The sequence below is a fragment of the Gossypium hirsutum genome, chromosome D13 (assembly GCF_007990345.1).
Source record: "Gossypium hirsutum isolate 1008001.06 chromosome D13, Gossypium_hirsutum_v2.1, whole genome shotgun sequence".
NCBI classification, from domain to species: Eukaryota; Viridiplantae; Streptophyta; class Magnoliopsida; order Malvales; family Malvaceae; genus Gossypium; species Gossypium hirsutum.
The window spans coordinates 62,514,899-62,655,109 of NC_053449.1; the positions used below are offsets into that span (position 1 = coordinate 62,514,899).

At 34.9% G+C, this 140,211-nt stretch overlaps 16 protein-coding genes and 4 pseudogenes across 19 annotated transcripts; 11 read left to right on the forward strand and 9 right to left on the reverse strand.

Annotated features, from left to right (window-relative positions):
* The first annotated feature begins 1,935 nt into the window (after positions 1–1,935).
* Positions 1,936–27,666, forward strand: LOC121225273 (multiple organellar RNA editing factor 3, mitochondrial). Of its 3 annotated transcripts, XM_041109513.1 has the most exons (7): positions 1,936–2,383; positions 2,464–2,561; positions 2,874–2,939; positions 3,020–3,167; positions 3,248–3,351; positions 3,439–3,703; positions 27,487–27,666. In XM_041109513.1, exons 1-6 carry the CDS (start codon positions 2,043–2,045, stop codon positions 3,693–3,695), a joined length of 1,014 nt encoding a protein of 337 aa, XP_040965447.1. In that variant the 5' UTR covers positions 1,936–2,042; the 3' UTR covers positions 3,696–3,703; positions 27,487–27,666. The 3 variants fall into 3 exon arrangements, with proteins under 3 accessions (XP_040965447.1, XP_040965448.1, XP_040965446.1); XM_041109514.1 differs by lacking the exons at positions 3,439–3,703; positions 27,487–27,666 and adding an exon at positions 4,293–4,648; XM_041109512.1 differs by lacking the exon at positions 27,487–27,666 and having other exon boundaries at positions 3,439–3,886.
* Positions 4,794–18,424, reverse strand: LOC107943034 (2-hydroxy-6-oxo-6-(2'-aminophenyl)hexa-2,4-dienoic acid hydrolase-like; annotated as a pseudogene).
* Positions 25,623–27,666, forward strand: LOC107943033 (multiple organellar RNA editing factor 3, mitochondrial). The gene is made up of 7 exons (XM_016876760.2): positions 25,623–26,072; positions 26,151–26,248; positions 26,562–26,624; positions 26,720–26,912; positions 26,990–27,093; positions 27,181–27,246; positions 27,327–27,666. Exons 1-7 carry the CDS (start codon positions 25,717–25,719, stop codon positions 27,476–27,478), a joined length of 1,032 nt encoding a protein of 343 aa, XP_016732249.1. The 5' UTR covers positions 25,623–25,716; the 3' UTR covers positions 27,479–27,666.
* A 7,367-nt stretch (positions 27,667–35,033) lies between these two features.
* On the forward strand, positions 35,034–37,084 carry LOC121225275 (multiple organellar RNA editing factor 3, mitochondrial). The gene is made up of 7 exons (XM_041109515.1): positions 35,034–35,481; positions 35,563–35,660; positions 35,973–36,035; positions 36,132–36,324; positions 36,403–36,506; positions 36,594–36,659; positions 36,740–37,084. The coding sequence occupies exons 1-7, from the start codon at positions 35,141–35,143 to the stop codon at positions 36,886–36,888; spliced, it is 1,014 nt and encodes a 337-aa protein (XP_040965449.1). The 5' UTR covers positions 35,034–35,140; the 3' UTR covers positions 36,889–37,084.
* Positions 37,085–43,051: 5,967 nt separating this feature from the next.
* Positions 43,052–45,442, reverse strand: LOC107943029 (2-hydroxy-6-oxo-6-(2'-aminophenyl)hexa-2,4-dienoic acid hydrolase). Its single transcript, XM_016876756.2, has 8 exons — positions 45,078–45,442; positions 44,814–44,906; positions 44,360–44,568; positions 44,137–44,281; positions 43,965–44,037; positions 43,750–43,896; positions 43,535–43,660; positions 43,052–43,447 (listed from the first exon to the last, which is right to left on the reverse strand). The coding sequence occupies exons 1-8, from the start codon at positions 45,317–45,319 to the stop codon at positions 43,358–43,360; spliced, it is 1,125 nt and encodes a 374-aa protein (XP_016732245.2). The 5' UTR covers positions 45,320–45,442; the 3' UTR covers positions 43,052–43,357.
* Positions 45,443–48,474: 3,032 nt separating this feature from the next.
* Positions 48,475–57,267, forward strand: LOC107943030 (importin-5). The gene is made up of 20 exons (XM_016876757.2): positions 48,475–49,925; positions 50,232–50,435; positions 51,366–51,470; positions 51,569–51,634; positions 51,726–51,890; positions 52,242–52,316; positions 52,401–52,555; positions 53,167–53,302; positions 53,387–53,456; positions 53,565–53,692; positions 53,793–53,849; positions 54,346–54,531; positions 54,639–54,731; positions 54,858–54,943; positions 55,030–55,096; positions 55,184–55,250; positions 55,322–55,458; positions 56,258–56,349; positions 56,458–56,524; positions 56,690–57,267. Exons 1-20 carry the CDS (start codon positions 48,714–48,716, stop codon positions 56,849–56,851), a joined length of 3,330 nt encoding a protein of 1,109 aa, XP_016732246.1. The 5' UTR covers positions 48,475–48,713; the 3' UTR covers positions 56,852–57,267.
* Positions 57,268–57,407: 140 nt separating this feature from the next.
* On the forward strand, positions 57,408–59,027 carry LOC107943032 (ethylene-responsive transcription factor ERN1). The gene has a single exon (XM_016876759.2). The coding sequence runs from the start codon at positions 58,152–58,154 to the stop codon at positions 58,923–58,925; it is 774 nt and encodes a 257-aa protein (XP_016732248.1). The 5' UTR covers positions 57,408–58,151; the 3' UTR covers positions 58,926–59,027.
* A 796-nt stretch (positions 59,028–59,823) lies between these two features.
* On the reverse strand, positions 59,824–62,099 carry LOC107943031 (tubulin alpha-5 chain). The gene is made up of 5 exons (XM_016876758.2): positions 61,804–62,099; positions 61,474–61,688; positions 61,183–61,382; positions 60,541–61,049; positions 59,824–60,315 (listed from the first exon to the last, which is right to left on the reverse strand). Exons 1-5 carry the CDS (start codon positions 61,914–61,916, stop codon positions 60,003–60,005), a joined length of 1,350 nt encoding a protein of 449 aa, XP_016732247.1. The 5' UTR covers positions 61,917–62,099; the 3' UTR covers positions 59,824–60,002.
* Positions 62,100–65,266: 3,167 nt separating this feature from the next.
* Positions 65,267–67,304, forward strand: LOC121225276 (L-ascorbate oxidase homolog; annotated as a pseudogene).
* Positions 67,305–70,715: 3,411 nt separating this feature from the next.
* Positions 70,716–72,747, forward strand: LOC121225277 (L-ascorbate oxidase homolog). Its single transcript, XM_041109516.1, has 3 exons — positions 70,716–71,050; positions 71,147–72,253; positions 72,340–72,747. The coding sequence occupies exons 1-3, from the start codon at positions 70,803–70,805 to the stop codon at positions 72,638–72,640; spliced, it is 1,656 nt and encodes a 551-aa protein (XP_040965450.1). The 5' UTR covers positions 70,716–70,802; the 3' UTR covers positions 72,641–72,747.
* A 2,241-nt stretch (positions 72,748–74,988) lies between these two features.
* LOC121225279 (L-ascorbate oxidase homolog) lies at positions 74,989–77,069 on the reverse strand. Its single transcript, XM_041109517.1, has 3 exons — positions 76,730–77,069; positions 75,530–76,636; positions 74,989–75,449 (listed from the first exon to the last, which is right to left on the reverse strand). The coding sequence occupies exons 1-3, from the start codon at positions 76,921–76,923 to the stop codon at positions 75,149–75,151; spliced, it is 1,602 nt and encodes a 533-aa protein (XP_040965451.1). The 5' UTR covers positions 76,924–77,069; the 3' UTR covers positions 74,989–75,148.
* A 3,292-nt stretch (positions 77,070–80,361) lies between these two features.
* On the forward strand, positions 80,362–82,422 carry LOC107893726 (L-ascorbate oxidase homolog). The gene is made up of 3 exons (XM_041109518.1): positions 80,362–80,698; positions 80,795–81,901; positions 81,988–82,422. The coding sequence occupies exons 1-3, from the start codon at positions 80,451–80,453 to the stop codon at positions 82,286–82,288; spliced, it is 1,656 nt and encodes a 551-aa protein (XP_040965452.1). The 5' UTR covers positions 80,362–80,450; the 3' UTR covers positions 82,289–82,422.
* Positions 82,423–89,273: 6,851 nt separating this feature from the next.
* LOC121225280 (L-ascorbate oxidase homolog) lies at positions 89,274–91,382 on the reverse strand. The gene is made up of 3 exons (XM_041109519.1): positions 91,050–91,382; positions 89,847–90,953; positions 89,274–89,760 (listed from the first exon to the last, which is right to left on the reverse strand). Exons 1-3 carry the CDS (start codon positions 91,295–91,297, stop codon positions 89,460–89,462), a joined length of 1,656 nt encoding a protein of 551 aa, XP_040965453.1. The 5' UTR covers positions 91,298–91,382; the 3' UTR covers positions 89,274–89,459.
* LOC107942731 (L-ascorbate oxidase homolog) lies at positions 89,274–106,092 on the reverse strand. Of its 2 annotated transcripts, XM_041108562.1 has the most exons (4): positions 105,761–106,092; positions 104,558–105,664; positions 104,152–104,471; positions 89,274–89,440 (listed from the first exon to the last, which is right to left on the reverse strand). In XM_041108562.1, exons 1-3 carry the CDS (start codon positions 106,006–106,008, stop codon positions 104,171–104,173), a joined length of 1,656 nt encoding a protein of 551 aa, XP_040964496.1. In that variant the 5' UTR covers positions 106,009–106,092; the 3' UTR covers positions 89,274–89,440; positions 104,152–104,170.
* LOC107942730 (L-ascorbate oxidase homolog) lies at positions 99,740–101,817 on the forward strand (annotated as a pseudogene).
* A 3,414-nt stretch (positions 106,093–109,506) lies between the features above and the next one.
* On the reverse strand, positions 109,507–110,195 carry LOC121225282 (L-ascorbate oxidase homolog). Its single transcript, XM_041109520.1, has 2 exons — positions 110,016–110,195; positions 109,507–109,929 (listed from the first exon to the last, which is right to left on the reverse strand). Exons 1-2 carry the CDS (start codon positions 110,108–110,110, stop codon positions 109,629–109,631), a joined length of 396 nt encoding a protein of 131 aa, XP_040965454.1. The 5' UTR covers positions 110,111–110,195; the 3' UTR covers positions 109,507–109,628.
* An 11,426-nt stretch (positions 110,196–121,621) lies between these two features.
* LOC121225281 (L-ascorbate oxidase homolog) lies at positions 121,622–122,592 on the forward strand (annotated as a pseudogene).
* Positions 122,593–124,678: 2,086 nt separating this feature from the next.
* On the reverse strand, positions 124,679–128,465 carry LOC107942727 (RGS1-HXK1-interacting protein 1). Its single transcript, XM_016876447.2, has 8 exons — positions 128,087–128,465; positions 127,912–127,978; positions 127,740–127,817; positions 126,727–126,779; positions 126,380–126,516; positions 126,232–126,296; positions 125,109–125,167; positions 124,679–124,987 (listed from the first exon to the last, which is right to left on the reverse strand). The coding sequence occupies exons 1-8, from the start codon at positions 128,264–128,266 to the stop codon at positions 124,898–124,900; spliced, it is 729 nt and encodes a 242-aa protein (XP_016731936.1). The 5' UTR covers positions 128,267–128,465; the 3' UTR covers positions 124,679–124,897.
* A 4,103-nt stretch (positions 128,466–132,568) lies between these two features.
* Positions 132,569–135,176, forward strand: LOC107942732 (E3 ubiquitin-protein ligase SIRP1). Its single transcript, XM_016876451.2, has 2 exons — positions 132,569–132,705; positions 133,697–135,176. Exon 2 carries the CDS (start codon positions 133,755–133,757, stop codon positions 134,871–134,873), a length of 1,119 nt encoding a protein of 372 aa, XP_016731940.2. The 5' UTR covers positions 132,569–132,705; positions 133,697–133,754; the 3' UTR covers positions 134,874–135,176.
* A 786-nt stretch (positions 135,177–135,962) lies between these two features.
* LOC107942729 (pyruvate kinase, cytosolic isozyme) lies at positions 135,963–139,649 on the reverse strand. Its single transcript, XM_016876448.2, has 3 exons — positions 139,383–139,649; positions 138,664–139,122; positions 135,963–137,024 (listed from the first exon to the last, which is right to left on the reverse strand). The coding sequence occupies exons 1-3, from the start codon at positions 139,626–139,628 to the stop codon at positions 136,212–136,214; spliced, it is 1,518 nt and encodes a 505-aa protein (XP_016731937.1). The 5' UTR covers positions 139,629–139,649; the 3' UTR covers positions 135,963–136,211.
* Between the last annotated feature and the right edge of the window lie 562 nt (positions 139,650–140,211).

Genomic DNA, 140,211 nt, shown 5'->3' on the forward strand with positions numbered 1-140,211 from the left:
ATTATTAGACTACCATAAATAATTATCAGGGCTGTTCACGCATGTCAAAATTTAGTACTTTAATAAATAATAATTATATTATTTAAAAAATAAATATATTTATTAAAGAAACTATGTAAAATGATAAAGTTAAAGGTTTAAATTTTAATTTTGTGGATTTTTATTGAGTTTAGATAAAAAAAATAAGAACATATTTAATTTTTTTTTGGCCCGGGCTTGGCCCGGCCAGAATTATATATTAAATATTTATTTTTTATTTTTAATCAAATATACTTTTTAACTTTCATGTTTTTTCGATTGCTTTTTAGGTTACCTTCCTTTCTAATTGTTGAAAATTTAATTTAGCTTACAATTTATAGTTTGTTATAAAATTAAATATGTTGATTGGTTAATGTATAGATATTCTGGTTGGTTGACTATATTTTGCAGGTTTTTGATGCTATTTTGGTGTTGTAAAATTTAATATGGGCCGAGCTCGGGCTTAGCAATTTTTTTTCAGGCCGGGCTTGGACAAATTTTTAGGCCCATATTTTGGGCCGTGCTAGGTCTGGGCCTAGAAAACGGGCTTAAAATTTGGTTTGGACCCAGCCCGACCCATGATCACCTCTAGCTATATCTATATGCCCTCTTTACTTCAAGCTAAAAGCTATAGAAACACACACAAAATTAATTACTAATAAATTTTTTTACATTTAAAATAAATCATAAATTCAATTATACAAAAAATTTAATCGAATCTCTTAAAGTTAACGATTAATGAATCTTTTTTATGCATTTTATAGTTCAAGTACCTAATTGAGTGAAAACAAAATCAAAGTCTTAATTGCTTTTTTTTTGAAAAAGTTTGAGGGCCTTTTTAATGCATTTTGAAAGTTCAATTACTCAATTGAGTAAAAAAAAATTAAGAGTTTAATTGCTTTTTTTAAGTTTGAAGGTTTTTTACACCCTTAAGCCATCTTATTAAAAAGATTTAATAAAAGAATTATCCAAAATTGTTAAACACATTTTTAAAAATAAAATTACTAAAACTATTGAAATTTAATTAATTAAAAGAATTCAAGTGGCTAAAAAGAGACAATAAATATTAAATTTTAATTAATTAAACTTATTTTGTAAAAAGTATGCTTTTTTATTTTTTTCAATTTAAATTAATTAATTAATTAATTAATCATTATTGGTTTACTATGTTATTAGGTATCCAAATTTGATATATATATTTTAATGTGATACTTATGTTATTTTGGCGTTAGTCATCGGCAAGAACCAAAGCTGTTAAAGTTGGTAAAGGTTTATCGAAGAACAAAAAAGACTCAAAAGCTTGCATTGCAACATTGGCTTGAAGCAGCAAATCCAAAGAACTTTAGTTAATTTATCATTGTAAAAAGGTCATCATGCGACGCGTCGGGCCCAAAAAAAAACTTCGGCCCGCGTCCTAGGCCCGGGCCCCGCCCAACTAAAAATATGGGTTTAAAATTTTGTCCAAGCTCGACCTGAGAAAAAATTCCTAATCCCAAGCCTGGCTCGGCCTATTTTTTAATAAACACAAAAATTGTATTTTAAAAATAAAAAAAAATATTTTAAAAATATTTTAAAAATTAAAAAAATATATTTATTGTAAACGGACATCTTTTTTTACCCAAACTCATATTTCGAGTCTATATTTTTACCCGAATCCTCTCATATTTCGGGCGGGCCGTCGAGTCAGGCCGGACCGCCCAACCAATGATTACCTCTAGTGATAAATATATCTCGAAGATTTTATCCTAAATTATTAAACACATTAAATAAGTCAATAATGATTAGATTACGACAAAATAATTATTTAAAAAATAAATATATTTATTAAAAGATTATGTAAAAGGATAAAGTTAAAAGATTTAAATTTCAGGAATTAAATCTTGATATAAACATTAATACAAATTTTTAAAAAGAAAAGATATGATTTGATATGATTTGATATTTTCTAATAATAAATCGGTGAACTATCTAGTAGTGTAGAAGAACCAAAGCTTATTATCAGAGAGAACCAGCGTTGCCGGAACATGGCTTGCCTCAATGCCCGACGATCTCTATCAACTCTTTTAAGCCGCGCCCTCACTTCTTCTTCTTCTTCTTCCTTTCCTTCCCGTTCTCGCCTCACTGTTGCTCTCCTCAACAAAACCCCAATTTTTATCCCCGATGCAACCAGAATCCTGACCCGAACCAAGACATACGGGTCCGGCTACTTGCCTTTTCGCGACCCTTCCCGATTACCAGCGGTTGTCCTATATGGCCGTGGTGACGAATATTGGCTTATCATTTTGGAATTCCCAGAACGCCCAAAACCTTTGGAAGAAGAAATGATCGATACCTATGTTAAAACTCTCGCTTCTGTTGTCGGCAGGTTTTTAAATTATAATTATTCCTTCAGATTTCATTAAATTTGGGTTTTATTTTTCTTTTTTGTTTCTTCTGATCTTGTAGTGAAGAGGAAGCGAAAAAGAGAATATACTCTGTCTGTACAACGAGGTATACTGGGTTTCGTGCTCTTTTTTCTAAGGATTTGGTCAAAAAACTTGGAGGTAATTTCATTTCCCATTTACTACGGTTTAGGGTTTACATGGTTTTCCCTTTTTCTAGTGTAATTGGAACAAGAAATGGGTTTTTTGAAACAATGGGTTTTCAGAAAGAAAAAAGAATTAACATTGGTTTTCATTGTGTGTGATGTGTTGTTGGCTGTTTTAGGGTTTTAAACCTCCCGACGTGATTGCTTTTTATACTAATTTATTAGGGTTTAAACGGTTTTTCCCAATTGCTTTTGTGATTGTTTTTGTACTTACAATTGATGAGGCATCCGCTTTGTTCTAAAATCAATGGGCATTATGTTTTTACAGAGTTACCTCGTGTACGCTGGGTTTTATCAGATGACTTTATCTATGGTCAAGATCGTTATTATGGAGGTGGGTAGTTTAAAGATAAGCTTGTTGCTTATAGCCATTGAAGTTCCCATTGTCAACAAATTTAATCTCTTTTTTCTCAGGGGATTTGTTTGTTGATGGGAATGTGATTCATGGACCCCCGCAGCACGGAGTTGGAGAAAGTGCTGATTATGATCTTTGGGTTATCAAATTCGAATCCCCGAGAAATATCGATTTCTATGTTAAATTCCTCGCTTGTTTAGTCGGCAGGTTTTTGATTCCTTCAATTTTGGGTTTTTTTTTTCCGGGAATTTGAGAATTGGGTTTTATTTAGCTTTTTCTGTTTTTAGTGAAGAGGAAGCGAAAAGGAGAATATACGCCGATGGTGGTAGACTAACGAGGTATACTGGGTTTTGTGCTGTTATGTCTGAGGAGATGGCTTATGAACTTGAAGGTAATTGCATTTCTCATTTATTAGGGTTTACATGTTGTTCTCATTTATTAGAGTTTAGTGTTTAGAATTGGCGTTATGTTTGTCTAGGATTTCCTCTTGTAAAACGCGTTGATCGGGTTTCAGAGGCCGAAAATGACGCATATCTTGAAACTAAAGAATTATTATCATGGGAATTCCTTGATGCTGGACCAACCTTTAAGGAATTCCTTGATGTTGGACCAACCTTTCAGAAATTGCTACTAAGAGAGGAGAGGAGACTGTTGCGATTACTAGATTTGGTGATGCACCAGATATTAAACGATATTTGTACTCGTAAAATGGACGAAACCGAAACCGAGGGCTAGGACCAGATCTTTTCCGATTTGGTGGATTCATAAATCTCTTTATTTATTTATTTTAATTTCGAAAACTATTCTATTTCTTCGATATTAGAAGAGTCATAATTATTTGAATTATTAATTCGTGTAATCTCCATTCCTAATGAATACTTGTTGTTATTATTTAAAATATATAATTTTGATTATTTATAAATTTATTCTAATATCTTTAATCATTATCTCATTGTAGTCTAAATTATTGGTAATTTATGTTTTAATTTCTGAATTATTCCCGCCGGACCAGTGAACAGGCCTTACTACTAGAATAACCAACCCGGTGTCCTTAACATTAATTTCCGCGGAGGTGCACAAAATTTTGGATATTATTTTTGTACCACTGATAGCATGCTTAACTAATAGCAATAATTTATTCAGCTGCGGCTTCAGCATGCACTTCCATATACATAAATCAAGTTATAGTTTTTTTTTCCTCATGCAATCGATGTTCAAAGCTAAATGAGAACACAGCGAAGATGCTTTCATGGAATTAGCATAATTGATCCAGTTGTTCTGAGATTCTCAGTATTCGAAATGTTACTGAATTAATATTTATCCACTATACAGATAGGGCGGAAGCCTTATGAAGTTATGGTTGATTCTTCGAAGGGTTAACTCTAAAAGAGAATCCACATGCAAGTGGACTACAGGAGCAGCCTAACAGATCCCGGATTGGTTATTCGAAGAAAAACCCACAAAACTCCACTTCTGTGATTGGGAGTAACTGATGAAATGAGAACCCTGAGCTCATCTGTCAGTTCATTCTTTGGTGTGAGTAGAAAAGAAGATATAGGACTTGCTTTATCATTCTTTTAAAAAACCAGATCCCCTATACACATTTTTAAAAAAATGTACAAAATTTGCTTAACTATTTGAATACATTTGGTCAGGCATTGAAATGCAGCATTATGATACAAGTAAAAGGAACTCGTAAAGAGAACTTTGGGTTGCTTTTCCACATGCTATATAAATTATGTACACTGTGGGAGCTTACATAGCCTTTGCAAAGGAACATTGTGATATGTCTATAATGGATAAAGGAGCAGCAACAAAAGCTCCACCATCGGTTCAAATGGTTGTGGAAGCATTAGCCGGAGATTTAGAATGGTGAGACACGAATGATTCTGCAAGTGGATTCACAAGATGTGGAGCTTCATCCTGCATGCACATTACTAATACAGCAATTAATTATCATCTTTGTTAGCAGAAAAACCTGCCGAACCACAGTTTCATGAGAGAGCAAACCTAAGGGCAGTGGCCAACATTGGGGAGGACGACAAAGTCTTCTACAGTATCAAAAATCCCCGTAGGCTCTTCCGAGTTCGATGCTTTCCCATGGATCCTTGTCACCCCATGCTATCAAGACAGGACACTGCAAAAAGAGAGAAACAAGCAACATAAACTAACATGGAAACTGAAGGGAAAAGAAGACGGCATACGAGAAATCAGTTTAAGAAACTTACTTCAACCTACGGAAGTAATTCCTCGGGCAGGGGACCACCTGTGTAGCATATGAACTCAAGAAAAACATCAACAGCACCAGGCTCAAGTCCTGGATGTAGGATAATCTGAACTAGTTCTTCGGTCACTTGAGAGGTGTCATGGTAACACTGAAATGAAACACCAGAAGCAATCAAGCAAAGATTGATTCATTTCTTACAAAAGTCATCATAGGATACTACCTGACAAAGAATACTTCTAACAGACTCCGGTGTGGCAACAGATCGGAAGAAAAGTTGCCGACTGCAGTGTTCCTGCCAAGATATCATTACTTCCTGAAAAATCGATATGGCTAGTGCAACATTTCTAAACTAGAATGTAAAAATAAAAATGGTTCCATATCGTTTTTTTACCCAAGCAAACTCTGAAATGACGCAATGAAAGGTCTTCCAAACCATGGTTGCTTTTTGACATGAAGCATGCGCTGAGATATATTTAATAGGAATAAACCCCTACAGATCTCCGGCTTTGCTACTGCAGCTTGAAGGCCAACCAGTCCTACATGATGACACCCATTATTATACAAACATAACTTAAGCATCAAGCATAAAATGAATTAAAACACTGATAAGGGACATAACCTCCAATAGAGTTACAAATAAAGAAAGCTTTATCCTTAACCACACTGCTACAAAAATCATTCAGTTGAGAACCCCAAGTCTCAAATATATAGAATGAGTCCCCAACTTCACGAGGATTCGGTTTGTCCGAGTATCCGTAGCCAATAAGATCAATTGCATATACCCTGTGTGATTTTGCTAGAACAGGAATATTTTTCCTTCCAATGATTACTGTACTAAGCAAGACATTAGAAGAACTGACAATTAAGCATGAACGATGGAACCAAGTTATTTAAAGGAAACCTTTGAAACGAGTAATAATTGATACACATCTGAAACATGCATATACAAACTGCACATGCATGCAATGGACAATATGAAAATACAAAAAGCTGAACTATATTAGGCAATGTTGCAATTCACAGAAACCAATCACTTGTTTGCTAATAAGAAGAAAAATTCAACTATGCAGACCTGTTTGCTCCAAAACCATGTACTAAAACCAAGGCAGGACCGCTACTCCCAGAACACTGATAGCGAGTAGAAGAGCCCTTCCAGTTCCATGTACTACAGAAACAATAGATACAATGCAACAACATCAAAAAATTAAAGAAAATTATAATTTTTGAGAGAGGTTAAGTCTCGAACCTTCAACAAAAGGTATTATTCCACTAAAGGAATTTGTCTCTTTTAAGGAATACATGGGTGGATGTAAATGTTGAATACAATGTATTATATATTATATAAAGTATTTTTCAAATAAAATATATATTATTAAAGTTTTATAATATTTATAAAATATACAACAATCATGTATGTACATATAATTTATGTTATTATTATTTGAATTATTAATTGGTGTTATTTAGTGAATAGAAACTCTAATCACCATTTCTTATTTATTGTTGTTATTATATAAAATATATAATTTTGATTTTGATAACAATTTAATAAATACATAATAAATAATAGAAAATAGATAGGGATATAATTAATAAATTTCTAATTGTGTTAATGTGATTATTACTTAAAATATTTTATTAGTTAAAACATAATTACTGATTATTTATAAATTTATTTTAATATCTTTAATGATAATTTTTAATTTTTTAATTATCATCTCATTGTCTCTCCATTTAAACTCAAACACATATAACATTAGGTTAAATTATATTTAAGGTAACTGAACTTAGTAAATTTATATTGTAGTTATTGGATTTAGAGGCGAATTTAGGGGGCTGGCAAGGGCCTCGCCCCTCCCTAAAATGAAAAAAAAAGACCATTTAGGCCATTTGAATTTTTTAAAATTTTAAATTAGGAAATGTAAAATTGCACTTTGGCCCTCCTAAAAATGATAAAATATTTATTTAATCTTTTAGAATTTATAAAAATATAGGCTATTTAAATTAGGGGTGAGCATTCGATCGAATCGAAAATTTTCGAGTTAATCGAGTTTTTGAATCTCATTTTATCATCCTAACTTTATTTGAAGTTTTCTTCAATCGAGTCGAATGAGATGGAATTCGAATCGAATCGAATCGAATATATTTGTTCGAGTTAAATTTTAAAAAATAATTTTGGGTCATTGTAACAATTGTCACCCATCGTAATAAAATTTGTCCACCTTAATCAAATTTTTTATTAACTTTCATCACCTTATAATTTATTTATTAATTTTTTATATACTGGTTAGCTTCTTTGCTTGCTTAGTTGTTTCAATTATCTTCAGATTCTTGCCACTATGTATTTTGGAATTAAAAAATATATTAAATGTAAAAATATTATTTTTTTAATAAAAGTTATTTTAAAAATAAAATGTGAAATTGATACCTATATAAAATTTTAACACGAATATTTTATGACATAATTAATAGTTCAATTTTAATATAAATATTCAATATGACTAAACAATTCAATAATATAAATAATATAAAATGTGAAATTTAATTTAATAATATAAATAGTAGATATAAATAAAATTATTACTATTTATGTTTAGTGATTTTTTTTGGATAATTTTGATTTTTTATTTGAGAGTAAAGCGTGAGAAGTAAAATTTTAGGGGGAAAATAAAAAGTTTTGGAGAATAAAAGTTTGAGGGAAAGTAAATAGGGGGAGTAAAATTTTGGAGGGAAAATATTAAAAAAAATTGGAGGGGGGAGGGTTTGGGGTAGATGGGAGGTGGGATGGGAAGGGAATAAAAGTTTTGGGGAAAAGTGGGAGGGAGTAAAAATTTTGGGGGAAAATAAAAGGTTTTGAGGGTTTTTGGGGGTAAAATTTTGAGAAAAAGTAAATGAGAGAGTAAAATTTTGGTGGGAAATGGATTTTGAGTAGATTGGGGGGTTGGGAGGGGAGAGGAGTAAAAGTTTTGGGGGAAAAGTGGGAAGGAGTAAAAGTTTTAAGGGAAAAGTAAAAAAGTTTGAGAGTTTGGGGTAAAAATGTAAAATATTATAGTTTGATATTCGAATTATTCGAATTATTCGAGTTATTCGAATTCGAAAATTCAATTCGATTCGAACTCGAAATTCGAAAAAAAATTCGAGTTGATTCGAATAACTCGATTCGTTTAACTCGAAATTTGAATTTTTTTTCAATTTTTTCGAGTCGAATCGAGTTTTGCTCACCCCTAATTTAAATGGTAAAATTGTATTTTTACTATCGTAAAAATTATAATTTAATTTTGGCTCCCTATTTTTTTTCCTTCGCCCATGATTGGATTATTCAAAAGTTTTTATTTAAGTCATTAGGTTATTGAGTTTTTTCTTTTTTAAAGTTTGGCTACCGAGTTTCAAGCGATGATTCGTGCGATCAGTACCCATCAACTAGTAGAAAAACATACATTAGTTTTAAGTCGATTTAATGCCTAGTGTTAGAGATCGAATAAGAAAACTGTTTGAATTTTGGTTCATAAGTTCATGATGTTTAAAATTATTTTTATGAAAATAAAAAGAACTATGAAAATAAAATGAATTAGAACTTTTGATTGATCTCGATGATGAGAGCATAAAAGGTTATACAACAATAATTTTAACCGTCTAATGACTTAAATAAAAACTTCTGAATAGTAAAATGAACATTTTATAATTTTTTAAAATTGAATAACCAAAATATTTTATAATCTACCAAAGCTAAGTCTTATCTCCCTGAAGTTGCAGTGGAGCAGATTGAAGTTACAAATCTCATCTCCTTGAAGTTATAGTGGAGCAGATTGAAGCGACAAATCTTGTACCTCTAAAGTTACAGTAGGTCGGATTAAATCTACCATAGCAGGTCTTATCTCCCTGACGTTACGGTGGAGCAGACTAAAACCACAACTCTCATCTCCCTGAAGTTGCAGTGGAATAGGTTAAAACTACAAGTTTTTTTATCTCTAAAGTTGCAGTGGAGTGGATCGAAGCTATACAGCCCAATATTTCCCCAGCCCAAAACCCAATTAAACCCAAACCCGGAGCCCAAATTGACCCAACAAATACAAGCCTAAATAAAAAAAAAAACTAGCCCAATACCTAGAAACAAAAAAAAATGAAAAAACCCTAGCTCCTAACCCTAGCCGCCGCACCTAGGGTCCTCTGACCAGTAGGCACCGCACATCCCATCACCGCTCACCTGCCCTCTGCCACCACCGCTGTAACAACCTGATTTTGGGTCTAGTCGGAACAGTGGTTTTGAGACCACAAATCCGATGAAGAAAAATGTAATGGCCTGAATTTTTAGAGGTATCGGAACGGTGATTCGAGATCACTAAATTTGAAAAATTGGTAGAAAATATTATTAATTTAGTGAGTATAAGTTAAATGTGAAGTTAGATAAATTTTTGAAATAGTGAATAGTACACTAGAAATAAATATTAAAATAATTAGAATAAAAAATGAGGTATAGAGACCTCGGGGATTTTAAACCGAGCCATAAATATTTTTATAAATACTTATGTAGTGTTAAAAAGTTAGTATTAAAGTTTTGTTAAGAAATTTTAAAGTTCCGATAATTAATTGAACAAAAAGGACTAAATTGTAACAAATGCAAAAATTTGGGAAATGATTAAATAGCTTCAATGATAAAAGGAAGAGGGCTTAAAAGGCAAATAGACCCAAGGTCTATTTGGGCTGGACGGCAAAGGCATGAAATCAGCAACAAAGTAAGGAGAATTAAGCGCAAAATTGGAATATTGCAAAATTTGCATAATAAAGTTAGGACCAAAGTGGAATTATCTAGATTTCTCTTTATTTTTCTGCATTCTCATCAGCAAAATCACCATAGAAGGTTTCCTTAAGCTGGTTCTTCCTATTTTTACTGCAGGTAAGTTCAATTCTTGATTATTTCTTGAAAATTTTGTGTTTTTGTGACTTTTATAACTAGGCCCACTTATTGTATTCATTAGTTTTTGATTCTATGAAAGAAGTTGAAAGTTGTTATGAATACATGCTGGAATTATATGATGATTTAGCATGGAATTAGAGCTTTAAATTGTTCATATGCTGATTTTATTGAAAGAATTAAATAGAAAGTGAATGTTTGGGACCTAATAGAAAAAGAGTTTGAAGATAGAGTTATATGTGGAAATTCTGAATTTCAATAGTCGTGATACAACTTATAATGTCTAGGTAAATTATTAATTGAGAAAATTAGATTAATTGAGGAGTTAATTGAGAAAGGACCGAATTGTATGAACTGTGAAATTTGGGGCAAAATGGAAATCAACATTTTGCACTAAAGCAGTTTTGGACAGCAGCAGTAGCATAACTTTGAAAAATCACCAAAAATTTTGGGAATTTAATTAGAGGGTGAATAAAATATTAAATTAAAGCTTATTGAATCTAGTTTTTCATAGAAGAAACGCTGTAAGAAATGGAATTGTAAATAATGAGATATAATAAATTTTGTGAGACAATGTCAGAATGATTTTGGGTTCCCCTGTTCTGACTTTGGAAAATCATAAAAAATTGAAGAAAAATAATCATGAGTTATAATTTATATGCTTAGAATACTTAATGAATATATTTTCAAAGGAAACAAACGAAAACAACATCGGAATTCTGTACAATTAGCTAATTCATTTTTAGTGAAGGGTGGTCGGAGCTGTCAGACAGCATAACAGGGGAAACTTTAAAGAATAAACTGTACTAATTGGCTAAACCAAAAATTTTGAAAATTTTATGGTAAGAAGATATGTGAGTCTAGTTTAAGAAAAAAATTACAGATCTTAATTTGGAGCTCTGTATCTCCAGATAAAAATAATTTAGTGACTTTGACTCAGAAGGACAGCTTGAATTTTACATACAAGAAATTTGTGAAAGTATGAATAATATTGTTTAAATGTGTTATACACATTAAGGATGAGGAATGGAGAGGAGGTGGAGGAAAATTGGAAAATATATGAATGATTTGTGAATAATTGGTCATATTCTTGATTATAATTGATAAACAATGAAATAGAAATGATGCTTATATTTGTGCATTATTGGCCATGGTTTAAGCTCATTTGTGAAAATAAAGTTTCATAGTATGCGTGGATGGTATATTCGGTATATGATTTGGCATGAAATAATGTCATGAATGGTTTATGAATTAACACATGTTGGTAAGCCTGATACATGAATAAATGTTGTGCTCATCCATGCTTATAATGTTTATGCTATAAGTGTATTTGGCTTGTAACAGCCCGATTTTGACTCTAATTGGACATAGTGGTTTCGGGACCACAAATCCGAGTCTGAAAAATATTTTAATATTATTTTGTGTGTTTATGATGTGTGAATTTAAATGTGTGAAAGTTTCGTGAATTAATTTTGTTGTTTATGTGTTTAATTGACAAAAGTATCAAATTGCATAAAATGTGAAGTTTGATTATTAAGGTGTAAAGTGCTTATTTGATGGTGGCTTTTAAATATGAGGTTCTTAAAGGGCAATTAGCCCATTTTAAAAGATAGTGGACGGCAATGATAGTTAATATATACTTTTTATATATTAAATATAAAAGTTATAATAGTAATAGTATAATATTATATTATTATATCATTAAAACATAAAAGAAATAAGTTTTTTTTTCTTTCTTCATTGTTTGTATCACCGAAACAAAAAGAAAGAAACTTTGTTCTTCAAGCTTTAGCATTCGGCCATCTTAGGGATTTCAATTCAAGGTTAGTTTGATTTTAGTTTTTGATAATTTTTACGTTTTTGAGATCGTTGCTTTGAATACTTCAAAACCCATGTCTTAATTTTGTGAATTGATGAATATTTTGAATTATGCCATTGATGAATATTTGTGTTTTGGGATGTTTGATGATGAATAATGGAAGATATGTCTTAGATTAACATGTTTTGTATTGGTATTTTGATGAATTTGAGTATTTAGGGCTAAATTGTGAAAATAAATTTTTGAGGGACTAAAATGTGAAATAAATGCAATGTGTGGACTTGTATGAGAACCATGAATATTCGGCCCTTGTGTGTTATGGGCAAATTTTGTGTATTTTGTGTTTTGTGCAAAAAGGACTAAATTGCAAAAAGTGCAAAATGTTAGGGGCAAAATGGTAATTTTCCCATTTATGTATTGTTGGACTCAAATGAATGTTTTGATGAATAAAAAGGTTAAATTTGACTATGTTTAGATCAAGGAACGAAGAAAACGAATTTGGATCGGGGGAAGTCGAAGATAATCGAATAGTCGATCGTGTTTGCTGATATCCGAGGTAAGTCTATTAGCTATTTAATGTCATAAAATCAGTATATAAATAAGTATATGAGCTGTTTTTGGATGAATTATAATTAAAAATATGATAGTTGAAATAATTAAAAGTATGAGTGAATTATATATATATTATGCAAATCTACATCTATATGTTCTCGTATTGAACTTAGGTATGCCATTTATACAAGTTTATAAGGGGTTCGACTATGCAACTATGCATGTATATGTTCTTGTGATAAATTTAAGTATGAAACTTATATATGAAAAAGGGAGATTCGATTAGGTATGTATGTTCTTGTAAAGGTTCTTGAACGGGGTTGAAGAGATGAAATTATTAGCTTGGATTATCTTAATGTGTTCGAAAGTACGATATTAATAGTATGCTTCAATGTGTTAAGTTATATATATATATATATATATATTCGGATGTATAATTTAGATATTGAGTTGAATTTGATGACTGAACTTTTTATACCGATGTGGGTTAAGGATATAGTTTATAAATTATTGAGCTGAATTTTTATGTGAATTCTATATACCATTATGATATACAACTCCTATGAATTGAGATTCTTTTGTTAAAGCTCAGTATCATTCGGTTTATCGTTAGTGACATAATTCAGACTATAAGTCTAGCAGGCTTAATGCCGGTGACACATTTCAGACTATAAGTCTAGCAGGCTTAATGCCGGTGACACATTTCAGACTATAAGTCTAGCAGGCTTAATGCCGGTGACACATTTCGGACTATAAGTCTAGCAGGCTAAGAGCCGGTGTATTGAATCAGGTTTTAAAACCTAGCAGGCTAAATGCCGGTGAATCCGTTTAAAGCATGTGATAATATACAATTGATACCTCTATGATTTTGATTATATGAAATCGATGTATACATAAATGTTCAATCACATGATTTTAGTCATATTAACTTGATGAGCATATATATATACATATATTTGGTCTAAGCAATTGATAGATATGTATATATATATGTTGCATTCGGCATAGGTGGATATATTTATGTGTATGCATTCGGCATAGGTGAAAATAAGTGTATGTATCTATGCATTCGGCATAGATGGGTATAGGTGCATATGTGCATTCGGCATTTATGGATGATAAGCATAAAAATTTGGCTTTTGATATATGTAGTTGAATAGTTGTATTTAAATGGATTCGATGAAGTGCGAACAATAAGTACTCTAGAAATCAGTATATGCTGTTAAGGATTATGCTAGTAACTTGATTATATGCATATAATGTATATACATTTGTCCGTTTATGTGTATTAGATAAATATACATCCTTTTAGACTTAAACAAAATGACTCAATAAAGTAGTGTTTGATTAGTAATCATATTTGATGATTGTAATTTCAATAAATTTACTTAAAGAATTATATGATTCTTTTATATGTATTATAGATATGCTGTAGACTTACTAAGCTATAAAAGCTTACTTTGTTTGCTTTCGTTCATTCGTTTTTATAGATTTTTTTTTTGGAGACGCGTTACGAGCTCGGGGATCATCAGCACCGCCCATCACACTATCGACTTCTTTTGGTATTTTGTTAAATATTTGAACTCGATCTTATGGCATGTATAGGCTTGATAATGTTTTGGATAATTTTGAATCCTATTGTGTAAATAGCAATGCGAAAAGAGTTTAACTTCCATGCTTGAATTTGATTATATATGTTCATGAATTGGACTTGCATTTGGAATTAGATATTAAAGTTATGTTTATGTGAGCTTGGTTTCGTAATGCCTCGTAACCCTGATTCGGCGACGGAGACGGGTTAGGGGTGTTACATGGCTAACATATTTGGTATACATGCTTAGGCTTTGGCCAAGTAGTGGCTAGACTATGTCACGTTAAATTTATAAGTTATGCATTGATATGGTTTATTATGTGGTTAGCCCCAAAAAGAGTTATGTTTAAATACACTAGCTTGCAACTATGGTTGAATGATATGTTTATATCTTGTGTGATGTGCATAGAAAACGAGTGTGGAAAGATAATGAAAAGTAAGTTCATATGGCTGAACTTTTATGATTAATTGTTAATGTGGGAATGATATAATGTATCAATTCGTATATTGTTGTTGAATTATGATTATGGTAAAAATAAGAATAAAATGAGATTGTTAGTTCAAATTAAGGGATACGCAGGATTGAGTACATACGTTCGGCAACAAGTGATGATGAATTGACGAATAAGTCCATGGTGGATCCATGGCAAAGTGTGAAACGTAGGTATGGTATTTCAGTGAAGAAAACTATACTGAGTTGTGAAAAGTAGGTATGGTATTCCGGTAAAGAAAACCATACTGAGTTGTGAAAAGTATGTATGGTATTTCGGTAAAGAAAACCATACTGAGTTGTGAAAAGTAGGTATGGTGTTTTGGTGAAGAAAACCATACTGAGTTGTGAAAAGTAGGTATGGTATTTCCGTGAAGAAAACCATACTGAGTTATAGCAATGTGAAATATTCAAGCAAATCGTGGCACCAAGCAAACGATGTACTCAAATCCGTAAGACGATCCTTAATTTGACAAGTATTTGTAGTACAATTGAAGCTAAATGTTGGAATATAAGTTGACATCTACTATTGAGCTAGATTGGATAAATTCATTATTTGAGATTGTGGTTGGCAGGAAATGTTACATTATATATATTATGAAGAATTATAAAAGCATGTTAATAATTTTAAAAGTTTTAATTTAGATGAAATTTTATAACTCGGTTAAATACGTCTTCAAGTGTATGTGTTTTGGTAATGCCTCGTACCCTATTCCGGTGTTGGATACGGGTAAGGGGTGTTACAACCGCCACTGCTCCACCGCCTTCAAGTGGCCTGCAAGAAATGACAAAAATAATACAAAAATGTTGTAAAAAAATGGCTATAAAAGCCATTGAAAATCTGTAATGGGAGGTTCTTTTCCCTTTTGATGAACAAAAAAATAAAAACATAACACTTTCAAACAAGGATTCAAGCAAATCAGCAAAAAGAAAAAAAAGAGATAAAAAACAAAGGCAATACGAAAGGTCCTTCTTTTTATTATTATTTTTTCTCTCTTTGTTTTCGGTTTTGGACTGTTTGTATTAGAAATTTCTTTTATTTTTCTTTTATTTTTAAACTATATATATAACATATAGAAGTAAAAAAAAATTACCTTTGAATTTTCCACGGTGGCCGGTGCAACGGCGTCGATGGTGGTTCTCCTCACCGGATTCTGGGCAGTGCTGGAGAGGGGCAGAGGAAATTTGAGAGCTTTTGTCTGTTTTATTTTGAGAAAGAAGAACTGAAAAATTTTGAAAAAAAATTGGCTTAAATAGGCTTCCAAAATGATGTCGTTTTGGCCAGCCTTCTTAGGTACCAAAATGGCGCCGTTTTAGGGCCGATCCGTGTGCGACCCGACCCGCTCCAGGGGGATCTGCGTGTTTTCCATGGAAGGGCTAATTGCACTTTTAGCCCTTCCACTTTTTTAATGTTTTCCAATCAAGTACTTTTAGTTTTTTTAAAATTTTTACCTCGGATTGTTTTGCGTTTTCAATTTAGTCCCTACTGAACTCCGCATTTGGCAAGAATGGGATTATTTCCCATTTGCCCCCTCCTAGTTTTTTGAGTGTACATTTTGGTCTTTTTTCCCTCTTATTTATTTCGAATTTTCCCCGAAATTTTGTTTTTAGCTCAATTTAATCCCTTTTTTCATATCTTTGCTATTTTATCGTTATTTTCATTATTAGTAGTATTATTATTTATATTATTATTAATAATATTATTATTAATGTCATCATTACTATAGTATTATTACTATTATTATTATTATTATTATTCACTTATTTATACTTTTTTTTAACTTCAAATTTTGTTATCTATATATACACTTGTATATATTTTTTATAATATACATACTTTTTATAATACATATGCACGTACATATTTCTAACTTTTGTAAATATATATACACATATTTATATATATATATATATATATTTTTATTTTTATTTTCATAATTTTTATATATATTTATATATATATATATACATACGTGCGTTTCTATAACATATATATACTTGCACATTCTTTATATTTTATAACTCATATGCATGTCTATATATCTATGTACGTATCCTATTTTCATATACATAAATACATACTTTTGTATGCCTTCCATAATTTTTACATACATGCATGTACATATACATATTTTAATTTACATATGTATATATGTATATGCTTACATATATATATTTTATATAATAATTTTAAATATGTACATACATATATTTTCCATATTTCCATAATTTTATGTATATACACATATAAATATCTTTTATATTTTTTATAGTTTTATACATTTTCTTTGTTTATTTCTTAATTTACATTCTCATAATTTGTTTTGAATTTTATTGCTTATATGTTTGCGATTGTGTAGTATATTAGTTTGTCTTTGTATTTATTTTATGTTATTTCGTAGCCCTTGCTCGTATTATTTTGCTTACATCATCATAATTATCATTCCATTACGTCAATTTTTACCCAGATTCAAAAAAAAAGAAATTTTAAAAATATAAGTAATACTCGATATTTGGGATCTTCAAGAGAATCGAGCCCTAATGTATTGGGTTCTGATTTTCTTCGTTGAATCTAAATAATCAAGATTACTCTTTTAAAAAATGTATAATAAAAAACTCATCATCGGGAATTCCATATGTTGTGTCCTAACGCATTGGATATGACACGTTATTTTCCCGAGATGAGATTTTTTTCTAAAAAATAATAAAGGCAGTATTTTGCATTTAGATTTGAGAAAGTCATGCCCTAACTTACTGGTTTTGATTTTCACAATAAATCTAAATACGTGAATCTTTTCAAACTCAAGTTTTAGACGATCTCGGGAATTAAAAAAGATCGTGTCCTAACTTACTGGTCGTGATCTCTTTTTTAAATCTGAGATAACTAAATATCTTTTAAATAAGTAAATTTTTGGCATTCATTCGCGTATCGGGAATTCGAGACATTGTGTCCTACATTACTGGATATGATGTCTTTTTCTCGATTAACGTGAAATATGCTTCTTTTCCCAAAAATGTTCAATATTTTACTACAAGGATCGTATTTTTAAAATTCTTCAAAGTTTTCAATTTTTGACATTAAGACATTAACTAATCAACTAGGTACCAATTTTTGGGCGTTACGAGGGTGCTAATCCTTCCTCGTACGTAATCGACTCCCGAACCCGTTTTTCTGAATTTTGTGGACCAAAATCGTTGTTTTAATAAAATCAAATTGTTTATTAAAAACGACCACTTTTCAAGGTGATCCGATCACACCTTATTAAAAAGGATTGGTGGCGACTCCCGTTTTCGTTTTTGTTTTCGTTTTCAAAACTCAAGTCGACCCATTTTATCAAAAAATGGTGTCAACAGAAGCAACATGATGCAGTGGACTAAAATAAGGCTACTTGAAGAAAATATGCACCAAAAAGTCAAAATTCGACAAGACCAGACAAAATTGATGTAACACCCCAAACCCGGCCAAAACATTAAGGCTGAATCTGGTGATGTCACATTGTAACACCTCTTACCCGTATTCAACGCTGGAATAGGGTACGAGGCATTACTAGAATAAATACACTTATAGACATATTAAACCGAGTTATAAAATTTCATTCAAATTTAAACTCTTCAAATTTTTAACATGCTTTTATAAAACTTCACGTTATAACTTCAAAATACTATATTTGTATCCTCAAAATATTATATTCATAACAAATAGGGTCTGCTAGACCCGATACATACTCATGCAATCCAATACTTCATTTCCATTTCATTTAATTCAAATCATATCATTTGGAATTTCTATTTAATTCACGTACAGTTCAATTTCATTAAGTTCAATACTAATACATATTTATCGTTTAACTTAACATACCTTTTTTGCGTCATTTTACACTTCAAGCATGAACTTAGTATTTCGTTTCCTTTCCACTCCCGTTTCCTATGCATACCACACAAGATATAAACATTACACTCAACCATAGTCGCAAACTAGTCTTTTTAAAGACTAACCACATGATAAATTAACCATTTTAACAAAGATTACAAACTTTAAACCTTACCACCCTTTTATGATCACAAGCATATTTCCATCTAGACATTTACCATTTCAATGCATAATTTTATAAATTTAATGTGGCGCAATCCAACCACAACTTGGCCAAAGCCTAAGCATACACACCAAACATACTAGCCAAATAAACATATAGTATAAGCATTATAGGCATCATTTCTATTTCATCATCTATCAATTATAATCGAGCATATGACCAATTATACTCAAATCATTCATATATCTCCCAATTTTCCTCCTCCTCTTCTCCATCCTACATCCTTTATGTATATAACATGCTTAAATAGCATGATGCGTAATTTTACTATTCAATTATATTCAAATTCAAAGCTGTCTATTTGAGTCAGAGTCACTAAATCATTTTTATCTAGAGCTACAGAGCTCCAAATTAAGATCCCTTAATTTTTCCCGAAACTAGACTCATATATCTTTTTACCATAAAATTTTTAGAATTTTTGGCTTGGCCAATTAGTACAGTTTATTCTTTAAAATCACCCCTGTTTCACTTCTCAACATCTCTGACCTCTCTTAACTAAAATGAATTATCTCATTGTACAAATTTTGGATGGTTCTCTCGTTTATTTCTCTTAAAAATAGAATCATTGAGGAATTTAAGCATGTAAATTAAAAACCATAATTATTTTTGTAAAATTTATAGTTATTTTTCCAAAGTTAAAATAGGGGATTTCGAAATCATTCTAATACTGTCTTACTAAAATTTAAATATCTCATAATTTATAACTCTTTTCTTACTCTATTTCTTCCATATGAAAATAGACTCAATAAACTTGAATTTCATATTTTATTCAACATTTAATTCACTTTCCACTATTTTTGGTGATTTTCCAAAGTGATACCATTGCATGCTATCCATATAATTTTTATTGCTAATTTTATTCAATCGTGTTTTCTTTGCATTAATTCTCACTTACACTCACATAACACTAAAGTATATTCATAATAGCCATGCTAATAGCTATTCATCATCAATTATTTACAAATCTTCGTTATTTTAACACTTTTTCCATATCAACTTCACTCAAGTTTGACCACATATCGCGCACATTACCCACCACATATTCACATTCATTTCCACTTGATCATTTTTCGGTTGAACACTTAAGCATATTATTGGATACGTCAAAAATTTGCACATAAGTGCCACACTTGTAGCAAAAGCTACTTCACATCATTTTTCACTTTAGCTCGTTCTCGAGCTATTCACTTTCTCAGGTCTGCTCACACAAGCTGTCAGTCTTTTGTTACTACTCAATGCTGCACTGTTGCTCACACAAGCTGTCAGGTATCCGCAACATATGCCGGTATACCCAGCCACTGGTAGAACTTAAGACCAGCACCCGAGTTCACATTAATAACAGTTTTGCATCACGACCTGCTCACACAAGCTGTCAGTCATTCGTTACTACTCAGTGCTGCCCACACAAGCTGTCAGGTATCCGCAACATATGCCGGTATACCCAGCCACTGGTAGAACTTATGCCCAGTGCCCAGATCCACTTTATTCACAATTTCACATAGATCTCTAATGACATGCCACTTGTATCCCATTCTATTCCTAAGGTTCAACAGAGAAAATTTCCCACACTTCATTATTTTGTAAATTTTTATTCGATATTCAATCACATATATCATAAAATATATCTTTCATCCACATATCATAAAATATATCAGAACATAAAATCATAAATAAAAATTGATGCATTATTTACATAAAAACTTACTTTTGTGCAACAATATAGAAATTTAGAAATTTAGCCTTTAATCTTTTCTTTTCTCTGATCAAGGTCGATTCCACTTCTTTCTTTATCTATAATAACATATTTAGTTTATATAACATTCACATTATTCAATCCAGTCCAAAATTCACATTTTGGCAAAATTACATTTTTACCCTAAAGTTTAACAAAATTACGATTTTGCTCCTAGGCTTGGAAATTAAACTTTACTCTTTTTTCTTATGTTTTATAACATGCTGAACATTTTTCTCTTCTATAGCAACATCAAATTCTTGCTATAACATGCACTTATGAACAATAATAGTTTTTATCGATTATGCCGTTTCACTTGTTTTCACTGAAAATCGCTTAGTAAAAATTGTTTAACACAATTTCAAGCTTCATATTCTACCATAAAACATCAAAATAAACACATTTCACCTATGGGTATTTTTCCAAATATAAACCCTAGGTTAAATCATTGCTAGAATAAGCTAAATTAAGCTACTGGGACTTCAAAAACGTAAAGAACATTAAAAACAAGGCTTAGAATCACTTACTATGGAGCTTGGAAGCTTGAAAACCCTAACCATGGTTTTCCCCTTGCTATTTTCGTTCATCATGGAGAAGATGGACAAGTTTTTGGCTATTTTGGTCTTTTTAATTCTTTTAATTACTAATTGACCAAAATGCCCCCAACTTAAAAATATCTTATTTCACTTATCTCTTGTCTATTTTTGTCCAACAAGTTAACCAATGGTCTAATTACCATTTGAGGACCTCCAATTTAAAATTTCATAACAATTGGACACTACTAACATGTAGAACTCAACTTTTGCACTTTTTACAATTTAGTCCTTTTGGCTAAATTGAGTGCCCAAATGTCGAAATTTTTGAACAAATTTTTTTAAAAAAAATCATTCCGTGAAATTGTAGACCATAAAAATATAATAAAAATAAAATTTTCCTCGTCGAATTTGTGGTCCCAAAACCACTGTTCCGACTAGGCCTAAAATCGAGCTATTACAATTGGTCTTTTTAAGGTATTTTCTCTGTTTTCGTTACAATACAACAAGTAAAGAAGGGCATCTGTAATAGGTCAATTTTGGCCTGGGCCCAGATAAAAAAAAAACCCAAATAAATAAAAGTCCAAAAAGATTAATAGTCCATTACAATGAATAAAAGCCTACCACCCAATTACCAGCCCAAAACAAAAAGCAAGCCCAATCAAACTAGTCCACTACTCAATCAAATAACCGAAACTAAAACCTAATAGCCCAAAATTAACCTAGCCCAATTAGCCCAACATCTAAACAAAACAAAAACCCTAGCCCCCTAAGGCTCCAACTCTGCATGTCAGAACCACCTACGCTACACGCCATCGCCGCTCGAGGCTCGCCTGTACGTTTTGAATCCCACCGCCGCGAGTAGAGGAGGTCATTGTTCCCAATGATGGACGGTTCTCTTTGGTAAAACGGAAGAAAAACCGAAGGGATTCTTTTGGGTCAAGTTTTTACAAAAAAAAAAGCCCTAGATTTGGGCTTTACGCGTCAGAGCGCTCAAAACGGGAGTTTTTGGTGAACTACGGCCACCGTGGGTGGTGACCGCCATCGTCGGCTGATCGCCACGGCGGTGTTTGATGATCGGACCTAGTGGCTTTGAAAGAAAGGGGAAAGAGCTTTTAGAGTTTTTTTTAAACAAGGTTAAAATGAAAGTTTTTGAAAAAATTTTGATTTAAATAGAAGTTGTGAAACAACGCCATTTCACTTAGGCCCTTTAATGCCAAAACGACGTCGCTTTCGGGGGTCGACCCGAGACCTGACCTGCGCGGCTAGGATCCATGTGTTTTCTAGCCCCTGGGATTATTTTCGCGGTCGATCATTCTGCTTTTTTGCTCATTGTCAATTTAATCCTTTTTTATTTTTAATTTTACCTTGTGATTTTTGCATTGTTTCATTTTAGTCCATATTAGAACTGTGCGTTTTGAAAGACAGGGAATATTTTCCCTTTTGGTCCCTCCCTTTTATTTGCTCATTACGATTAGGTCCTTCACCTTATTTCAATTCCCGATTCCTCCCCTAAAATTTTGTTTGGCTTTCAATTTCAATCCTTATTTTATTTTGTTTTATTTTTTAAATACTTTTGCATTTTTATATTTTATATTTTTATTATTTAAATTTCTACTTTTAAGTTCAATTTAATCTTGATTTAATCATTAATCTATTTTATTTCAACCTTTCCACAAACTTTTTATTTTATTTATTTATTATTTCTTCTTCCTTTTACATTAAAAAAATAGATTATTAGTACTCTTTTTTTAATGGTGCGTTTTTATTATTGTTGTTATTATTTCTAATATCTTAATGTTATGTTTATTTATCTTTTTTAAACTGTGCATTTTCCATTTCCATTTTTTATTTTAAGTTACTTTATTTATCTTATTATTGCGATCTGGTTATTAATATTATTACTAATAATCAATTCATGTCACATCAATTTTTACTCGAAACAGAAAAAGGAAATTTTTAAAAGTAATGCAATGTTTCGTATTTGGAAATCTGAGAAGTCGTGCCCTAACTTACGGGATTCGACTTTCAATTTGAACCAAGACAATCGAATATTTTTTTAAAGCATATAAGATTTTAATTAAAAATATATTTTTAGGAATTAAGAAAAGTCGTATTCCTAACTTACAGAATATGTCTTCTTTCTAAAACCGAGATAATTAAATATTTTAAAAAAATAATTTTTTCCATGTTTATTCTCGTTTTGAGAATTTAAGGCATTGTCTCCTAACATACGTGATGTGATTCTTTTTCTCGATTAACTCAAAATAAAGCCATTTTCGTGTTAAATAATAAAAGATCATATCTTAAATCTCTTCAAATTTTAAATTTTCGACACTAAAGATGCCAAGTAATCAACTAGGTACCAATTTTGGGTTTATCAGTGGTGCTAATCCTTCCCCATGCGTAACCGACTCCAGAACTAGTCTTCTGGATTTTGTAGACCAAAAACCATCATTTTAATAAATTTAAACTTGTATTAAAATGATTGAATTATGAGGTGATCCGGTCACACCTAAATAAAAAAAGATTGGTGGCGACTCTCATTTTCATTTTTAAAATATAAAGTCGACCTTTCAAAAAAAGGGGTTTCGACAGTAAATATCTTCTTTTTTTTTCACATGGATAACAAGCGAGTTTCTTTCTTTATTTCTTTCTTTTTTAATTTCAAAATGTCAATTAGTAAATTTAATAGAAGAATTCTTATTGTAATAATTAGACCCGATTTTTTAAATTTAGAAAGTAAAGAAATTAAATTCTTAAAAATAAAAATAGGTAATTGATTTCCAAACATATAAAAAATACAACAATTTAGTAATTTTTTAACTGAATTAATGCCGGATTGACTTATGACACTAAATCAATAAAAAATTTAAATAATAGTATAAATATATAAGATTTTAAAGTATATATAAATACAATAAAAAAACACTTTAATCTGCAACACATGTAAATGATTATTATTGGGTTTTAAATTATTATTTTTTAAGAAAAATCGAATCGAAATTGGGGAAAAGAAATTGGTGTTCTTTACATATCCTTAACTTGTTGGGTGATTAGGGAGGTGGCCCGATTGATAGAGACTAGGTCGATTTTGGATGGTTTAGAGCCGGACCATTATGCATTATTAAATTCTCAAAGCCCCACATTCAAATTTGTTGAGCTAATATGACATAAAATAAATGATGGAGCACAAAAAAATTTATAATAAGAAAATTCATTTATATAAATTAGAAAGTTTGTGGAAATCACAAATTTAAAGCGAAAAGATTAAAATATCTTCAAATATATTATTTACTTCAATTATGGAAAGATATTTTCGTAATATTTTAACCGAATTGATACCCAGTTAATTCATGACACTAAATTAATTAAAAATTTAAATATATATATATACACGATCAAAACACTTCAATCTATAGCACATCTGAATGAATATTATTGGGTTATGAAATAATTAATATCTAATTGTCAAATATTTATTAATTTCATCTCTATTTTATAAAAAAGTTTAAAAAATTAATCCATTTATTGATAAATACACGAATTCGATTTTTCTGTATTTAAATAAATTAACTATTTTTGTCCGTAAAAAACTCAATTTTTAAATCTTTTAATTCTAATTTTTCAGAACCCATAATTTACTCTAATTTAAACCTTTTAGGAATATATTTAAAAAAAATTTCCTTTTTGAGGAAAGATGGAGTGAAAAGGATAGATTATTCAACTTTGCTTATATTTGGAATTATATATGAAATTAATTGGGGAAAGCTCAAAAAATAAAAATTAAAAAAGGTAATTCGTTAAATTTATTAAATAAATCACTTTTATGATTAAAAAGACTAGTTTCATTCATATATGTCCACATATCACACAGTAGTGTTGAAAGTCGTTTGGAAATTATTTATTGTTGTTATTATATACAAAATATATGATTTTGATTTTGATAATAATTATTGATTATTAATAAATTTATTTTAATATCTTTAATGATAATTTTTAATCATCATCTTTGGCTGCTGCATAAACTAACTAAGATATTGAACCGAATAGTTTATGTCTGGTCTAGTAATAGTTAAATAAAGTAACTTTCAATGGCTCTTTTATATGCAGCTGTATCTTGATTTAATGGTTAAATTAATAATTTTAGTATAACATCGATAATTAAATAATATAATTAAAATATTTTGAAGATAATTAGTACAATTAACTAAAACAAATAATTTAATACAGAAATTAAACAATATAATAAAAAATTCGAGATTCATAAATCATAACAAATTTGGAAGAAACAGATTTGGTGGATTCATAAATATCATTATTGATTTTTTTATTTTTAAAATATATTATTTATACAATATTAAAGAAGGGTTAAAGAAAAATAAAATTTGAAATATATAGTTTTGATTTTGATAATAATCAAATAAATACATCATAAAACTTAAGTAAATAATTATTAGACTGTCATAAATAATTATCAGGCATGTCAAAATTTAGTACTTTAATAAATAATATTTAGATTATTTAAAAATAAATATATTTATTAAAAAAATTAAGGTTTAAATTTTAATTTTGTGGATTTTTATTGAGTTTAGATAAAAAGATAAAAACATATTTAAAATAATGTAAATATAATATATTTTGTGATTTTAAAAGATATGATTATGATATCACACAATTTCTATTTTTTTCTTTGTCTTTTTTTAGCAATAAATTGGTGACACCGGTGTTATTTTATTACGGTCTCAGTCTACTAGTGTCGAAGAAACAAAGCTTATTATCAGAGAGAAGCAGCGTTGCCGGAAAATGGCTTGCCTCAATGCCCGACGATCTCTATCCACCCTTTTAAGCCGCGCCCTCACTGCTTCTTCTTCTTCTTCCTTTCCTTCCCGTTCTCGCCTCACTGTTGCACTCCTCAACAAAACCCCAGTTTTTATCCCCGAAGCAACCAAAATCCTGACCCGAACCAAGACATCCGGGTCCGGCTACTCGCCTTTGAACGACCCATCTCCTAAAAGTAGTAGCCCACGACCATCGGTTCTCCTAGATGACAGTTCTTATGAGCATTGGCTTATCATTTTGGAATTCCCAGAACGCCCGAAACCTTTGGAAGAAGAAATGATCGATGCCTATGTTAAAACCCTCGCTTCTGTTGTCGGCAGGTTTTTAAATTATAATTATTCCTTCAAATTTCATTAAATCTGGGTTTTATTTTCTTTTTTGTTTGTCTGATCTTGTAGTGAAGAGGAAGCGAAAAAGAGAATATACTCTGTTTGTACAACGAGGTATACTGGGTTTCGTGCTTTTTTCTCTGAGCATTTGGTCGAAAAACTTGGAGGTAATATCATTTCCCATTTACTAGGGTTTAGGGTTTACATGATTTTCCCTTTTTCTAGTGTAATTGGAACAAGAAACGGGTTTCTTGAAACAGTGGGTTTTTCAGAAAGAAGAAAGAATTAACATTGGTTTTCATTGTGTGTGATGTGTTGCTAGCTGTTTTAGGGTTTTAAACCTCCCGATGTGATTGCTTTCTATATTAATTTATTAGGGTTTAAACGGTTTTACCCAATTGCTTTTGTGAGTGTTTTTGAACTTACAATTGATGAGGCATCCACTTTGTTCTAAAATCAATTGGCATTATGTTTCTACAGTGTTACCTCGTGTACGCTGGGTTTTACCAGTTCGGTATTGTAGCCGAGATCATTATTATGCAGGTGGGTAGTTTAAAGATGAAGTTTGCTGCTTACAGCCATTGAAGTTCTCATTGTCAACAAATTTAATTTTTTTTTATTGGTGGATTGATTGCCAGGGGATCTGTTTGTTGATGGGAAAGTCTTTCATAGACCGCAATTTCCATGGGTTGGTGTTCCAAATAGCAGCCACAGAGTTGGAGGATGTGGTGATCATGAGCTTTGGCTTATCACTTTCGAATTCCGGGAAGAACCTTCCTTAGAAGAAAAGATTGATTTTTATGTCAAAACCCTCGCTTCTGTTGTCGGCAGGTTTTTGATTCCTTCAAATTTGCGTTTTCTTTCCTGGAATTTGAGAAATGGGTTTTATTTTTCTTTTTTGTTTGTAGTGAAGAGGAAGCGAAAAGGAGAATATATGCCGTAGGTGGTAGACTAACGAGGTATACTGGGTTTCGTGCTGTTATGTCTGAGGAGATGGCTTATGAACTTGAAGGTAATTGCATTTCTCATTTATTAGGGTTTACATGGTGTTCTCATTTATTAGGGTTCAGTGTTTGGAATTGGCGTTATGTTTGTATAGGGTTTCCTCTTGTAAAAGGCATTTATCGGGATTCACAGGATGAATATGACGAAGATTTTGATGGAGGTGGGTAGTTTAAAGAATTCAAGATGATGTTTGTTGCTTACTGCCATTGTCAACAAATTTAATCTCCCTGTTCTTATTAGGGCATTTGCTTGTTGATGGGAAAGTCGTTCTTAGACCAACCTCTTCTAGCAAGAAGATCTGGTGCCTGACGCGATTAGTTCCTTTGGTGGTGGACCAAGTATTAAACGATATTTATATTCGTAAAATGGATGAAACCGGAACCGAGGGCTAGGAACAGATCTTTTCTGATTTGGTGGATTCATAGATCTCTTTATTTTTTTATTTTTTAATTTATGTGTTCAATATTAGAAGAGTCATAATTATTTGAATTATTAATTCGTGTAATCTCCATTCCTAATGAATACTTACTTTATTTATTGTTGTTATTATTTAAAATATATAATTTTGATTATTTATAAATTTACTCTAATATCTTTAATCATCATCTCATTGTAGTCTAAATTATTGGTAATTTATTCCCGCCGGACCAGTGAACAGGCCTTACTACTAGAATAAGCAACCCGTTGTCCTTAACATTAATTTCCGCAGAGGTGCACAAAATTTTGGAGATTATTTTTGTACCACTGATAGCATGCTTAACTAATAGCAATAATTTATTCAGCTGCGGCTTCAACATGCACTTCCATATACATAGATCAAGTTATAGGTTTTTAGTTATCTCACGCAATCGATGTTCAAAGCTAAATGAGAACACAGCAAAGATGCTTTCATGGAATTAGCATAATTGATCCAGTTGTTCTGCGATTCTAGAGGTCTGCATTTGCCCGTGCTGCTTTTGACAAAGGGTACTTGTGAATTAATATTCGAAATGTTACTGAATTAATATTTATCGACTATACAAAGAGGACGGAGGCCTTATGAAGTTATGGTTGATTCTTCAAAGGGTTAACTCTAAAAGAGGGTCCACATGCAAGTGGACTGCAGGAGCAGCCCGACAGATTCCGGATTGGTTGTTCGAAGAAAAACCCTCGAAACTCCAATTCTGTGCTTGAGAGTAACTGATGAAATGAGAACCCTGGGTTCATCTGTTAGTTCATTCTTTGGTGTGAATAGAAGAGATATCATTCTTTTAAAAAAACCAGATCCCCTATATGTTGATAAGTCAAATTAAAAAGGGGTTGAAAAGTAAAAAATGGGAGGTGCAAGTGGCACCGAAAGAAAAAAAAAGTGATAGGCAAGTTGTTTAAAGTTGAATGGGATAATTGCAATTTTGGTCCCTAATTTTTTAGGCCATTTGCAAGTTAGTCCCTGAACCTCAACTATAAATAGGCCTAACCATTTCTCATTTCAACCATCCCAACCAATCTTTCTCTCTTAGTTTTCTCTCTTCTCCCATTTGAGAATTCTTAAGGAATTCTATTTGTTTGTAATACTTTGGAGATAGTAAAGTTATCATCTGGTGTTAGTGCCCGAGGACGTAGGTATAATTTACCGAACCTCGTTAAATCTCTTGTGTTCTTTCTTGTCCTATTTTTCTTTCAATATTTGAGGGTATAATAGTAGTATTTAATTGTGCTATTAAATTACTATAGAAGGGATATTCTGTCTAAGGAAAGACTTGGTATTTAAGAGATCCATGATCCACCTCTCTTCCCTGGGAATTGAACTTTGTGTGATTTTTTAGTACAATAATTTACACGCTTCCGACCCTATTGGAACAACAAGTGGTATCAAGAGCCGAAGGTTAATCGTAGTATGCTCTGTGGTTGCAGTTTAAACTGATCTTCCACATCAGAAAAGATTTCCTTAGGTATATTGAAAGATTATGGAGAAAACGGTCGGTGTAGGAGCTTCAACATCGTCCATGTGGACAAGACCGACAATTGCAAATGCAAGATTGGCCGTGGAGATCTTTGATGGCACGGGCCATTTTGGTATGTGGCAAAGTGAGGTTCTAGATGCCCTTTTTCAGCAGGGTCTAGACATTGCCATTGATGAAGAGAAACCAGATGATGTACAGGAGAAAGATTGGAAGGCGATCAATCGGTTGGCATGTGGCACAATTCGATCATGCCTTTCTCGAGAGCAGATGTATGCTTTTTCAAAGGAGACTTCTGCAAATAAGTTGTGGGTGGCACTTGAAGAAAAATTTTTGAAGAAAAACAGTCAAAATAAGCTCCACTTGAAGAAAAGACTGTTTCGCTTCACATACGTCCCAAGTACCACAATGAATGATCATATCACCAAATTTAATCAGTTAGTCACTAATTTGCTGAATATGGATGAGACATTCAAAGATGAAGATTTGGCTTTGATGCTGTTGGGGTCACTTCCTGAGGAGTTTGAGTTCCTAGAAACTACTCTACTTCATGGCAGGAGTGATATCTCTGAGCGAAGTCTGTGCGGCCTTATACAGTTATGAACAGAGAAAGAAGGACAAACAGAAAAACTCAATCAGAGATACAGAAGCTTTAGTAGTCCGAGGTCGTTCATACACTCGGAAGAAAACTCAAAAGGGGAGATCAAAGTCAAAGTCCAGACTCGGGAAAGATGAATGTGCTTTTTGTCATGAGAAAGGCCACTGGAAGAAAAATTGTCCAAAGCTGAAGAATAAGGGAAAAGCTGCTGTAGATGCTTGTGTTGCAAAGCATGATACTAGTGACTCTGAACTATCACTAGTTGCATCATCATCGTCGTTCCATTCAGATGAGAGGATATTGGATTCAGGTTGTACCTTTCATATGTCCCCTAACCGGGAGTGGTTCTCTGATTTAGTAGAACTAAATGGAGGAGTTGTTTATATGGGCAATGACAATGCCTGTAAAACTGTTGGGATAGGTTCAATCCAATTAAAGAATCAAGATGGATCAACCAGAGTTCTGACTGATGTTCGGTACGTGCCCAGTTTGAAGAAAAATCTCATCTCATTGGGAGCCTTGGAATCCAATGGTTCAGTTGTTACTATGAGAGATGGGATTTTGAAAGTGACATCTGGTGCACTTGTGATATTGAAGGGCATCAGGAAAAATAACTTGTATTACTACCAAGGTAGTACAGTTATTGGAGCAGTCGCTACAGCTTCCGGTAACAAAGAATTGGACTCAATGCAGTTGTGGCATATGAAGTTGGGACATGCCAGCGAAAAATCCTTGCAAATTCTGGCAAAGTAAGGATTGTTGAAAGGTGCAAAGGCTTACAAATTAAAATTTTGTGAGCATTGTGTTCTGGGAAAGCAAAAGAGAGTGAAATTCGGTACTGCTATCCATAATACAAAAGGTATTTTGGAATATGTTCACTCAGATGTGTGGGGGCCTTCCAAGACACCTTCATTGGGAGGAAAACACTACTTTGTTACTTTTGTTGATGACTTTTCCAGAAGAGTTTGGGTGTATACCATGAGAACTAAGGATGAAGTGCTTAGAGTTTTTCTTAAATGGAAAACTATGATCGAAAACCAGACTGGCAAGAAAATCAAGCGGCTTAGGACGGACAATGGAGGAGAATATAAAAGTGATCCGTTCTTCGATGTGTGCCAAGAGTATGGTATTGTTCGACACTTCACAGTTAGGGATACACCACAGCAGAATGGATTGGCAGAGCGTATGAATCGAACATTGCTTGAGAAAGTTCGATGTATGTTGTCCAATGCTGGGTTGGGCAAGCAATTTTGGGATGAGGCTGTGACATACGCTGGCCATCTTATTAATCGTTTGCCATCATCTGCATTAGAAAGAAAAATTCCTATGGAGGTATGGTCTGGAAAACCGGCTACAGATTATGATTCCTTACATGTGTTTGGAACCACTGCATATTACCATGTAAAGGAGTCAAAGTTAGATCCGAGGGCAAAGAAAGCTCTCTTTATGGGAATCACTTCTGGAGTGAAGGGATTTCGTCTTTGGTGTTTAAGCACAAAGAAAATGATCTGTAGCAGAGATGTTACCTTTGATGAATCTGCCACATTGAAAAAGGTAGCAGATAAAGATATTCAGACGAGCAATACTCCACAGCAGGTGGAGTGTACTCCAAAACAGGTGGAGTTTGAGCAGATGGGGATTTGCCCAGTTAATAAGTCTAATTCTCCAGCCACAATGGAGGAATTAGAGGTTGAAGAGGTTCTGACCCAAGAACCACTAAGTACACCAGAACCAGTTGCAGTTGCAAGGCCACGGAGAGAAATTCGTAAACCTGCTCGATTTACTGATATGGTGGCCTACGCCCTTCCCGTTGTTGATGATATTCCTATCACTTATCAAGAAGTAATGCAAAGCTTAGAAAGTGATAAATGGAAAAGCGCCATGGATGAAGAAATGCAGTCTCTCCGGAAGAACAATACTTGGGAGTTGGTGCAATTACCGAAAGGTAAAAGGGCAATCGGATGCAAGTGGGTATTCGCAAAGAAAGATGGATCTCCTAGCAAGAAGGATATTCGCTACAAGGCAAGATTGAAAGCTAAAGGCTACGCTCAGAAGGAGGGAATTGACTACAATGATGTATTTTCCCCTGTTGTGAAGCATTCCTCCATTAGAATTTTGTTGGCCTTGGTAGCACAGTTGAATTTGGAGCTAGCTCAACTTGATGTTAAGATGGCTTTCTTGCATGGTGAGTTAGAAGAGGAGATCTATATGACTCAGCCCGAAGGATACACAGATGCTGGTGGTAGAAATTGGGTTTGTAAGCTTAACAAATCGCTATATGGATTGAAGCAATCCCCGAGGCAGTGGTACAAGCGATTTGATAGCTTTATGAGAAGGCAGAAGTACACAAGAAGCAAATATGACAATTGTGTATATTTGCAGAAGCTGCATGACGGATCTTTCATTTATCTACTCTTGTATGTTGATGATATGTTAATCGCTTCAAAGAGCCAAAATGAGATAGATAAGCTGAAGGCTCAGTTGAATCAAGAGTTCGAGATGAAAGATCTAGGTGAGGCTAAGAAGATTCTCGGCATGGAGATAAGTAGAGATAGACTGAGAGGCAAGCTTTGTTTAAATCAGAAGCAATATCTGAAAAAGGTATTACAATGTTTTGGTGTAAATGAAAACACAAAACATGTAAGTACCCCACTTGCTTCTCATTTGAAACTTAGTGCTCAATTATCTCCGAAGACTGAAGATGAAAGAGAATATATGGCGAAAGTCCCATATGCTAATGCAGTTGGGAGTTTGATGTATGCGATGGTGTGTACGAGGCCTGACATTTCACAAGCTGTTAGAGTTGTGAGCAGGTATATGCATGATCCTGGAAAAGGACATTGGCAAGCTGTGAAATGGATTCTACGGTATCTTCGAAAAACCGTAGATGTTGGTTTAATTTTTGAACAGGATGAAGCACTTGGTCAGTTTGTAGTTGGATATGTTGATTCCGACTTTGCTGGTGATTTAGATAAACGTCGTTCAACTACGGGGTATCTGTTTACTCTTGCGAAAGCCCTAGTGAGTTGGAAGTCTACCTTACAGTCTGCAGTAGCTGTGTCTACTACAGAGGCAGAATATATGGCAGTTACAGAAGCTGTTAAGGAGGCTATTTGGCTTAATGGATTATTGAAAGACTTGGGAGTTGTTCAAAGTCACATTAGTCTATATTGTGACAGTCAGAGTGCTATTCATTTAGCGAAAAATCAAGTCTATCATTCAAGAACCAAGCATATCGACGTAAGATATCACTTTGTGCGGGAAGTCTTTGAAAAAGGAAAAATTCTACTTCAGAAGATTCCGACAGCAGATAATCTCGCAGATATGATGACCAAGGTGGTAACAACAATCAAGTTTAATCATTGTTTGAACTTGATTAACATCCTGAGGATTTGAGCACCTTTAGGTGTATGGCGCTCGAGAGCGCATTTGGAGGCACTACAAAAGATAGCTTTATCGAATTTGGGGAGTTGAAGGAAGTGTGTGAAGATGTGATTATCCTAATCAAATCTTCAAGGTGGAGATTGTTGATAAGTCAAATTAAAAAGGGGTTGAAAAGTCAAAAATGGGAGGTGCAAGTGGCACCGAAAGAAAAAAAAAGTGATAGGCAAGTTGTTTAAAGTTGAATGGGATAATTGCAATTTTGGTCCCTAATTTTTTAGGCTATTTGCAAGTTAGTCCCTGAACCTCAACTATAAATAGGCCTAACCATTTCTCATTTCAACCATCCCAACCAATCTTTCTCTCTTAGTTTTCTCTCTTCTCCCATTTGAGAATTCTTAAGGAATTCTATTTGTTTGTAATACTTTGGAGATAGTAAAGTTATCATCTGGTGTTAGTGCCCGAGGACGTAGGTATAATTTACCGAACCTCGTTAAATCTCTTGTGTTCTTTCTTGTCCTATTTTTCTTTCAATATTTGAGGGTATAATAATAGTATTTAATTGTGCTATTAAATTACTATAGAAGGGATATTCTGTCTAAGGAAAGACTTGGTATTTAAGAGATCCATGTGATCCACCTCTCTTCCCTGGGAATTGAACTTTGTGTGATTTTTTAGTACAATAATTTACACGCTTCCGACCCTATTGGAACAACACTATACACATTTTAAAAAAAATATCATCTTGTACCATACTCTTGTACAAAATTGGCTTAACTATATGAATACAATTGGTCAGGCATTGAAATGCAACATTATGGTACATGTAAAAGGAACTCATAAAGAGAACTTTGGGTTGCTTTTCGATATGCTATATAAATTATGTACAGTGTGAGAGCTTACGATAGCCTTTGCAAAGGAACATTGTGATATGTCTATAACGGATAAAGGAGCAGCAACAAAAGCTCCACCATCAGTTCAAATGGTTGTGGAAGCATTAGCCGGAGATTTAGAATGGTGAGACACGAATGATTCTACAAATGGATTCACAAGATGTGGAGCTTCATCCTGCATGCACATTAGTAATACAACAATGAACTATCATATTTGTTAACAGAAAAACCTGTCGAACCATAGTTTCATGAGAGAGCAAACCTGAGGGCAGTGGCCAACATTGGGGAGGACAACAAAGTCTTCTACAGTATCGAAATCCACGTAGGCTCTTCTGAGTTCGATGCTTTCCCATGATCCTTGTCACCTCATGCTATCAAGGTGTAGGCGATGAGAACAGAAAAGACCATACTACAATAATTTCAACAACTCAATGACTTAAAAAAAACCTTTCGAATAATTAAATAATATTTTGTAACTTTTTAAAGTTTATGTTTCATTCACTAGGATGGTAAGTTTTTTTCTTTTTTAAAGTTGATCAGTACCCATTAACTAGTAGAAAAATATACTTTAGATCCAAGTTGATATGATGGCTAATGTTAGAGATTGGAAAAGAAAATAATTTAGATTTTGGTTCATAAATTCACGATGTTCAAAGTTGTTTTATAAAAAAAAAAGAATTAGGTTTAAGTGATGAGAACAAAAAAGATCATACAACAATGATTTTAACGGTTTAATACTTAAATAAAAACTTTGAAATAATTAAATAAATATTTTCATGACTTTGAATGTAATTTAAATTATTTAAAATAAATAGTATTGTTAAATATAAATATCAAATAATAAAATTTGAAAATCAATCAACAAGTGTAAAATATTTAATAAATGGTATAATTTTAAAAGAGACATAAAAATTATATCAAGTGATAAATATATCTTGATTCTTGAAGATTTTATCCTAAATTATTAAACACATTAAATAAGTCAATAATGATTAGATTACGATAAAATAATTATTTAAAAAATAAATATATTTATTAAAAGATTATGTAAAAGGATAAAGTTAGAAGATTTAAATTTCAGGAATTAAATCTTGATATAAATATTAATACAAATTTTTAAAAAGAAAAGATATGATTTGATATTCACAAAATTTCTGTCTTTTCTAATAATAAATCGGTGAACTATCTAGTAGTGTGGAAGAACCAAAGCTTATTATCAGAGAGAACCTGCGTTGCCGGAACATGGCTTGCCTCACTGCCCGACGATCACTATCAACTCTTTTAAGCCGCGCCCTCACTTCTTCTTCTTATTCTTCCTTTCCTTCCTGTTCTCGCCTCACTGTTGCTTTCCTCAACAAAACCTTAGTTTTTATCCCCGATGCAACAAAAATCCTGACCCGAACCAAGACATACGGGTCCGACTACTCGCCTTTTCGTGACCCTTCCCGATTACCATCGGTTTTCCTAGATGGCCATAATTATGAACATTGGCTTATCATTTTGGAATTCCCAGAACGCCCAAAACCTTTGGAAGAAGAAATGATCGATACCTATGTTAAAACTCTCGCTTCTGTTGTCGACAGGTTTTTAAATTATAATTATTCCTTCAGATTTCATTAAATTTGGGTTTTCTTTTTCTTTTTTTGTTCATTCTGATCTTGTAGTGAAGAGGAAGCGAAAAAGAGAATATACTCTGTCTGTACAACGAGGTATACTGGGTTTCGTGCTTTTTTCTCTGAGGATTTGGTCGAAGAACTTGGAGGTAATATCATTTCCCATTTACTAGGGTTTAGGGTTTACATGATTTTCCCTTTTTATAGTGTAATTGGAACAAGAAATGGGTTTTTTTGAAACAGTGGGTTTTCAGAAAGAAGAAAGAATTAACATTGGTTTTCATTGTGTGTGATGTGTTGCTAGCTGTTTTAGGGTTTTAAACCTCCCATGTGATTGCTTTCTATATTAATTTATTAGGGTTTAAACGGTTTTCCCCAATTGCTTTTGTGAGTGTTGTTGAACTTACAATTGATGAGGCATCCACTTTGTTCTAAAATCAATTGGCATTATGTTTCTATAGAGTTTCCTCGTGTACGCTGGGTTTTACCAGTTTGGTGTTGGAGCCGAGATCATTATTATGCAGGTGGGTAGTTTAAAGATGAAGTTTGCTGCTTATAGCCATTGAAGTTCCCATTGTCAACAAATTTAATCTCTTTTTTATTGGTGGACTGATTACCAGGAGATTTGTTTGTTGATGGGAATGTCTTTCATAGACCGCAATTTCCATGGGTTGGCATTCCAAATAGCAACCACAGAGTTGGAGGATGTGGTGATCATGAGCTTTGGCTTATCACTTTCGAATTCCGGGAAGAACCTTCCTTTGAAGAAAAGATTGATTTCTATGTTAAAACCCTCGCTTCTGTTGTCGGCAGGTTTTTCATTCCTTCAAATTTGCGTTTTTTTTCCTGGAATTTGAGAAATGGGTTTTATTTTTCTTTTTTTGTTTGTAGTGAAGAGGAAGCGAAAAGGAGAATATACGCCGTAGGTGGTAGACTAACGAGGTATACTGGGTTTCGTGCTGTTATTTCTGAGGAGATGGCTTATTTACTTGGAGGTAATTGCATTTCTCATTTATTAGGGTTTACATGGTGTTCTCGTTTATTAGGGTTCAGTGTTTAGAATTGGTATTATGTTTTTCTAGGGTTACCTCTTGTAAAAGGCGTTTATCGGGATTCAGAGGTCGAATATCACGAAGATCTTCATGGAGGTGGGTAGTTTAAAGAATTCAAGATGATATTTGTTGCTCACTGCCATTGTCAACAAATTTAATCTCCTTTTTCTTATTAGGGGATTTGCTTGTTGATGGGGAAGTCGTTCTTAGACCAACCATAAAGGATTTTGATGGAGGCCGATTAGTACGTTTGGTGGCGGACCAGATATTAAACGATATTTATATTCGCAAAATGGATGAAACCAAAACCGAAACCGAGGGCTAGGACCAGATCTTTTCCGATTTGGTGGATTCATAAATCTCTTTATTTAATTTTTTTAATTTATGTGTTCAATATTAGAAGAGTCATAATTATTTGAATTATTAATTCGTGTAATCTCCATTCCTAATGAATACTTGTTGTTATTATTTAAAATATATAATTTTGATTATTTATAAATCTATTCTAATATCTTTAATCATCATCTCATTGTAGTCTAAATTATTGGTAATTTATGTTTTAATTTCTGAATTATTCCCGCCAACATTGGGGAGGACGACAATGTCTTCTACAGTATCAAAATCCCATGGATCCTTATCACCCCATACTTTTTAATTTTTTTTTCCAAATGAATGATAGTATAGATATATTATTGGTTTAATATATCATTTGGTACTCAAATTTGATATATTCTCTTAATGTAGTAGTTATGGTATTTTCTTTATTCAATTTTGGTACCTAAAGATAATGATTTTAACTTTTTAGTATTTAATTTGGGCTCTAGGATGGACTTAATGAAAATTGATTACTAATATTATTAGATTTAAGTATTTCATGAATTTATTAATAGAATAAATTTAGTTTTAATTATGAGTTTTTTAATTTGTTAAGTACAATTCGATAAATCATGATTTAATTCGGTTTTTAGAGTTGATTTGTTAACACATTGGATCAAAAAATAATATAGGTATCACATTAAAAAAAGATGTTAAATTGAAATGCCAAATTTTAGTTAATTTTACAGTTTATTATTTACAGTTTATCTATACAATATATTAAAAGTTAATTTTAGTTATTAATCGAGCTCCAATTAAAAAATCACCAAATATTCTATATTTTATAAAATAATTTTATATACACCATAGTTTTTTTATTTATATATTTGACATGATTTGTACTTTATAAGAATTAAAGTGTGTGATGAATAAAAAAGAAAAGCAAATAAGGACACTGTACTGTAACCATGATGGCACATAGGCATACCAGCTAAGCTTCCAAAATTCTTTTATTTTTATTTGGTATTATAACTTACCTGATCCTTTTAATTTTTTAAAATATATATTTGAATTTTTTTAAAACAAAATAATAAAAAATAAGATATTTTAGTATGATAAACTTGAATCATTGATCACTTATTTAGATTTCATAATTATTATTTTAGAAAAATTTTGATAAATTTTTTCAAAAATTACAAATTTTAAAATTTTTATAAATATTTTGAATTTTAAAAATTATTTTTCAAATTTTAAAAATTACTTTTTTTTTTGTAATTTTTTGTTAACAGAGACCAATTTGCTTATTTTTAAATTTGATAGGGACCAAACAGTATCTAAACTAATCTGTTATTCGAATTATTCGAGTTACATTTATTCTGAAAATCGTTGAATAGCCATTCAGGGGCGGAGGTGCCAAATTGGCTATTCCAACCTCTCCACCGAATGATCTTCTTTTCCCTTTCGAATATACCCTCAGACCGAAAACTACCCATGCAATGCAATTGAGCAATAAACTGTCTTAAAAATAAAACGTTATATTTGTGTAAATTAAGCATCAATTTGACACTTATTCACGAGCTAAGTCAAAAAGTGACCAAATTGCATTAAATGAATTGTTTTATTATTTAAATTAGTAAATTGAATGAAATATTGATTTATATCAAGATTGAGTGGAAATTCGAGAAAAATGGAAAATTTTCAAAATGTCCCTGAATTTTGGTATTTCTGTAATTTAGCCAGGTAAGTTCGTGTAACTTGAATTATATTCTTAAATGCTTGAAATGTATGTTATTGATGTGAATATAATTTGAATGTTCATTGTATGAAAATTGATAAAACATTGATATATTTGATAAAAAGGGAATAATGCATTGAATGGATGAATGAATGTTTATCACACTATCCACTAATTCTATCGGTAATTTTGGATGTTTTGATTCTGGTTATAATAGCACGTATGAGTTAAATTGGCCAACGTTAGCTCATTAATGTTTTGATTTTGATTGATTTTAAATATGAATGCTTGATGAAATAAAATGTCTGTAAATTAAATTGTAAACTCTGGTAATGCTCTATAACCCTATTCTGAGATGGATACGGGTTAGTTGTGTTACAGATAGAGGCATTCATGCTTCGTTTGGTTCAATGTAATGGCAAAGCCATTACAGGACGGTTCCAATTTCTATAGTAAAGCTGAGGTTTGGTTCATTGGAAAGCTTAAAACGTCGAATGGCGATTATATCTTTATTCCGAAAATCGTTGAATAGCCATTCAGGGGAGGAGGTGCCAAATTGGCTATTCCAACCTCTCCACCGAATGATCTTCTTTTCCCTTCCGAAAATACCCTCAGACCGAAAACTACCCATGCAATGCAATTGAGCAATAAACTGTCTTAAAAATAAAACATTATATTTGTGTAAATTAAGCATCAATTTGACACTTGTTCACGAGCTAAGTTTATTATTTAGTTTAGAAAACGGGCTAGGCTTCGGGTAAAATTTTTTTGGCCCGGGCTCGGCCCGGCCAGAATTATATATTAAATATATTTTTTTTATTTTTAATCAAATATACTTTTTAACTTTCATGTTTTTTCGATTGCTTTTTAGGTTACCTTCCTTTCTAATTGTCGAAAATTTAATTTAGCTTACAATTTATAGTTTGTTATAAAATTAAATATTGGTTAATGTATAGATATTCTGGTTGGTTGACTATATTTTGCAGGTTTTTTATGCTATTTTGGTGTTGTAAAATTTAATATGGGCCGGGCTCGAGCTTAGCAATTTTCTTTCGGGCCGGGCTTGGACAAATTTTTAGGCCCATATTTTGGGCCGTGCTGGGTCTGGGCCTAGAAAACGGGCCTAAAATTTTGTTTGGACCCGGCCCGACCCATGATCACCTCTAGCTATATCTATATACCCTCTTTACTTCAAGCTAAAAGCTATAGAAACACACGCAAAAATAATTACTAATAATTTTTTTTACTTTTAAAATAAATCATAAATTCAATTATACAAAAAATTTAATGGAATATCTTAAATAATTATTTTATAGTTTTATAATAATTAATCTCCACGCTCATTACTGTTATTATATTTAATATATAATTTAATTTCACCGTAATCGAAATTAATCTTTATCTTCAATTCAAATAAACCAAACTCTCTAATTTTCGACTCAAGCTTGTAATTATCAAGCAAATCAAGTTCGAGTATTCTGAGCTTACAAACCTAATTAAATTAACTTTTTAAAATAAATATATATTTTTTATGCACATATAATTTGGAATTTCAAAATAATTAAAATCTAAATCCTACAATAAGTATCAACATTGAAACTAATCTGTTCACCCACAACAGCTTGGGCACTAGAAATCATTCCCCCTTTACAAAATGCATCCATCACTATGTTATACGTGTTAATATCTTGATTTTATCAACAAGACCCTCCTTATGGAGTCCCTTCTCACAAAGAAAGCTAATGACCTCAGTATAGGTTTCAACATCATGTTTGAAACCTTACCTTCTTTGCACAATCTCCTAATCAAAGCTCCAATAATTTGAAAATTAGGCCAGAAACCTGAGGTGACCATTTTAAAAGCTCCAATAATATTGGGTTCGGGCTTCTATTTGGCAATTTGTTTCTTGTGTTTTTTGTTTAGATGATGAGAAAGGAAAGTCAAGATGAATGAACAAGTTTGATTTTTATTTTATTGGTTTGTTATGTTCATGTTAGTCTGGTAAAAAGTCTTAAACTGGGTCTGAGGATTTAATCTGTACTTCTCCTTTGCTGGAATTTACTTTTTTTTTATTTTATTTGGAAATTATTTGTTTGGTTGTTGAGAAAGGAAGGGAAACTAAATCATGATATATATATTTGTTTGGATAATGAGCAAAGCAAGTGATAGTTTGTTTCTTACTTATATTGTTTGACTTTGTTAGTTGTTTGGTGCCAGAGCTGGAAGCCCGAATCAAGAAGTACTCAGAAGGGAATCTAGAGGCAATCCTTCCAGTTCTTCACGCCATTTTGCAGAGAATGTTGGCTGGGAAGCATGACGAGGCGGATGAATTGCGGAGAAAGCTGAAAACCCATGGTTTTTGCAGAAAATAAGTCTCATTTAGAACCTCGGGTAAGATTTTTTAGTTCGAGCTCGATATGAATATTCAATGTTTTTATATAAAGAATGAGTTCCTGGTAAAAGGTTTGCATTTCTTGTTATTAGTAAAATTCAATTTTCATTTATTTAATCTCCAATTTCATTTGTGATTCGTTTGATTTTGTTGATTTAAATTTATCAAATATTGTTTTCTTCATTTATGTTATTCATCTTTTAATGGAAATTTTTCAATTTTGATTTATTTAATATCCAATTGCAGTTTAGAATGTCATTTGTTTTGGTTTGGTTATTTTAGATTTGTCAAATATTTTGTATATATTTGGGTACTATTACAAGTTTAGAAATTAAGTGAGGTGATGTAATAATTAGGACTCAAACCTACTAACATAATTTTTCAAGTTCGGACCTAACAATCGGGTCTAAAATTTTGTTACGGTCTAGTTTGATACATCGACAATTCTACTTTGAATTAAGAAAGCCCATAATTAAAAATTTTAGGAATTCAATCTTTATATAGATTTGAATTTTAAAATTGGATACACAAATAAGAAATTAGATCAAAAGAAGGAAGTATATGATATGATATGACACAAAATTTCTGTTTTTTAAACAATAAATCAGTGATCTTGTGGTCTTTTTTACAATCTCAATCTAGTAGTGTCAAAGAAACAAAACTTATTATGAGATTGAACCAGCGTTGTCGGAAAATTGCTTTCGTCGATGCCCGATGATCTCTATCAACCCTTTTAAGCCGCGCCTTTATTTCTTCTTCTTCTTCCTTTCCTTCTCGTTCTCGCCTTACAGTTGCTCTCCTCAACAAAACCCCAGTTTTTATCCCTGAAGCAACCAAAATCCTGACCCGAACCAAGACATCCAGGTTCGGCTACTCGCCTTTATATTTGAAAGCCTTATGAAGTCTACCTTGATTTATATTCAAAATGTTACTGAATTAATATTTATCCACTATACAGATAGGACGGAAGCCTAATGAAGTTATGGTGGTAGACAGGAAGTTCATTTACAAGCAAACTGGGAAGCCTGTCCATTCCCTTGAAGAAACTGGCAGTGCTAAATGGTTTTTTGTCCTCAGTACATCGAAGATATTGTACGTTGGTGTGAAGAAAAAGGGTACATTTCAAAATTTGAGTTTCTTGGCAGGTGGTGCTACCATTGCTGCTGGAAGATTAGTTGTTGACAATGGCGTCCTTAAGGCAGTTTGGCCACACAGTGGACATTACCGTCCGTTAGAAGAAAACTTTAACGAAAGCTTTAACAACTTCATTTCATTTCTAAGGGCGAACAATGTTTTCATTTCTAAGGGCGAACAATGTAGATCTTAACAATGACAAGGTAAAAAAAGGTACTATTCTTTTTGCAAATGAAAAGAATGTGCTGATTATTGTTGCTGATAATGCTTGTTTTTGTTATATTCAGATGACTCCGGTGGATGAGGAAGGAAACTTGGCTGGCAAGCAAAGAAGCAGTAACCATCTTAGATGTAACTCGTCTGAAGATGACTTTAACTTCGAGGCTGAGGAGATCAATTTCAAAGACTCGATCGATCAAATACGATAGTTGATTCATGGGGAACATGAAGCCGAGTCAAGGAGGTTCCACAGCCTTAGCTGAAAACAATGTAGCTTTTGTGCCTAGTTGTAATAAAGATAATTCGATTGGATTCATCTTTGGTGGATGGTTATGCAATAGAGGAGGAAACCGTTAGTTCGGAACTGGATTGGTATGAAAATCATGCAGATAATGAGGTGGAAGACCCTTCCTGATGAATTGATTCTTTAAAGGGTTAGCTCTAAAAGAGGATCCACATGCAAGTGGACTACGGGAGCAGCCTAACAGATCCCAGATTGGTTGCACGAAGAAAAACCCTCGAAACTCCAATTCTGTGCTTGGGAGTAAGTGAAGAATTGAGAACCTTGAATTCATCTGTGCTCAAGACGAACATTTTGTGAAAGAGAAGCATCCATTCCTAGAGTGCAGTATTATAAAGGAACACTTGCAGCCACAAGTCCATTCTCTGTTAGTTCATTCTTTGGGGTGAATAGAAAAAATAATATAGGACTTGCTTTTTCATTCTTTTAAAAACCAGATCTCTGTACACATTTTTAAAAGAAATCATGTACCACAGTCTTCTACAAAATTTGTTTAACTATTTGAATACAATTGGTCAGGCATTGAAATGCAACATTATGGTACATGTAAAAGGAATTCATAAAGAGAACTTTGGGTTGCTTTTTGACATGCTATATAAATTATGTACAGTGTGGGAGCTTACGATAGCCTTTGCAAAGGAACATTGTGATATATCTATAATGGATAAAGGAGCAGCAACAAAAGCTCCACCATCGGTTCAAATGGTTGTGGAAGCATTAGCTGGAGATTTAGAATGGCGAGACACGAATGATTCTACAAGTGGATTCACAAGATGTGGAGCTTCATCCTGCATGCACATCAGTAATACAGCAACGAATTATCATATTTGTTAATAGAAAAACCTGCCGAACAATAGTTTCATGAGAGAGCAAACCTGAGGGCAGTGGCCAACATTGGGGAGGACGACAAAGTCTTCTACAGTATCAAAATCCCCGTAGGCTCTTCCAAGTTCAATGCTTTCCCATGGATCCTTGTCACCCCATGCTATCAAGACAGGACACTGCAAAAAGAGAAACAAGCAACATAAACTAACATGGAAACTGAAGGGAAAAGAAGACGGCATACGAGAAATCAGTTTAAGAAACTTACTTCAACCTGCGGAAGTAATTCCTCAGGCAGGGGACCACCTGAGTAGCATATGAACTCAAGAAAAACATCAACAGCGCCAGGTTCAAGTCCTGGATGTAGGATAATCTGAACTAGTTCTTCGGTCACTTGAGAGGTGTCATGGTAACACTGAAATGAAACACCACAATCAAGCAAAGATTAATTCATTTCTTACAAAAGTCATCATAGGATACTACCTGACAAAGAATACTTCTAACAGACTCTGGAGTGGCAACGGATCCGAAGAAAAGTTTGCCGACTGCAGTGTTCCTGCCAAGATATCATTACTGCCTGAAAAATCGATATGGCTAGTGCAACATTTCTAAACTTGAATGGAAAAATAAAAATGGTTCCATATCGTTTTTTTACCTAAGCAAACTTTGAAATGACGCGATGAAAGGTCTTCCAAACCATGGTTGCTTTTTGACATGAAGCATGCGCAGAGATATATTTAATAGGAATAAACCCCTACAGATCTCCGGTTTTGCGACTGCAGCTTGAAGGCCAACCAGTCCTACATGATGACACCCATTATTATACAGACATAAGCATCAAGCATAAAGTGAATTAAAACACTAATAAGGGAAATTACCTCCAATAGAGTTACAAATAAAGAAAGCTTTGTCTTTAACCACACTGCTACAAAAATCATTCAATTGGGAACCCCAAGTCTCGAATGTATAGAATGAGTCCCCAACTTCACGAGGATTCGGTTTGTCCGAATATCCATAGCCAATAAGATCAATTGCGTATACCCTATGTGATTTTGCTAGAACAGGAATATTTTTCCTCCAATGATTACTGTAGTAAGCAAAACATTAGAAGAAATGACAATTAAGGATGAACACATGGAATCAAGTTATTTAAAGGAAACCTTTGAAACAAGTAATAATTGATACACATCTGAAACATGCATATACAAACTGCACATGCAGGCAATGGACAATATGAAAAATACAAAAAGCAGAACTATATTGAGCAATGTTGCAATTCACAGAAACCAATCACTTGTTTGCAAATGAGAAGAAAAATTCAATTATGCAGACCTGTTTGCTCCAAAACCATGTACTAAAACCAAGGCAGGACCGCTACTCCCAGAACACTGATAGCGAATAGAATAGCCCTTCCAGTTCCATGTACTACAGAAACGATAGATACAATGCAACAACATCAAAAAATTAAAGAAAAATTTAGGGTCTTTTAAATCATAATTTACCATCCTTAGAAGGCAACCGCAAAATTCCCTCTAGAAAGCTAAAAAGTCAAACAGCTCAAGTAGAAAGAGATACAAAAGAGATACAAAAGAGTACCAAGTATGAATTTGAGGCTGGGGGTCGGTGCTATTGGTGTTGGTCTTATGGTGAAGTTGACCACCCGCGGCGGTTGTGGGGTGATCACTTGAAAGGGAGCATAGAAGGAAGCCAGTAGGCCTGAACCGAGAAAGGTTGAGAGTGGCGGTGGGAATATGGGTTCTTGCAATGGAGGAGAATGGGAATTCTGGTTTTGAGAAGGGGAGGGTGAGAGAGTTGAAGGTTGCTGCTGCCATTAGCATTTAGCGGAGAGAAACAAGGGGATTGGGTGTTGGCAGTTGCTTGTGCATTGCGAGGACCCTGAGGACTAGTGGTTAACAAAGGGAAAGGGGGTGTTATTATTAACCAATGTTGGGTGTTGGTCCACGTAGCTGATAATGAAATTCTCATTTATTATAATCTGCATGCCATCTGCAATTTACTTATTTTTATATTAAATTTTTTAAATATATTATTTGATTTTACATTTTATATATGATATTTATTTTTTATTAAATTTGGTACACGTATTTAATAAAAATTATATATTTTAGTTTTGATCTATATAAATTATATAATTTTATCTATTTTCCTTTAGAAAAAATTATTTTATATATCGTCACTAAAGCACAATGAATTGTTTGTTAAAAATTATAATTATTGAAGGAGATTAAGTCTCGAACCTTCAACGAAAGATACTATTCCACTAAATTTTTTTGTCTTTTTTAAGGAACGCCTCGATTAATGTAAATAATATATTATATGAGAAATTTTTTAATTTTAAAAAAAGGGTCAAAGAATGATAAAATTTGAATTTGTATTATTATTATTTAAATTGTTAATTCGTATTATTTAAGTGAATAGAAACTTTAATCACCATTTCTTATTTATTGTTGTTATTATATAAAATATATAATTTTGGTTTTGATAACAATTTAATAAATACATAATAAATAATAGAAAATAAATATGGGTATCATTAATAAATTTCTAATTGTATTAAAGTGATTATTATCTGAAATATTTTATTAGTTAGAATATAATTATTAATTATTTATAAATTTATTTTAATATCTTTAATGGTAATTTTTATTTTTTAATTATCATCTCATTGTCTCTCCATTTAAACTCAAACGCATACAACATTAGGTTAAATTATATTTAAGGTCACTCAACTTAGTAAATTTATGTCATAGTCATTGGATTTAGGGACGAATCTAGGGGACTGGCAAGAACCTCGACCCTCACTAAAATGGAAAAAAATTTCATTTAGGCCATTTAATTTTTTTAATTTTAAATTAGGAAATGTAAAATTGTACTTTATCCCTCTGAAAAATAATAAAATTTTTATTTAATCATTTAAAATTTATAAAAATATAGGCTATTCAAATGTTGAAATTGTAATTTTCCTATCATAAAAATTACAATTTAATTTTGGCCTTCCCTACAAATATTTTTTTTTGCCTTTGCCCATGATTGAATTATTCAAATGTTTTTATTTAAATCACTAGGTTATTAATTTTTTTCTCCTTTAAAGTTTGGCTAACTAGTTTCAATCGATGATTCAACGATCAATACCCATCAGCTAGTAGAAAAACATAGATTAGTTTCAAGTCAATTTGATGCCTAGTGTTAGAGATTGAATAAAAAAACTGTTTAAATTTTGGTTCATAAATTTATGATGTTTAAAGTTGTTATTATGAAAATAAAAAGAACTATAGAAAAGAAAATGAATTAGAGCTTTTGATTGGTCTCGACGATGAGAGCATAAAAGTTATACAATAATGATTTTAACAGTCCAATAACTTAAATAAAAACTTCCGAATAGTTGAACGAACATTTTATAATTTTTTAAAATTGAATAACCAAAACATTTTTAAATACATAAATCTAAAAAGTAAATAGTAAAATTTGAAAATAATTAAATAGGTGTAAAATATTTAAACGATGATATAATTTAAATAAAATAAATGTAAATTCTATCATATTATTAAAAAGATTTTATAAAAGAATTATCCTAAATTACTAAACACGTTTAAAAAAATAAAATTACTAAAAATATTAAATTTTAATTAATTAAAAAAAATTCAAATGGCTAAAAAGACGCACAATAAATTGATAAAATTAATCAAAAGAAAATAAATAAATAAAAAAGGGGTAATATAAAATAATGAAAGGTGGCCAATGCTGGTCCTTGTCATTTTTAGCGGGAAGATTGTAAAGTGATAGAGCAAAAAAGGGGCAGCCAAAGCTCACCTGATCTGTCAAATTTTAGTACTTTATTCACTAATAAGTAAATATTTATTAGATTATTTTAAAAATAAATATATTTATTAAAAATTATGTAAAATGATAAAGTTGAAGATTATTTTTTTTGGATTTTTATTAATTTTAGATAAAAATATATTTATAATAATATAATTTATTTTGTGACAAGTATGCTTTTTAATATTTTTTCAATTGAATAGTACTATAGATATATTATTGGTTAAATATGTCATTTAGTACTCGAGTTTGATATATATTTTTAATGTGGTACTTATGTTTTTTTATTCAATTTAGTATATAAATTTAACAAAAATTATATATTTTAGTACTCAAAGATAATGATTTTAATTTTTTAGTGTTTAATTTAGGTTTTAGGATAGATTTAATAGAAGTTGATTTCTAATATTATTAGATTTAAATATTTCATGATTTTGTTAAGTGCAGTCCGATAAATCATGATTTAATTCGGTTTTTACGAAAAAATTAAATTAAAAAATTAAAAAATTAACACATTGGATAAAAATAACATAGGTATCATCTTAAAAAAGATGTTAAATTAAAATATCAAATTTCACGTTAAGCTTATATTATTTGTAGTTTATTTATATAATATATTAAATACCCGATTATTTGTATTTTTTAAGAATTAAAGTGTGAGATGAATAAAAAAAGAAAAGCAAATAAGGACACTGTACTGTAATCATGATGACACATAAGGATACCAGCTAAGCTAAGCTTCCAAAATTCTTTTTTTTTTATTATTTGGTATTATAACTTATTTGATCCTTTAATTTTTAAAAATATCATTTTAATCCTTTATTCATTTTTTTTGTTTCTTCTAATATTTAAATTTGTGTTTTTATCAAATCATCCCAAAATAAATAAAAAATTAATATTTTCTAACCTTTTTAATATGATGTATACGTGAATTGTCACGCAAATTTTTATAATTTTTTATAAATTTTAAATTTTAAAAAAATTAATTAAATACTAAAATATTATTAACATAAAAATTCGCATATAACAAAGTTAACAAATATTAATTTTTCATTCATTTTGAGATAAATTAATTAAAATACAAATTTAAAGAATAAAAAATTTAAACAAACGACTAAATGTTTATTTTTATTTTCATTTTCGTTGTCAACCCTAATTGGCGCGCTCTCTTAAAATCCCTCATTTCTCTCTTTCCTACACTCCTCCTAAAACCCTCTCAGCCACCCCCCCTTCTGTCTCTCTGTCTCTCTCTCTCTCTCAGACACAGCAGCCAAGCAAACGAAGAATACACGCATAAAAAGGGAGAGAGGAATCAATTAACCATCCTCTTCTTCATCTTCATCGCTATTATCAATCATCTTCTTCGCCGCCGCCGCCGCCGCCGTCGCCACCATGGACCAGCAATCTCAGCTCGCTGTCATCTTAGGATCCGATCCGGTTCCATTCGAAACCTTAATCTCTCACTTGATGTCATCTTCCAACGAGCAACGTTCACACGCCGAGGCTTTATTCAATGTTTGCAAGCAATCTGAGCCTGATGCTCTCTGCCTCCGCCTTGCTCACCTTCTTCAGGTCTGTGCTCAACCGGATACTCGTGCCATGGCTGCTATTCTCCTTCGTAAGCTGTTGACTCGTGATGATTCCTATATCTGGCCTCGTCTCAACGTTTCCACTCATTCCTCTATCAAATCTGTGCTCTTGAATCAAATCCAAGTCGAAACCGCTCAATCTTTGTCTAAAAAGTTATGCGATACTGTTTCGGAGCTTGCTTCTAGTATTTTGCCGGAGAACGGATGGCCAGAGCTGTTGCCGTTTATGTTTCAATGTGTTTCTTCCGATTCCCCTAGATTGCAGGAGTCTGCTTTTTTGATATTTGCGCAGTTGAGTCAGTATATTGGTGATGTGTTGACTCCTTTCATAAAGGATCTGCACACTGTTTTCTTGAAGTGTTTGAGTGAAAATTCTAATGCGGATGTCAAAATCGCGGCCTTGAATGCGGTTATCAATTTTATTCAGTGCTTGACCAGCTCATCTGATCGGGATAGGTTTCAGGATCTTTTACCAGCAATGATGAAGACCTTGACGGAGGCTTTGAATAACGGGAATGAGGCTACGGCTCAGGAGGCGCTAGAGTTGTTGATTGAGTTGGCAGAGACGGAGCCTCGGTTTCTTAGGAGGCAGATTGTTGATGTGGTGGGTTCTATGCTGCAGATTGCGGAGGCAGAATCACTTGAGGAAGGAACTCGTCACTTGGCAATTGAATTTGTAGTTACCTTGGCAGAGGCCAGGGAACGGGCTCCCGGAATGATGAGGAAGCTGCCTCAGTTTATTAGTAGATTATTTGCAATATTGATGAGATTGTTGCTTGATATTGAGGATGATGCAGCGTGGCACACTGCAGAAGTCGAGGATGAGGATGCTGGAGAAACTAGCAATTACGCTGTGGGACAGGAATGTTTGGATCGTCTAGCAATTTCCTTAGGTGGAAATACTATTGTTCCTGTTGCATCTGAGCAATTTTCGACTTATTTGGCTGCTCCTGAGTGGCAAAAGCACCATGCTGCGTTGATTGCCCTTGCACAGATTGCCGAGGGTTGTTCCAAGGTATATATGTAGCACTTTTAAGCACTAGCAATGTTATTTACGAATGACATTATTCTTATGTCCAACTCCCGAAGCGGACCAATAAACATTGCTTCCAACTATGGCTGTAAATGCATGTGTTTTCCATTTATTACTTGAACAATGAGCTAGAATTTGTTTAGTATCTCTTGATTCTGGTGGTTTTAACCATAACTTTTCTTGAGGATTCAGTTTATGTTTTGAAAGGGGGGGGGGAAGATCACATTGTGTAGAGTTTGGACATGCTCCCTGTTTTTGTTGAATTTTAATTTGTTGCTGTACTTGCAGGTTATGGTTAAAAATCTGGAACAAGTGGTTTCTATGGTTTTGAACTCCTTTAACCATTCTCATCCCCGTGTGAGGTGGGCAGCTATTAATGCAATCGGGCAATTGTCTACCGACCTGGGTCCTGATTTGCAGAACCAATATCACCAAAGAGTATTGCCTGCCTTAGCAGCTGCTATGGATGACTTCCAAAATCCTAGAGTACAGGTTAGTTACAACTATATAAAATTTGCCTCAGGGCTATAGATTTTGCTTTTAACCGTTGCTAACTGTTATTTCTCTGCCTTTTACATAGAGATAATGTGTCTACCTGATCTTTCCCTTTCTTTCTGTGTTTGCATGGTATAATTGATACCTCTCTCCCCCCACCCATAAACATCATTTATCCAGCTTATTTCTGTAATTTCCACCTACTAAAGTTGTCAATGCATGCACATGGTGTCTCTATGGTGCATCGCTTGCTTTAGTTAAAGCTTAATTAAGCGGATATCTTCTTATTTGTTTATATAATTTACTTTAGTCATCAATAAAAACTCGCACAATTTCCAGTTTGGAACATTTCAACTTGTTACTGGCAGATTATTTTCATCACTCTTTAGAATTCATTTATGGTCATTATGCCAAATTTCTAAATGATCAAAAGATATGCTATGTTATCAAATAATGGCCACAAAGTTGTTAGATTTCGTTGTACAATTCTCTATCTTGCTTCTTCTTGAAAGACAAAAGGGAACTTCTATTTTTGCTAGCATTTATACAGATTAATTTCTAAAATGGTGGATGCATTTGCAAGAGCCTGAGAATGGATTGTGAAGGGAATTAATTGATTGGAGAGTGGATGCTGCATCATGATTTCCTGAATATTTTATGAATTTTCTTTTTTTTTTGGGGGGGGGGATCCTTGTTTATGTGTTCATGTGGATATTGAGTTGATGAATGATGCTTAGTTACCTTTTATTGAGGAAACTGAAATAACCTAGCTTGTGCTCCTTTTTGTATGAACGTTTAACAGTCTTATTATGTTGTAAAGAGTTTTTTCCCTACCTTATTTCATGCCGGTTAGGTACTTGCATGTTCAATATTTTCCTGTTTATTTTGTATAACAGTTAATTTTGCTATATATAATTGTCTTAACAGGCCCATGCTGCTTCAGCTGTGCTCAACTTCAGTGAGAATTGCACTCCAGAAATTTTAACACCTTACTTGGATGGAATAGTTAGCAAATTGCTTGTACTTTTACAGGTATGAGTTATGACAGTTGGAGTTATAAATATCACATCAAGAATGCATGAATTAATTTTATTAAAGGATTTTTTTTTAACATAAGATATAACATGCAGAATGGGAAACAAATGGTGCAAGAAGGGGCCTTGACTGCATTGGCATCAGTTGCTGACTCATCTCAGGTATAGATTTGACCCTAAAGAAAGCTATATTGATCATGGATTTATATATTTTTTTCGAGATGACTCAGTTTGACGATATGGGGGTTTGCAGGAGCACTTCCAAAAATACTATGATGCAGTTATGCCTTATCTGAAAGCTCTCTTGGTGAATGCAACTGACAAATCTAATCGTATGCTTCGTGCCAAATCCATGGAGTGTATTAGTATTGTTGGAATGGCTGTTGGAAAGGAGAAGTTCAGAGATGATGCTAAGCAGGTTGGTACAAGTGTAAAAGCACCATTCCTGTGTTAATTTGTTTTATTTTCCTCTTCTAGTTATTTTCTTACATCTCAGAAGTCATGGATGGTTAAGATATTTGAGTTTAGTGATACCATTAGTTAGGGAGTGTAATGGTGCAATTTGGAGCAAGTATCTGCCTTCCCCCTGTGACTTTTGTAATTTGTAGCATATATTTTTCTTTTTCTTTCATCTCATTGCTGTTTAATTTCATTATACTGTAAAATTTATTAATTATATTGATATTTCCACCAAGTGTTTACATCTTGTTTTTGTTCTTTCATCAAATATAAGCTTACCTTTTATCTTATCCTTCTTCCTTATTGCAAGGTTATGGAAGTGCTTATGTCATTGCAAGTATCCCAAATGGAAACAGATGACCCGACAACAAGTTACATGCTGCAAGTATGCCCATAGCACGGGAACTGCTTAGACAATATCTTTCACATTTTATTTGTCCTTGCTTATGATTATATCACCTTATTACAGGCATGGGCCAGACTCTGCAAGTGTTTGGGACAAGACTTCCTCCCTTACATGAGTGTTGTCATGCCTCCCCTTCTCCAGTCTGCTCAACTGAAGCCAGATGTGACTATTACATCTGCAGATTCAGATAATGACATCGAGGACTCTGACGATGAAAGGTTATACTTTGTTACTGTTTTAAGTAAATTTACCAGTAACGACATAAATGTCAATACATGCATGTATATTTTTTTTATCCTCATTTGTATAGGTAAAAAACTCTTTTCTCATGTCTTCTACTTCTCTATATTTTCATTCAAAAACATAAACGATCTTAGAAACACACACCCATGCTTGCATGTGCACAGACACTGCATGGACACGTAAAGAATCCTAGCCTTAGCTGTGTTCATCTATGGATGGTTGGTTGGCTTATAGCAATTTCATTCTGAGCAGTATTATTTGGTACAATTTGCTACTATTTTAGAATTAAGCCAATAAGTAACTTGAATGTTGATACATTCATCTGTATCTTGTTTATCCTTCCATCATTTGTTTAGGCCAAGGCTCAATATCCTCTCCTCCCCCTTCTCTTTTCTACTTCTCTCTATGCTACACAAAAATACATACAAAGATGATCTAAGAAATACCTACTCATGCTAATGTCTGCAAACACCACATTGACACACAGACTTCTGGCCTGACTGTGTTGGCTTAGAGAAATAGAATATTATTTTGTAATATGTTGTTTTGTGTTATAGTAAGGTTATGTCTGGTATTGTATGTTCAGTATGGAAACCATTACCCTCGGGGATAAAAGAATTGGGATCAAGACTAGCGTCCTGGAGGAAAAGGCAACAGCATGTAATATGCTTTGTTGCTATGCTGATGAGTTGAAGGAAGGATTTTTTCCTTGGATTGATCAGGTGTGTTTCAATTCAATGTATTGGGTTATTATTCTTGACTTTCTAGCTATGTTATACTAGCAAAATGGTGGACATATGGTGCAGGTTGCCCTGACTCTAGTTCCTCTTCTTAAATTTTATTTCCACGAAGAAGTTAGAAAAGCTGCTGTTTCAGGTAGAATGGTTTTGATATACTGCTTCTCTTTTACTTAAAATGTTTTCCTTTTCAAGTTTGTTAGGCTTCTATTAATTGTCTTGGCCATTTCTTTTATTTTGTTTGTAGCTATGCCGGAGTTATTGCGTTCTGCAAAATTAGCTATGGAGAAGGGAATGGCTCAAGGGCGTAATGAGACCTATGTAAAGCAATTGTCTGATTACATTATTCCGGCTCTAGTGGAGGCATTGCATAAGGTTATTGTTGTTTTTTCTTAGGAGTATTCATGTATCGGAACTTGCATTATTGATCTGTTGTTTGTCATAGATGCAAACTTAAATTACCACATTCTTGCAGGAACCTGATACGGAAATATGTGCAAGCATGTTAGATGCATTGAATGAATGCGTACAGGTTTGTACTATTATTAAATGAAGTTAATTATGAAGTGTCTCTTCTTTTCACTGTTTTCTGTTTGAAATTATTCTGCTTTTGAATGAATTTTATTGAGCAAGAGATGGTTAGAATTTATTTAAATAAATAAAAACAAGGATGGTTACTTGAACTTAATATGGTATTTTAACATTGGCTAATAAGTTGAACTGATTCCTTAATTAAATCTGTCGTGTCTGTTAAAAACTGTACCCTAATATTTCCTGGCTGTCTATGAGCTCTTGTTTCTCTCTCTTTTAGTCAATATATGTGAGTAAGCATTCGATAAAACATTTCAGAGCCCCATTCCTGGCCTTTTTCTTTCATTAAGTTTGGTTCACATGTATCAGTACCTTTGACAAGAGATCGTTTATAATACATGAAGTACTAAGTCTTCATTCCCAATGTCTGAGAACTTTTTTTCTACTAACTACTAAGCGTTTAGCCCCAGTGTCTGAGAACAATTCTTTTCTTTCAGATCTCTGGTCCTCTGCTAGATGAAAGTCAAGTTAGATCTATTGTGGATGAGATAAAACAAGTAATCACAGCTAGTGCTAGCAGAAAAAGTGAGAGAGCTGAAAGAGCCAAAGCTGAAGACTTTGATGCTGAGGAGGGAGAGTTGATTAAAGAGGAAAATGAACAAGAGGAAGAAGTTTTTGACCAAGTACGAAAATAAAAGCTATGATATAAAGCACATAAACGACAAGCTAATATTTATTTATCTGTTATTATCCTTTTTGGATCCATTAAAGCTTCCTTTTCTGCTTCCAGGTGGGTGAAATCTTGGGAACTTTGATCAAAACATTTAAAGCCTCTTTCCTGCCTTTCTTTGATGAGCTATCTTCATATCTTACACCTATGTGGGTGAGTCCCAAGAAAGTTGTCTCTTGTTTCCAAAATCAGTTCTTGAGGAACGTCCAGAGTAAAAAAGTTCTTTCCTGAAGTATGCTCATATATTTCTCTCTCTCTTTGTATGTGTCTATAATACAGGGCAAAGATAAGACACCTGAAGAAAGAAGAATTGCAATTTGTATTTTTGATGATGTTGCCGAACAGTGTCGTGAGGCATCTTTAAAGTAAGCTGCCTAATTTTCTTGTACTCGTTATTATCATAGAGAATCATTTGATGCAATTGCTTATTGCTGTAATTTGGTTGAAACAGATATTATGACACATATCTTCCTTTCATATTGGAGGCTTGCAATGATGAGAATCCAGATGTGCGACAGGTATGTATTTTCTTAGTTCTGGCATCCAAAGCACTATGGATTGTTGAGACTTGAGATTGAATTAAATATTATGATTTTATGTTCCAGGCAGCAGTATATGGGCTTGGTGTTTGTGCAGAATTTGGTGGACCTGTATTTAAGCCACTTGTTGGAGGTAAACTTTGCTTTATAGTCTATAATGTGATTATTTCTTGTATAGAATAACATATTTGTGTCTTTTTCCAGAGGCTTTATCAAGGTTAAATGCTGTAATTCAACATCCTAATGCTTCGCAACCTGAAAATGTTATGGCATATGATAATGCTGTTTCTGCTTTGGGAAAAATATGTCTGTTCCACCGAGACAGTATTGATGCAACTCAGGTATGGCACATCTTTCCAAGTTATTTTGCCCTATTGATATGAAAGGAAAAATCGGTGGTTTGCGTTAAAAAAAAAGCACATTTCTGAGCTATTGTTTGAAGTCCCCAAATGTATCTTCTTGTTAAAGCCTGTGCCGTATCTTATGTACAATGGGCCATACTGTTCTCTATGTTTGTGCTTGAGACTATTGCACATTTTCCAATATTCTAATCAACTCTTAGGGTAGAGGAGAGCCTTGGTGGAATTGAAGAGCACATTTTTTCTCCCCTCTTCATTTTTTGTTAGTGGCTGTAAAAGTAAATTAAAGCGTTTTTTGACATATTCATGCATTCACATTGTTACATATAATATAGTTTTATGTATACATAGCTGAGCATCAAATTAAGAACCATTGTCTCTAAAAGGTAAGTTGATGGCCTTGTCGATAGTTTTTCCAAGGTTTTCAATAATACTAACAAACATTTTCCTTTTCTATTTTGTAAAAATGGTCATACTAGTAAATTTTAACTCTTATCAGTTTGGATTTAGTGCTGTTTTCTTTTAAGAGGTCTAAATATCTATTTTGAACAAGATGAACATCTTCATAGAAAGTTTAAACAATTGAAACATTCTAGTACCACTGATGCATGATATTCTAAAACTTCAGATAGAATCAGTTCTGTATACACTTCTTTTGATCTGCATTGCATTTTTCACATTAGTAATACTGGTTGCTTATGTCTTAAAAGCTTATTTGATGTTTTATTTTTGTTTTCTTAATGTTTGCTTTGCCTTGCGCACACCCTGTTGTGTTTGGTAGGTTGTTCCTGCATGGTTAAACTGCTTGCCAATAAAAGGTGATCTGATTGAAGCCAAAGTTGTTCATGAACAACTTTGTTCAATGGTTGAAAGGTTAGATCAGCTTTTTTTTAGCTAACCTCATCTCATTTCAGGTTTTTTTTTTCGGCTTCAATATGTTGTTAATGCCCATTAGTAACAATGTCTCTAATGTATGTTCAGGTCTGACAATGAAGTTTTGGGTCCCAACCATCATTTCCTTCCTAAGATTGTTTCAGTTTTTGCTGAGGTAAAATTTCTACTTACCTTATCAAACTCTTCTTAACATAAAGGTTATTCTTATATGAATTGCTTGTTCTGAACAAACAATTCAAATAAGAATTGTGGCTATCTGTTCTGTTTATGTGGTTCGGTTATTATGGTGCATTTGATGAAATCTACTGCTGTTGTGTAGGTTTTATGTGGTAAGGATTTAGCCACAGAACAAACCGCAAGTAGGATGGTGAATCTACTGAGGCAACTTCAACAGACTTTACCACCAGCAGCATTGGCTTCAACTTTATCATCTTTGCAGCCGCAACAACAGCTTGCTTTACAATCCATCCTCTCCTCCTAGTTAACATTGGCTCGATACTCATCTGTCTTGTGCATCAATGCATATATTTATTTTATATACCAAATTCTTTTCACGGAGAAGGTTCCCTTCGTTTTTGCATCATGTTCTTTTTACTCCCTCGGTGATTGAAATGAACTTTCCTCCCTAGATATATAAAATTTTATAGAATGTGTATATTATAAAAGTATCTATTTATGGAACAAGAAGCGAGAGTGGTGATTCGTGTGGTTGGTGAGCATATTTTTTGTGTCAAAAAAGTGCATTGAGGTTTGAGAAGTCAAATGTTCTTGTAGCAGTTTTGGTCTAATGTGTCTTCGTTTCAAATTTTTCATAGAATTTGGATTGTAATTCTTTCATTATGCTTGCAATTTGGATCATAAAAAAGAACAATAATATTATGTGTTGTCGGTTTTCTAGTATGTTTATATTTGAATTTTCTTTTTGGTCAGTTCTCATCATTAGTCCTTGAATTATTTTTATATTCTAATCTGGTCATTTTAGTATGCTTTTTTAAGGAGTGTGGCGTGCACGAACTGGTTGTTTACTTTGCTTTTATGTCTGCCTTTAGTATTGAAAAATGATTATCACAAATTTCATATAGCAAATAAAATTTAAATCCCAAGATTCTTCGTTTAAAATTTCCAACTTTTTTTTTTATCAAAAAGGGTTTCTTTGGGCATCATATTTATGAAGGCTACTAAGGATTAAACCATACCGAAAAGTTCAGTCTACGATTACGTAATTGTTGTATTAGATTTACTATCCTAAATAGTAAATTAATGTTACCCGTCATTCAATTATTTTAATTTTAATCTAATGAAAGAAGATGGAAGTAAATCCAGGGCGTTGTCAAGCTACTTGAGATAAATCATTGTTGAATGGAGAACATTTTAAAGGTGAAATTGAACTTATAATCTCAAAAATTGAAGCGAACTTTGAAAACGCTTTGCTTTTATTTATAGAAGAGATTCCATTATAATCCAACCTGCTTGATATTCCCCCTCTATTTTGTTGTTTCTTCCATTTGGATCCTTTTTCAACGCTCCCATTCTCTTTTTGGTGGGAGCCTACTTTCTCCAAGTGTCATGCCTGCCTGCCTTCACCAATCCCTCCTTATCATTTGGTCAACTCAAAACCCTTTGAGATATCAGTCACTAACTATACAACAGATTATGCCCAACATGCTTCCAACAATGTCAAGACACCCTTCCCACAAACTTTCAATATCCCCCTATATAAAAACCCAACCCCCTCACCTCTTTTCTTTCACCCCCCCCCCAACAACCTTTTCTTCTTTCCAATGGAACACCAAGTTCAAACCCAACAAAAAGGCAAGTTCAAGGAGAGGAGAAACAAGTTTGTTGGTGTAAGGCAAAGACCATCAGGGAAATGGGTTGCTGAGATCAAAGACACTACACAAAAAATAAGGATGTGGCTTGGTACTTTTGAAACAGCTGAAGAAGCTGCTAGAGCTTATGATGAAGCTGCTTGTCTTCTTAGAGGCTCTAATACAAGAACCAATTTTGCAACTCATGTTCCTACTGATTCTCATCTCTCTTTGAAGATTAGGAACTTACTTAATCATAAGAAGAGCTTGAGGCAAGGGAAGAATAATAATAGTAATAGTACTACCAACTCCAACAAAATCACCATTAAAGCAAGTACTATTGTTGGCAGTAACGACAGTATTAATAGTAGTATCAGTAATGCTGGTACCGATAGTTTTACGTGTAATTCGTTGGTGTTTGATGGTGCATACAGGCCGGAGTTGAGCGGTTTTGTAGGGGAACTTGGACCGGATCTGTCGCAGTTGGGTCAATCCTGGATGATTCCAACAGGGTTTGATCAGATTCCTTTAACCCAAGGACTGGAGTTGCCGCAAGAAGTTGGTGTTTTGCCTCAAGGGATTGATCAAGAGCTCATGGAATTTGAACGCTTGAAAGTAGAAAGACAGGTATCAGCAACTTTATATGCAATGAATGGGGTTAATGAGTACCTTCAAAGTGCAGCATTTGATCCGAATGATGCTATTTGGGATCTTACTACACTTTGTCACTTATTCTGTCAAAGTTGATTTCTCTCTTTCTAACTATGAAACTAGAGGCTGTTTCTGTTCCTAGTGTTTAGAAACAACAATTTTCAATGTCTGAAATGAAAACTATTGCTGTTTCAGTTATGTTCCTCACACCATTTTTGCTCTTACTCTTTCTTCTAACAAGTTCCATGATTTTTGCTCCTACTCTTTCTTCTAACAAGTTTCATGGTATACTCAATTCTGATTCTAACAAGTTCCATGGTGAAGTCCTATTAGATGAAATCCCTGTATTTATGTTCGAATACTGATCAAACACTTGTTAAAAATGAGTACTCTAAATAAAATAGGTAAAAATATAATGAAAATTGTTGTATTAAGAATCGAATTACATTTTACTCTATTTACTAAAAAAATTAGTAAATTAGTCACTATACATTAAATTAAAAAGCAAACCAATCTTTCTAATAAAATTTTATTCATTTCTATTGTTAAAAAACTAATCCTCGTACGTTAACAAATGTACACATTATTGTTAAAAAACTAATCCTCGTACGTTAACAAATGTACACATACATATCACTTGCCATTATCTAATTATTATGCTTTTTCAACTTCCATCTACAGATTAATTTGGACTTAAGTAACCCATTTTTTGAGTGAAAACAAAATATATTTTAACTCTTAACTCTTAATACAATGAAATAAAGCAAAAATAATGATTTGGCCATTTTTTGCTCCTATAAACCACACCTTTCATAAATAACAAGGAAAACATTTATAACAAAAATGGTGTGCAACACAACTCTGAATATCACTTCATTGGTGGCATAAAAAGGGTCTAGACAGATTATAGGTACAATTTGACAATCTTACAGCAACCATAAATGTTGTTTATGGAACACCTTTCATAAATAGAAGACACATTTATAACAAAAAATGACAAACACAACTATAAATATTACTTCATTGATAGCATAAAAAGCCCTTAGGCAAATGATGGGCACAATTTAACAATCATACGGCACACAGGAAGACAGTGCTACACAAGAACAAAAGATAGGAATACCCTTAAACACACAGCTGATATTCAAAAGTAAATATTTCAGCATACGAACATCAATAGTCTTCGGCATCCTCTTCGTCCTCTACACCTTCGGCTCCGACTTCTTCATAATCTTTTTCGAGAGCAGCCAGATCCTCACGAGCTTCAGAGAACTCTCCTTCTTCCATGCCCTCACCAACATACCAATGCACGAAAGCTCTCTTCGAGTACATGAGATCGAATTTGTGGTCAATGCGTGCAAACACCTCAGCCACTGCTGTGTTGTTGCTTATCATGCAAACAGCTCGCTGCACCTTCGCGAGATCTCCTCCGGGTACAACAGTTGGAGGCTGATAGTTAATACCACATTTGAAGCCAGTAGGGCACCTACACATCCAATCGAAAAAAAAACTTTTCAGAGAAAGGGCAAGAATATATTGGAGACACAAGGACATCCTTAAAATACATTGTGCTACTATATTCCTGCATGAGATACTTAGGTATATACTATTATATAAACCAATCCCATATGATAATGATGGCAAGGGCAATTTCCTAGCTAGTGAACTAATGAAGCAGAGTTTTCCATCCTTCCATATGAAATTCTCTTACCAGTCAACGAACTGCACAGTCCTCTTCGTTTTGATGGTAGCAACAGCAGCATTAACATCCTTGGGGACAACATCTCCCCGATACATCAAGCAACATGCCATGTACTTCCCATGCCTAGGGTCACATTTTGCCATCATGCTTGAAGGCTCAAACACAGCATTTGTAATCTCGGGAACCGACAATTGTTCATGGTATGCTTTCTCAGCTGAGATGACAGGTGCATATGAAGAGAGCATGAAATGGATACGGGGATATGGAACCAAATTGGTTTGGAACTCAGTAACATCCACATTGATAGCTCCATCAAACCTTAAAGAAGTTGTCAAGGATGATATGATTTGAGATATCAAACGGTTCAAGTTAGTGTAAGTTGGCCTCTCAATATCAAGGGAACGACGGCATATGTCATAAATTGCTTCATTATCCAAGAGCACAGCCACATCAGTGTGCTCAAGAAGGGAATGAGTAGACAGAACACTGTTGTAAGGCTCCACAACAGCTGTTGAGACCTGTGAGTTTAACAGAGACAAAACCAAAATGTAAACTTGCATACCACAAAAAGGTTTCAAAGGCCAAACATGAAGCATAGTCCTAGCAAACTCAAATGCACATTACCGCAGGCTTTTAAGCTAAAATGGTTACCTGTGGTGAAGGGTAGATGGTGAAACCAAGCTTTGACTTTTTACCATAATCCACCGACAAGCGTTCTAACAACAAAGATCCCAGACCAGAACCAGTTCCACCACCAACAGCATTGAACACAAGAAACCCTTGTAAACCAGTGCAGTTATCAGCTAACTTCCTAACACGGTCAAGGCAAAGATCCACAATTTCCTTCCCAACTGCAAAAAGGACAAGCATCAATCTTTGTAAGTAACCCAACAAAAAGAACAACAACAAAAAGAAGAACCACAGATGATGTTTATAGTGTACTTGTATAATGGCCTCTGGCAAAGTTATTGGCAGCATCTTCTTTGCCAGAAATAAGCTGTTCAGGGTGGAAAAGTTGTCGGTAAGTCCCAGTCCTAACTTCATCGATCACAGTAGGTTCCAGATCCACAAACACAGCTCTAGGAACATGTTTCCCTGAACCAGTTTCACTAAAGAAAGTGTTGAAAGCATCATTTGCTACACCTACAGAGGTGTCACTGCAACAAAGTCACAAACACATTGAAAACCAACTGTTATCCCTTCAGAATCTGTCATGAAAGAACATAAAGTTAGCATCTTTTTGCTAAAAAAATGGGTTTTGAAGATAAAAACCTGGGCATCATTCCATCGGGTTGGATTTCATGTTCAAGGCAGTAAAGCTCCCAACATGAGTTACCGACTTGAATACCAGCTTGACCTATATGAATGCTTATGATTTCCCTCATGTTTTGGTGAAAAAAAGGAATGGATTTGATGATCTAAGAGGAAAGGATCTGAGAGACGAATGTTATGGACTTTGTTTACGAGAAATGGAAAAGGGGAAGACAGTACACAGAGAGACCCAGTGAGTGCAGGATTTTTTTCAAAGTGGGAAAGAAGATAATATAATAATATATACATACAAAAATAGCATTTAACTAATGGGAATTGATGATATTTTGGCATCCGACAGCCTTTACGTGGGGCCCATACTTTTGCTTAGCTGGCCACCACTCACCATGACCACGACTCTCTTCGAGTCTTTTAAGTCCAAACTAGGGTTGGTTGAAAATTAAAAATCAAATATGTAATCGAGTAAAATTTAATTTGATTTAAAATTTCAAGTTTAATATTTGGCAACAGCTCTATCCAATATTTGCTTTGTTTTAAGATATAATCGAGTTATTTAAGTTTGAATTTAATTAAGTTTATTTGCTAATTTCTGTATTTAAGTTTGAACTCGAGTTTAACTCGATAATTAATTTTAGGGTTAATAATATATATTAAGGAAAATAATGCAATTTAATAATATAAAAACATGAAAAGCTTGAAAAAGCTCTTAAGTAGTTCGATTCAAATATTAAGCTTGAATTCGACATGATCGAAAGCTTGAGTTTGAGTGGCTCGATAATTACCGAATTGAGTTTGATTTTTTGAGTCGAACTTGAGTAGCATGCGAGCACTAATGTCTCATTTATATCCCTAGTGTAAGGTTTTTAGAACCAAATTAAGGGTTGAATCGATCGGACCACCAGTTCTTGGTCCGACTAGTTTATTCGGTTCAATTGAATAAATTATTAAAAATAAAAATATTAAATATTAAAAAATAGAAAAATAAAAAAATTGTTCAATTGGTTATTTTAGTTCAGTTTTTTTATTGATTTATAAAAATATAAAAAATCACTTTTTATAATATTATAGAACTTATGAATGTGAATTTGTTAAATTCTCTACTTAGTTGGGATTCGATTAATAGATCTCACTAATTCAAGAGTTTTATTATGGTAGAGTTGTATATTTATTTATTGAAAAAGAAAAAATTCTTTATATTTCATATAGGGTAAACTACACCAAGGACTACTAAATTATTATTAAGTTTACGTTTTAGTCATTTAACTTTAAAATTACAAAATGGTCATTAAACTATTCAGAAGTTTTTATTTAAGTCACTGAGCTATTAAGTTTTTTTTAAAGTCCGACTAGTGAGCTCCAAGCAATTATTACTGTGGATCAGTATCCATCGGTGATAAAATAATATACCTTAGTTCCAAGTCGATTTGACGTTCAATGCCAGATATCAAAGAAGAAAAATGTTTGGATTTTGGTTGACAAATTCATGATGTTCAAAGTTATTTCATGAAAAAATGAACTGCAGAAGAAAAATGGAAGAAAAACTCTCAATTGGTGCAAGCGACGCGAACAAAGAAGATCATATAACAATGATTTAATAACCCAATGACTTCAATAAAAATTTACTAATAATTCAGTGGATTTAGTTTTCCTTTTCATATAAAATCTTTCTGTTTCATCAATTTAAGAATTGAACTATCCGTTTAAACTCGAAAGTATAGTTTAAACTAAAAATATTATAAAAGAATAAAGTTCGAAAAATGAGTTTATACAAGATTTAAGTTACATATTTTATTTCAATCGAATTTTAGGTGGAAATTTTTTTACTGGACCAACTTAAATTATATATATTTTAAAAAATAAAATCAAAATTAAAAGATATAAGGGGGATGAGGTAGGACCAGCCAGGATAGCATGACATTTAGGGTTCTACAATAATGAGCACCCAACGTTAGGAAGATGATGTGTTTTTTGTTTGCTTGTTTGGATAAGAAGTAGTATAGATTTATTCACGAGTTTATTCGATCAAGTTTAAAGATTTTTTTTTTTTGAAATAGGGTTCTAGTTGAGTCTTGAATGTTTAAACTTGAGCCTGATTTAGTTAATTTTTAATATATTATATAATTTATAAATTAAAATTATTGTAATATATAATATTATAATGTAAACATTAACAAAATTTAAGATGCCTATATATAAAATTTAAATAAATGAAAAAATTACATAAATTTATTAAATATTAAATATAAAAAAATACGAGCTGATTTGGGTAAAATTTTATACCTATATTTTAAGATTGAATCAAGTTTGAACAAACATAAAATGTATTAATACTATTCTTAAACCCGACCCATGAATATGTGTAAATATTTTCATTGCCAACAATATGATAATTAAGATTTTCTTCTATTTCATATTTAGTAAATTATATTAAATTTTAGTGTATTACATTAAATTTCAAACTAATTTTAGGAGATATTCAATCTTGTACTAATACTATTTTATTCTCTTAATCTTATTTGGATTTGCTTTGGGAAGAAAATTAAACTCGTATTTTAATCTGATCCGGGTTTGAGTAGAGAAATGAGCATAATTATTTTAGAATGGTTCAGTTTGAACTAGGTTGAATTAGGTCTACTTTGTACTAGAGGCGGCTCGACGGTCCGCCCGAAATATGGGTTTGGGTAAAAAACGAGGCCCATTTTTTCAAATAATTTTTTGGTGTTTATTAAAAAATGGGCCGAGCTGAGCCGGGCTCGGGCTTAGAATTTTTTTCTTGGGTCGGGCCTGGACAAAATTGCAGACCCATATTTCGGGCTGGGTCGAGCCCGGGCTAGGAGGCGGGGCAAAAATTTTTTTGGACCCAGTCCGGCCCGGCCCGGCCCATGGACACCTCTACTTTGTAGTATGTGTTTTTAATGAATTTAGCTACTCTCATTTAATATTTTTGGTTCTTTTTTTTTTTGGTGAAATATTTTTGGTTCTTTATTTATCGAAATGTATATTTTCAATATGACTTTTTTTTTAAATGTGGTAATATGTCATATCACATAACCTCTTAACTAATAATTAATTTTCCTTTTTATATATATTCAATATTTAATTATATATAAAACCTGTATAATTTAGTTAACATCAAAGTGTCTAGTTATCATGATTGTAGAATAAAAGAGGTTAAGGTCTCTTTCTATTAAAAAATATACTATAGTTATCTACATTTAAAATTTTAAAAAATATATAAAATAATTATTTCCCCTAAAGAAAAGGTTAGCCATCCATAGAGTGAATATTCAAATCCTTGTGATAACAGAGAGCAATGATTCAAAATTGTAAAACCAAAAATGGATTAGTGCTAAAAGCAAGGAAATAAATGAATGGATGAGCTTCTTCTAAGGGATTAAGATGGAAGAATGGAAGAGGGGATTGTGTGGTATAAAAGGAGAGGTATGCATGCAATTCAAAATCAACTCAAGCAAACCATCTTCCTCTTCCTCTAGAAGGGGATAATTAATAAATTACTGTCGGGCGAAAAAAAAGGGTAAGAGATGGCTCGATTGATGTTAATATCGATGCTATTTCTCTTGGCAGGATCAATGCTTATGGTCCAGGGCGGAGATCCCACCCTTTTTTTCGAATGGAACGTCACCTATGGCACCATTGCTCCCTTGGGAGTGCCAGTAAAGGGTATTCTTATTAACGGGCAATTCCCGGGACCAAATCTTAACTCTACCACCAACAACAATATCGTGGTCAATGTGTTCAATAACCTTGATGAGCCATTCCTTGTAACATGGTAAGCGACTACCAAGAGTAGTTTCTTTTTTACATTAATATGATTATGCTAGTGAAGAGTCGAGCTAATTATCTGTGGAAATGGGATTTGTTGCAGGGACGGCGTGCAGCATAGGAAGAACTCTTGGCAAGATGGTGTTCTGGGAACCAACTGTCCTATCCCCCTGGGAAGAATTACACCTATAAATTCCAGGTGAAGGATCAGATTGGCAGCTACATGTACTATCCGGTGACGGCTATGCACAAGGCGGTTGGTGGTTTCGGTGGCCTCCGTGTTAACAGCCGTCTACTCATCCCTGTTCCCTACGCTGATCCGGCTGATGACTATACTCTCTTAGTGGGAGACTTTTTCAACAAGGGACACACCAGCCTCAAGAAGATTCTTGATAGCGGTCGCAACCTTGGGAGATGTGACGGTGTCCACCTTAATGGGAAAGTTGCGAAAGGTGATGGGAAGGATGAACCTCTGTTTACGATGGAGGCAGGCAAAACGTACAAGTACAGGATTTGCAATACGGGTATCAAGACATCTCTGAACGTCAGGTTCCAGGGCCACACCATGAAATTGGTTGAGATGGAGGGTTCCCACACAATGCAGAATGACTATGACTCCCTTGATGTGCATGTTGGACAGTGCTTCAGTGTGCTTGTTACTGCCAACCAGGAACCAAGGGATTACTATGTGGTGGCCTCTACCCGTTTTACCAGACGTGAGGTTACAGCAACCGGCATCATCCGTTACAAGAATGGCAAGGGAGCTGCCTCATCCGAGTTGCCACCACCACCTGTTGGTTGGGCTTGGTCACTCAATCAATTCCGTACCTTCCGTTGGAACTTGACTTCTAACGCTGCTAGGCCTAACCCTCAGGGCTCCTACAAATATGGTTCCATTAACATTACCCGCACCATCAAGCTTGCCAACACTGCACAAAGAGTAGATGGCAAGCTCCGATATGCTCTTAATGGAGCCTCCTATGTCGAACCAACCACTCCACTAAAACTTGCAGAATACTACGGCGTAGCCGACAAGGTTTTCAAGTATGATACCATTCCCGATGAGCCACCAAGTGACAACACTAAGGTAACTTTGGCACCTATTGTCCTCAACATGACACACAGAAACTTTGTGGAAATCATCTTCGAGAATCCCGAGACCGCCATTCAGTCTTACCACTTGTCTGGCTACTCATTCTTTGCCGTGGGGTAAGTATAGCTTCTAACGTAACAAATACATGTGGTGATTTTATTGCCTGAGTTGAAGCAATAAGTTGTATAATGATTTGTTGCAGCATGGACATTGGGAAATGGAGCCCTGAGAAGAGGATGAACTACAATCTTCTTGACGCTGTGAGCAGACACACCATACAGGTATTCCCCAACTCCTGGTCAGCAATCCTATTGACATTCGACAACTGCGGGATGTGGAACCTGAGGTCGGAGATATGGGACAGGCATTACCTTGGGCAACAGCTTTATGCTAGTGTTATTTCCCCTAACCGATCCCTCAAGGATGAGTACAACTTGCCGGAAGGTGTATTGACTTGCGGCATCGTGCAAGGCATGCCAAGGCCTCCACCTTTCAGCAGTTAATTTAAATAAGCTTATAAATCTGTATCCAATTATGGTATATGGGGAGAGAGAGGGTGAGAAAAGCTGAGTTGTGTACAATATGTAATGAAATAAAAGCTTTTGGACCACTTTATTGTTACTAATTTTCGTGTGTTGCCCTCGAATATACACACAATATTTAAGTTATTTTCAATATAAAAAAAACAGATATTTTCAAAATTGTACAATATTTAAAGATGAATGATTTAAACATGGTTTATACTACTAATTATTTTGATATGTTCAAAATTGATATAAATAAATAATTAAGTTATATTAACAAAGAAATTTAAAATAAATAATCTATATATATATTTTTTGTTGATATACTTCTGCTTGGAACATTGATCTTCATCAATATAAATAAATCATTCTACTATGGCGGTTCAACTTTTTGTTTATTTTTATTCATTTATTTTTGTAAATTTCAAAAAAAAGTTAAGTCATTGTGTACAATTTGTACTTAATTAAGTCCCTATCATTAATTAAAATAATCAATTAAGCCACGTAAAATAAATTGATGGAGCAATAGATAGAGATAGTAATAGCTTCTAGATTAATCTATTATTTTTCCTATAAAAATATTAAAAATTAAAAAAATATTATCAAAAATATAAATATTATTAAATATTAAAAAAATAAAATTGGTATAAACTTATAAATTTTAAAAAATTCTAAAATTAATAAAATATATTTAAAATATTTAAAATTTTATAAAAAACATTACAACTCTATAAAAATAATAAAAAATATTAGAAGTATTAAATTTGATATAAAATAATAATAACTTGATTTGGGTTGGATTAGTCAGTTGGACCGGTTAGACCAAAATGACAAGGATATCGATCTAGAGAAAGCCATTAGGCCAGTTGACATTAGAACCGGATGGTTGAACCGATTCTTTATCTTTTTAATATATATATTTTATTTCTTAATGTTTTATTTAATTAAACTGGACGGATCAGTCGAAGTGGTAAACCGATGGCTTAATTTAAATTTTTTTGGAAAAGATATTAGATTAAACTATAAGCTACCACGTCTCATCATCTAATTGGCCTACCAATTTTTTTAACAGTCAATGTAATCAATTTCGAACATCGTTAAATATTTTAATTAATGCCAAGAATTTAATTGGGTGCGAATTTAATATATGGATAGACTTTTGACATATAAACCTATTAAAAATAAGGTTATTATATATTATCTCCCAATAATTACATGGAATATTTGAAATTCAAGCACTCCCTAGATGACTTTGCTTGGAAACTAGCATAATTTAAGTTACTCTTCGCACGAAGATGGACAAATTGTGGATGATTAAGAAATTGAATAGTCTGCTATGTTTGAATATGCTACTATCTCGTTCTAATAATTGAATTATTTGAACAAAGTTGAGAAACAAGACCGGAACGTCAAGAATCCAAGGACGAATAATGAATTTGGTTTGTGATCTCGTGTCATAACTCATTAAGTAGCTAAGTTTAATGAATTGATATTGATCAATGTTCTCATAAAAGGCATGTTAGCTTAATTGACTTTGATGGCAATGGTTGTGATGATATTCATATGTGTATATATATATTTGTGATGTGGATTACGATCATGAAAATATTATGAAAGGGATTAAAGATATGTATTTTGGTGTATTGAGCGTTAGGACATATCACTAACTTTAATTCTTTGTTGGGTTATTAAGTAATTCAATATATTAATTTTTGCGTATTCTCCATTGAATCTGAAATCGATTAATAGGAACTAAAATATAAGTGTATTATGTGTCTAAGATACATAAGTGGTATATGATTGAAATCGATTAAAAGGGACTAAAATATAAGTATTATGTGACTTATGCTTAAGTTATAAGAGACTCTGTAAGTCTTAGGATGATTTGAGAAATAAGATGACATGTTTAAATGGTATCAATTGTCTTTTTATACCTTAATGTTTGATTTTCGTATATCTCAGAATTTTCCCACTCGAATCAATTCGGCTTTGTAACCATACTCTAAGGCCTCAAACTATCAATAAAATACCATTTTTGTCCAAAGTTCTCAACAATCTCATTCAAGCTCTCAAGAACTCATCAATGGCTATATTATCTATGTCTAATCAAGTCTTGTTTCTACACATCCCACTTCATTTCTAGCATGTTTTCCACAAAGTTGAAGCTTAACACTAGATATTCATGGATTCAGGTTTTCATTCTCTAAGTTCTCTAATGCTTAGGCTATGTTCATCAAATTATCACAAACTAAGATTTTAACAAATTCAAGTGAAAAGTTCACCTTCCTTAGTAATTTGATGGACGATAATGGAAGAGTAACCTAAAGAATTTCTTTCTTTCTTTTGCTTCTCTCACCAATTGAACACACACACACACACATATATATATATATACATAATTAATCTAATTACTCATTAATCTAATGGCTGCAATTGAGCTTAAAGAATGGTCAATAGAAATGAATGGCAAGGATCAACGCAAGCCACTAACTAATAATAAATCTTGGTTTAACAGTACTTAGGTTCTTGGCATAATTACCACTGACAAATTTGTTTAATTCTTAAATCAATTCTCTTTATTTTATTCACCTCACAATTAGTCTTTGATCAATAATTACTATTCTTTCAATCTAGTCCTTGTACTTAATAATTTATCTAATTTAATCCCTTAATAATTCTAATTTCTAATTTCATGTTCATCTTGTAAATGTCTCGATTTAAGATTTTTGGACTAGTTCGGCTTCGAGAATTCAGCCCTGAAATTGAAATTTTTGACCCCAGTGAAAATCAGAATGTTATATGCAAACTGCTCAACATCCTGCAAGGTCTCCATAATGGATTTCTTCATATTTGTGTCATTGTTGCTCATGTCTGATCCACCCCTGGTATTCACTTCAACTGTAACAATGGTCATATTCGTTGCCATGAGTGATGTGGAAAAATTTGTTAATATTTCGTTAAGTAATTTGAAATGGATCATGAGTAATTTGGTGGAAAGAGATAATAAAATAATTTCTCCACATTTTGGGTGTTCAAAATTTAATTTATTATAAAATCTCTTGTAGATGATGTCACAAATGAATTTGTCATGTATGCCTAAACTCTTGCAAAAAAAAAGAACTAATTATTTTTTTTTTCAAATTATTTTTTTGTGTCATAATTTAAGTTTTCATATAAGAAGGTTGGTTTCACTTTAATACAATTTCTATTTTTAAAAATTACAATAGTTTATCTATATTTATAATAAAAGAATAACTAAAAAGGTAAAAGAAAAAAACTAGAGTATTTTTCATAGAAGCAACTACTTTCCTAAAGAAAAGGTTAGCCATCCATAGAGTGAATATTCAAATCCTTGTGATAACAGAGAGCAATGATTCAAAATTGTAAAACCAAAAATGGATTAGTGCTAAAAGCAAGGAAATAAATGAATGGATGAGCTTCTTCTAAGGGATTAAGATGGAAGAATGGAAGAGGGGATTGTGTGGTATAAAAGGAGAGGTATGCATGCAATTCAAAATCAACTCAAGCAAACCATCTTCCTCTTCCTCTAGAAGGGGATAATTAATAAATTACTGTCGGGCGAAAAAAAAGGGTAAGAGATGGCTCGATTAATGTTAATATCGATGCTATTTCTCTTGGCAGGATCAATGCTTATGGTCCAGGGCGGAGATCCCACCCTTTTTTTCGAATGGAACGTCACCTATGGCACCATTGCTCCCTTGGGAGTGCCAGTAAAGGGTATTCTTATTAACGGGCAATTCCCGGGACCAAATCTTAACTCTACCACCAACAACAATATCGTGGTCAATGTGTTCAATAACCTTGATGAGCCATTCCTTGTAACATGGTAAGCGACTACCAAGAGTAGTTTCTTTTTTACATTAATATGATTATGCTAGTGAAGAGTCGAGCTAATTATCTGTGGAAATGGGATTTGTTGCAGGGACGGCGTGCAGCATAGGAAGAACTCTTGGCAAGATGGTGTTCTGGGAACCAACTGTCCTATCCCCCCTGGGAAGAATTACACCTATAAATTCCAGGTGAAGGATCAGATTGGCAGCTACATGTACTATCCGGTGACGGCTATGCACAAGGCGGTTGGTGGTTTCGGTGGCCTCCGTGTTAACAGCCGTCTACTCATCCCTGTTCCCTACGCTGATCCGGCTGATGACTATACTCTCTTAGTGGGAGACTTTTTCAACAAGGGACACACCAGCCTCAAGAAGATTCTTGATAGCGGTCGCAACCTTGGGAGATGTGACGGTGTCCACCTTAATGGGAAAGTTGCGAAAGGTGATGGGAAGGATGAACCTCTGTTTACGATGGAGGCAGGCAAAACGTACAAGTACAGGATTTGCAATACGGGTATCAAGACATCTCTGAACGTCAGGTTCCAGGGCCACACCATGAAATTGGTTGAGATGGAGGGTTCCCACACAATGCAGAATGACTATGACTCCCTTGATGTGCATGTTGGACAGTGCTTCAGTGTGCTTGTTACTGCCAACCAGGAACCAAGGGATTACTATGTGGTGGCCTCTACCCGTTTTACCAGACGTGAGGTTACAGCAACCGGCATCATCCGTTACAAGAATGGCAAGGGAGCTGCCTCATCCGAGTTGCCACCGCCACCTGTTGGTTGGGCTTGGTCACTCAATCAATTCCGTACCTTCCGTTGGAACTTGACTTCTAACGCTGCTAGGCCTAACCCTCAGGGCTCCTACAAATATGGTTCCATTAACATTACCCGCACCATCAAGCTTGCCAACACTGCACAAAGAGTAGATGGCAAGCTCCGATATGCTCTTAATGGAGCCTCCTATGTCGAACCAACCACTCCACTAAAACTTGCAGAATACTACGGCGTAGCCGACAAGGTTTTCAAGTATGATACCATTCCCGATGAGCCACCAAGTGACAACACTAAGGTAACTTTGGCACCTATTGTCCTCAACATGACACACAGAAACTTTGTGGAAATCATCTTCGAGAATCCCGAGACCGCCATTCAGTCTTACCACTTGTCTGGCTACTCATTCTTTGCCGTGGGGTAAGTATAGCTTCTAACGTAACAAATACATGTGGTGATTTTATTGCCTGAGTTGAAGTAATAAGTTGTATAATGATTTGTTGCAGCATGGACATTGGGAAATGGAGTCCTGAGAAGAGGATGAACTACAATCTTCTCGACGCCGTGAGCAGACACACCATACAGGTATTCCCCAACTCCTGGTCAGCAATCCTATTGACATTCGACAACTGCGGGATGTGGAACCTGAGGTCGGAGATATGGGACAGGCATTACCTTGGGCAACAGCTTTATGCTAGTGTTATTTCCCCTAACCGATCCCTCAAGGATGAGTACAACTTGCCGGAAGGTGTATTGACTTGCGGCATCGTGCAAGGCATGCCAAGGCCTCCACCTTTCAGCAGTTAATTTAAATAAGCTTATAAATCTGTATCCAATTCTGGTGTATGGGGAGAGAGAGGGTGAGAAAAGCTTGAGTTCCAAATGTATTTAATGAAATAAAATATTTTGGACCATTTGTTTGTATTCAAGTCATCCGCAAGCTTTCAACAATTTCATTGCTGCCATGTTTTAATTCTAATTACTGTGTTGATTATTAAAATCATATAATGCATTAATAAGAAAAACCATCACAAAATAGTGTGCATCACTAAAACAATTAATGAATAGACCAACTTTCTGTTTTCTTCTTCCCTTTTCTATTTTCTGCTTTCTGTTTCGGTTCATAACAGAACCAGGAGACAAAACATCCCTCAGTCCACTCCTGCAAGGTAAGATTCTCCCAAGAAATTTACTACTGTTCCCTCTTCCAAAGAAGAAGATACTCTACTGCAAAAGAAAGAGCAAACAATTTTGTCAACCGTCTGCACCAACAGATATTTGCTGTGTACAAAGAAGCACTTCATTGAGTAGAATGACTTGCTACAATTTGTTGCTTTTGTAAAACCATATGCCGAGGAGGGGGTTTATGGGTTTTATGTCAATCTTCTCAAGTCTGTCAATAAGTCTTCGAGCAAACTCTTCCACAAAGCTTATATTCGAGGAAGATGGTATAATTTTGGCCCTACACAAATTTGGGAGCTATTGCTTCACTCATGCTTGATAGATGTCAAGCTAGATGAATTTTATGGTACAATGGTCAAAACCATCACCAATGGAGTTCACCTTACCTTGCCCACAAGCTTCTACTCTAGAGCCCACTTATGCTGGCCTGTTTGCTATTGCAACCAGAAACTGGATTCCTAATAGCCAAAGGAATACAGTTACAAAGAAGATTGTTACTCTGCTTAGGAAGATTTGTGATGTGATTCAATTTGACTTGGGAGAGCTTATTTTTCAGGAAATCATCAAACATACTAATTTTGTTTACCCCATGTTATGTCTTTCTTTCCATTCACTTAATTTTTCAGATTCTTTATAATCAAAATCATGAAATTGTATTGGCTACTGAAAAATATGAAAGGAAGCCTATAGAAGTATTCATACAAGTGGCTTGAAGGGAAACACCAGGTTGCACTCCCTGAAGCAGTTCCTGATGTTGTGGCCCAGCCTGTTGGAGTTGGCACAAAGGAAGACATTTCATCTCCAACATCTTGATGCTGAGATTGCCTCCCAAGAAAAAGGTCATTCAACAACTTCAAGCCAATGTTCGACGAGTCAAAGCATTGTGGAATGATCTCCTGGCCAAGCTGCTTCAGTTGGGGTTTGGAAAATCTCTTGAACTAAAAGGGGGAGTGGTATAAAGGACTTGGCACTACAGGTGACACTACTGCAATTAGTATCATGTTTTTTCTTTTCTTAGTATGATGATTTTTCTGTGCCAGAATCACCATAAACTTAGGGTTTCAGTTGTCATGTGGGGATGAAATAATTTACCACCCCAATATTGGGATTCCAATTCTCATCAAAGAATTTGCAACCCTCAGTTTCAGAAGCTATCTGCTAAGTGAAATTTGTTTTATTTTAATGTTTTTGGGTTGTAATTTTGAAGACTCTAACTTGAATTATGTTTATTTTAATTGATATTTTATAAAGGCTATTCTCACTACCTATGCATTAATGATTATTTTGCTTGATTATGTTTGTATTTGAAGTAGGATGGATTAAGGGTGAGCTAAAATTGAAATTTTTTTATTTAGGTATTTTAAGATTTTAAATTAATAAAAATAGAATTGTACGTTGGCTCCTTTAAAATGATAAAAATTTGATTTAACCTTATAAAATTATAAAGACATAGGCTATTAAAATTGTGAAATTGCACTTTTGCTATCGTAAAAAATTACAATTTAATTTCGGTCCCCTAAACAAATTTTCTGGCTTTGCCTTTGATTTCTTGGGGAGAGCATTTGTTATCGTGAACTTACCAATACTATGCAAATTTTCTATTTAATATTTATTTTTGTATGATTAATATTTAACTATCATAATTTCAATTCTGATTAAATTTTAAATATTTAACTATATTTTTTTAATGTAAAAACTTTGAACCATTAAATATATATATTAATAAAGATGGTATTTAGATTAATACGAAATTTTACTTGCATGATAAATAAAATAATAAATTCAACAGTTAAAAACATTAGTTAACTTTTATTTGTTAATAATTCGTTAATTTATGTAAGTTTTTACATATTTATCTATTTGGATTGTGATTGTATTATTTTTTCATTATATCCTATTTTAATATTTTTTTATATTATTTACGAAAATAACTACATTTAAAAAAATAAAATAAATTTCACACACACTGTAAATAGAAAAAATGAAAGAATTTATTATTGAATGACATATAGTAGCTGAATGATGATTACATCAAGAAAATTAATTTATTGGAAAAGTCAGCATTAGTCACTACAAAGGTCGTTTTATGTGCATTTGAAGCAGATCTGGTTCCAGGTTTATATAAGCTTTAAATTAGGTGTAAGCTGGTGGTGGCCTTGGCATGCTTTCCACAACACCGCAAACTAGTGCACTCTCAGGCATGTTGTATTCGTCCCTGAGTGATTTGTTAGGGGAAACAACACTAACATAAAGCTGTTGCCCAAGGTAACGCCTGTCCCATACCTCTGACCTGATGTTCCACATTCCACAGTTGTCGAATGACAATAGGATAGCTGCCCAGGACTTGGGGAAAACCTGTATGGTGTGTCTGCTCACGGCATCAAGAAGATTGTAGTTCTTCCTCTTCTCAGGGCTCCATTGCCCAGTCTCGACACTGCAACAAATGATTATAGAATTTAGTTAAACGGAAAGTAATGACTATATACTAGAAGAATTTGAAGACCAAATACTTACGCCACAGCAAAGAAGGCATAGCCACACAAGTGATAAGACTGGATGGCTGTTTCGCGATTCTCGAAGATGATTTCCATAAAGTTTCTGTGTGTCAAATTGAGGACAACAGGTTCCATGGTTACTTTAGTGATCTCAGCTGGTGGGTCATCAGGAATGGTATCATACTTGAAAACCTTGTCAGCTACGCCGTAGTATTCTGCAAGTTTTAGTGGAGTGGTTGGTTCGACATAGGAGGCTCCATTAATAGCATATCGAAGCTTGCCATCTACTTTTTGAGCAGTGTTGGCCAGCTTGATGGTACGGGTAATGTTAACGGAACCATATTTGTAGGAGCCCTGAGGGTTAGGCCTAGCAGCGCTGGCAGTCAAGTTCCAACGGAAGGTACGGAATTGATTGAGTGACCAAGCCCAACCAACTGGTGGTGGTGGCAACTTAGGTGAGGGTGCGCCCTTGCCATTGGTGTAACGGATGACACCAGTTGCTGTAACCTCGCGTTTGGTAAAACGGGTAGAGGCCACAACAAAGTAATCCTTTGGTTCTTGGTCGGCTGTAACAAGCACAGCGAAGCACTGTCCAACATGAACATCAAGGGATTCATAGTCATTTTGCACTGTGTGGGCACCTTCCATCTCAACCAATTTCATGGTGTGGCCTTGGAACCTGACGTTCAGAGATGTCTTGATACCCGCATTGCAAATCCTATACTTGTAGGTTTTGCCTGCTTCCATGGTGAAGAGAGGTTCATCGCTACCATCACCTTTAGCAACTTTTCCATTAATGTGGACACCATCACATCTACCAAGGTTGCGACCGCTCTCAAGAATTTTCTTGAGGGTGGTGTGTCCCTTGTTGAAAAAATCTCCTGCTATGATAGTATAGTCATCAGCTGGATCAGCATAGGGGACAGGAATGAGTAAACGACTGTTAATACGAAGGCCACCGAAACCACCAACCGCCTTATGCATAGCCGTCACTGGATAATAGATGAAGCTGCCAATTTGGTCCTTCACCTGGAATTTATAGGTGTAATTCGTCCCGGGGGGGATAGGACAGTTGGTTCCAAGCACACCATCTTGCCAAGGATTCTTCCTATGCTGCACGCCACTCCTGCAACAAAATTCATTTCCATATATATATATATATAATTAAGCTCAACTCTTTACTAATATAATCAAGGGAAAAAAAAGTACTCTTGTTTACCATGTCAAAAGGAATGGCTCATCAAGGTTGTTAAACACATTGACTATAACATTGTTGTTGGTGGTAGAGTTCATATTTGGCCCAGGGAATTGCCCGTTAATGAGAATACCTTTTACGGGAACACCCAAAGGAGATATGGTGCCATAAGTGACCTTCCACTCGAAACTAATGGTGGGATCTCCACCTTGAACCATAAGCAGTGATCCTACCCAGAGAAAAACACCACTATTATCGTCAATGGAGCCATTTTGTTGGCTTTAAAGTCTCTTATGTAATTTTATGAAATTTTATGAATTAAGGCTGTTTATCCCCTCTTAGAGGAAGAAGATTTGTTTGAGATGATTTGAGTTGCATGTTGGCTTACCCTTTTATACAACACAACTCCTTCTAATACAATCGTTCTTCACCATTCAATTTTTCTCTTGAAATCCTTAAATTGCGCACATCCATTTGTTTATTTTCTTTTAGTATATACTATTTTTAACATTAACCAATTTGATTTTACCGTGATTCTCTTTTGTTCTAATATAATATTTGCACATTAATTCATTGTGTGGACGGCTAATATTTTATGACTAATGCATCTTCATCAAAATATTTAATCCTTACCATAATTATTTTTTTAATTATATGGACGATATAAACGTGAAGAAAACACAAATAAGAATTTAACATGAAACCAAATCGACATTAGAGAAAAAAAACATATATAAGAAATATTCTAAATTTATAAATATATATATGATGCTCAATTTTTTTCCTATATTTTTAAAATTAAAATTCTAGTTTTATATAGATTTTGATATACATTAATTTATAAATGTACATATTACTATTATTTTTATATTCACATCATGCTCAAATTCTCTTTCCTATATTTTTATTTGTGAAATTTTGGTTTTCTATTCTTTTATATGTTGGGCACATGAGAAACTTGGGTTTGTGCTCAGTGTTTTGGGTTGAAGCTTGGATAAAAGGGCTTAAATATTGCATAGAACAAGGGGTTTCACAGAGTGGGAGTTGAAAACAACAATGCTGAGCTTCTTTCTTTACTTGATGACCAAAATGGAGAGTCAAGTTCTTGTAAGACACATCCAAATTCTTTTCAATCACAAATTGAAACTTACATAAATATAGAGGCAGATTGTTTGGGAAAAATGAGCCAAAGTAGATTTTATTTCATATAAATACCAATGATCAGGCCTTTCAGAGGCACACTGGTTGAGTTGAGATATCCTTTTATATGCTATAAGCCTCGATTGCTCGTTTTCCTTTTCTGTCTCGTACCTCCTCTCTTTATCGTTGTGCCCATGAACACTCTTTGTTTCCCTACTACGATTGCACAGCTCATTACTACCTTCTGAACGTTCCACAACCATATTTTACACAGTTACCCCCATTTTCATTTTCTTGGACTAATGAGCAAAATCTAACACCCTTTATGTTACTTGAAATTTCATCGTCACTTTTATCCAAATGCCTACTAGCCCTCCTGCACCGATGATCATCACAACCTGACAAAGGTCAAACCTCACTAGAGGTAAAGCCACCATCACAGCCAAGGACATTGGACTCACATTATCTAGATTTGCAATTAATTCGTTGACGTCCTCTTCACTTGATGAACGAATCACTTCAACTTCTAACACTTTCAGATCAATATTTTCTGGCCAACCGCTTTTATTTGGATTTGCAGAACAACACTTACCTTACTCTGTAGTCTCTGATCCATGTATTTAACTTAGCTCTTTTTGCTGGTTTCTATTCTAAGAGTAATTGACGTGCTAAGTGAAGATAGTAGGAACTTTTAGCTCCTACGCTCTAATGTTTTTTTTTTTTTTTTGCATTATGGCTAGTTGAGCCTTCCTTTGTACAAAAAGAACTAGTTTAATCTAATAGTTGAATCTCAAATTTAAATAGTTGTTATTCACTTTTCAAGCCACCACGAACATATTATGGAAATTAGAGGGACAGAAACAAGGTAGCTGATTCATTGTCCAAACTACAAGTTTCAGAAGATTTTGGAATAAAGTGCTCACTCGACCCCTCAGAGAAATCGATACATTATTGTTATTAGACAAATTGGGGTCATGCCATCCCAATGGTATTTTGATGTAGAACAGTAATGCCTATTTGAATTTCCCTTGTCTTTGAACTCTAGAATTTTCTTGTATTTAATTTAGTCATTGATTTATTTGGATAGGTATTAAAAGTAAATTTTGATGATTGGCATTCTAATTAGTCAAAATTCTCTTTGGGATCGATATTTTATACCACTTGTAACGATACATATACTTGCGTGTGATATTCGATTAAGTTCAGAGCACCTTTTGTTCAAAATAATGGTGTTTTACGAATAACTATGCTTAGAACAATTTCTATTTAGTAGAATTGTATTTTTTCGAAAGAGTCATTATTCAGAATAAGTTCTACCAAACGGAGCATTACCATAGAACAACTTTTGTTTGAAACAAGTAAGAATAACCCTTTTCCATGAACAACTCTCGTTCAAGAACATCCATTGTCTTGCATTCTAAGAGATGTTCTGCGGTAAAGGTTTCACAAGATACCGCTTCACCAAAGTAGAAGAAGTGAAAATAACCTACGACAGAGTTCTCGGGTTGTCTTCACTCTTGAGATTTTCCGGAGAACTTGGCTTGGTAGATTAGATATGGAGATAATTAAATAGTTTCCTCTTAACATTTTCCTTTAACATTGAGTGTTTTTCCTTTATTTCAAAAATATGGTGAACATTTCTTCAATATTCATCATTATCATCACCAAAAAGGCCATTCACCATCCCGTCTTAACCATATATTGCCATTGCAATTGAAACCTAATTTCATTACTCATATTAAATACCTAGTATAAATAGGAGCCCATCACAACTAGTTGAGTGACTTTTTGGCACTTTGATACTCTAATTCTCAAAGCTCTCTAAAATTCTTTCAACTTTTGTTGTTGTTGTTGTTGTTGTTTAGCCTTATCATCAACTACAATTCCCTTTCTCTTGCTTATCAAACATCACTTGTTGCTGTGATCAATGTTATAGGATCAGCTCTAGTATTCTTCTCTGCCTTCTTTCGATATATCATGTTCACTTATTTATAAAGCTCCCTCTGAACCCTCTACAATGTTTTAATTTTATCTATATTACTCTCATAGAATACCACAAATGGATATATGATGTTATTAGTATGTTATAATCTCTAAAAAAATGAAATTAGTTATAAATTTCTTTTCATATTATTTATTCAATTTGAACTTTTATGGTGGGTCATAATTTAATTATATATGAAGTTTCACTTAATATCAACTGTCTATAATGATTATATAATAATGGAGGTTAATGTTACTTTAATACATTTCATATTTATATATTTAAATTAAGAAAATAACTAAAAGAACTCTCATCAGAGTAACCATCGTCCTAAAAAAAAGGTTAGCCATCAGCACAGTGGATGTGCAAATCCTTGATGGAAAAGAAGAGAATGATAAACTCAAAATGATTAGTGTTAAAAACAGTATTTGCTAAAAACAAGGAAATAAATGAATGGATGAGCGTATTCTAAGGGATTAAGATGGAAGAATTGAAGAGGTTGTGTGGTATAAAAGGAGAGGTATGCATGCAATTCAAAATCAACTCAAGCAAACCATCTTCCTCTTCCTCTAGAAGGGGATAATTAATAAATTACTGTCGGGCGAAAAAAAAGGGTAAGAGATGGCTCGATTAATGTTAATATCGATGCTATTTCTCTTGGCAGGATCAATGCTTATGGTCCAGGGCGGAGATCCCACCCTTTTTTTCGAATGGAACGTCACCTATGGCACCATTGCTCCCTTGGGAGTGCCAGTAAAGGGTATTCTTATTAACGGGCAATTCCCGGGACCAAATCTTAACTCTACCACCAACAACAATATCGTGGTCAATGTGTTCAATAACCTTGATGAGCCATTCCTTGTAACATGGTAAGCGACTACCAAGAGTAGTTTCTTTTTTACATTAATATGATTATGCTAGTGAAGAGTCGAGCTAATTATCTGTGGAAATGGGATTTGTTGCAGGGACGGCGTGCAGCATAGGAAGAACTCTTGGCAAGATGGTGTTCTGGGAACCAACTGTCCTATCCCCCCTGGGAAGAATTACACCTATAAATTCCAGGTGAAGGATCAGATTGGCAGCTACATGTACTATCCGGTGACGGCTATGCACAAGGCGGTTGGTGGTTTCGGTGGCCTCCGTGTTAACAGCCGTCTACTCATCCCTGTTCCCTACGCTGATCCGGCTGATGACTATACTCTCTTAGTGGGAGACTTTTTCAACAAGGGACACACCAGCCTCAAGAAGATTCTTGATAGCGGTCGCAACCTTGGGAGATGTTACGGTGTCCACCTTAATGGGAAAGTTGCGAAAGGTGATGGGAAGGATGAACCTCTGTTTACGATGGAGGCAGGCAAAACGTACAAGTACAGGATTTGCAATACGGGTATCAAGACATCTCTGAACGTCAGGTTCCAGGGCCACACCATGAAATTGGTTGAGATGGAGGGTTCCCACACAATGCAGAATGACTATGACTCCCTTGATGTGCATGTTGGACAGTGCTTCAGTGTGCTTGTTACTGCCAACCAGGAACCAAGGGATTACTATGTGGTGGCCTCTACCCGTTTTACCAGACGTGAGGTTACAGCAACCGGCATCATCCTTTACAAGAATGGCAAGGGAGCTGCCTCATCCGAGTTGCCACCCCCACCTGTTGGTTGGGCTTGGTCACTCAATCAATTCCGTACCTTCCGTTGGAACTTGACTTCTAACGCTGCTAGGCCTAACCCTCAGGGCTCCTACAAATATGGTTCCATTAACATTACCCGCACCATCAGGCTTGCCAACACTGCACAAAGAGTAGATGGCAAGCTCCGATATGCTCTTAATGGAGTCTCCTATGTCGAACCAACCACTCCACTAAAACTTGGAGAATACTACGGCGTAGCCGACAAGGTTTTCAAGTATGATACCATTCCCGATGAGCCACCAAGTGACAACACTAGGGTAACTTTGGCACCTATTGTCCTCAACATGACACACAGAAGCTTTGTGGAAATCATCTTCGAGAATCACGAGACCGCCATTCAGTCTTACCACTTGTCTGGCTACTCATTCTTTGCCGTGGGGTAAGTATAGCTTCTAACATAACAAATACATGTGGTGATTTTATTGCCTGAGTTGAAGTAATAAGTTGTATAATGATTTGTTGCAGCATGGACATTGGGAAATGGAGCCCTGAGAAGAGGATGAACTACAATCTTCTCGACGCCGTGAGCAGACACACCATACAGGTATTCCCCAACTCCTGGTCAGCAATCCTATTGACATTCGACAACTGCGGGATGTGGAACCTGAGGTCGGAGATATGGGACAGGCATTACCTTGGGCAACAGCTTTATGCTAGTGTTATTTCCCCTAACCGATCCCTCAAGGATGAGTACAACTTGCTGGAAGGTGTATTGACTTGCGGCATCGTGCAAGGCATGCCAAGGCCTCCACCTTTCAGCAGTTAATTTAAATAAGCTTATAAATCTGTATCCAAGGCTGGTATAAATACACAATATGGGGAGAGAGAGGATGAGAAAAGCTTGAGTTCCAAATGGATTTAAAGAAATAAAATGCTTTGGACCATTTGTTTATATTCAAATCATACGCAAGCTTTCAAGAATTTCATTGCTGCTACCATGTTTTAATTCTAATTTCTATGTTTATTATTAAAATCAAATAATGCATTAATAATAAAAACCATCACAAAATAGTCTGCGTCACGAAAGCCTGTATGGAATGGCTCAGCCCGTGTGGCTCCTGAAACATGCTCTGATTTTTCGAGTTTCATTTTTTTTTGCTTGTTTTGCTCTCAAATGCTGTCCAAGTATAGAAACATGAATTTAAAGGATTAAGGGCATACAATTCACCATTTTAAATTGAATAATCGTCTAAAAACACATTAAGAATGAGGCTTAAACATATTACTTTTGACATTTATCAACCGAATGCTTTAAGGGCTTCTAATTGTGGTTAATTGTGTGTGTAAGTGTCGTATGCATTTTCTGATTGTAGGTCTGTTGAGATGTAGATGAGCTGCAGTTTATTGTTTGCATGTAAAAGCATGACACTGGTTTATATTGTATATATCATTTGCATGTAAAGCATGCCACGGATACTGATAAACTAAAACCGTGTTAAGTATGCCACTGTTATTGATATTGTTAATGACTAGCATGATATGCTACATTATTGATATGACATATTGCATTACCTAGAGATTGAAGATTTATTGGTGATGGAGAAGTTTCATGGAGTATTGGCGGTTTATCTGTATTATTACATTGGTAGTTAATCTGCAACCTCTGGAGTATTGTTTGGAGTACTGGCGGTTTGTGCCCAACTGTTGAACATGGACTGTAAAGCAACAAAGGAGCAACTTGGTGCATTTTGTTTATTTTGTTTATTTTTAATATTTGTAATCTTTTGTAATTGAAACAAGTTGGTGTGCAACTTGGTTTCATAATGATAGCTATAATTGAAACAACATAATGATAGCTAATATGCTTTCATCTTTTTAATTATTAATTGGCAAGTTGCCAAATTTAGTGGAAATTGTTAGGTAAACATTCCACTTTTGTAACTCTATATTTTGAAATGAAATGAAAATGGTATTATCATTCGGTTTCAATCAAACATATTTTTTTCCTTTTGCTTGTTAACCGAGAGCTTATGCTCTTGATGCTTTGTGTTTTTCTGCTTGCTGTTTGAAGAGCTTATGCTCTTAGTGTTTCATTGTTTGGTTGTTGCTGCCATTTTATCCAACAAATGGTAATCAGAGCATCCTATCTTTGAGGACCTTTGTGGTTTTGTTTTAGTTTTCAAAACAAAGTCAGTTTTGCTTCTGCAAAATCAGTTTCAGCAACATGAGCTTTGCACCTCCTCCACCACCAATTTTTGCTGGAGAAAACTACCACATTTGGATAGTTAAAATGAAAACTTACCTCCAAGCACTTGATCTGTGGAGTGCAGTTGAAAATGATGTCGAGCCACTACCATTGAGAGCAAATCCAACCATTGCTCAGATCAAGCAACATGGTGAGGAGCGAGCCAAGAAGCATAAAGCCATGGCCTGCCTACAGAATAGAGTGTCTGATGTAATTTTTACTCGCATCATGGCCTGTGACTCACCCAAACAAGCTTGGGACAAGCTGAAAGAGGAGTTCATGGGATCAGACAAGACAAGGCAGCAACAAGTAATTAATCTTAGAAGGGAGTTTGAAAATTTGAAGATGAAGGAGTCAGAAACTATCAATCAATATTCTGATAGGATTATGGCTACTGTCAATAATATTAGACTCCTTGGAGAAGATTTCAGTGACAGCAGGGTTGTTGAGAAGGTTATTACCACCTTACCTGAAAGGTTTGAGTCAAAAATCTCCTCATTGGAGGACTCGAGAGATCTCACAACCATTTCTTTGTCTGAGTTGGTTAACTCACTTTATGCACTTGAGCAGAGAAGAGCAAGTAGGCAGGAGGAAAGATCTGAAGGTGCTTTTCAAGCAAAGGTCAAAGAAGGCTCCAGCTCAAGTCAGAAAGCTAAGAAGCCTTGGTTTGAAAAGAGGGAAAGATCAAAGAAAGATGTCGGTAGAAGGAGGTTTCCACCATGCGTTCACTGCAAGAAGGCTAACCATTTGGAGAAGTATTGCTGGAACAAACCAGACATCCAATGCAAGAGCTGCAAGCAGTATGGTCATCATGAAAAGATTTGTAGAAATCAAGAAAAGTCACAAACTCTGCCAGTACAAGCCAAGACTGCTGAAGATCTTCAAGCTCAGGAGGAGCATGTCTTCACTGCCTCATGTTCTACAACCACAAGCAAATCCAAATGCAGTTGGCTTGTGGATAGTGGCTGCTCACATCACATGGCATCAAATGAGAGCCTGTTCAAGGATCTTGACAGGAGTTTTGCTTCAAAGGTCAGAATAGGCAATGGGAATCTGATTGAAGCTAAAGGCAGAGGTGATGTTGTGATCAACACTAGTTCAGGTAACAAGGTTATTTCAGATGTGCTTTATGTACCTGAAATAGATCAAAATCTACTTAGTGTAGGTCAGCTGGTTAAGAAAGGCTACTCTCTAGTTTTCAAGAATGATTCTTGTGTTATTAATGATATTCTTGGTAGAGAAGTTGTTTCAGCACCCATGGCAGATAGGTGTTTTATGTTGAATGTGAGCCAACTTGAGAGAAGAGCCTATACAAGTTCAGTTGACAATGCTGATCTGTGGCATAGAAGATTTGGCCATGTCAATTTCAGGTCACTCAATTTGCTGCACAAGATGAGTTTGACAGAGGACATGATTAAGGTTGATGCAAATGAGTCTGTTTGTGAAGTATGTCAGCTTGGTAAACAGGCCAGGTTGCCTTTTCCAGTAAACCAAGCATGGAGGGCTCGAGAAAGACTTGAATTGGTGCACTCAGATGTCTGTGGACCAATGAAGACTCCTTCACTGAATGGAAGTAAGTATTTTATACTGTTTATTGATGATCTGACCAGATTTTGCTGGGTTTATTTCATGAAACAAAAGTCAGAAGTGTTTGAAGTTTTTGGAAAGTTCAAGGCATTGGCAGAAAATCAAATAGGCTGCAGGATTAAGGCCTTGAGGACAGACAATGGTTCTGAATACTTGTCTGAAAGATTTCAGAAGCTATGTGAGCAGGCTGGGATTCATCATCAATTGACCACAGTGTATACTCCTCAGCAAAATGGAGTATGTGAAAGGAAGAACAGAACAGTGATGAACATGACCAGGTGTTTGTTGTTTCAAAGCAAGCTTCCAAACATTTTTTGGGCTGAAGGTGTCAACACCTTAGTGTACCTGCTCAATAGGCTGCCAACACATGCTTTAAATGATAAAACTCCTTTTGAAGCATGGTATGATCTTAAACCAACAGTTTCCCATTTAAAAGTGTTTGGTTGCATGTGTTTTGTACTTGTCCCTGCAGAAAGAAGAACCAAGCTTGAGAAGAGATCAGTTCCTGGTATATTTGTTGGCTACAGTAGCTGCAAGAAGGGCTACAGAGTATTTGATCCTTCAACCAAGAAGATTTTGGTAAGCAGGGATGTCAAATTCGATGAAGGAAGGTTTTGGAGTCTAGATGGCTCTAACACAAGTCAGTTTGAAGAAGAGCAGATTGACAACAATCTGGAATTGGCAGAAAATGAAGTCAGTAATGCCAATGTAGATGATACTCCTGTGAGAGGGACCAGGTCTATTGCTAATATCTACCAAAGATGCAATGTGGCCATTATTGAGCCTTCAAGCTATGAAGAAGCTGCAAGAAGCAAGAGCTGGAAGAAGGCTATGGAGGCTGAAATCGACATGATCCATAAGAATGACACTTGGGATCTGGTAGACAGACCTGATCAGAAGAAGGTCATAGGTGTCAAATGGGTTTTCAGGACCAAATTCAATGCTGATGGCTCTTTGAACAAGCACAAGGCAAGGCTTGTGGTGAAAGGGTACAATCAACAGTTTGGCATTGATTTTGAGGAGACATTTGCTCCAGTAGCAAGGCTGGACACCATAAAGCTCCTGTTTGCTTTGGCTGCACAGAAACAGTGGAAGGTCCATCAGCTTGATGTCAAGTCAGCTTTCCTGAATGGCTTCCTTAAAGAGGAGATTTATGTTGAACAGCCTGATGGATTTAAAGTCCAAGGAAAGGAGGACAAGGTTTACAAGCTGAAGAAGGCACTCTATGGACTAAAACAGGCTCCTCGAGCCTGGTATGACAGGATAGATGCTTACCTGTCTAAGTTCAATTTCGAGAAAAGTTTGAGTAAGCCAACTTTGTTTATAAAGAAGTCCAAAGATGAGACTTTGCTGATTTTCTCAATATATGTAGATGATCTATTAGTGACTGGAAGCAGGGTCGATTTGATTTAGGAGTTCAAGAAGAATATGCAAGACATGTTTGACATGACAGACTTGGGAATCATGACTTACTTCCTTGGTATGGAAGTAGACCAGTCTGATCAAGGCATTTTTATCAGCCAGCATGCATTTGCCTTGAAAATTCTCACTAAGTTTCATATGGAAAACAGCAAACCAGTGAGCACACCATTAGCTGTGGAAGAGAAACTAAGCAGCTTTGGAAATGAAGAAAAGGTAGATGAAAAGGAGTATAGAAGCCTGATTGGATGTTTACTTTACTTGACAGCAACCAGACCTGACCTTATGCATTCAGTTAGTCTACTGTCTAGATTCATGCACAGCTGCAATACAACTCATTTGAAAGCAGCAAAGAGAATACTCAGGTATGTCAAAGGTACTTTGAAGTTTGGTGTAATGTTCAAGAAAGGAAGTGAGCTGAAATTAACTGGCTACTCAGATAGTGACTGGGGTGGATCAGTTGATGATATGAGAAGTACTTCAGGCTACTTCTTTACACTTGGTTCGGGAGTTTTCAGTTGGAGTTCAAAGAAGCAACAAACTGTTGCTCAGTCTACTGCTGAAGCCGAATACATAACAGCAGCTGCAGCAGTGAATCAAGCCATTTGGCTTAGGAAGTTGCTATGTGATTTGAATGAAGAACAGCTCGAGCCTACTGAAGTTTTGGTGGATAACCAGTCAGCAGTTGCCATCTCTAAAAATCCTGTTTTTCATGGCAAAACCAAACATTTTAAGCTCAAGTTTTACTTTGTTCGAGAAGTTGTCCAATCCAAAGAAGTGAGTCTAATACATTGCAGCTCACAAGATCAATTGGCTGACATTTTGACAAAGCCTCTTGGCACAATCAGGTTTGAATTTCTAAGGAAATCAATTGGTGTTTGTTGCCTACAGTCCAAGGAGGAGTGTTGAACATGGACTGTAAAGCAACAAAGGAGCAACTTGGTGCATTTTGTTTATTTTGTTTATTTTGTTTATTTTTAATATTTGTAATCTTTTGTAATTGAAACAAGTTGGTGTGCAACTTGGTTTCATAATGATAGCTATAATTGAAACAACATAATGATAGCTAATATGCTTTCATCTTTTTAATTATTAATTGGCAAGTTGCCAAATTTAGTGGAAATTGTTAGGTAAACATTCCACTTTTGTAACTCTATATTTTGAAATGAAATGAAAATGGTATTATCATTCGGTTTCAATCAAACATATTTTTTTTCCTTTTGCTTGTTAACCGAGAGCTTATGCTCTTGATGCTTTGTGTTTTTCTACTTGCTGTTTGAAGAGCTTATGCTCTTAGTGTTTCATTGTTTGGTTGTTGCTGCCATTTTATCCAACACCAACTTACTGGTAGCTTGTCTGCAAATTATTAGTAGTTTAATTGCATATTGTTACTGGTGGTTCGTCTACATTGAGCTACGACTCCTACTGTTTTGGTGAATCAGATGACGATTACTAAGAAACTCTTGTGTAGCAGATGGATGGGTAGGAATTTTGTACTGTTTCACATGAGCATGACATGTACAAAATATTGTAATACTGAGGGTTGTGATGCCATGATTTACTATATGTTCTGTTATAATGATGGTTGTATACTTCATTAATTGTTTTTACGCATATACATTGTTTTAAGTTCACTCCTTTAGTTACTTCTTACAAATAACTCTCAATATTAGGATTGGACACAACATTCGGAGGTCTCGTCTCGATTTTTATTTAATGCAGTATTTTTTTTAAAATTTAACCTAAGTTTTAACATGGTTTTTTTACTATTTGGGACTGTAATTTTGGTTAATTTTGGACGGTGGCATGGGTTTTTATGTTTGAATTTCTGCATGCCTGCAAGTTGGTTAAAACTGAACGTGAATGTAAAATTTGCTTAATAATCGCATGAAAGATGGTTTAGAATGAAATTGATGGTTCCACTATTAGAATATTAGAATTTTTTGGTGTGTTTTCCAAATGAATATTAGAATATTAAAATTTTAAAACAAAGTAGCATATCATGCTAGTCATTAACAATATCAATACCAGTTGAAGGGGTAATCTCTCTTTTGCACCTGCACCTTTTAGTTATCAATCAAGATAACTTGCATGCATGCAGAAATTATTAGGATAGATGTTACCAATTTTGTACAAATAGATCTGTATCCATTGATCATGTCTTGTGGTGGTGCCCAGTGGGGACATGCTATTTAGAGTGATCTGTTGGAACCTATGGAACAGCTGAAATCAGGAAATCTTTGTTGCTAACTTTGTCAAAAGTAAGGGTATATTAGAGGTGTAACTTCCTAAATTCGGCCCAGCCAGATTCTAAATGCTACACTGTTAATCGAAATGGCTAAGTAAAACTTAAAACTTCTACTTTGACTATCTTTTTAGAAAACATAACATTTTTGTCTAAATTCCTCAAAAACCATCAAATTATTAAGTCTGACTAAATTTAAAGTCCAGGTTATTAAAAGTAGTGTCATTTAAGAAAAACTAATTTGATTTTTGTTTCGTCGATTTGCCTTTCGAGACTCTCTTCCTTGTTACACAGCGGAAATAGTAGAACCATCAATTTCAATCTAAACCATCTTTCATGCGATTATAAAGCAAATTTTACATCCATGTTCAGTTTTAACCAACTTGCAGGCATGCAGAAATACACCTTTTATTTCATTAAATACATTTGGAACTCAAGCTTTTCTCACCCTCTCTCTCCCCATACACCAGAATTGGCTACAGATTTATAAGCTTATTTAAATTAACTGCTGAAAGGTGGAGGCCTTGGCATGCCTTGCACGATGCCACAAGTCAATACACCTTCCGGCAAGTTGTACTCATCCTTGAGGGATCGGTTAGGGGAAATAACACTAGCATAAAGCTGTTGCCCAAGGTAATGCCTGTCCCATATCTCCGACCTCAGGTTCCACATCCCGCAGTTGTCGAATGTCAATAGGATTGCTGACCAGGAGTTGGGGAATACCTGTATGGTGTGTCTGCTCACGGCGTCGAGAAGATTGTAGTTCATCCTCTTCTCAGGGCTCCATTTCCCAATGTCCATGCTGCAACAAATCATTATACAACTTATTACTTCAACTCAGGCAATAAAATCACCACATGTATTTGTTACGTTAGAAGCTATACTTACCCCACGGCAAAGAATGAGTAGCCAGATAAGTGGTAAGACTGAATGGCGGTCTCGGGATTCTCGAAGATGATTTCCACAAAGTTTCTGTGTGTCATGTTGAGGACAATAGGTGCCAAAGTTACCTTAGTGTTGTCACTTGGTGGCTCATCGGGAATGGTATCATACTTGAAAACCTTGTCGGCTACGCCGTAGTATTCTGCAAGTTTTAGTGGAGTGGTTGGTTCGACATAGGAGGCTCCATTAAGAGCATATCGGAGCTTGCCATCTACTCTTTGTGCAGTGTTGGCAAGCTTGATGGTGCGGGTAATGTTAATGGAACCATATTTGTAGGAGCCCTGAGGGTTAGGCCTAGCAGCGTTAGAAGTCAAGTTCCAACGGAAGGTACGGAATTGATTGAGTGACCAAGCCCAACCAACAGGTGGCGGTGGCAACTCGGATGAGGCAGCTCCCTTGCCATTCTTGTAACGGATGATGCCGGTTGCTGTAACCTCACGTCTGGTAAAACGGGTAGAGGCCACCACATAGTAATCCCTTGGTTCCTGGTTGGCAGTAACAAGCACACTGAAGCACTGTCCAACATGCACATCAAGGGAGTCATAGTCATTCTGCATTGTGTGGGAACCCTCCATCTCAACCAATTTCATGGTGTGGCCCTGGAACCTGACGTTCAGAGATGTCTTGATACCCGTATTGCAAATCCTGTACTTGTACGTTTTGCCTGCCTCCATCGTAAACAGAGGTTCATCCTTCCCATCACCTTTCGCAACTTTCCCATTAAGGTGGACACCGTCACATCTCCCAAGGTTGCGACCGCTATCAAGAATCTTCTTGAGGCTGGTGTGTCCCTTGTTGAAAAAGTCTCCCACTAAGAGAGTATAGTCATCAGCCGGATCAGCGTAGGGAACAGGGATGAGTAGACGGCTGTTAACACGGAGGCCACCGAAACCACCAACCGCCTTGTGCATAGCCGTCACCGGATAGTACATGTAGCTGCCAATCTGATCCTTCACCTGGAATTTATAGGTGTAATTCTTCCCAGGGGGGATAGGACAGTTGGTTCCCAGAACACCATCTTGCCAAGAGTTCTTCCTATGCTGCACGCCGTCCCTGCAACAAATCCCATTTCCACAGATAATTAGCTCGACTCTTCACTAGCATAATCATATTAATGTAAAAAAGAAACTACTCTTGGTAGTCGCTTACCATGTTACAAGGAATGGCTCATCAAGGTTATTGAACACATTGACCACGATATTGTTGTTGGTGGTAGAGTTAAGATTTGGTCCCGGGAATTGCCCGTTAATAAGAATACCCTTTACTGGCACTCCCAAGGGAGCAATGGTGCCATAGGTGACGTTCCATTCGAAAAAAAGGGTGGGATCTCCGCCCTGGACCATAAGCATTGATCCTGCCAAGAGAAATAGCATCGATATTAACATTAATCGAGCCATCTCTTACCCTTTTTTTTCGCCCGACAGTAATTTATTAATTATCCCCTTCTAGAGGAAGAGGAAGATGGTTTGCTTGAGTTGATTTTGAATTGCATGCATACCTCTCCTTTTATACCACACAACCTCTTCAATTCTTCCATCTTAATCCCTTAGAATACGCTCATCCATTCATTTATTTCCTTGCTTTTAGCAAATACTGTTTTTAACACTAATCATTTTGAGTTTATCATTCTCTTCTTTTCCATCAAGGATTTGCACATCCACTGTGCTGATGGCTAACCTTTTTTTTAGGACGATGGTTACTCTGATGAGAGTTCTTTTAGTTATTTTCTTAATTTAAATATATAAATATGAAATGTATTAAAGTAACATTAACCTCCATTATTATATAATCATTATAGACAGTTGATATTAAGTGAAACTTCATATATAATTAAATTATGACCCACCATAAAAGTTCAAATTGAATAAATAATATGAAAAGAAATTTATAACTAATTTCATTTTTTTAGAGATTATAACATACTAATAACATCATATATCCATTTGTGGTATTCTATGAGAGTAATATAGATAAAATTAAAACATTGTAGAGGGTTCAGAGGGAGCTTTATAAATAAGTGAACATGATATATCGAAAGAAGGCAGAGAAGAATACTAGAGCTGATCCTATAACATTGATCACAGCAACAAGTGATGTTTGATAAGCAAGAGAAAGGGAATTGTAGTTGATGATAAGGCTAAACAACAACAACAACAACAACAAAAGTTGAAAGAATTTTAGAGAGCTTTGAGAATTAGAGTATCAAAGTGCCAAAAAGTCACTCAACTAGTTGTGATGGGCTCCTATTTATACTAGGTATTTAATATGAGTAATGAAATTAGGTTTCAATTGCAATGGCAATATATGGTTAAGACGGGATGGTGAATGGCCTTTTTGGTGATGATAATGATGAATATTGAAGAAATGTTCACCATATTTTTGAAATAAAGGAAAAACACTCAATGTTAGAGGAAAATGTTAAGAGGAAACTATTTAATTATCTCCATATTTAATCTACCAAGCCAAGTTCTCTGGAAAATCTCAAGAGTGAAGACAACCCGAGAACTCTGTCGTAGGTTATTTTCACTTCTTCTACTTTGGTGAAGCGGTATCTTGTGAAACCTTTACCGCAGAACATCTCTTAGAATGCAAGACAATGGATGTTCTTGAACGAGAGTTGTTCATGGAAAAGGGTTATTCTTACTTGTTTCAAACAAAAGTTGTTCTATGGTAATGCTCCGTTTGGTAGAACTTATTCTGAATAATGACTCTTTCGAAAAAATACAATTCTACTAAATAGAAATTGTTCTATGCATAGTTATTCGTAAAACACCATTATTTTGAACAAAAGGTGCTCTGAACTTAATCGAATATCACACGCAAGTATATGTATCGTTACAAGTGGTATAAAATATCGATCCCAAAGAGAATTTTGACTAATTAGAATGCCAATCATCAAAATTTACTTTTAATACCTATCCAAATAAATCAATGACTAAATTAAATACAAGAAAATTCTAGAGTTCAAAGACAAGGGAAATTCAAATAGGCATTACTGTTCTACATCAAAATACCATTGGGATGGCATGACCCCAATTTGTCTAATAACAATAATGTATCGATTTCTCTGAGGGGTCGAGTGAGCACTTTATTCCAAAATCTTCTGAAACTTGTAGTTTGGACAATGAATCAGCTACATTGTTTCTGTCCCTCTAATTTCCATAATATGTTCGTGGTGGCTTGAAAAGTGAATAACAACTATTTAAATTTGAGATTCAACTATTAGATTAAACTAGTTCTTTTTGTACAAAGGAAGGCTCAACTAGCCATAATGCAAAAAAAAAAAACATTAGAGCGTAGGAGCTAAAAGTTCCTACTATCTTCACTTAGCACGTCAATTACTCTTAGAATAGAAACCAGCAAAAAGAGCTAAGTTAAATACATGGATCAGAGACTACAGAGTAAGGTAAGTGTTGTTCTGCAAATCCAAATAAAAGCGGTTGGCCAGAAAATATTGATCTAAAAGTGTTAGAAGTTGAAGTGATTCGTTCATCAAGTGAAGAGGACGTCAACGAATTAATTGCAAATCTAGATAATGTGAGTCCAATGTCCTTAGCTGTGATGGTGGCTTTACCTCTAGTGAGGTTTGACCTTTGTCAGGTTGTGATGATCATCGGTGCAGGAGGGCTAGTAGGCATTTGGATAAAAGTGACGATGAAATTTCAAGTAACATAAAGGGTGTTAGATTTTGCTCATTAGTCCAAGAAAATGAAAATGGGGGTAACTGTGTAAAATATGGTTGTGGAACGTTCAGAAGGTAGTAATGAGCTGTGCAATCGTAGTAGGGAAACAAAGAGTGTTCATGGGCACAACGATAAAGAGAGGAGGTACGAGACAGAAAAGGAAAACGAGCAATCGAGGCTTATAGCATATAAAAGGATATCTCAACTCAACCAGTGTGCCTCTGAAAGGCCTGATCATTGGTATTTATATGAAATAAAATCTACTTTGGCTCATTTTTCCCAAACAATCTGCCTCTATATTTATGTAAGTTTCAATTTGTGATTGAAAAGAATTTGGATGTGTCTTACAAGAACTTTGTAGGAACAATGGCAGCAGCAAGCATCAAACAAAGTTTCAAATCTGTATTTGTAAGACTGAAGCAAGAAGAATCGAAGCAAAGAAAAAGCAAAGCAATGAACACAATTGAATACTCAGCAAAGTTGTAACTGAACATTACATTTTTCATTCAAGATTTGAATATATAAAAGAGCTACAAATTTTGGTTCATTTGACAGATACCTAATGACATAACTACTCCCACTTAAACTAAACTAATACAAGCTTAAGTCAAATACAAAATAAGCTGACATATCAGCTTTTACATCATCAATCCAATCACAAACTTAATCCAACTAACTATTAAAGCTAGTTACAATCAAACTAAACTAAGTTACATCAAAACAAAACAGCAATATCAGTTGCTTCATTTGGTCTGAAAACCATTCGTGCATACCAAGCAAAATGAGCTGAGCTCGATAGCTGCTGGTCTCGATAGTAGCATGCTTCCGGCTCCATGTTGCATTGCAGTCCAGCTTTCAACACTCCTCCTTGGACTGTATGCAACACATTCCAATTGCACTTCTCAAATATTCAAATCGAGCAGCCCCCAAGGACTTGGTCATTATGTCAGCCAATTGTGCCCCTGAGCTACAATGCACAAGGCTGACTTCCTTTGCTTGTTCAGCCTCTCTAACAAAATGCAGCTTGATTTTAAAATGCTTTGTCTTACCATGGAACACAGGGTTCTTGGCTATTGCAACTGCAGACTGATTATCCACCCAAATTTCAGTTGCTTCATCTTGAGTTTCATTAAGGTCATGAAGCAGCTTCCTTAGCCAAATGGCCTGATTAACTGCTCCTGCTGCAGCAATGTATTCTGCTTCAGCTGTGGACTGAGCAACAGTTTGCTACTTTTTTGAACTCCAGCAAAACATCCCCGATCCAAGTGTAAAGAAGTGTCCTGAGGTACTCTTCATGTCATTGAGGGATCCTGCCCAGTCACTATCAGAGTAGCCTTCTAGTTTCAGTTGGTTCCCACTTTCAAACATTACACCAAAACTAGCAGTGCCCTTAATGTATCTAAGGACCCTCTTTGCTGCCTTCAAATGTGCCTCATTGCAACAATGCATAAATCTCGATAACAGACTGACACCAAACATGATGTCTGGCCTGGTTGCTGTTAGATACAACAGACAACCAACTAGGCTTCGATAGTACCTCTCATCAACCCTCTGCTGATCACCACTGCTAGTCAGCTTTTCTCCTTGGGCCACAGGTGTGCTGACTGCTTTACAATTATACATGCAGAATTTGTCTAGGATCTTCAAAGCAAATGAGTGTTGGCTGATGAAGATACCTCGATCAGACTGGTGAACTTCCATGCCAAGGAAGTAAGTCATGATCCCCAAGTCTGTCATTTCAAACACTTGCTGCATTTGGACTTTGAACTCATCAATGAGCTCAATTTTGCTCCCTGTCACAAGCAAATCATCCACATACAAGGAGACAATCAGTAAGGTTTCATGTTCTGACCTTTTAACATACAGAGTAGGCTCACTAAGGCTCTTTACAAATCCAAGTTTGGTCAGGTAAGCATCAACTCTGTCATACCAGGCCCTTGGTGCCTGTTTCAGGCCATAGAGGGCCTTTCTCAACTTATACATTTTGTCTTCATGTCCAACAACTTCAAAACCTTCAGGTTGTTCGATGAAGATCTCCTCCTTGAGAAAACCATTCAGGAATGCTGATTTGACATCCAATTGGTGAACTCTCCACTGCTTCTGAGCTGCTAAAGCAAACAGCAGCTTAATTGTATCCAGTCTTGCCACTGGAGCAAAAGTTTCTAGGTAGTCAACACCATACTGCTGACTGTAGCCCTTCACCACAAGCCTGGCCTTGTGCTTGTTCAGTGAGCCATCAGCATTGTACTTGGCCCGATACACCCATTTAACTCCTATGACCCTCTTGTGTTCTGGTCTGCTCACCAACTCCCAAGTCTGATTTTTGTTGATCATTTCCAACTCAGCTTCCATAGCTTTCATCCAGCTTCTGTTCTTAGCAGCCTCTTCAAAGTCTGAGGGCTCAATCACAGCAACATTGCACCTCTGATAGACATCAGCCAAAGTTTTGGTGCCCCTCACTGGTATATCATCGATAGCATCATTACTTGGTCCTTCTTCTGCAGGTTCAGCAACCAAGTCTAACTGGTCCAATTCAGACAAGTCAGCCTCAACACCATTCCAATTCCACACCTTTTCCTCATCAAACTTTACATCCCTGCTGACTAAAACCTTCTTTGCTGTAGGATCATACACTCTATAGCCCTTCTTGTTGCTGCTGTAGCCAACAAAGATTCCTGGAGTTGCTCTGCTCTCAAGCTTGGTCCTTTTCTCTACTGGAATAAGTGCATAACATACACAGCCAAACACTTTTAAGTGTGTTACCACAGGTTTGACTCCATGCCAAGCCTCAAAAGGAGTCTTATCCTTGACTGCTCTAGTTGGCAGTCTGTTGAGCAGATACACTGAGGTGTTGACTGCCTCAGCCCAAAACTGACTTGGAAGCTTGCCTTGAAACAAGAGGCACCTGGCCATGTTCAGTACATTCCTATTCTTTCTCTCACAGACTCCATTCTGTTGAGGAGTATAGACTGTTGTGAGCTGATGGTGAATCCCAGCACTGTCACAAAGCTTCTGAAATCTCTCAGACACATATTCAGAGCCATTATCAGTCCTCAAGGCTCTAATTTTGCAGCTTGACTGATTTTCAGCATAAGCCTTGAATTTGCAGAAGGCTTCAAACACTTCTGACTTTTGCTTCAAGAAGTAGACCCAGCACAACCTTGTTAAATCATCTATAAATAGGGCAAAGTACCTGTTCTCACTGATTGAAGGTGTTCTCATAGGGCCACAAACATCAGAATGCACCAATTCGAGCTTGTCTTGAGCTCTCCAAGCACTGTCAGCAGGAAAAGGCAGTCTAGCCTGCTTACCAAGCTGACAAACCTCACAAACATTCCCACTAACTTCAAATTTTGTAATTTCATCAACCAAATTCAACCTATGTAACAGATCGATGGATCTAAAATTTGCATGGCCTAGTCTCCTATGCCACAAGTCAGTGCTTTCAACAAGGCTGGTGTATGCCTTTCTTTCTATTTGGCTAACATCCAGCATGAAGCACCTATCAGTCATAGAGACTGTGACTAACTCCAGACCATTCATGTCTTGAACAATACAGCAACCATCCTTAAAAACCAATGTATAGCCCTTTTCAACTAATTGGCCTACACTAAGCAAATTCTGGTCTAAGTCAGGTACAAAAAACACATCTGAGATCAGCTTGTTACCTGAACCAGTGCTAATCAACACACTGCCCTTGCCTTTAGCCTCAATCAGCCTACCATCTCCAATTCTAATCCTCGAGTGGAAGCTTCCGTCTAGGCTTTTGAACAGCTTCTCATCTGCTGCCATATGGTGTGAGCAGCCACTGTCTAGTAGCCAATCATTGCTGGCCTTGGTTGTGCCAACAAAACAAGTTGCTGTGAACACTTGCTCCTCCTGAGCTTGAATGTCCTCAGCAGGTCTAGCTTGTTGCAGAGCAGCCTCCCTTGGTTTGCCCTTGCACACCTTCTCCACATGGCCAAACTGCTTGCATTTTCTACACTGAATATCTGGCCTAAACCAGCAATACTTTTCTGAATGTGTTGTCTTCTTGCAATGAACACATGGTGGGAACACCCTTTTTGCTTCATCTCTTCCTGACTTGACCCTTCTATTGTGCCAAGGCTTCTTGCCTTTTGCACTCACACTCGAGCCTTCACTGGCTTTAGCCTGGAAAGCAGCTTCAGGATTCTCCTCCTGCCTATTTGCCCTCCTTTGCTCAAGTGCATACAGGGAGTTTATCAGCTCAGACAAAGAAATGGCTGATAAGTCCCTCGAGTCCTCAAGTGAAGAGATTTTATACTCAAATTTCTCAGGGAGAGTTGTAATAACCTTTTCAACAACTCTGCTCTCTGTGAAGTCCACTCCCAGGAGCCTAATGCTGTTGACAATGGCCATTATCCTGTCTGAGTACTGCTTGATGGTCTCAGACTCCTTCATCCTCAAATTTTCAAAGTCTCTCCTGAGGTTGATCACTTGCTGTTGCCTTGTCTTATCAGTCCCCATGAACTCCTCCTTCAGCTTCTCCCAAGCCTGCTTTGGTGAGTCACAGGCCATGATGCGAGTAAATATCACATCAGAGACTCCATTTTGCAAGCAGGCCATAGCCTTATGCTTCTTGGCTCGCTCCTCAGTATGTTGCCTCATCTGTGCAATGGTGGGATTGGCTTTCAATAGAGGTGATTCAGCATCATTCTCGATCACACTCCAAAGATCATGTGCCTGGAGATAAGTCTTCATTTTAACTATCCAAATGTGATAGTTTTCTCCAGTGAACACTGGTGGAGGTGGTGGAGTGAAACTCATTCTGCTAGACTGAATCCAAATGCTTTGATCTTACCAAATTTTGAACTTGCTGTTGGTTTTGATTCGAACACAACAGATTGCATACAAAGGCCCCTCAAAGACTCGGGCTCATGATACCATTTGTAGGAACAATGGCAGCAGCAAGCATCAAACAAAGTTTCAAATCTGTATTTGTAAGACTGAAGCAAGAAGAATCGAAGCAAAGAAAAAGCAAAGCAATGAACACAATTGAATACTCAGCAAAGTTGTAACTGAACATTACATTTTTCATTCAAGATTTGAATATATAAAAGAGCTACAAATTTTGGTTCATTTGACAGATACCTAATGACATAACTACTCCCACTTAAACTAAACTAATACAAGCTTAAGTCAAATACAAAATAAGCTGACATATCAGCTTTTACATCATCAATCCAATCACAAACTTAATCCAACTAACTATTAAAGCTAGTTACAATCAAACTAAACTAAGTTACATCAAAACAAAACAGCAATATCAGTTGCTTCATTTGGTTTGAAAACCATTCGTGCATACCAAGCAAAATGAGCTGAGCTCGATAGCTGCTGGTCTCGATAGTAGCATGCTTCTGGCTCCATGTTGCATTGCAGTCCAGCTTTCAACAAACTTGACTCTCCATTTTGGTCATCAAGTAAAGAAAGAAGCTCAGCATTGTTGTTTTCAACTCCCACTCTGTGAAACCCCTTGTTCTATGCAATATTTAAGCCCTTTTATCCAAGCTTCAACCCAAAACACTGAGCACAAACCCAAGTTTCTCATGTGCCCAACATATAAAAGAATAGAAAACCAAAATTTCACAAATAAAAATATAGGAAAGAGAATTTGAGCATGATGTGAATATAAAAATAATAGTAATATGTACATTTATAAATTAATGTATATCAAAATCTATATAAAACTAGAATTTTAATTTTAAAAATATAGGAAAAAAATTGAGCATCATATATATATTTATAAATTTAGAATATTTCTTATATATGTTTTTTTTCTCTAATGTCGATTTGGTTTCATGTTAAATTCTTATTTGTGTTTTCTTCACGTTTATATCGTCCATATAATTAAAAAATAATTATGGTAAGGATTAAATATTTTGATGAAGATGCATTAGTCATAAAATATTAGCCGTCCACACAATGAATTAATGTGCAAATATTATATTAGAACAAAAGAGAATCACGGTAAAATCAAATTGGTTAATGTTAAAAATAGTATATACTAAAAGAAAATAAACAAATGGATGTGCGCAATTTAAGGATTTCAAGAGAAAAATTGAATGGTGAAGAACGATTGTATTAGAAGGAGTTGTGTTGTATAAAAGGGTAAGCCAACATGCAACTCAAATCATCTCAAACAAATCTTCTTCCTCTAAGAGGGGATAAACAGCCTTAATTCATAAAATTTCATAAAATTACATAAGAGACTTTAAAGCCAACAAAATGGCTCCATTGACGATAATAGTGGTGTTTTTTCTCTGGGTAGGATCACTACTTATGGTTCAAGGTGGAGATCCCACCATTAGTTTCGAGTGGAAGGTCACTTATGGCACCATATCTCCTTTGGGTGTTCCCGTAAAAGGTATTCTCATTAACGGGCAATTCCCTGGGCCAAATATGAACTCTACCACCAACAACAATGTTATAGTCAATGTGTTTAACAACCTTGATGAGCCATTCCTTTTGACATGGTAAACAAGAGTACTTTTTTTTCCCTTGATTATATTAGTAAAGAGTTGAGCTTAATTATATATATATATATATGGAAATGAATTTTGTTGCAGGAGTGGCGTGCAGCATAGGAAGAATCCTTGGCAAGATGGTGTGCTTGGAACCAACTGTCCTATCCCCCCGGGACGAATTACACCTATAAATTCCAGGTGAAGGACCAAATTGGCAGCTTCATCTATTATCCAGTGACGGCTATGCATAAGGCGGTTGGTGGTTTCGGTGGCCTTCGTATTAACAGTCGTTTACTCATTCCTGTCCCCTATGCTGATCCAGCTGATGACTATACTATCATAGCAGGAGATTTTTTCAACAAGGGACACACCACCCTCAAGAAAATTCTTGAGAGCGGTCGCAACCTTGGTAGATGTGATGGTGTCCACATTAATGGAAAAGTTGCTAAAGGTGATGGTAGCGATGAACCTCTCTTCACCATGGAAGCAGGCAAAACCTACAAGTATAGGATTTGCAATGCGGGTATCAAGACATCTCTGAACGTCAGGTTCCAAGGCCACACCATGAAATTGGTTGAGATGGAAGGTGCCCACACAGTGCAAAATGACTATGAATCCCTTGATGTTCATGTTGGACAGTGCTTCGCTGTGCTTGTTACAGCCGACCAAGAACCAAAGGATTACTTTGTTGTGGCCTCTACCCGTTTTACCAAACGCGAGGTTACAGCAACTGGTGTCATCCGTTACACCAATGGCAAGGGCGCACCCTCACCTAAGTTGCCACCACCACCAGTTGGTTGGGCTTGGTCACTCAATCAATTCCGTACCTTCCGTTGGAACTTGACTGCCAGCGCTGCTAGGCCTAACCCTCAGGGCTCCTACAAATATGGTTCCGTTAACATTACCCGTACCATCAAGCTGGCCAACACTGCTCAAAAAGTAGATGGCAAGCTTCGATATGCTATTAATGGAGCCTCCTATGTCGAACCAACCACTCCACTAAAACTTGCAGAATACTACGGCGTAGCTGACAAGGTTTTCAAGTATGATACCATTCCTGATGACCCACCAGCTGAGATCACTAAAGTAACCATGGAACCTGTTGTCCTCAATTTGACACACAGAAACTTTATGGAAATCATCTTCGAGAATCGCGAAACAGCCATCCAGTCTTATCACTTGTGTGGCTATGCCTTCTTTGCTGTGGCGTAAGTATTTGGTCTTCAAATTCTTCTAGTATATAGTCATTACTTTCCGTTTAACTAAATTCTATAATCATTTGTTGCAGTGTCGAGACTGGGCAATGGAGCCCTGAGAAGAGGAAGAACTACAATCTTCTTGATGCCGTGAGCAGACACACCATACAGGTTTTCCCCAAGTCCTGGGCAGCTATCCTATTGTCATTCGACAACTGTGGAATGTGGAACATCAGGTCAGAGGTATGGGACAGGCGTTACCTTGGGCAACAGCTTTATGTTAGTGTTGTTTCCCCTAACAAATCACTCAGGGACGAATACAACATGCCTGAGAGTGCACTAGTTTGCGGTGTTGTGGAAAGCATGCCAAGGCCACCACCAGCTTACACCTAATTTAAAGCTTATATAAACCTGGAACCAGATCTGCTTCAAATGCACATAAAACGACCTTTGTAGTGACTAATGCTGACTTTTCCAATAAATTAATTTTCTTGATGTAATCATCATTCAGCTACTATATGTCATTCAATAATAAATTCTTTCATTTTTTCTATTTACAGTGTGTGTGAAATTTATTTTATTTTTTTAAATGTAGTTATTTTCGTAAATAATATAAAAAAATATTAAAATAGGATATAATGAAAAAATAATACAATCACAATCCAAATAGATAAATATGTAAAAACTTACATAAATTAACGAATTATTAACAAATAAAAGTTAACTAATGTTTTTAACTGTTGAATTTATTATTTTATTTATCATGCAAGTAAAATTTCGTATTAATCTAAATACCATCTTTATTAATATATATATTTAATGGTTCAAAGTTTTTACATTAAAAAAATATAGTTAAATATTTAAAATTTAATCAGAATTGAAATTATGATAGTTAAATATTAATCATACAAAAATAAATATTAAATAGAAAATTTGCATAGTATTGGTAAGTTCACGATAACAAATGCTCTCCCCAAGAAATCAAAGGCAAAGCCAGAAAATTTGTTTAGGGGACCGAAATTAAATTGTAATTTTTTACGATAGCAAAAGTGCAATTTCACAATTTTAATAGCCTATGTCTTTATAATTTTTATAAGGTTAAATCAAATTTTTATCATTTTAAAGGAGCCAACATACAATTCTATTTTTATTAATTTAAAATCTTAAAATACCTAAATAAAAAAATTTCAATTTTAGCTCACCCTTAATCCATCCTACTTCAAATACAAACATAATCAAGCAAAATAATCATTAATGCATAGGTAGTGAGAATAGCCTTTATAAAATATCAATTAAAATAAACATAATTCAAGTTAGAGTCTTCAAAATTACAACCCAAAAACATTAAAATAAAACAAATTTCACTTAGCAGATAGCTTCTGAAACTGAGGGTTGCAAATTCTTTGATGAGAATTGGAATCCCAATATTGGGGTGGTAAATTATTTCATCCCCACATGACAACTGAAACCCTAAGTTTATGGTGATTCTGGCACAGAAAAATCATCATACTAAGAAAAGAAAAAACATGATACTAATTGCAGTAGTGTCACCTGTAGTGCCAAGTCCTTTATACCACTCCCCCTTTTAGTTCAAGAGATTTTCCAAACCCCAACTGAAGCAGCTTGGCCAGGAGATCATTCCACAATGCTTTGACTCGTCGAACATTGGCTTGAAGTTGTTGAATGACCTTTTTCTTGGGAGGCAATCTCAGCATCAAGATGTTGGAGATGAAATGTCTTCCTTTGTGCCAACTCCAACAGGCTGGGCCACAACATCAGGAACTGCTTCAGGGAGTGCAACCTGGTGTTTCCCTTCAAGCCACTTGTATGAATACTTCAACTCTATAGGCTTCCTTTCATATTTTTCAGTAGCCAATACAATTTCATGATTTTGATTATAAAGAATCTGAAAAATTAAGTGAATGGAAAGAAAGACATAACATGGGGTAAACAAAATTAGTATGTTTGATGATTTCCTGAAAAATAAGCTCTCCCAAGTCAAATTGAATCACATCACAAATCTTCCTAAGCAGAGTAACAATCTTCTTTGTAACTGTATTCCTTTGGCTATTAGGAATCCAGTTTCTGGTTGCAATAGCAAACAGGCCAGCATAAGTGGGCTCTAGAGTAGAAGCTTGTGGGCAAGGTAAGGTGAACTCCATTGGTGATGGTTTTGACCATTGTACCATAAAATTCATCTAGCTTGACATCTATCAAGCATGAGTGAAGCAATAGCTCCCAAATTTGTGTAGGGCCAAAATTATACCATCTTCCTCGAATATAAGCTTTGTGGAAGAGTTTGCTCGAAGACTTATTGGCAGACTTGAGAAGATTGACATAAAACCCATAAACCCCCTCCTCGGCATATGGTTTTACAAAAGCAACAAATTGTAGCAAGTCATTCTACTCAATGAAGTGCTTCTTTGTACACAGCAAATATCTGTTGGTGCAGACGGTTGACAAAATTGTTTGCTCTTTCTTTTGCAGTAGAGTATCTTCTTCTTTGGAAGAGGGAACAGTAGTAAATTTCTTGGGAGAATCTTACCTTGCAGGAGTGGACTGAGGGATGTTTTGTCTCCTGGTTCTGTTATGAACCGAAACAGAAAGCAGAAAATAGAAAAGGGAAGAAGAAAACAGAAAGTTGGTCTATTCATTAATTGTTTTAGTGATGCACACTATTTTGTGATGGTTTTTCTTATTAATGCATTATATGATTTTAATAATCAACACAGTAATTAGAATTAAAACATGGCAGCAATGAAATTGTTGAAAGCTTGCGGATGACTTGAATACAAACAAATGGTCCAAAATATTTTATTTCATTAAATACATTTGGAACTCAAGCTTTCTCACCCTCTCTCTCCCCATACACCAGAATTGGATACAGATTTATAAGCTTATTTAAATTAACTGCTGAAAGGTGGAGGCCTTGGCATGCCTTGCACGATGCCGCAAGTCAATACACCTTCCGGCAAGTTGTACTCATCCTTGAGGGATCGGTTAGGGGAAATAACACTAGCATAAAGCTGTTGCCCAAGGTAATGCCTGTCCCATATCTCCGACCTCAGGTTCCACATCCCGCAGTTGTCGAATGTCAATAGGATTGCTGACCAGGAGTTGGGGAATACCTGTATGGTGTGTCTGCTCACGGCGTCGAGAAGATTGTAGTTCATCCTCTTCTCAGGGCTCCATTTCCCAATGTCCATGCTGCAACAAATCATTATACAACTTATTACTTCAACTCAGGCAATAAAATCACCACATGTATTTGTTACGTTAGAAGCTATACTTACCCCACGGCAAAGAATGAGTAGCCAGACAAGTGGTAAGACTGAATGGCGGTCTCGGGATTCTCGAAGATGATTTCCACAAAGTTTCTGTGTGTCATGTTGAGGACAATAGGTGCCAAAGTTACCTTAGTGTTGTCACTTGGTGGCTCATCGGGAATGGTATCATACTTGAAAACCTTGTCGGCTACGCCGTAGTATTCTGCAAGTTTTAGTGGAGTGGTTGGTTCGACATAGGAGGCTCCATTAAGAGCATATCGGAGCTTGCCATCTACTCTTTGTGCAGTGTTGGCAAGCTTGATGGTGCGGGTAATGTTAATGGAACCATATTTGTAGGAGCCCTGAGGGTTAGGCCTAGCAGCGTTAGAAGTCAAGTTCCAACGGAAGGTACGGAATTGATTGAGTGACCAAGCCCAACCAACAGGTGGCGGTGGCAACTCGGATGAGGCAGCTCCCTTGCCATTCTTGTAACGGATGATGCCGGTTGCTGTAACCTCACGTCTGGTAAAACGGGTAGAGGCCACCACATAGTAATCCCTTGGTTCCTGGTTGGCAGTAACAAGCACACTGAAGCACTGTCCAACATGCACATCAAGGGAGTCATAGTCATTCTGCATTGTGTGGGAACCCTCCATCTCAACCAATTTCATGGTGTGGCCCTGGAACCTGACGTTCAGAGATGTCTTGATACCCGTATTGCAAATCCTGTACTTGTACGTTTTGCCTGCCTCCATCGTAAACAGAGGTTCATCCTTCCCATCACCTTTCGCAACTTTCCCATTAAGGTGGACACCGTCACATCTCCCAAGGTTGCGACCGCTATCAAGAATCTTCTTGAGGCTGGTGTGTCCCTTGTTGAAAAAGTCTCCCACTAAGAGAGTATAGTCATCAGCCGGATCAGCGTAGGGAACAGGGATGAGTAGACGGCTGTTAACACGGAGGCCACCGAAACCACCAACCGCCTTGTGCATAGCCGTCACCGGATAGTACATGTAGCTGCCAATCTGATCCTTCACCTGGAATTTATAGGTGTAATTCTTCCCAGGGGGGATAGGACAGTTGGTTCCCAGAACACCATCTTGCCAAGAGTTCTTCCTATGCTGCACGCCGTCCCTGCAACAAATCCCATTTCCACAGATAATTAGCTCGACTCTTCACTAGCATAATCATATTAATGTAAAAAAGAAACTACTCTTGGTAGTCGCTTACCATGTTACAAGGAATGGCTCATCAAGGTTATTGAACACATTGACCACGATATTGTTGTTGGTGGTAGAGTTAAGATTTGGTCCCGGGAATTGCCCGTTAATAAGAATACCCTTTACTGGCACTCCCAAGGGAGCAATGGTGCCATAGGTGACGTTCCATTCGAAAAAAAGGGTGGGATCTCCGCCCTGGACCATAAGCATTGATCCTGCCAAGAGAAATAGCATCGATATTAACATTAATCGAGCCATCTCTTACCCTTTTTTTTCGCCCGACAGTAATTTATTAATTATCCCCTTCTAGAGGAAGAGGAAGATGGTTTGCTTGAGTTGATTTTGAATTGCATGCATACCTCTCCTTTTATACCACACAATCCCCTCTTCCATTCTTCCATCTTAATCCCTTAGAAGAAGCTCATCCATTCATTTATTTCCTTGCTTTTAGCACTAATCCATTTTTGGTTTTACAATTTTGAATCATTGCTCTCTGTTATCACAAGGATTTGAATATTCACTCTATGGATGGCTAACCTTTTCTTTAGGAAAGTAGTTGCTTCTATGAAAAATACTCTAGTTTTTTTCTTTTACCTTTTTAGTTATTCTTTTATTATAAATATAGATAAACTATTGTAATTTTTAAAAATAGAAATTGTATTAAAGTGAAACCAACCTTCTTATATGAAAACTTAAATTATGACACAAAAAAATAATTTGAAAAAAAAAATAATTAGTTCTTTTTTTTTTGCAAGAGTTTAGGCATACATGACAAATTCATTTGTGACATCATCTACAAGAGATTTTATAATAAATTAAATTTTGAACACCCAAAATGTGGAGAAATTATTTTATTATCTCTTTCCACCAAATTACTCATGATCCATTTCAAATTACTTAACGAAATATTAACAAATTTTTCCACATCACTCATGGCAACGAATATGACCATTGTTACAGTTGAAGTGAATACCAGGGGTGGATCAGACATGAGCAACAATGACACAAATATGAAGAAATCCATTATGGAGACCTTGCAGGATGTTGAGCAGTTTGCATATAACATTCTGATTTTCACTGGGGTCAAAAATTTCAATTTCAGGGCTGAATTCTCGAAGCCGAACTAGTCCAAAAATCTTAAATCGAGACATTTACAAGATGAACATGAAATTAGAAATTAGAATTATTAAGGGATTAAATTAGATAAATTATTAAGTACAAGGACTAGATTGAAAGAATAGTAATTATTGATCAAAGACTAATTGTGAGGTGAATAAAATAAAGAGAATTGATTTAAGAATTAAACAAATTTGTCAGTGGTAATTATGCCAAGAACCTAAGTACTGTTAAACCAAGATTTATTATTAGTTAGTGGCTTGCGTTGATCCTTGCCATTCATTTCTATTGACCATTCTTTAAGCTCAATTGCAGCCATTAGATTAATGAGTAATTAGATTAATTATGTATATATATATATATGTGTGTGTGTGTGTGTTCAATTGGTGAGAGAAGCAAAAGAAAGAAAGAAATTCTTTAGGTTACTCTTCCATTATCGTCCATCAAATTACTAAGGAAGGTGAACTTTTCACTTGAATTTGTTAAAATCTTAGTTTGTGATAATTTGATGAACATAGCCTAAGCATTAGAGAACTTAGAGAATGAAAACCTGAATCCATGAATATCTAGTGTTAAGCTTCAACTTTGTGGAAAACATGCTAGAAATGAAGTGGGATGTGTAGAAACAAGACTTGATTAGACATAGATAATATAGCCATTGATGAGTTCTTGAGAGCTTGAATGAGATTGTTGAGAACTTTGGACAAAAATGGTATTTTATTGATAGTTTGAGGCCTTAGAGTATGGTTACAAAGCCGAATTGATTCGAGTGGGAAAATTCTGAGATATACGAAAATCAAACATTAAGGTATAAAAAGACAATTGATACCATTTAAACATGTCATCTTATTTCTCAAATCATCCTAAGACTTACAGAGTCTCTTATAACTTAAGCATAAGTCACATAATACTTATATTTTAGTCCCTTTTAATCGATTTCAATCATATACCACTTATGTATCTTAGACACATAATACACTTATATTTTAGTTCCTATTAATCGATTTCAGATTCAATGGAGAATACGCAAAAATTAATATATTGAATTACTTAATAACCCAACAAAGAATTAAAGTTAGTGATATGTCCTAACGCTCAATACACCAAAATACATATCTTTAATCCCTTTCATAATATTTTCATGATCGTAATCCACATCACAAATATATATATACACATATGAATATCATCACAACCATTGCCATCAAAGTCAATTAAGCTAACATGCCTTTTATGAGAACATTGATCAATATCAATTCATTAAACTTAGCTACTTAATGAGTTATGACACGAGATCACAAACCAAATTCATTATTCGTCCTTGGATTCTTGACGTTCCGGTCTTGTTTCTCAACTTTGTTCAAATAATTCAATTATTAGAACGAGATAGTAGCATATTCAAACATAGCAGACTATTCAATTTCTTAATCATCCACAATTTGTCCATCTTCGTGCGAAGAGTAACTTAAATTATGCTAGTTTCCAAGCAAAGTCATCTAGGGAGTGCTTGAATTTCAAATATTCCATGTAATTATTGGGAGATAATATATAATAACCTTATTTTTAATAGGTTTATATGTCAAAAAGTCTATCCATATATTAAATTCGCACCCAATTAAATTCTTGGCATTAATTAAAATATTTAACGATGTTCGAAATTGATTACATTGACTGTTAAAAAAAATTGGTAGGCCAATTAGATGATGAGACGTGGTAGCTTATAGTTTAATCTAATATCTTTTCCAAAAAAATTTAAATTAAGCCATCGGTTTACCACTTCGACTGATCCGTCCAGTTTAATTAAATAAAACATTAAGAAATAAAATATATATATTAAAAAGATAAAGAATCGGTTCAACCATCCGGTTCTAATGTCAACTGGCCTAATGGCTTTCTCTAGATCGATATCCTTGTCATTTTGGTCTAACCGGTCCAACTGACTAATCCAACCCAAATCAAGTTATTATTATTTTATATCAAATTTAATACTTCTAATATTTTTATTATTTTTATAGAGTTGTAATGTTTTTTATAAAATTTTAAATATTTTAAATATATTTTATTAATTTTAGAATTTTTTAAAATTTATAAGTTTATACCAATTTTATTTTTTAATATTTAATAATATTTATATTTTGATAATATTTTTTTAATTTTTTAATATTTTTATAGGAAAAATAATAGATTAATCTAGAAGCTATTACTATCTCTATCTATTGCTCCATCAATTTATTTTACGTGGCTTAATTGATTATTTTAATTAATGATAGGGACTTAATTAAGTACAAATTGTACACAATGACTTAACTTTTTTTGAAATTTACAAAAATAAATGAATAAAAATAAACAAAAAGTTGAACCGCCATAGTAGAATGATTTATTTATATTGATGAAGATCAATGTTCCAAGCAGAAGTATATCAACAAAAAATATATATATAGATTATTTATTTTAAATTTCTTTGTTAATATAACTTAATTATTTATTTATATCAATTTTGAACATATCAAAATAATTAGTAGTATAAACCATGTTTAAATCATTCATCTTTAAATATTGTACAATTTTGAAAATATCTGTTTTTTTTATATTGAAAATAACTTAAATATTGTGTGTATATTCGAGGGCAACACACGAAAATTAGTAACAATAAAGTGGTCCAAAAGCTTTTATTTCATTACATATTGTACACAACTCAGCTTTTCTCACCCTCTCTCTCCCCATATACCATAATTGGATACAGATTTATAAGCTTATTTAAATTAACTGCTGAAAGGTGGAGGCCTTGGCATGCCTTGCACGATGCCGCAAGTCAATACACCTTCCGGCAAGTTGTACTCATCCTTGAGGGATCGGTTAGGGGAAATAACACTAGCATAAAGCTGTTGCCCAAGGTAATGCCTGTCCCATATCTCCGACCTCAGGTTCCACATCCCGCAGTTGTCGAATGTCAATAGGATTGCTGACCAGGAGTTGGGGAATACCTGTATGGTGTGTCTGCTCACAGCGTCAAGAAGATTGTAGTTCATCCTCTTCTCAGGGCTCCATTTCCCAATGTCCATGCTGCAACAAATCATTATACAACTTATTGCTTCAACTCAGGCAATAAAATCACCACATGTATTTGTTACGTTAGAAGCTATACTTACCCCACGGCAAAGAATGAGTAGCCAGACAAGTGGTAAGACTGAATGGCGGTCTCGGGATTCTCGAAGATGATTTCCACAAAGTTTCTGTGTGTCATGTTGAGGACAATAGGTGCCAAAGTTACCTTAGTGTTGTCACTTGGTGGCTCATCGGGAATGGTATCATACTTGAAAACCTTGTCGGCTATGTTAACATTAATGGAAGACAATTAATAATGGTTGCCATTAACATTAATGGGAGACAATCAATAATGACAACCACCAACTTTGGAAAAGTGGCAAGGGATAATTTTTTTTTGGTCCTTGAGATAATGGGCTATTTATTGTTTGGTCCTTGAACCTCAACTATAAATAGGCCTTCTCATTTCTCATTTCAATTCATCCCAACCAATCTTTCTCTCTTAGTTTTCTCTCTTCTCCCATTTGAGAATTCTTAAGGAATTCTATTTGTTTGTAATATTTTGGAGATAGTAAAGTTATCATCTGGTGTTAGTGCCCGAGGACGTAGGTATAATTTACCGAACCTCATTAAAACTCTTGTGTTCTTTCTTGTCCTATTTTTCTTTCAATATTTGAGGGTATAATAGTAGTATTTAATTGTGCTATTAAATTACTATAGAAGGGATATTCTGTCTAAGGAAAGACTTGGTATTTAAGAGATCCATGTTATCCACCTCTCTTTCCTGGGAATTGAACTTTGTGTGATTTTTTTAGTACAATAATTTACACGCTTCCGACCCTATTGGAACAACAAGTGGTATCAGAGCCGAAGGTTAATCGTAGTATGCTCTGTGGTTGCAGTTTAAACTGATCTTCCACATCAGAAAAGATTTCCTTAGGTATATTGAAAGATTATGGAGAAAACGGTCGGTGTAGGAGCTTTAACATCGTCCATGTGGACAAGACCTACAATTGCAAATGCAAGATTGGCCGTGGAGATCTTTGATGGCACGGGCCATTTTGGTATGTGGCAAAGTGAGGTTCTAGATGCCCTTTTTCAGCAGGGTCTAGACATTGCCATTGATGAAGAGAAACCAGATGATGTACAGGAGAAAGATTGGAAGGCGATCAATCGGTTGGCATGTGGCACAATTCGATCATGCCTTTCTCGAGAGCAGAGGTATGCTTTTTCGAAGGAGACTTCTGCAAATAAGTTGTGGGTGGCACTTGAAGAAAAATTTTTGAAGAAAAACAGTCAAAATAAGCTCCACTTGAAGAAAAGACTGTTTCGCTTCACATACGTCCCAAGTACCACAATGAATGATCACATCACCAAATTTAATCAGTTAGTCACTGATTTGCTGAATATGGATGAGACATTCAAAGATGAAGATTTGGCTTTGATGATGTTGGGGTCACTTCCTGAGGAGTTTGAGTTCCTAGAAACTACTCTACTTCATGACAGGAGTGATATATCTCTGAGCGAAGTCTGTGCGGCCTTATACAGTTATGAACAGAGAAAAAAGGACAAACAGAAAAACTCAATCAGAGATACAGAAGCTTTAGTAGTCCGAGGTCGTTCATACACTCGGAAGAAAACTCAAAAGGGGAGATCAAAGTCAAAGTCCAGACTCGGGAAAGATGAATGTGCTTTTTGTCATGAGAAAAGGCCACTGGAAGAAAAATTGTCCAAAGCTGAAGAATAAGGGAAAAGCTGCTGTAGATGCTTGTGTTGCTAAGCATGATACTAGTGACTCTGAACTATCACTGGTTGCATCATCATCGTCGTTCCATTCAGATGAGTGGATATTGGATTCGGGTTGTACCTATCATATGTCCCCTAACCGGGAGTGGTTCTCTGATTTAGTAGAACTAAATGGAGGAGTTGTTTATATGGGCAATGACAATGCCTGTAAAACTGTTGGGATAGGTTCAATCCAATTAAAGAATCAAGATGGATCAACCAGAGTTCTGACTGATGTTCGGTACGTGCCCAGTTTGAAGAAAAATCTCATCTCATTGGGAGCCTTGGAATCCAATGGTTCAGTTGTTACTATGAGAGATGGGATTTTGAAAGTGACATCTGGCGCACTTGTGATATTGAAGGGCATCAGGAAAAATAACTTGTATTACTACCAAGGTAGTACAGTTATTGGAGCAGTCGCTACAGCTTCCGGTAACAAAGAATTGGACTCAATGCAGTTGTGGCATATGAAGTTGGGACATGCCAGCGAAAAATCCTTGCAAATTCTGGCAAAGCAAGGATTGTTGAAAGGTGCAAAGGCTTACAAATTAAAATTTTGCGAGCATTGTGTTCTGGGAAAGCAAAAGAGAGTGAAATTCGGTACTGCTATCCATAATACAAAAGGTATTTTGGAATATGTTCACTCAGATGTGTGGGGGCCTTCCAAGACACCTTCATTGGGAGGAAAACACTACTTTGTTACTTTTGTTGATGACTTTTCCAGAAGAGTTTGGGTGTATACCATGAGAACTAAGGATGAATTGCTTAGAGTTTTTCTTAAATGGAAAACTATGATCGAAAACCAGACTGGCAAGAAAATCAAGCGGCTTAGGACGGACAATGGAGGGGAATATAAAAGTGATCCGTTCTTCGATGTGTGCCAAGAGTATGGTATTGTTCGACACTTCACAGTTAGGGATACACCACAGCAGAATGGATTGGCAGAGCGTATGAATCGAACATTGCTGGAGAAAGTTTGATGTATGTTGTCCAATGCTGGGTTGAGCAAGCAATTTTGGGCTGAGGCTGTGACATACGCTGGCCATCTTGTTAATCGTTTGCCATCATCTGCATTAGAAAGAAAAACTCCTATGGAGGTATGGTCTGGAAAACCGGCTACAGATTATGATTCCTTACATGTGTTTGGAACCACTGCATATTACCATGTGAAGGAGTCAAAGTTAGATCCGAGGGCAAAGAAAGCTCTCTTTATGGGAATCACTTCTGGAGTGAAGGGATTTCGTCTTTGGTGCTTAAGCACAAAGAAAATGATCTGTAGCAGAGATGTACCTTTGATGAATCTGCCACATTGAAAAAGGTAGCAGATAAAGATATTCAGACGAGCAATACTCCACAGCAGGTGGAGTGTACTCCAAAACAGGTGGAGTTTGAGCAGATGGGGATTTGCCCAGTTAATAAGTCTAATTCTCCAGCCACAATGGAGGAATTAGAGGTTGAAGAGGTTCTGACCCAAGAACCACTAAGTACACCAGAACCAGTTGTAGTTGCAAGGCCACGGAGAGAAATTCGTAAACCTGCTCGATTTACTGATATGGTGGCCTACGCCCTTCCCGTTGTTGATAATATTCCTATCACTTATCAAGAAGCAATGCAAAGCTTAGAAAGTGATAAATGGAAAAGCGCCATGGATGAAGAAATGCAGTCTCTCCGGAAGAACAATACTTGGGAGTTGGCGCAATTACCGAAAGGTAAAAGGGCAATCGGATGCAAGTGGGTATTCGCAAAGAAAGATGGATCTCCTAGCAAGAAGGATATTCGCTACAAGGCAAGATTGGTAGCTAAAGGCTACGCTCAGAAGGAGGGAATTGACTACAATGATGTATTTTCCCCTGTTGTGAAGCATTCCTCCATTAGAATTTTGTTGGCCTTGGTAGCACAGTTGAATTTGGAGCTAGCTCAACTTGATGTTAAGACGGCTTTCTTGCATGGTGAGTTAGAAGAAGAGATCTATATGACTCAGCCAGAAGGATACACAGATGCTGGTGGTAGAAATTGGGTTTGTAAGCTTAACAAATCGCTATATGGATTGAAGCAATCCCCGAGGCAGTGGTACAAGCGATTTGATAGCTTTATGAGAAGGCAGAAGTACACAAGAAGCAAATATGACAATTGTGTATATTTGCAGAAGCTGCATGACGGATCTTTCATTTATCTACTCTTGTGTGTTGATGATATGTTAATCGCTTCGAAGAGCCAAAATGAGATAGATAAGCTGAAGGCTCAGTTGAATCAAGAGTTCGAGATGAAAGATCTAGGTGAGGCCAAGAAGATTCTCGGCATGGAGATAAGTAGAGATAGACCGAGAGGCAAGCTCTGTTTAAATCAGAAGCAATATCTGAAAAAGGTATTACAATGTTTTGGTGTAAATGAAAACACAAAACATGTAAGTACCCCACTTGCTTCTCATTTGAAACTTAGTGCTCAATTATCTCCGAAGACTGAAGATGAAAGAGAATATATGGCGAAATTTCCATATGCTAATGCAGTTGGGAGTTTGATGTATGCGATGGTGTGTACGAGGCCTGACATTTCATAAGCTGTTGGAGTTGTGAGCAGGTATATGCATGATCCTGGAAAAGGACATTGGCAAGCTTTGAAATGGATTCTACGCTATCTTCGAAAAACAGTAGATGTTGGTTTAATTTTTGAACAGGATGAAGCACTTGGTCAGTTTGTAGTTGGATATGTTGATTTCGACTTTGCTGGTGATTTAGATAAACGTCGTTCAACTACGGGGTATCTGTTTACTCTTGCGAAAGCCCTAGTGAGTTGGAAGTCTACCTTACAGTCTACAGTAGCTGTGTCTACTACAGAGGCAGAATATATGGCAGTTACAGAAGCTGTTAAGGAGGCTATTTGGCTTAATGGATTGTTGAAAGACTTAGGAGTTGTTCAAAGTCACATAAGTTTATATTGTGACAGTCAGAGCGCTATTCATTTAGCGAAAAATCAAGCCTATCATTCAAGAACCAAGCATATCGACGTAAGATATCACTTTGTGCGGGAAGTCTTTGAAAAAGGAAAAATTCTACTTCAGAAGATTCCGACAGCAGATAATCCCGCAGATATGATGACCAAGGTGGTAACAACAATCAAGTTTAATCATTGTTTGAACTTGATTAACATCCTGAGAATTTGAGCACCTTCAGGTGTATGGCGCTCGAGAGCGCATTTGTAGGCACTACAAAAGATATCTTTATCGAATTTGGGGAGTTGAAGGAAGTGTGTGAAGATGTGATTATCCTAATCAAATCTTCAAGGTGGAGATTGTTAACATTAATGGAAGACAATTAATAATGGTTGCCATTAACATTAATGGGAGACAATCAATAATGACAACCACCAACTTTGGAAAAGTGGCAAGGGATAATTTTTTTTGGTCCTTGAGATAATGGGCTATTTATTGTTTGGTCCTTGAACCTCAACTATAAATAGGCCTTCTCATTTCTCATTTCAATTCATCTCAACCAATCTTTCTCTCTTAGTTTTCTCTCTTCTCCCATTTGAGAATTCTTAAGGAATTCTATTTGTTTGTAATATTTTGGAGATAATAAAGTTATCATCTGGTGTTAGTGCCCGAGGACGTAGGTATAATTTACCGAACCTCGTTAAAACTCTTGTGTTCTTTCTTGTCCTATTTTTCTTTCAATATTTGAGGGTATAATAGTAGTATTTAATTGTGCTATTAAATTACTATAGAAGGGATATTCTGTCTAAGGAAAGACTTGGTATTTAAGAGATCCATGTGATCCACCTCTCTTTCCTGGGAATTGAACTTTGTGTGATTTTTTTAGTACAATAATTTACACGCTTCCGACCCTATTGGAACAACAGGCTACGCCGTAGTATTCTGCAAGTTTTAGTGGAGTGGTTGATTCGACATAGGAGGCTCCATTAAGAGCATATCGGAGCTTGCCATCTACTTTTTGTGCAGTGTTGGCAAGCTTGATGGTGCGGGTAATGTTAATGGAACCATATTTGTAGGAGCCCTGAGGGTTAGGCCTAGCAGCGTTAGAAGTCAAGTTCCAACGGAAGGTACGGAATTGATTGAGTGACCAAGTCCAACCAACAGGTGGCGGTGGCAACTTTCCCATTAAGGTGGACACCGCTATCAAGAATCTTCTTGAGCCTGGTGTGTCCCTTGTTGAAAAAGTTTCCCACTAAGAGAGTCTGTAATGGTAAAACTGGTAAAGTTGGGGTTAATCAAGAACTTCTCTTCACCATGGAAATAGGCAAGACATATAAGTATAGAGTCTGTAATGTTGGCCTTAAAGCTTCACTTAATTTTAGAATCCAAGGTCATAAGTTGAAGCTTGTTGAAATGGAAGGTTCACATACTGTTCAAAACTTGTATGAGTCCTAGGATGTACATATAGGGCAATGCTTTTCAATCCTTGTTGCAGCTGATCAAGACCCAAAAGATTATTACATGGTAGCATCCACTCGGTTCCTTAAAGAAGTACAAACGACCACAGCTATAATTAGGTACAAAAATGGCAAAGGTGAAGCTTCAACCGAGCTTCCACCTGCACCTATTGGTTGGGCGTGGTGTTGAACATGGACTGCAATGCAACAGAAGGCCATGAAGTAGACCAGCAGCTGCAGCAGACCAGCATTCGAGTAGGACCAGAAGCAGCTTGGTTCTTTTGTTTACTTTTGTTTATTTTGTAATGCTATCAAAGCTTGAATATAACTAGACCTTAGAGTTGTTAGGATTTGAATTTGATAGATGTAATGGCTGAATCATTCAGCTCTTAAATTTGTATTATTTTGTATTTCAAGTTACTAAAACTGATGGGAGCAGTTACATGATTAGGTAACTGTCATACTAATTTTGTAACACTTTATATTTCAAATGAAATGAAAAGTAAATGAAATCCATTCGGTTACAAGTTTTTGCTCTCAAGTTTTCTGTTTTGCTTTTCTGCTTGCTGTTTGAGAGCTTATGCTCCTTGTGCTTCACTTCTGTGTTTGCTGTTGTATTTGTTCCAACACGTGGTCATTGAACCAGTTTCGTACTTTTCGATGGAATCTTACCGCTAGTGCTGCTAGGCCAAACCCACAAGGATCTTACCGTTATGGTGCTATTAGCATCACGCGTACAATCAGGCTAGTAAACAGTGTTAGCAGAGTTAATGGTAAGCTTCGTTATGGCTTTAATGGTGTCTCACATACCGACCCAAATACCCCATTAAAACTCGCTGAATATTTCAACCTTGCTGATAATGTTGGAACAATGGCAGCAGCAACAAAGAGATTTTGCAAGCAGAAGCAAGAGCAATCGAAGCAGAAGAACAACAAGCAGAGCAGCAAGCAAGAAACTTGAATGTACAGCAAGAATTGTAACTGAACATCACTAATTTTCATTCAAAATTTGAATATATAAAAGAGTTACAAATTTTGATTCATTTGACAGTTACCTAATTACATAACTGCTCCCACTTAAACTAAACTAATACAAGCTTAAGTCAAATACAAAATAAGCTGACATATCAGCTTTTATATCATCAATCCAATCACAAACTTAATCCAACTAACTTTGGAAACTAGTTAGAGTTGAACTAAACTAAATTACATCAAAACAAAACAGCAATGTCAGTTGCTTCATTTGGTCCAAAAACCATTCGTAAGCGCCAAGCAAAATGAGCTGAGCTCGATAGCTGCTGGTCTCGACAGTAGCATGCTTCTGGCTCCATGTTGCAATGCAGTCCAGCTTTCAACACTCCTCCTTGGACTGTATGCAACACATTCCAATTGCACTTCTCAAAGATTCAAATCGAGCAGCCCCTAAAGGCTTGGTCATTATGTCAGCCAATTGTGCCCCTGAGCTGCAATGCATGACTTCCTTTGCTTGTTCAGCCTCCCTAACAAAATGCAGTTTGATTTTAAAATGCTTAGTCTTACCATGGAACACAGGGTTCTTGGCTATCGCAACTGCAGACTGATTATCCACCCAAATTTCAGTTGCTTCATCTTGAGTTTCATTAAGGTCATGAAGCAGCTTTCTTAGCCAAATGGCCTGATTAACTGTTCCTGCTGCAGCAATGTACTCTGCTTCAGCTGTGGACTGAGCAACAGTTTGTTGCTTCTTTGAACTCCAACAAACCATGCCCGATCCAAGTGTGAAGAAGTATCCAGAGGTACTCTTCATGTCATCGAGGGATCCTGCCCAATCACTATTAGAGTAACCTTCTAATTTCAGTTCCTTCCCACTTTCAAACATTACACCAAAGTTAGTTGTGCCTTTGATGTATCTAAGGACCCTTTTTGCAGCTTTCAAATGTGCCTCATTGCAACAATGCATGAATCTCGATAACAGGCTAACACCAAACATGATGTCTGGCCTGGTTGCTGTTAGATACAACAGACAACCAACTAGGCTTCGATAATGCCTCTCATTAACCCTTTGCTGATCACCATTGCTGGTTAATTTTTCACCCTGTGCCACTGGTGTACTTACTGCTTTACAATTTTGCATGCAAAATTTGCCAAGAATCTTCAAGGCAAATGTTTGTTGGCTGATGAAGATGCCCCGATCAGACTGGTGAACTTCCATGCCAAGGAAGTAAGTCATGACCCTTAAATCTGTCATCTCAAACACTTGCTGCATTTGAATCTTGAACTCATCAATGAGCTCAACTTTGCTCCCTGTCACTAACAAGTCATCCACATACAAGGAGACAATCAGCAAGGTTTCAAATTCTGACCTCTTAACATACAGAGTAGGTTCACTAAGGCTCTTCACAAATCCAAGCTTGGTCAGATAAGCATCAACTCTGTCATACGAGGCCCTTGGTGCCTGTTTCAGGCCATAGAGGGCCTTTCTTAACTTGTACACTTTGTCTTCATGTCCAGCAACTTCAAAACCTTCAGGTTGCTCAATGAAGATCTCCTCCTTGAGAAAACCATTCAGGAATGCAGATTTAACATCCAATTGGTGAACTTTCCACTGCTTCTGAGCTGCTAAAGCAAACAGTAGCTTGATTGTGTCCAGTCTTGCCACTGGAGCAAAAGTCTCCAAGAAGTCCACACCATACTGCTGACTGTAACCCTTCACCACAAGCCTAGCCTTGTGCTTGTTCAGTGAGCCATCAGCATTGTACTTGGTCCGGTACACCCATTTAACCCCAATAACCTTCTTATTTTCTGGTCTGCTCACCAACTCCCATGTTTCATTTTTATTGATCATTTCCAGCTCAGCTTCCATAGCTTCCATCCAGCTTCTGTCCTTGGCAGCCTCTTCAAAGTCTGAAGGCTCAATCACAGCAACATTGCACCTCTGATAGACATCAGCCAAAGTTCTGGTGCCCCTCACTGGTGTGTCATCTACAGCATCTTCACTTGGTTCATCTTCTGTAGGCTCAGCAACCAAGTCCAACTGATCCATTTCAAACATGTTAGCTTCAGCACTATTCCAATTCCACACCTTTTCTTCATCAAATTTTACATCCCTGCTGACTAAGACTTTCTTTGCTATAGGATCATAAACACTATAGCCCTTCTTGTTGCAGCTATAGCCAACAAAGATTCCTGGAGTGGCCCTGCTCTCGAGCTTGGTTCTCTTTTCCACTGGAACAAGAGCATAACACACACAACCAAACACTTTCAAGTGTGTTACTACAGGTTTAACTCTATGCCAAGCCTCATAAGGAGTCTTATCCTTGACTGCTCTAGTTGGCAGTCTATTGAGCAGATACATTGAGGTGTTAACTGCCTCAGCCCAAAACTGACTTGGAAGCTTGCCTTGAAACAAGAGGCACCTGGCCATGTTCAGTACAGTCCTATTCTTCCTCTCACAGACTCCATTCTGTTGAGGAGTATAGACTGTTGTGAGCTGATGATGAATCCCATCACTGTCACAAAGCTTTTGAAATCTCTCAGACATATATTCAGAGCCATTATCAGTCCTCAAAGCTCTAATTTTGCAGCCAGACTGATTTTCAGCATAAGCCTTGAATTTACAGAAGGCTTCAAACACTTCTGACTTTTGCCTCAAGAAGTAGACCCAGCACAACCTTGTTAAATCATCTATAAACAGGGCAAAGTACCTTTTCTCACTGATTGAAGGTGTTCTCATAGGACCACAAACATCAAAGTGCACCAATTCGAGCTTGTTTTGAGCTCTCCAAGCACTGTCAGCAGGAAAAGGCAGTCTAGCCTGCTTACCAAGCTGACAAACCTCACAAACATTCCCACTAACCTTAACTTTTGAAATGCAATCAACCAAATTCAGCCTATGTAGCAGATCAAGCGATCTGAAATTGGCATGGCCTAGTCTCCTATGCCACAAGTCAGTGCTGTCAGCAAGGCTGGTGTATGCCTTTCTTTCTACTTGGCTAACATCCAGCATGAAGCATCTATCGGTTATGGAGACTGAGATTAACTCTAGACCATTCATGTCTTGAACAGTACAGCAACCATCCTTAAAAACCAATGTATAGCCCTTTTCAACTAATTGGCCTACACTAAGCAAATTCTGGTCTAAGTCAGGTACAAAAAGCACATCTGAGATCAGCTTGTTACCTGAACCAGTGCTAACCAGCACACTGCCCTTGCCCTTAGCTTCAATCAGCTTGCCATCTCCAATTCTGATCCTAGAGTGGAAGCTTCTGTCTAAGCCCTTGAACAACTTCTCATCTGCTGCCATATGGTGTGAGCAGCCACTGTCTAGTAGCCAATCATTGCTGGTTTTTGTTGTGCCAACAAAACAGGTTGCTGTAAACACATGCTCCTCCTGAGCTTGCATGTCCTCAGCTGGTCTAGCTTGTTGTAGAGCAGCCTCCCTTGGTTTGCCTTTGCACACCTTCTCTACATGACCAAACTGCTTGCACTTTCTGCACTGAATGTCTGGCCTAAACCAGCAATATTTTCTGAATGTGTTGTCTTCTTGCAGTGAACACATGGTGGAAACACCCTTTTTGCTTCATCTCTTCCTGACTTGGCCTTTCTATTGTGCCAAGGCTTCTTGCATTTTGCACTCATGCTTGAGCCTTCACTGGCTTTAGCCTGGAAAGCAGCTTCAGGATTCTCCTCCTGCCTATTTGCCCTCCTTTGCTCAAGTGCATACAGGGAGTTTATCAGCTCAGACAATGAAATGGCTGATAAGTCCCTCGAGTCCTCAAGTGAAGAGATTTTAGACTCAAATTTCTCAGGGAGAGTTGTAATAACCTTTTCAACAACTCTGCTCTCTGTGAAGTCCACTCCCAGGAGCCTAATGCTGTTGACAATGGCCATTATTCTGTCTGAGTACTGCTTGATGGTCTCAGACTCCTTCATCCTCAAATTTTCAAAATCTCTCCTGAGGTTGATCACTTGCTGTTGCCTTGTCTTGTCAGTCCCCATGAACTCCTCCTTCAGCTTCTCCCAGGCCTGTTTTGGTGAGTCACAGGCCATGATGCGAGTGAATATCACATCAGAGACTCCATTTTGCAAGCCGGCCATAGCCTTATGCTTCTTGGCTCGCTCCTCAGCATGCTGCCTCATCTGTGCAATGGTGGGATTGGCTCTCAATGGAGGTGGTTCAGCATCATTCTCAATCACACTCCAAAGATCGTGTGCCTGAAGATAAGTCTTCATTTTAACTATCCAAATGTGATAGTTGTCTCCAGTGAACACTGGTGGAGGTGGTGGAGTGAAACTCATCTTGCTAGACTGAGTTTAAGTGCTTCGATCCTTTTTAGTTTTAAGCTTTGCTGTAGATTTTAAATTGAAATCAACAAAATGCAAGCAAAGGCCCCTCAAAGACTCGGGCTCATGATACCATTTGTTGGAACAATGGCAGCAGCAACAAAGAGATTTTGCAAGCAGAAGCAAGAGCAATCGAAGCAGAAGAACAACAAGCAGAGCAGCAAGCAAGAAACTTGAATGTACAGCAAGAATTGTAACTGAACATCACTAATTTTCATTCAAAATTTGAATATATAAAAGAGTTACAAATTTTGATTCATTTGACAGTTACCTAATGACATAACTGCTCCCACTTAAACTAAACTAATACAAGCTTAAGTCAAATACAAAATAAGCTGACATATCAGCTTTTACATCATCAATCCAATCACAAACTTAATCCAACTAACTTTGGAAACTAGTTAGAGTTGAACTAAACTAAATTACATCAAAACAAAACAGCAATGTCAGTTGCTTCATTTGGTCCAAAAACCATTCGTGCGCGCCAAGCAAAATGAGCTGAGCTCGATAGCTGCTGGTCTCGACAGTAGCATGCTTCTGGCTCCATGTTGCAATGCAGTCCAGCTTTCAACAGATAAATTCTTCAAATACAATGTAATTAAAAACGAACCAGAAAAGACCACAACCCTCACCATACAACCAAATGTACACAACATGACATTTCGTAACTTCGTTGAAATCATATTCGAACCATGAAAAAAGCCTTCAATCGTACCATATTGACGGGTATTCCTTCTTTGCGGTCGCCGTTGAGCCGGGAACATGGAGCCCTGAGAAGAGAGAGAATTATAATCTGCTCGACGCAGTGAGTAGGCATACGGTACAAATGTTCCCTAAATCACGGGCTGCTATACTTTTGACGTTTGATAATGCAGGCATGTGGAATATCAGGTCGGAGATATGGGAGAGAACATATTTGGGGGAACAGCTTTACGCTAGTGTTCTGTCACCAGAAAAATCACTAAGGGACGAGTACAACATCCCTGAGGACACGCCGCTGTGTGGCATCGTCGCCGGTTTGCCCAAGCCTTCACCTTATACTATCTAAAGTGGCCATGGATATGAATGCAATGTAATGTATATATGGTTGATGAACTCCCATATATTTTTGACTGCAAGGGCCTCTTATAAATTATGTAATTATTGCACGTATATATATAACAACCCTCTCCCATATTTATACTAGACTTTTTTATTTCTACATTTTAATTTTTTTCTTTTCATTTACATTATTCTTTTTTTCAATAGAAAAAGGTAAAACATTTTAATAAATTTTTAAATTGTCGAATAAGTCTTAACTCGATTGGTATAGACATTTTTATCAGTGTAGGAGGACGTAGATTCGAATACGCTGAAATGCATTATTCTCTTATTTAAGGGTTGGAGAGAGACTATGGTTAGTTCTAAATATTATATCAAAAAAGAATATATATATATATGATAAAAATCTATAACGAGATTAATATTAAGAAAATAACTTTTTGAATAAAAACTTAGTGTTAAATGGTTAATCCCCCTAAATAAAGTAAGCATCAAATTTGTTTCTCATTCCTCACATTAAAATTAAAAATTGTCCCCGCATTGTTGAATTTCAATTTTGAGGCTTGTAATTCAACAATTAAGATATTAATTTTGTTTAGAGAGGGATTTAAGGGTTAAATTGTACATATATGTTTGGATTTTTTTTTATTGGTTAAATAGGTCTTCTTCTTTTTTTCAAGATTTAGGAAAATAGATCGATTTTGGAAAGAGTGTGAAAACGCGTCCAGCTGAACGAGTTTTCCTGCTAACTGTGCAGAAAGCTTGCTTAGCTAGACAAGCTTTCCTGATAATTGTGCGAAAAGTTCGCCCAACTAGACAAATTTCCCTGTCAACTGTGCAGAAAGCGCACCCATTGGATGTGCTTTTCATACTCTCTCTCTCTCTAAAATTGACCTATTCCCTTAAATCTTAACAAAAACGGCCTATTTGACTATTTAAAGAAAAATAACGGCATATGGCTAATTTAGCCGGATTTAAGCTTAATTTTATATTTTAATAAAGAATAAAGGAGAAAAAAATAGAGGAAAAAAATAATTTTTACTATTCTTTAAGTATTTGATTAAGTGTTAAGAGTCAAAAAAGTATTGAACTAAATTTTAAATTAATTAATAAATATTTTTATAGAATATTTTTATCTTTTATATTTTTATATAAATTAAAATCTATTAGATCCATTTTAACCATAAACAGTTTAAGTTAGGGTTGAAATTTTAAAATTTGAAAAGTATAGAAATTAAAAATAATCAAATTGACTTTATTAATAAAATGCTTTTGCATAAAAAATACCAAATTGGAAATTTTAAATTTACAACTTATGCATAATACGATATTAATAGACTTAATGGATTTAATTACCATAGTTTGAACCATGACTAAAATTTAAAAATTTACCTAATTAAAATACAATAACTAAAAATCGAGCTTTGGTTGGGTTGGAATATTTTGTACATGAGAGGCTAAGGAACTCAAAAGAAAAAAAGAAGCGTTAATGGATAGGTCGACAATATCGCATTTGAGCTAGATTTGTGTACAATTTCAATACTATACCTAACTTAAAATATAAGTTTATATTTGGGAATAAGTAACCCAGATTCATTTTATTAAACTTCTAAAATATTTTTAAATATTTACATTATAATATAATATATTATTTTTTAAGTAAATTACACTAACCGTCCCTAAATTTTATTTAAAATTACTCAGCTTTCAAAAATTACATAATAGTCACTATCGTGGCCCGTTAAATGGAAGGGTTAATAACAATTATATCAAATAAATTCTTTGTCTTGTCGATGATGCCACCAACCTCCGAGCTGGTTGCTGGTCACAACTTCAAATAGTATTCTCTGAATACTCTTTTTTCTTTCTTTTAGTTTCAGTCTTATCATAATAAAGCATTGGTGTTTACAAAAATGGACCCTGAGATGATGCTAAAGAAAGACCATCACTGATGTAATGAGACTCTTAATAATGGATTATAAGTTGACCAGCATTTATCGTCAAGTTAGTCTAATTATAGCGAGATTAAGATTTACTTTTGAAATCTTTTATTTTCTTCAAAATAATAATACTAATTTGTGATTTGAATAGTAAATATTAAACAATAATGACGGAATAATTTAACCAAATTAAATTAGTGGGAATATTTCTCCTGAATTCATTATACTCTAGTCACAGATTTTATCAAATTATCCAAAGCACAAACAATGCACTAAAAACACTCCTACCAAAATGCAGCAAAAAGAAGAAAGAATTCTTTCTCATTCCTTGATCTAAAAATCATACATATAAATGATTTAGTGACTCACAGTTCAATTGTACTTGATAGATTATTTCGGCCGAATTAAGTTTAATCTCTATGAGTAACATGGGATCTAGAAAATGCAGCATCAGTTCAAAAATCCTTATCAAATAGTATCAAATATAACAAGAGAGATCCACACAGTGTGTATCAGACGGGTATCCCCAATTCAGATATTTTCCTTATCCTTCTGTCAAGTGAAACCCTTTGCTGCCTCAAAAGTGATGCCATTGAAGCAACCTAATATGGATGTCAAATTGGTAAATTTCTGATCAGGGATTAAGGTTTGGGTGTTTTTTTTTTATTATTTTGAACTGGCAAAGGAGCACTGAAAAGATAAAAAATGAAATGCAGGACTTGCCTCTGCTCGTAGTTTCAATGCCTCCCTTCCGGGGATTTCTCGCAGTCCGTCCATCAAATCTATAAGGAACATTGAAGAAATTGTTAAGGTACAACAGCGTCCCGTAAAATTTAAAACCAGCCCAACTTGTCTCAACTTGGACCAGACCCACCTCAGCTCGGGTTTGGACAATGAAACCCTATCCCTCCCTGTTGGAGGTTGGACATGCCCAAACTAGCATGATAGACTAACCATATAGCCAATGATTGCAGCACGTCTTAATCTAATTAAACAAAAGAAGGAAGTCCCAACTAGACAAATTGTGAAGAACCTAAAACAAACTCAAAACAAAACCAAAAAGTACAACATTGAAAGTAATAACAAGTAGACAAAATGTTTGGGGAAAAAAAATCAAAAGAAGGCAGGAAGCTTAGTTGCTTGGTAAAGAAGGCAGGGTGTCGAGAAGTCTCTAGACTGTGTAAAAGACTGCTGGAAAGAAACCCTACTCGGAAGTGTATATAAATAATAAGGATATGGAATAGTACAATATGAAGACATAATAGTAAATATGCCCAGGGCAGAGTTGGATTTGCATAAACCGGACTCTGCTCTGACCCAAGTTCTATTTTAGAAAAAACCTTGTCCTACCCTGCCTTGATATTCTTTACAAAAACAATATAAAACAGCAAGGTGGCTTGGAAATGGTTAGTCACAGGTTAATTTTCCAGCATTATACGTGGATACCAATCTCATCTTCAGATTGATACACATACCTTTTCTAAGACCAACATGCTTGACAACAGCCAATCTAAGTTCTACTGTTTGTTTAAGAGTTATATGGTCTAAACGACATTATAGGAGAGTGGACACCATAGCTGCATGCTAGAATAATTTTATGCAAAATTTAAGTTTCTAAACATCCTATTAGAAACAACCCTTCTTTACTGTACTAAGAAGAGAGAAAAAGAGAGCCCAGGGAGAAACGAGATTGTTGAAAGCACCAGACTCATCAAAAATAAATAATGACAAACTAATATGGGAAGCCAAAGTCAGTCAAGCTTCCCAAAGGACCCAAGATGCCAACAACTGTTTACCAAAGGAGAACAAACTATATATATAAAGAAAATATGAGCTTTAAGCATACCTACAGCTTCAGCCTCAACCTTGTAAACTGATTTAGCAAGACGGTGAATCTGACCTCCAGAATTCCTACACAAACAACTTGGAACAGTTAAACAAGAAAATTAATGAGAACTTAGAAGCATAATATTTTAGAAATTCATACTACTTACATGAGCTCTTTCTGGCCACGTTTCATATCCTTTTCTGCAAGAGCTGCCCTTTCAAGCAGCTTACTGCTCTCCTTTTTCATCAAATCAACAGATAGGTTTAACACTTTTACATTCTTCTCAGCCCTAGAAAATTTTGCCTGTAGGAAAGTTTAGCAGAAAGGAAATGTATACAAGAGCTTAGAGTCAAACTTTATACTAAGACATAATATCTAGAACCTGAGGTTTTTGCTTTGGCTTAGTAAAGAATTCAAAATGACAGGTCATGCAGCATATATAGTGCAAGCAAACATTCAACTTATAGTTCCACTAAGTGGAGGAAGCTTCAACCAAATTAACAGGGTAGCTACCTCCTCACTCTGAAATCGACCCAACGTATTACGGAATAGAAACCTTCTTGGGCCTGCAACAAATACTCGGACATCAGTTTGTTTTAAAGTTAAAAGCCAAACCAAATAGAAAGTTGTGCACAGAAGTCAAATGAATGAATATGAAGACTCATCAAATACTTCATTTCATAACCCGTGCAATAGATCTAAAGAAGGGAACCCAGAGGCCAAAAGGAGGATGTAACTCGAACAAAATTGATGCAACCTAGACTTATAATCCGAGGAGTACATACCATCACTGTATATGAAAAATCTTAAATCTTTGGCCAAACTTAATAAAGCTTTATTTAAAGGGAGGAAAAAAGCCTGCTAACAAGATGGGAAGAAGGTGGGAGCCCATCATTCAAAATTGCCAAAGATGACTCCTGATCAGGCCTGCTAACAACAACATAAACAATGCCAACGACTTCATTCCCCTGGCCCCCAATCAATTCCCCCAGAAATACACATCTTATTGCACTTCGCATTTGAGTTTCTTACACCTTATTTAATTTAATAATTTCCTACAAGTAAAGGATCCAGATTTAAAAGCTTCTAAATGAAGAAGCATCTAGAGGGCGGATTTTTGATACAGTCAAAGAGAATCACATAGCTCCGAGGACAGGATTTGTTATTCAAATCAGTCAGCCACCACATGGTCTCATTGACATAGTTAAACATTATAGCTATGTTCACAAGGGAATGATAGTGTTGCTTCACTAGCATTGCTTCTAAGGATAACACTAATTAGTTTTACCCATCTGATCACAACAAAAAAATTACACCATGAAACAAAGAAAGTAGAATAACAAACCAAATCCCTTTAACTTAGAACCAAAAAACTCAACAAATTTCTAAAGGACTCAGTTGTTTCCACCAAAACAAAACCTTCTTCAAATACTGTTTTTCCTTTTCTTTGGTTTACAAAATCAGATAAGAATCAAGTGTTGCAGGCAATCATCGAAATGAGAAATGATAATCAGGAAAGAACAAACCTCGCATGAGACAGAGAGCAGCAGTCAAAGTAATCCCAACAGCTGCACCAGGGTTTTCCTTTGCAATCATCACCCCCTCTTTTTTTTATAATTAAAAACAAAGAACAGTTACAAACTATCCAGTTATTAAAACCACAACCATCAATTAAATGAAAAAAATTTATTAGAAAACCTTTAAGTTTGCTGAAAAAAGCATCTTCATAGGATTTATAGTGAGAGGATGCTTGTGGTAGAGAATCCTACAAAACCCAAAAATTTATAATCAATTCTTTTAATTTCTCATTAATTACATTATATGCTTTAATAAAATCATTGTTATATAATAAGGAAAAAAAGAAAAAAGAAACCTGGAAAGAGCGTAGATGGGTAGAGGAGTTATGGAAAAGGGATTGAGCAGAGCGAATCGCTAAGTCTTTAGAGTCTATAAGGCTTTCGATTGTCGGCAATTCCTCCACCCATGGCTTTGTTGAAGAATTAGCAGCGGGGACGGTAGCGGTGGCGGCCTCACGACCTTCTTCTCCGCTCATTTTCCGATGCCGTTCACTCGTTTCTGTTGTTTTTCTTTCTTTCTTTCCGCTTTACCCTTCGATTTTCTTTTCTGAACTTGGCGTTAAATAATAAATATGGTTACTAAATTCGGTTTAAAAATTACAACAATATTAAATTTCCAGGAAGAAATGTAATATTTAAATGTTTGGTTTAATATAGACATATTCATAGATCGGTGAGGCTTAAGGATAATATTTAATATATTTTATAGTAGTTTAAGTTCGATTTGACTCAAAATACAAGTCAAAAATTATTCTCAATTTCGTTTATATTTATAAATAGCAAATCGAAATCTATTTTAAACTCGCTCATATTATTTTTCTCAAAATTTTGTTAAAATATATTTATATTATTTATTTAATATTTTTTATATATTAAAATCTTATATATAATTATCTTAATATCTTTAATGTTTACATTTGTTGAGGAGAAATCTGTTCTATTATTGGAAGAAATCTTTGAAGTATCGTCTTTTGAGCAATCGATCTAGACTTCGAACATTAGAGGTATTGTATACTCGATTTTACCTTCGAAGTTTTGTCTTCCAACTTCAAAGAGAGTTCAAAGGGGGTTCATGGAGTTTATCGGAAGTGTTTAGGGTTGAGGTTCAAACCCAAGCCTTTAAAGGGTTTTAAAGGGCAAGAATACTACCACTTAGTTAGCTAAAAAAGTGATTTTCAATCGTAAAATCTATTGAGATTTGACTCGTTTTTTATTGCCTATCATGAGTAAACCAAAACAAGTAGAAAAGAAAATATTTATAAGCAATCATTTGCAACATTAAGCCTACCAATCATCTCAATTAATACAATTGATTCTATGACTTGTTCAGCGTCGTAGGACAAGATATAACCTTTATAACTTCCTATCTTTTACTAAGTCTAATATAGAACATTTCGCTTTGCCTTTTACAATGGCTAAGATAAAATTATTCTAGTTTTCAAGTATCAACTAAAATCTCCTTGGTTTTTAAGGCTAAACTAAAAACCCTTTCTCTTTTTCAAAGATAATTTGGTGTAAACTAGAAAGACCTCTCTCCAATGTCGGTGCTTAGATATTTAAACTCTCTCAAATACAAATACACACTTGGATAAAGAAATGAAACTAAACTCAGCAAGTGTTTATGTATTAAGGGTGAGTTTGGATGGGCGGTGCGTTTACCTACGATTAGTGTAAAAACAGCGGTGGCGGTAAGATTAGATATTGTAGCAACACTGTAGCGTGAGACAAAAAGTAAGCTAAACGCACTGCATCGCACTCAATCGCCCATCCAAACCCAGCCTAAGTGTGAAAATGAGAAGAATAAAAGAAAGAACCTTCAAATATAAGCTCTTGATCTTTGAAGCTTATTCTCTTGTGTTTATTGAAGTGTTCTTGGACTCTATTTATAACCTCTCTTTGATCTCTAACAGTTTGGAGTAGTGAGAAGGAAAAACTAGTCATTTGGAGCAATTAATTTACGCGTGAAAGTCTTCTTGCAGCATGAGGTATCGATACTCTTGAGAAAAATAAACATTAGAAACAAAGGAGTAATGATACCATGAAGTTAGGTATTGATATTTTTAGGCTAAGTATTAATATATCAAGAACAAGTATCGATACTTTACCCTTCTAAATTAAATTGTGGCTACTGACTTACCAAGGTAACCAATACTTATTGTACCAAAATGTATAAAATGACTTGAAATGACTTTAAAGCATTTTCAAAGGCATTTCGTTAACTCGAGATTATAAGACATGATTGAAATCAATAACAAGTATTCTTGAGTTTATTTTAGATTTGAGAATATTTTTAAAGATATTTTTTTTTCTAAGATAAATAATTTAAGGAATAAAGTAGAAAATTAGTCTTAAATATTATATCAAAAGCTTTATAAATTAAAGCTAACAATTAAGAATTAAAAAAGTCACACGAATTAAAAAGTTCGGTTAATACTAATTCAGTTTGATTAACGGTTAAAGGATTAAAAAATTTAATTAATTCAATTAATACTAGTTCAGTTCGGTTAACCGTTTAAACACCCTTAACTATAAGAAAAATGAAAATCAAGTAAAATGCTGATTGTAAACATAATCGTACATGCTAATGCATAATTAAATTTGTTATACTCATATTACCTCTCACCATACCGCATGCTTATGTCAAAACGTAAATTCTGACAAAGCTCATTATTGTAGTTTCGCCAAAAGTTTAGTCTCAGCCTTACACATCACATAAGGTGAGTTCGTGTAATCTCCAGAAGTTATATAGGAAAGAGCTTCTACCAATATCCATCGAGTAATGTTGAATTGTGTTAAAAAATTCCGAGTTAGTCAAGTTGATAAATCTTAATTTAACAATTGAACTCAATTGAATTTTTTTCAAATCGAGTCAAGTCAAGTCAAGTTAACGAATCCTATCACTTATACTTAATGTTGCGTTTACATAAACCGATTATTTAACTACATAAACAATATAATAGTTTTGTCTTTTAATTTCATGAGTAAACATTTATCAAAATGATGTAGTTTTGTCTTTTAACTTAATGGTTTTGGATTTTTAACTTAAAAAAAAGTAAACATTTACCAAAACGACGTAATTTTGCCTTTTATTATTTAGATTTTCGGATAACTCGAATTGTACAATTCATATTCGAGTTAAACCAAAAAACTTAATTTTTCATTTGAATTGATCCGAATAGCTTGACTATTTAATTCAAAATTTAAATTTTTATCAAGTTTTTCGAATCGAATGGAACTTTACGATAACCCCTACTTTCCAACCAATATTTTGTCCGATCACTTTAGATTGACTCCAACAATCCATCACTCTGAGGAATACAATGCTTGATGATTGGGAGACATGCTCAATCCACCTCCTCTGACCACCAAAACAAAAAGACTAAAAATATATAAAAGAGAACTATTAATCATTACTCTCCAGACTAAATGATTCTCCACATCGCTACCATGTGAACCAATACTATTATACACCCAAAACTTTGTTTAACTTTATATAACAAAAATATTTCCAAGACTTTGATTTTATTTTAAAAACTAATAAATTAAATTTAAAATAACATTAATTTCACCAAGAATTCTCAAATTATCGCTCAATGGGTTTTAAATTTTAGAAAATTCTAAATAAAGAATCAAATCCTTCTATTAAATTAACCATCAATTTAAGCATTAAATGTTAGATTGGACATAATGTAAAGTATATCTAAAATTAATGGATCAAATTATAAACACGTATATACTTATTATATGCACGACTAGAATTTAATGTGTTAAAAATAGTTTAAATTAAATTTTAGAAAGATTATTATTTTTTAAACATGTCAAATTCAGGTTATCCATGTAGGTGGGCACATATTTGTTTATAATTTGATCAATGTGTTCTAAACATGCTCCACGATAGACTTGAGCTGGCATTTGACACCCAAGCTAACAGAAAGGCCTAATTAATACAATATTGATATTTCTTTTGACCAAAACAAAACTAATACTTTAAAAACTAATTCTGTTATAAAAATAATAATAATAATGAGATCAAATAACAAGAGAAATAGGAGAACAAATAAGAAGTATTGATTTTATTGATCAATAACGGTATTTATAATTTTTTCTAAAGTCTATATTTATAAACATAAAAGTATAAATAATATAACTTTACTTCTAATAAACCTTATAGTCCTGCTGATTAAGTCCTAGCTCGATTGGAATGGGCATTGTTGCCAATGTAAGAGAACATGAGTACAAGTGCATTGAAGCATATTATTCTCCTATTTATGGGTTGAGGAGAAGATATGGATAGTTTTAAGCATTTTATCAAAAAAAAAATATAATCAGAGCGCGTAATGAGATTGATAAAAAAAACATTAAAGTCCTAATAATAAACATTAGAGTCATAATGTATATCAAACCTCTCAATTTAATGAACATCCATTTTTATAATAATAAATATTTATAATAAATTAAAATTTTAAGAATATAATATGTTTCAATACACTTGAACTCATATATTCCTGTATTGACAATAATATCTTTGTCAATCGAGATAAGACTCAATTATAGGTTTGCATCAATTTAAATTCTCTGAGTCAAACTCAATTATCCAAATTTAAAATGTTATAAATCAGTAGCCATCCAAAACAAACTTAAACATTTTAAGACTTAAATTGACCATTTTAGTTAGATAATAATGTAAGTTAGAAAGTTGACAAAAATAGAAAAAAAAATCTGAGGAGGAAAAGAGAGAATGGAGTTGGATTGTCCTATAATGAGGAAGAAGAAAAATGTAAATCTTTATCCATTTCCTTCTCTTTTCTCCAAAAGAAAAATTTTAACCCAAGATTATTCTTCTTCTTCTTCTCATCTTTTTTGTTTCTTTCATGTTCTAATTCATAGCCACCAACAATCTTTAAGAAAAATAAAGGTAAGAGGTAAAAAAATTTTGGGATTATGTTTCTATATATGAAACCTTATTATTTTGTGTTATTTATCATTGGGTCAAAATTTTCTTATGTAAAATGAAATTTTGATCAAAGACCAGAAAAAAAGGAGGGGTGGGGTTAAAGAAATCCTTTGTTGTTTTGGAGCCCTTTTTCATGGATTTGAAGTTGTTGTTCAGCTGTTTGTAGATTATGAGTCCTTTGGTTTCTTTTTTAAGAAGAGCTCCTTAACAAGCTTTTCTATTGCTATTCTTATTCTCTTGTTGCAAATTATGTATTCATTTTTAAGGTTTTGGGGTAATTGTGAAGCATAAATTTTAATTTTTGATAAATTTAAAAAAAAAGTATACTTAAAGGGATTCAGAACATGGATTTACTCGTAAAAGAGTATGAATTTAGGGGTTGTTTTTTTTCTTGCGGTATCAATCACATTGTTGTAGATGTTTTTGTTGTAGATTGGTTTCTTAAGGGAAAGCTAACTCTTTTTTAAAAGTTTTTAAAGTGTCATCCATTTGAAGCCTACAAACCGATTGTTATTGTTCACATGTCAAATCGAGATTTTATCATGACTCTATTATCAGCTTGAGTATCTCATAAAGGGCAAGTAAGCATCATGCACATGGTAGGGTTTAAATTCTTGTTTGTTGTACGACATCTAAGGGCAAGGGCTCAAACCCTACTAAGTGTGTAATGTTCACATCCCTTTGTTAGGTGAGCATTCATGTCTAATGAGGCATTTTCACTCTCTGAACTCGCATCCCAAGTAATCTCTTTAAGCACCGAAGCTTTTGTTAAAGTTGAGAGATAAAACTTTGATTTAACTTAATGAAATACTAACTCATTGAAGGATTTGTTGGCTCTGGACAAATAATACTTCAAAGACTATTCCGAAACAAGTCAATCTCCCCTCAACAGCTTCCATTTTAGTTCTACAAATCAGACTTCTTAATGTTATTTGTTGTTTGTTTATGACAGAATCCCTAAAGGAACAGGAAAGGAAAGGTGAGGAAGGAGGATAAAAGGCCATAAAAGAATGGAGGAAGCTATGGCAGAAAATTACTGGTGTTACCAATGCTCTCAAGTAGTGACCCCTATTATGGGAATTGAGATTAAATGCCCATTTTGTCAAGGTGGGTTTATTGAACAAATGAGCAGTGGTACAAGAGGCAGTGAAGACATGGATTCTGATATGGGATCAGACCGAGCACTATCTTTGTGGGCACCAATCTTGTTAGGTATGATTGGTAATCCCCGTCTTCGTAGAAGATTTGATCGTATTGACTTTGAAGAAGAGAATAATGAGAATGACAATGATAATGGTGAAGGTCGCCATGAAGGAAATACTGATTTGGACCAAGAGCTTGAATCCATCATTAGAAGGAGGAGGAGAAGCTCTGCTACAATTTTGCAATTGCTTCAAGGTATTAGAGATGGAATGGCATCCGAAGTGGAGAATGCTGAGAATGATAGAGATAGGGATATGGGTACGAGCAGGGATCGGGATAGGGAAAGAGAGCGTGTTATTTTGATCAATCCTTTCAATCAGACTATCATCGTCCAAGGTCCTTATGATTCCAGTCAGAGTGGTCTGAGCCAAAACTCGAACCATACAAGGTCTTTAGGCGACTATTTCATGAGTCCTGGACTAGACTTATTGTTGCAACATCTGGCAGAGAATGACTCGAACAGATACGGAACTCCACCAACGCAAAAAGAGGCAATCGAAGCTTTGCCCACCGTGAAAATTGAGGAGATGCTGCAATGTTCTGTGTGCTTGGATGATCTCAAGACCGGTAACGAGGCAAAGGAAATGCCATGTAAACATAAGTTCCATGGCGAGTGTATACTGCCATGGTTGGAGCTCCATAGTTCTTGTCCGGTTTGTAGATATCAAATGCCCACAGACGAATCAAAACTGGATTCCGAGAGACCAAGGGCTAATACCAATCGAAGAGAAAGCGGAAACAATGTGCGCGGTAGCAGCGAAGAGGGCGAAAGAGATGGGAGAAACGGGAGCGGGAGAAGGTTCTCAATCCCGTGGCCATTCAATGGTTTGTTCTCGTCAGGATCTCAATCTAGTGGAGCCAATTCTTCCGATACTTCATCGTCGTCTCAATCCACAACTACTTCACAAAGAGATGAGAATAATTGACATTTCCAATAAATAATTGGGTCGTATTAGCATAGCATCCTCCTCCTCATCAGTCTTCGCTATGCTGCCTAAATATTTTCTGCCTTTGCTTTTTATGTAGATAGTAATTTTTCATTGAATTTGAATCTTGGGGGAAAACATATATACATTTGTGCTTTGGTTTTCAATTTCTCTAATGTTGAAGATCCTTGCCCTTGGAAGAGTTTCCCATATTGATTCTTACCTACTCTTGGATCCTCATATATGTAATTTCTTTCTTTTTTTTATTTATCTATACTCATTTGATAAAAGTTGAATTATAAATGGTGAATGTTTCGATGGGAAGAATATAACATTTTATTTTATTTTAACCAAATTCAGCACCATGATCCATAGATAAGATTGAGGATGTATGTTTTATCTATACTACATATGTCTATATCAATAATCAAAAAGGGGAGGAGATGGGCGAAGGGTGGAGAGCCATTAGGAGGAAGAGAGAGAATATTTTTTGGATATCCCTCTATGATAAGGCAATGAAGTTTTTATATAAGAAACTTGGAGTAACTCATGGAGAAGTCTCACAAGTGAGTGAGTCATCTCATCGACCCCAAGTGAAGGCGACAATGGGATCTTGTAGAGCCACGATGTGATGCTGTAAGGTAATTTCGTAATAAGCCTTGGGAAATGGTGCTAGGTTGTTAGGTGTTGTGTACCCCTTAATGAAGGTACCTTGTGAATAAAGGTGTGCGTGGAGGTAATACAACATTATATTTAACAATTTGACAAATTGAGTTGTTGTCATGGATTTCAATTATGTGAAATTAACAAAAAAATATTATTAGTTTTATAAGGTAACAAATATTATGCCATGTCTTGAAAAAATTAACAAAAATTCATTAGCCTTAAAATTTGATCCATGTAATGATGTGATACTCTAATATTATGTTGTGTCATTGTCAAAAAAATTAATTTTTTATAAAATATTTTAGGTGATGGTGTGGCACAATTTCAAAATACCGCATCATGATATGAATCAAAACTAGAAAAAGATCATCAAATTCAAATACTAATATGTATTAAAAAAATTCGAAAATCAATCCCTATACGTCATATCAAAGAGTAAATTAATCTTTTTTTTATTAAAATTTTTATCAAATTTTTACTGTCTTCAACCTAAAATACATATCTAATTATTCCATCAACACGTAAATTTTAAATAAAAGAAATCAACAGCATCATATCCATAAAAATCACAGTTTACGTAAAATAAAATGAAAAGTCTTCAAAAAATTCTCCCAAAAAATATTCATGAATAAAGTCAAAATTTTGAAACAAAATTTAAGTTCACTTTCACTTTCACTTAGCCGTCAAGATCTTGATTACAGATGCAGTCCCGATTCGATGCAGAGCAACCACTGAGTCCCCTTCTTTACACAATCCCATCGACTTTGCATGCTTTATAGCAAACCCTAAAGCTTCCTCCGTCGTTTCTTCATGCGATGCTCTCGCTGACCCAGCATACAACACCGGGATCAACCCACGAAATATTAAGCTATGCCTCGCCGGCCTTTCATCGCTACACGACCAATCAAAAGAATCCGTCTTTATCTCCGGTACCACCACCGACAAAATGGGTTTTCCTGGCCTGTACTTAGCCACCAGCTTCGCCGTACTCCCTCCCCTCGTTAACACCAATATAAGAGCTGCATTTGCTGAATTCGCCGTCCTAACAGCCGTGGCAGCCAAGCTTTCCAATGGACTCATTGGTACCGGGGAGTGTTTCATAATCCTTTTGAACACGTCTTCGTAATCGAGTGTGCTTTCGGCTTCAACGCATATTTTGGCCATTGTTTGAACAGCTAGTTCAGGGTAGGCCCCGGCAGCGGTTTCGCCACTTAACATGACGCAGTCGGTGCCATCGAGGACTGCGTTAGCGACGTCGGTGGCCTCCGCCCTGGTTGGGCGGGGAGACTTGATCATGGATTCCAACATTTGGGTGGCGGTGACGACGGGTTTGCCTTGGATGTTACACTTGTAAACCATGACTTTTTGGGCTAGAAATATCTTTTCGATTGGAATCTCCATTCCAAGGTCACCTCGTGCCACCATGAATGCATCTGAATTTGCAAGGATGTCATCAAAATTTGCCACCCCTTCTTGATTTTCAACCTACCACATAATTTTCCACAAATTGCCATCATTAAAATAGGGTTAACTCCACCAAGATATCACCAAACTATCACATAGATTTTAAATTATCCTTAATCTCGAAAACGTTTTAATCGAGTCTTCAAACTATCAATATTATAGTAATTAAGTTCTTCTATCAGCCCAACCGTCAATCCAGATATTAAATATTAGTGTGTAATGAATATTATTAAATCCATCACCACTTTATAATTAGTATGTTTTATAATCTTAAAAATTATTATCATCTTGTACATATTGAATACATCTATCTTCACCCCATTCTACCTCACTTCAATTTCATTTTTCCTAGTTATTTTTAATATCTTTGAAGGCAAACAAATATTTAAACATAATTCTTCAAAAATATGATATTTGTCTCTTTTCAATAGTATATAAAAGTAAAATAATAATCTCATATAATAAAGAGGGATGGAGTAGGACAAACAATTATTATAATCGCTTTACACTCACAAAAAAAAATCCGGCCACATCCACTTTTTGAGGAAAATAAATGCTACAACATATTAGATGGAAATCTATTTGGTGGTTTGAGTTTTCCATCCCTACCATCTTTACTTTTTTTTTTAATTATCCTTAACGCCTACGGCATGGATTTGACATTTAAAAAATCAATAAAATTTATACTTATATACAGTAAGTACACATATTTATAATTTAATTAACATGTTACGCTTCACATCATATTTGAATTAACATTTAAGTCCAAGCTAATGGTTAAGCTAATTTTATCAATCTAATTGATTCAATACTAATACGTTAAAGACTCGTAACATTTTGAAGTTTAAGAATTAATTTAAAATTTAGACCATAACTTGAGAACTTCTAATGCAATTAACCCCATTTCACTATTAGATGACTGCCCTCCCTAATTAAATTTGTTCATGAGTTGGACTACTCGTTCAAGTTCAAAGGCTCGCTTGAAATTTGAGAGGATTCGAGCAAAAATATTAGGCTCTAAAAATATGCTTGGGCAAAAAATTGGGCTCGTATAAAATATGGGTCAAGCTCAGGCTTGAACATCCAGGGCCCGAACTCAAGCTGGCCTTTTTGTTAAGTTGTAATGTTTTATATTATATAATTTATAATACAAAAAAATTAATCTATAGAAGTATATAATACTACTGCAATGTAAATTTTAAAAAAGGTTAAGAGGACTATATATAAAATTTGTATAAATAAAAATAGATTAAATATTAAATTAAAAATAATATAAATTTATTTTAAATTTAAAAAAAATATTACCAAGCTTAAATGGACTTAATTACCTATTTACAAATCTAAGTAAATTTAAATAAAATTTTAGACCATATTTCCAACCCAACCAAACTTAAACATGCTAAAAAAATGTTAATATAATGCAGAGAAACGATGGATTCCCGGCCATCAACACCACTATTCATAATACTTTCTAAAAAGTCAAGCAAAAGCAAATGAGACTATTCGTTACACGGTTCCTAAATGAGTGCAAGTAAAATAGCATCTATATATTTATGCATGGCATGGCATGGCATGCATGCATGTACGTATATGTATATGTATATGTATATGTATATGTATATGTATATATGTATGTATGAAATTCTTCAAACATGCATACCTTGGACATGAGAAGAATATTCTTAGAATGCTCTCCAAGCACCTTACGAACCTCAACCAAATCCGAGCCTTTTCGAACAAATGAAAGAGCAATCATATCGATTTTGTTAGGAACCCCCCATTGCAATATATCTTCCTTATCTTTATCCGTCAATGTAGGGAGGTCGACGACCACGCCGGGAAGGTTAACGTTCTTCCTCTCGCCGAGAACGGCAGAGTTCTCGCACCGGCAGTGAACCAAACCCTTTTCAAGGTCGCAAGATAAGACGGTAAACGAGATTGTACCATCTGCACAAAGGATAACCATCCCAGGTTTTACATCCTCGGCCAGCTTTTTGTAGCTCATGCTTATTAGTTTCTCGTCACCCTTTATGTCGTAGTCTGTGGTAACGGTGATTTCTTCACCCTGTTTCAGCTGAACTTTTCCATCTTTGAGGAAACCTGTTCGAATCTCAGGACCCTGGAATTTTATTTTATTTTTTATGTAAGAATAAACAGTTAGGGTTAGTCAGCTAATCAGCTTTTCCATGTGGTAATTACGATTAAAATAAATAATTTTCACTTTAGATAAGATTCGCATTATAAATGATGTTAATTCAATAATGTTATTAATTTATGTATAACATTGCAATTGGATTAAAATTTCTGTACCGTTTTAATATTTAACCCATTAATAAAAAAAATAGAGAGAAGAAAAAGTTTGTCATGGGAAAAACATACCTTGGTATCGAGCATGACGGCGCAAAAGATTCCGGTATTGATCATAGCTGCCCGGAGATTATCAAGAGTTTCTTGATGATAATCATAAGATCCGTGAGAGAAATTGAAACGAGCAACGTTTAAACCGGCTTTCAACAGCTTCTCAATCATAGAGACAGATCTACAGGAAGGACCGAGAGTACATACGATCTTCGTCTTCGGCTTACTCTCCATTACAACTGATCTAATAGCTACATCATTATTCATTTTTTTCTCCTTTATTTTGAATTTTTTTTAGAATTAATTAATTATTTAAATAATAATAATAATAAAAGCAAGTATTTGTAAGAGGAAAAGGGAAACTAAGTGAGACCCCGTTTTTCCCTCTGAATTTCCCAGGTGTAGAACTACGAAGGAGAATGTAGAACAAATCAAATGCTTTTGAATTTTCCCTTTTAAGAAAGGCAGTTTATACTTTATATATATAAACGAAAAAAATTAAATTGTTCAAAACGAAAAAATATAAGAATTAATTGTATAATTTAACATAAAATTTTCGTTTGAAATGATGGTTTAACGTGTTATGTCAGCTTACCGTTATACCATTACTCTTGAGACAAACAAAAGTGACTATTTTGGTAATTTAACTTTCTTCTTTTTTTTATTTTTTTACAATTAAATTCCAATTATAATCTCTCTATTCTTTAATTTTGACATTATTAAATAGCTAAACTTTTATAATGCAATTATTTAATCTAAATATTTTATTTTAATTCAAATGCCAATGTGAATTTAAGAATTGTTTGAAATTCTCTATTAAATTTAGGTCTATTATAAAAAAAATTTTCCT

What these genes read in the sequence shown, in the direction of transcription:
- LOC107943032 (XM_016876759.2), top strand. Translation starts at nt 58,152, where the DNA reads ATGGAACACCAAGTTCAAACCCAACAAAAAGGCAAGTTCAAGGAGAGG.
- LOC107943033 (XM_016876760.2), top strand. Translation starts at nt 25,717, where the DNA reads ATGGCTTGCCTCAATGCCCGACGATCTCTATCCACCCTTTTAAGCCGC. An exon ending in CCGAGATCATTATTATGCAG is followed by an intron (nt 26,625 to 26,719) that starts GTGGGTAGTTTA and finishes ATTGATTGCCAG; the next exon opens with GGGATCTGTTTGTTGATGGG. An exon ending in TGACGAAGATTTTGATGGAG is followed by an intron (nt 27,247 to 27,326) that starts GTGGGTAGTTTA and finishes TGTTCTTATTAG; the next exon opens with GGCATTTGCTTGTTGATGGG.
- LOC121225279 (XM_041109517.1), bottom strand. Translation starts at nt 76,923, where the DNA reads ATGGTTCAAGGTGGAGATCCCACCATTAGTTTCGAGTGGAAGGTCACT. An exon ending in GAGCCATTCCTTTTGACATG is followed by an intron (nt 76,637 to 76,729) that starts GTAAACAAGAGT and finishes ATTTTGTTGCAG; the next exon opens with GAGTGGCGTGCAGCATAGGA. An exon ending in TATGCCTTCTTTGCTGTGGC is followed by an intron (nt 75,450 to 75,529) that starts GTAAGTATTTGG and finishes CATTTGTTGCAG; the next exon opens with TGTCGAGACTGGGCAATGGA.
- LOC107943031 (XM_016876758.2), bottom strand. Translation starts at nt 61,916, where the DNA reads ATGAGGGAAATCATAAGCATTCATATAGGTCAAGCTGGTATTCAAGTC. An exon ending in CCCGATGGAATGATGCCCAG is followed by an intron (nt 61,689 to 61,803) that starts GTTTTTATCTTC and finishes ACTTTGTTGCAG; the next exon opens with TGACACCTCTGTAGGTGTAG. An exon ending in TGCCAGAGGCCATTATACAA is followed by an intron (nt 61,383 to 61,473) that starts GTACACTATAAA and finishes TCCTTTTTGCAG; the next exon opens with TTGGGAAGGAAATTGTGGAT.
- LOC121225275 (XM_041109515.1), top strand. Translation starts at nt 35,141, where the DNA reads ATGGCTTGCCTCACTGCCCGACGATCACTATCAACTCTTTTAAGCCGC. An exon ending in TTTGGTCGAAGAACTTGGAG is followed by an intron (nt 35,661 to 35,972) that starts GTAATATCATTT and finishes ATGTTTCTATAG; the next exon opens with AGTTTCCTCGTGTACGCTGG. An exon ending in TCACGAAGATCTTCATGGAG is followed by an intron (nt 36,660 to 36,739) that starts GTGGGTAGTTTA and finishes TTTTCTTATTAG; the next exon opens with GGGATTTGCTTGTTGATGGG.
- LOC107942732 (XM_016876451.2), top strand. Translation starts at nt 133,755, where the DNA reads ATGGAGGAAGCTATGGCAGAAAATTACTGGTGTTACCAATGCTCTCAA.
- LOC121225282 (XM_041109520.1), bottom strand. Translation starts at nt 110,110, where the DNA reads ATGACACACAGAAACTTTGTGGAAATCATCTTCGAGAATCCCGAGACC. An exon ending in TACTCATTCTTTGCCGTGGG is followed by an intron (nt 109,930 to 110,015) that starts GTAAGTATAGCT and finishes GATTTGTTGCAG; the next exon opens with CATGGACATTGGGAAATGGA.
- LOC121225280 (XM_041109519.1), bottom strand. Translation starts at nt 91,297, where the DNA reads ATGGCTCGATTAATGTTAATATCGATGCTATTTCTCTTGGCAGGATCA. An exon ending in GAGCCATTCCTTGTAACATG is followed by an intron (nt 90,954 to 91,049) that starts GTAAGCGACTAC and finishes GATTTGTTGCAG; the next exon opens with GGACGGCGTGCAGCATAGGA. An exon ending in TACTCATTCTTTGCCGTGGG is followed by an intron (nt 89,761 to 89,846) that starts GTAAGTATAGCT and finishes GATTTGTTGCAG; the next exon opens with CATGGACATTGGGAAATGGA.
- LOC107942731 (XM_041108562.1), bottom strand. Translation starts at nt 106,008, where the DNA reads ATGGCTCGATTAATGTTAATATCGATGCTATTTCTCTTGGCAGGATCA. An exon ending in GAGCCATTCCTTGTAACATG is followed by an intron (nt 105,665 to 105,760) that starts GTAAGCGACTAC and finishes GATTTGTTGCAG; the next exon opens with GGACGGCGTGCAGCATAGGA. An exon ending in TACTCATTCTTTGCCGTGGG is followed by an intron (nt 104,472 to 104,557) that starts GTAAGTATAGCT and finishes GATTTGTTGCAG; the next exon opens with CATGGACATTGGGAAATGGA.
- LOC107893726 (XM_041109518.1), top strand. Translation starts at nt 80,451, where the DNA reads ATGGCTCGATTAATGTTAATATCGATGCTATTTCTCTTGGCAGGATCA. An exon ending in GAGCCATTCCTTGTAACATG is followed by an intron (nt 80,699 to 80,794) that starts GTAAGCGACTAC and finishes GATTTGTTGCAG; the next exon opens with GGACGGCGTGCAGCATAGGA. An exon ending in TACTCATTCTTTGCCGTGGG is followed by an intron (nt 81,902 to 81,987) that starts GTAAGTATAGCT and finishes GATTTGTTGCAG; the next exon opens with CATGGACATTGGGAAATGGA.
- LOC107942727 (XM_016876447.2), bottom strand. Translation starts at nt 128,266, where the DNA reads ATGAGCGGAGAAGAAGGTCGTGAGGCCGCCACCGCTACCGTCCCCGCT. An exon ending in TGCTCTCTGTCTCATGCGAG is followed by an intron (nt 126,780 to 127,739) that starts GTTTGTTCTTTC and finishes TATTTGTTGCAG; the next exon opens with GCCCAAGAAGGTTTCTATTC. An exon ending in GGTTGAGGCTGAAGCTGTAG is followed by an intron (nt 125,168 to 126,231) that starts GTATGCTTAAAG and finishes TGTTCCTTATAG; the next exon opens with ATTTGATGGACGGACTGCGA.
- LOC121225273 (XM_041109513.1), top strand. Translation starts at nt 2,043, where the DNA reads ATGGCTTGCCTCAATGCCCGACGATCTCTATCAACTCTTTTAAGCCGC. An exon ending in CTCGCTTCTGTTGTCGGCAG is followed by an intron (nt 2,384 to 2,463) that starts GTTTTTAAATTA and finishes CTGATCTTGTAG; the next exon opens with TGAAGAGGAAGCGAAAAAGA. An exon ending in TTTGGTCAAAAAACTTGGAG is followed by an intron (nt 2,562 to 2,873) that starts GTAATTTCATTT and finishes ATGTTTTTACAG; the next exon opens with AGTTACCTCGTGTACGCTGG.
- LOC107942729 (XM_016876448.2), bottom strand. Translation starts at nt 139,628, where the DNA reads ATGAATAATGATGTAGCTATTAGATCAGTTGTAATGGAGAGTAAGCCG. An exon ending in CCGTCATGCTCGATACCAAG is followed by an intron (nt 139,123 to 139,382) that starts GTATGTTTTTCC and finishes ATAAAATTCCAG; the next exon opens with GGTCCTGAGATTCGAACAGG. An exon ending in ATATTCTTCTCATGTCCAAG is followed by an intron (nt 137,025 to 138,663) that starts GTATGCATGTTT and finishes ATTATGTGGTAG; the next exon opens with GTTGAAAATCAAGAAGGGGT.
- LOC121225277 (XM_041109516.1), top strand. Translation starts at nt 70,803, where the DNA reads ATGGCTCGATTAATGTTAATATCGATGCTATTTCTCTTGGCAGGATCA. An exon ending in GAGCCATTCCTTGTAACATG is followed by an intron (nt 71,051 to 71,146) that starts GTAAGCGACTAC and finishes GATTTGTTGCAG; the next exon opens with GGACGGCGTGCAGCATAGGA. An exon ending in TACTCATTCTTTGCCGTGGG is followed by an intron (nt 72,254 to 72,339) that starts GTAAGTATAGCT and finishes GATTTGTTGCAG; the next exon opens with CATGGACATTGGGAAATGGA.
- LOC107943029 (XM_016876756.2), bottom strand. Translation starts at nt 45,319, where the DNA reads ATGCTAATGGCAGCAGCAACCTTCAACTCTCTCACCCTCCCCTTCTCA. An exon ending in TCATTTCAAAGTTTGCTTAG is followed by an intron (nt 44,038 to 44,136) that starts GTAAAAAAACGA and finishes ATATCTTGGCAG; the next exon opens with GAACACTGCAGTCGGCAAAC. An exon ending in TTAGAAGTATTCTTTGTCAG is followed by an intron (nt 43,897 to 43,964) that starts GTAGTATCCTAT and finishes GTTTCATTTCAG; the next exon opens with TGTTACCATGACACCTCTCA.
- LOC107943030 (XM_016876757.2), top strand. Translation starts at nt 48,714, where the DNA reads ATGGACCAGCAATCTCAGCTCGCTGTCATCTTAGGATCCGATCCGGTT. An exon ending in TAGAAAAGCTGCTGTTTCAG is followed by an intron (nt 53,457 to 53,564) that starts GTAGAATGGTTT and finishes TTTTGTTTGTAG; the next exon opens with CTATGCCGGAGTTATTGCGT. An exon ending in TTGTTTCAGTTTTTGCTGAG is followed by an intron (nt 56,525 to 56,689) that starts GTAAAATTTCTA and finishes GCTGTTGTGTAG; the next exon opens with GTTTTATGTGGTAAGGATTT.